The sequence below is a fragment of the Erinaceus europaeus genome, chromosome 19 (assembly GCF_950295315.1).
Source record: "Erinaceus europaeus chromosome 19, mEriEur2.1, whole genome shotgun sequence".
In the NCBI taxonomy this organism is placed as follows: domain Eukaryota; kingdom Metazoa; phylum Chordata; class Mammalia; order Eulipotyphla; family Erinaceidae; genus Erinaceus; species Erinaceus europaeus.
Genome location: NC_080180.1, coordinates 21,280,933 through 21,424,795, shown reverse-complemented (window position 1 = coordinate 21,424,795; position 143,863 = coordinate 21,280,933). Strand labels below are relative to the sequence as shown.

General features: G+C 43.3%; 2 protein-coding genes and 1 pseudogene across 5 annotated transcripts; 1 reads left to right on the top strand and 2 right to left on the bottom strand.

Annotated features, from left to right (window-relative positions):
• Positions 1–25,558: 25,558 nt before the first annotated feature.
• LOC103112634 (GEL complex subunit OPTI-like) lies at positions 25,559–26,141 on the bottom strand (annotated as a pseudogene).
• Positions 26,142–42,722: 16,581 nt separating this feature from the next.
• LOC103112665 (alpha-1,3-mannosyl-glycoprotein 4-beta-N-acetylglucosaminyltransferase-like protein MGAT4E) lies at positions 42,723–53,376 on the bottom strand. 2 transcript variants are annotated; one of them, XM_060179179.1, is made up of 4 exons: positions 53,268–53,376; positions 46,581–46,738; positions 45,755–45,857; positions 42,723–43,912 (listed from the first exon to the last, which is right to left on the bottom strand). In XM_060179179.1, exons 2-4 carry the CDS (start codon positions 46,713–46,715, stop codon positions 42,771–42,773), a joined length of 1,380 nt encoding a protein of 459 aa, XP_060035162.1. In that variant the 5' UTR covers positions 46,716–46,738; positions 53,268–53,376; the 3' UTR covers positions 42,723–42,770. The 2 variants fall into 2 exon arrangements, with proteins under 2 accessions (XP_060035162.1, XP_060035163.1); XM_060179180.1 differs by having other exon boundaries at positions 46,602–46,738.
• A 15,360-nt stretch (positions 53,377–68,736) lies between these two features.
• Positions 68,737–142,049, top strand: KDM5B (lysine demethylase 5B). 3 transcript variants are annotated; one of them, XM_060178565.1, is made up of 27 exons: positions 68,737–68,940; positions 88,522–88,599; positions 90,021–90,143; positions 97,048–97,218; positions 98,836–98,970; positions 100,061–100,157; positions 102,124–102,233; positions 102,757–102,915; positions 104,378–104,497; positions 106,997–107,155; positions 108,188–108,369; positions 111,201–111,363; positions 112,598–112,717; positions 113,900–114,094; positions 117,245–117,426; positions 117,582–117,706; positions 118,760–118,910; positions 119,070–119,184; positions 120,700–121,055; positions 121,915–122,053; positions 125,756–125,935; positions 126,959–127,117; positions 129,525–130,010; positions 132,690–132,801; positions 134,873–135,027; positions 137,210–137,530; positions 139,724–142,049. In XM_060178565.1, the coding sequence occupies exons 1-27, from the start codon at positions 68,737–68,739 to the stop codon at positions 139,727–139,729; spliced, it is 4,503 nt and encodes a 1,500-aa protein (XP_060034548.1). In that variant the 3' UTR covers positions 139,730–142,049. The 3 variants fall into 3 exon arrangements, with proteins under 3 accessions (XP_060034548.1, XP_060034545.1, XP_060034546.1); XM_060178562.1 differs by having other exon boundaries at positions 138,065–142,049; XM_060178563.1 differs by lacking the exon at positions 139,724–142,049 and adding an exon at positions 137,877–138,041 and having other exon boundaries at positions 137,210–137,557.
• Positions 142,050–143,863: the final 1,814 nt, after the last annotated feature.

Genomic DNA, 143,863 nt, shown 5'->3' with positions numbered 1-143,863 from the left:
ACACTGTAATGTGTATATTTAACCAGGTGTGCTAAGACCTGGCCCTGGTGTCTATCTTTCTCCCTCTTTATCATGCACACAGGGTTCCTGCTGGACAGGGAGGCCATCAGTGGCCTCTGCCACTACACCCTAGGTGTGGAGTACCCCAGCCTCAAGCCATGAATATAGTGTCTTCCACCACTGCCTCCCTGTTTTGATGTACCCAGTGGAGTCCCTGGACAGCCTAATGCCCTCCCCACATGTCCATTATCCTTGGTGGTGTCTTGAACACTGTCTCAGCTGGGAAGACTGACCTGGAGCTCTTCTCAGTGACAGAACTCGGCAGCACCTGCTTTGAATCCTGCAATCAGATAATCCAATGTGACACTTGCCGTGGCAAATGCCAGGCCTGCTGGTCTCTCTGTGGAGACGTGATAACCAGTGAAGTAAATGCCACCAGTGCTAGCCTCACAGCCAGGTGCAACATTTACCCAGTAGGTGAGAGCCCATGGGCTTAAGGCAAGTTGGAGACCTGTATACCCAGCGGGGGGGGGGGGGGGGCGGGCAGTAGAGCATCAGATATGTGGAGTCTGGAGAGCCTGGTGGGTAGAACTGAGTAAATAACAGGTCTCATACCAGTTCCAGCCCAGAGTTTGGCCTGTCAGCCAGGGCTGGTTCTCTATGAAAGCCTGTCTCACTGAAGGAAGAGAGTGTGCACTTATAAGTCAGCATTCCCTGGACTTGCCCTCCTCACCCCATGTGCAGGGTCAGAGCATCTCAGTGTGCTCCTGCTCTCAAGGAAGTGCTTTTGGAGGTGGCAGAAGGCTTCCTGTTCAGACAGTGGGCAAACTAGCATCAGAAGGAATTTGAATACAGTCTTTTGCTATTGATGTGAAGAGGGAGAGTTGGTTTCTGTCCCATCCTTTTATCAGTCCACATTCCCAGAGGGCACTGGGCTTGTGACCTAGTTGAAGTTTTATGGGTTTTGTTGCAGGCTAAGACTAGATTGATTAAAGGTGGCAGCTATGGCATTTAGAAGACACACACAGCTTCCCTGCCCTCTTAACACTACTGTGCACTTAACCGCAAAGGTTAATAATATGCAGGTGGATCCGAGTTATTGTGTGGGGAGATGGTGTCATAGTTGAAAAAGGACTGGAAAGCTGGATCAGAGGAGAGAGTAGCTCCCAAATATAGGAAAAGTATATAAATATTGTTAACTGTAAACCCCACCGGTTTGATCTGGGGCCCATAGTCAGCATAAGAGCCTTTGTAACCTCTGCATCCCTGTAGGTCTGAGCTCACATTCTGTGATCATGAGTAGGAATGTTCCAAGCTGCCCCAATTTCAGAACCCATCTTCTTCATGTGGAAGATAGAGTATGTTGTCCAGCCTTCCTTCAGAGGCTGGAACATTCTCTACTGTATTTATCCACATTGAGGGCAAGGTCCTATGGGTGCCCACAAAGGGATCTATTGTGTTGTTCCTGATAGAGATGACCACTTACAATGGAGAGAGGGATTTATTTGAGATCTAGGCCCATCATGTCTGTTTGGGAATCTGAGGACTCCCCAACTAGGGTCCCAGCTGATGGGGTGGACTCGATAGTGACTAAAGAGTCATCATTAATTAAAAACAGCAAAAAAAAAAAAAAAGTCATCATTAAAGTATGCCAGTCTCTTCCTCTTATTCAGTTTTTGCAGTCCTTACTTTGATAAGGTTAGCTTTGAAGTGACTGAGAAAAGTGTAATAGGAAGTAGATGAGGAGGGTATCTAAGTGTAATTCTTATTCTCGCACTCATTAAACAAATACACATTTTTAAAAATGATAATGGTCAATAAGACCCATGTACTTACTACCTAGATTCAAAATAACATTCTCTTGCCCTCATTCAGCTTTTGCAGTCCTTACTTTGTCTGACATGGTTAGCTTTGGAGTGACTGGGGGGTGTGTATTAGGAGACAGGTGAGGTCTAAGTAGAAACCAGGTCTTTTTAGTTTTTTATACTTTCTTGCTTCATTTATTGACTCACTACAAATCATTAATGATGATTCTTTAGTCAGTATCAGACCCCCCATCACTAGGGGCCCTAGTCAGGGAGCCCTGGGATTCCCACACAGACACCATGGGCCTAGACCTTTAACAGACTCCTCTCTCCATTGCCTGCCACTGGTCATCTCCATCAGGAACAACACAATGGACCCCTTTGTGGGGCCCTATAGGACCTTGTTCTCAATGTGGATCAATAATGGTAGGGACTGTTCCATTATCTAAAGGAAGGTTGGACAATATATTCTACTTACTACCTGAGGAAGATGGGTCCTGAGATTAGTGCAGCCTGGAATGTTCCTGACCACAGAATGTGAGCTCAGACCTACAGGGATGCAGAGGTTACAAAGGCTCTTGTGCTGACTATGGGCCCCAGATCAAACCGGTGGGGTTTACAGTTAACAATATTTATATACTTTCCCCATATTTGGGAGCTACTCTCTCCCCTGATCCAGCTTTCTAATCCTTTTTCCAACTATGACACCATCTCCCCACACAATATACTGGGTCCACCTGCATATTAGATGTCAGGCTCAGGCAAAAACTGGTAAAATCATGGGACCTCTGGAATATACCTAAAACATACCTACTAGCTTTTTCCAAAATGGAGACCCCAAATCTTCATCTGCAATATTCTTGCCTTAAGATTCATGATTAGTCAGCAATTTGTTCTGCATTATATCTTTTTTTTTTTTTTGAATGCATTCTGGTAGATGTCTTTTTTTTTTTTTTTCTTCTCCCAATCCACCCACCCACCCCAGAGTCTTTTACTTTGGTATAATACTCCAATTCCATTTCAGGTTCAACTTGTGTTTTCTTTTCTAATCTTGTTTTTCAACTTTCTGCATTATATCTTAACTCTATTTTAGCCACCAGGTTCCAAACGATACCATGATGCCAACCAACCTCCTTGGACAGAGGACCCACCATGTGTCTTAGAGCCCCGCCTCCCTATATCCCTACCCCACTAGGGAAAGAGAGAGACAGGCTGGGAATATGGATAGACCTTTCAATACCCATGTTTAGCAGGGAAGCAATTACAGAAGCCAGACCTTCCATTTTCTATACCTCATAATGATCCTGGGTCCATGTTCACAGAGGGATAAAGAATAGGGAAGCTATCAAAAGTGGGGATTGAATATGGAGCTCTGTGTGTGGGCATTGTGTGGAAATGTACCCCTATTACCCTGTAGTCATGTTACTATTTCCATTTTATAAATAAAAAATAAATAATTTTTAAAAATTAAAAAAATAACAGTCTGGAGTCAGATGGTAGTGCAGTGGGTTAAGCGCATGTGGCACAAAACACAAGGACTGGCAAATGGATCCCGGTTCGAGCCCCGGGCTCCCCACCTGCAGGGGAGTCACTTCACAGGCAGTGAAGCAGGTCTGCAGGTATCTATCTTTCTCTCTGTCTTCCCCTCCTCTCTCCAATTTTCTCTGTCAAATCTACCAACATCAGTAACAACAACAATAATAACTACTACAACAATAAAAAAAGAACAAAGGAAACAAAAGGGAAAATAAATAAATAAGTATAAAATTAAAAAATAACATTCTGTGGTCCAGGAGGTGTGCAGTGGGTAAAGCAGCGGACTCTCAAGCATGAGGTCCTGAGTTCAATCCCCAGCAGCACATGTACCAGAGGGATGTCTGGCTCTTTCTCTCTCCTCCTATGTTTCTCATTAAAAAATAAATAAAACCTTTTAAAAAAATAACATTCTGGGGAGTCAGGCTGTAGCGCAGCGGGTTAAGCGCAGGTGGCGCAAAGCACAAGGACCGGCATAAGGATCCCGGTTCGAACCCCGGCTCCCCACCTGCAGGGGAGTCGCTTCACAGGCGGTGAAGCAGGTCTGCAGGTGTCTATCCTTCTTTCCTCCTCTCTGTCTTCCCCTCCTCTCTCCATTTCTCTCTGTCCTATCCGACAACGACAACAACAATAATAACTACAACAATAAAACAACAAGGGCAACAAAAGGGAATAAATAAATAAAATAAATATTTAAAAAATAATAACATTCTGTTCCATATATATCTATTAAGTTTTACTTTTAAAAAGTTTTAATTCCATTGCATTTTTTAAATTTATTGGGGGAATTAATGTTTTACAGTCAACAGTAAATACAATATTTTTTACATGCATAACATTTCTCATATTTCCACACAACAATAGAACCCCTGCTAGGTCCTCTGCCATCCTGTTTTAGGACCTGAACTCTTTCCCCCACCCGCCACCCACCGCAGTGTCTTTTACTTTGGTGCAATACACCAACTCCAGTCGAAGTTCTGCTTAGTGTTTTCTCTTCTGATCTTGTTTCTCAACTTCTGTGTGTGAGTGAGATCATCCCATATTCATCCTTCTGTTTCTGACTTATTTCACTTAACGTGATTTCTTTTTTATTTTATTTCACTTTATTTTAATATTTGGGTGCATATGTTGTAACTTTAACTTAAAAGGGGCTTACAGCTGAGGTGTGTAAAAGGATTCACAGCAGGGAGCTGAGGATAGGTTTAAACAATAGAGGTTTTATTTGGGCTGATATCTAGGTGCTGCAAAATAAGCAATTATCATCAGGGGTTAAGAATACACAAGGTCCACAAAGTCCATGAATAGTTATCAAAAGTTCAGTCCCATGAGATAAACAATTACCAGTCAAGGTATAGGTTGCTCATTGCTGTAGGGCAGTCTTAGAGTTTACCCGCCAGCTGAGTCACATGGGTTCAGTTGCCAGGAGAAGTAGCCATGGCAGACACCTGGAACAATCTCTGCTGAGATGCCTCTGACCAGGAGAAGCCAAGGAGACTGAACTTCCGGCTGGCTGTACTTCTAAGTCTATTCAGTCCACTCACAATGCTTTGTACACCAGCACAGACTGGACCACCCTACAATCCACCAAGAGCCTGCACAGATCACTGCATGCTCTGTGGCCAAGACTGACATCAGCACTGTGCAAGGACTTCCATGGTCACCAGTATACTGCAGCACCACATGCATAGATGTTGATAATCATTAAGTCCTCTTGATTGATTGATCCATCCCTATATTTTTAAATTTTATTTATTTTAAGGTCTATCATGGAACATATTAGCATAGCTGTTCCTGCCCCTTTTTTGTGGTCCATTGGCTTGTATGGTAGTTTTCCATCCTTTTACTTTGTCTGTGTTTGTCTTGTTAAGTGGGATTCCTGCAGACAGCATATGGTTGGTTTGTGTTTTCTGATCCATTTTCCCACTCTGTGCCTTTTAATAGGTGAATTCAGGCCATTGACATTTATTGATGTTATAGATTGAAATAAATTTTAATGCCACTATTGTAGATTTTTAGAGTATTCTGATATATGGCATGTTTATGGTGATATGATAGGAGACCTTTCAGAACTTCTTTCAGGGCAGGCTTGGTGATAGTTGATTCCCTCAACTGTTGCTTGTCTGAGGAGGTTTTTATGCCTCCATCTAGTCTGAATGATAGTCTAGCAGGATACAAAAGTCTTGGTTGAAGGCCTTTCTCATTGAACACGCGACAGGTATCTTGCTATTCTCTTCTGGCCTGTAGTGTTTGTGTGGAGAAATCTGCTGCTAATCTTATAGGTGTTCTTCTGTAGTTGACTTTGTTTTTCTCTTGAAGCTTTCAGGATCTTTTTATCCTTATTCCTTTTCATTCTAAATATGATGTGTCTTTAAGTCTGGGTAAATTCTGTTTGGGACCCTCTGGGCTTTGTGAACTTTTATGTCTTTTTTTTTTTTTTTAAATTTTTTTTATATTTATTTTATTTATCTTTTCCCTTTTGTTGCCCTTGTTGTTTTATTGTTGTAGTTATTATTGTTATTGTTGTTGTTGGATAGGACAGAGAGAAATGGAGAGAGGGAGGGGAAGACAGAGAGGAGGAGAGAAAGATAGACACCTGCAGACCTGCTTCACCGCCTGTGAAGCGACTCCCCTGCAGGTGGGGAGCCGGGGTTCGAACCAGGATCCTTATGCCGGTCTTTGTGCTTTGCGCCACCTGCGCTTAGCCCGCTGTACTACAGCCCGACTCCCGAACTTTTATGTCTTTTATGTTGTCTAGACTAGGGAAGTTCTCATCAATTGTGTCCTGTAGAATGCTTTCTTCCCCTCCCTCTCTTTCTTCCTCTTGTAGGCCTATAATGCGTATATTATTTCTTTTGAAGTCATCCCATATGTCTCTGTTGTTGTTTTAAGTATCTTTTAATATCTTTTTTGATATCTCTTACTTCTTTCTTAGTTTTCTCTAATTCATCCTCAATCTTAGTAATTCTTTATTTTTTAAAAGATTTTTATTTATTTATTTTTTTCAAGTTAATGGAAACAAGTCTTTATTAAGTAACTTTAATATCAGAAAAATAAAACTCTTCTTTTTTAAAAATTCATTTCTTTATTGAGGAATTAATGTTTTACATTCAACAGTAAATACAGTAGTTTGTACATGCATAACATTCCCCAGTTTTCCATTTAACAATACAACCCCCACTATGTCATTTATCATCCTTCATGGACCTGTATTCTCCCCACCCACCCACCCACCCACCCCAGAGTCTTTTACCTGGGTGCAATATGCCAATTCCATTTCAGGTTCTGCTTGTGTTTTCTTTTCTGATCTTGTTTTTCAACTTCTGCCTGAGAGTGAGATCATCCCATATTCATCCTTCTGTTTCTGACTTATTTCACTCAACATGATTTTTTCAAGGTCCATCCAAGATCGGCTGAAAATGGTGAAGTCACCACTTTTTACAGCTGAGTAGTATTTCGTTGTGTATATATACCACAACTTGCTCAGCCACTCATCTGTTGTTGGACACCTGGGTTGCTTCCAGGTTTTGGCTATTACAAATTGTGCTGCCAAGAACATATGTGTACACAGATCTTTTTGGATGGGTGTGATGGGTTCCTTAGGATATATCCCCAGGAGAGGAATTGCAGGGTCACAGGGTAGATCCATTTCTAGCCTTCTGAGAGTTCTCCATACTGTTCTCCACAGAGGTTGGACCAATTGACATTCCCACCAGCAGTGCAGGAGGATTCCTTTGACCCCACACCCTCTCCAGCATTTGCTGCTGTTACCTTTTCTGATGTATGACATTCTCACAGGAGTGAAGTGATATCTCATTGTTGTCTTTATTTGCATTTCTCTGACAATCAGAGACCTGGAGCATTTTTTCATGTGTTTCTCAGCCTTTTGGATCTCTTCTGTGGTGAATATTCTGTCCAAGTCCTCCCCCCACTTTTGGATGGGGTTATTTGTTGTCTTGTTGTTGAGTCTGGCAGGCTCTTTATATATGTTGGTTATTAAACTCTTATCTGATGTATGGCATGTAAAGATCTTCTCCCATTCTGTGAGGGGTCTCTTGGTTTGGGTAGTGGTTTCTTTTGCTGTGAAGAAGCTTTTTAATTTTTTTTTTTTATTTAAGAAAGGATTAATTAACAAAACCATAGGGTAGGAGGGGTAGAACTCCACACAATTCCCACCACCCAATCTCCATATCCCACCCCCTCCCCTGATAGCTTTCCCATTCTCCATCCCTCTGGGAGCATGGACCCAGGGTCATTGTGGGTTGCAGAAGGTAGAAGGTCTGGCTTCTGTAATTGCTTCCCAGCTGAACATGGGCGTTGACTGGTCGGTCCATACTCCCAGTCTGCCTCTCTCTTTCCCTAGTAGGGTGTGTCTCTAGGGAAGCTGAGCTCCAGGACACATTGGTGGGGTCTTCAATCCAGGGAAGCCTGGCCAGCATCCTGATGGCATCTGGAACCCGGTGACTGAAAAGAGAGTTAACATACGAAGCCAAACAAATTGTTGAGTAATCATCGACCCAAAGGTTGGAATAGTGGAGAGGAAGTGTTAGGGGGTTACTCACTGCAAACTCTATTGTACTTCTGCTTTCAGGTATATATTTTGCAGTAATTTATAGATACGTGTGAAGATATGCTCTCTCTCACAGAAACTGGTGTATATCTAGGTTTTGGGACCTTGTTAGAAAGTGAACCACCTGAGATGAAATTAGAGTATACTATGAAAGGAAATGTCTCACCCCAAGTAATGAAGCTGAAGGGTTGTCATTCCACATGTGAAGTCTCTGGACACAGTCTGAAGTGAAGCATGTTGAGGTGGCAATCGTTGCGTTGGTTAGGTTGTGATCGGCGGATGCAATATTATTTGATATGTATTGGGAGAGGCATATGGGAAAATGGGCCCTATCCAAGGGTTCCAGGACTGGGGGAAGTAGGGGCTCTATAGTGGAGATGTGAGGTTCCTGCTGTCTTATGGTTCAAAAAGACAATCGATAGTTAATGTTATCATCACATTATTTGGTAATTGGGTTAACTTTGAAAAGTCCTTTTGTTAGGGTTTGCTGTACAGTACCCAGTATCTTGTATATAGCTGTGCTATTGGATGCTTCTGATCTACTTGGTCTAGGCTTTTGAGAGAGTCCGTATATCAAATACACAGCCTATATATTGAAAAGATTCAGTTTGTGTTTTGAAAAACTTTGAGACATACAATTGATTTTCCCCCTCTCAAATTGATTAACTAGTGATTTATATGTCTACATTTTGCTAGGAGTGTACATAAACACCATTCCCACCACCAAAAGACTGTGACCCATCCCTTCCACCCACTTCTACCCCCCACTGGCCCAGGAAGCTACATGTCTACCCCTCACCACAGGGTTTTTACTTTGGTGCCCTACTCACAATTTGGTCAGGTCCTGCTTTTAGTTTCCCTTTCAGATCTTCTTAGTCAACTTCTGTTGATGAGTGGGATCATCCCATACTCATCTTTATCTTTCTGACTTAGCTCACTTAACATAATTCCTTCTAGCTCTGTCCAAGATGGGTCAGAGAAGGTGGGTTCATGTTCTTGATAGCTGCATAGTATTCCATTGTGTATATATACCACAGCTTTCTCAGCCACTCATCTGTTGTTGGGCACCTGGGTTGCTTCCAGGTTTTTGCTATTATGAATTGTGCTGCTATGAACATAGGAGTACACACCTCTTTTTGGTAGGGTTTTATGGAGTCCTTGGGGTATAACCCCAGGAGATGAATTACTGGATCATATGGAAGGTCCATGTGTAGCCTTCTGAGAGTTTTCCAGACTGCTCTCCACAGAGGCTGTACCAATTTACATTCCCACCAGCATTGTAAAAGGGTTCTTCTGTCTCCACAACCTCTCCAGCATTTGTTGCTACTGGAAGCTTTTTAATTTGATGTAGTCCCATAGGTTTATACTTGCCTTAGTCTTCTTTGTAATTGGATTTGTTTCATTGAAAATGTCTTTAAAATTTATGTGGAAAAGAGTTCTGCCAATATTTTCCTCTAAGTATTTGATAGTATGTGGTCTAACATCCAAGTCCTTGATCCACTTGGAATTTACTTTTGTATTTGGTGAAATACAGTGATTCAGTTTCATTCTTCTACATGTTTCAACCCATTGTTTCCAACACCATTTGAGGAAAATAAAACTCTTCTAATTCTCTTTACAGCGAATATATAATATCAGTGCTTTGGCCATCTTAAGTTAAAGGCCCTTTATCATAAAATATATGGTTTTAAACTTTACTCAAATTGAATTTATAATCCCTATGACTTCCCTACATATACATAACAAAAGAGTGTAAAATTAGCAAATACTAAACTATATTGATAATTTATCATTCTTTGTGGTTTTTAGAAACAGTACACACACCTAATATACGTCGATTCCTTGGCTTATTAGTTGCAGTGTACAATGCAACAAAATACAAAATACATGCTTGGTGAACATTCATTCATATCTACAAGACGGCAGCTAAAGATTAGGTTTCAATACTGACATTTAACTATCCTACAAGCAATTAGCATTACATCATAATATGCCACCAAGGCAACTTTTTTATACTGAAAAAAATCAAAATAAAAACCATTATTTGTAAACTTTTATACAAAATGTAACTCTTCAAGTGGAAATAAAAAATAAAATTTGTCTATTTACTATTCAATACACATAGGATTTCAATTTTTGTTATACTGAGAAAAAAAGCTCTTTTGTGTTGGGGATTTTTGTTTATTTATTAATGAGAAAGATAGGAGGAGAAAGAGACAGACATCACTCTTGTACATGTGCTACCAGAGATTGAACTCAGGACCTCATGCTTGAGAGTCTAGTTCCATAGCCACTATACCACCTCCTGGACCACCAATCATGCTAATTCTGCTTTCTGCCTCATTTATTCTATTCTGTCTCTCCTCTGTTGTTTTCTGTAGCTCAGCTATTTTGTTACCCTGTTCTGATACTGCATTATCTTGTTCAGCTAGTTGTGCTCTTAGCCCAGCTATTTCAGCTCTCCAATTACCTTGAGATAGTTAGTGCTTTCTTTCAGAGTCTCATTTGTTGCTTCTGCCTTTCTGATGACAATTCTTTCAAACTCTTTCCTCACTCCTATGACTAATTCCTTAGCTAGCATTTGGATGTTGATCTCATTCTTCTGTGTTTCTACCTTTGGGGGATTTTTAAAAAATTGTTGTTGTAGTTATTATTGATGTTGTTGTTCTTGTATAGGACAGAGAGAAATGGAGAAAGGAAGGAAGACAGAGAGGGGGAGAGAAAGACAGACACCTGCAGACCTGCTTCACTGCCTGTGAAGCAACTCCCCTGCAGGTGAGGAGCTGGGGCTCGAACCAGGATCCTTACACCGGTCCTTATTCTTCGTGCCCTGTGCACTTAACCTGCTGCACTACCACCTGAACCCCCCTTTGGGGGGCTTTTAGCTGGACTTTTGTTCTGGTTTATTTCTCCAATGTTTCTCCTTGGTTCAACTATTACTATAGTGTGTTATGAGATCCTTCTGCCAGTACTTTTCAGTCCACTGCTCACTCTTGCCTGGATTGACTTGTGTCTAAGTAAGGTACTTAAAGAGTTCACAGTTGTGGAAATTAACAGTTGTTTCTATGTTATCTTAATCCCTGAGTTGGAGCACAGTGGCTGTTAAAGCCTGTTTTGTTCTTTTCTTCCTTGTAGGCTATGGTAGCCTGAGAGCTTTTAAACTATAAGTAGGTTTTTTAGCTCAATCACTCACTCCTGACCAAGAGATACAACCGAGAGCTAGCACAATGGTTATGCAGAGACTCCCACACCCCAAGGATCCAAATCTCTGGGCTCAGTTCAGCTTCTCTGCCAAGCAGGGTAGCACTGCTGGGCCCTGTGAGTTTCTAAACAAGTCCTGTTTATAGTCTGTAGGTTCTGAGACAATTATTCACCATGTTTTCATCAGGAGAACAATGTGGAAAGGCTCCCACTATAGAGCCCACTGCTAGACCACCAGGGAGTAGATCTCCTGAGTTTCCTGGTCAGTTCTCTGTCCCCCCCCCCCCAGTGTCAGCACAGGGCCTCCCCCTGCTGCTCCAGCCTCTGAGGGCAGTAGCAACTGGAGACCCACAGTTGCATTTAGTGAGTCTTAGGGCAGTACTCTCCTCCCTTCAGCAGTCTTTTGTTGATAAAAATAGATTGGAGGTGGCTCCTCAACTGTCAAACTACAAGACTGTTAACAGCTGCTTGGGAGTAGATATGGGCTTTAGCCCCAGGAATCTCTCCTTAGGCTCCTCTCTGTTCATGAACCACACCTATTTTCACTCACCAGTGACTTGCTGGGACCCCAAATTAGTCCCACTCTCATCTTGTTGCAGTCTCAGGTGACCTTTGCTATTCCTTGCACTTTAGAGGAGTTTCTCAACTAGGTAGTGCTGGAGGTCTGGGTAGAGTTGTGGTCTCTGGAAGCTCTGGTGATTTGGTCACTTTTTCATTTAGGTGGGGGTAGATAGCATAATGGTTATGCAAAGAGACTCTCATGCCTTAGGCTTACAAAGTCCAAGGTTTAATCCCCCTGTACTATCATAAGCCAGAACTGAACAGTGCTCTGGCTAAAATAAATAGATAAATAAATATTTAAAGAGAGAAGGAGAGATATTACATCACTGGATTTCTCTCTTTAAAAGAGAGGAAGAGGGGACCAGGCAGTGGCACACCTGGTTGAGAGCACGTGTTGCAAAGCACAAAGACCTGGTTCGAGCCCCCGGGCCCCATCTGCATGGGGAAAGTTTTGCAAGTGGTGAAGCAGGGCTGCAGGTGTCTCTCTGTTTCTAGCCTTCTCTTTCGCCCCCTTCCCTCTTGATTTCTGTCTGTCTCTATCCAATAAATAAATAAAGATTTTTTAAAAATTAAAAAAAAAGAGAGAGAAAGAGAGGGAGTCGGGCAGTTAAGAGGGAGCGCAGCGGGCTAAGCATATGTGATGCAAAGCGCAAGGACCAGCATAAGGATCCCGGTTTGAACCCCCGGCTCCCCACTTACAGGGGAGTTGCTTGACAGGCAGTGAAGCAGGTCTGCAGGTGTCTATCTTTCTCTCCCCCTCTGTCTTTCCCTCCTCTCTCCATTTCTGTCTATCCTATCCAATAATGATGATAGCAATAACAATAATAACTACAACAATAAAACAACAAGGGCAACAAAAGGGAATAAATAAATAAATATAACAAAAAAAGACAGAGAGCACAAGAGAGAGCAGAACACCTCTCAGCTTCAGTAAATGGGGAGTTAGTGATTCACCCTAGGGTCTCACCGATACTAATCATGTACTCTACTTTTGAGCTGCTTCCTCAGTCTTCCTTTAACTCTTTTAATGTAAAAATAGTTCTTCTTGGGAGTGGGGCGGTAGCACAGTGGGTTAAGCGCACATGGCACAAAGTGCAAGGACCAGCAATAATAACAATATTAACTACAGCAATAAAAAAACAAGGGCAACAAAAAGGGGAATAAATAAACATTAAAAAATTAAGGGCAGGGGAGACAGCATAAAGGTTATGCAAACAGATTGTCATGCCTGAGGCTCCTAAATCCCAGGTTCAATCCCCCACACCACCATAAGCCAGAGCTGAGCAGTGCTCTGGTGTTTCTCTCTGTCTCTCTCCCTCTGTTTCACTCTCTCTGCATTTCTCTCAAAAATAAAATAAATAAAATATTTAAAAAATTAAAAATAGTTCTTCTCCCCCCTTTTTCTTTAAAGATCTGTGTATTTATGAGAGAGGGAAGGTGAGAGAATCAGAGCACCACTCGGGTACATGTGATGGTGGTTATCAAACTGGGGACCTCATGCCTGAGAGCCTAATATTTCATCCACTGAGTGACCTCCCTGGTCAAAGTCCTCTCCTTTTCTTTCCTTTCACTTTCTTTTTTTTTTTTTTTTTAAAGATTTTATTTATTTAATAATGAGAAAAAATAGAAGAGAGAGAAAGAACCAGCCGTCACTCTGGTACGTGTGCTGCCGGGGATTGAACTCAGGACCTCACGCTTGAGAGTCTAGTGCCTTAGCCACTACGCCACCTCCCGGGCCACTCTTTTCACTTTCATAGTTTCATTACTCCCTGTGAACTTATTTTCTTTTTCCTTTTAATCTGAAGCAGAATGGGAGGAGAGACATTCCAGCACCCCCTTCACCATGCGTGAAGCTTCCCCAAGATGATCATGTGTGCACAGGATAAAGTGTGCACTTCCCCAGCTGAGCTATCTCCCTGCCCCATCCTTTCTTTTTTTAGTTTTTAAAATTATCTTTAAAAATTTTTTAATGTATTTATTTATTGGATAGAGACAGCCAGAAATCAAGAGGGTGATAGAGAGGAAGAGGGACACAGAGACACCTGCAGCTCTACTTCACCACTAGCAAAGCTTTCCTCCTACAGGTGGGGACCAGGGGCTTGAACCTGGGTCCTTGCGCAATGTAATATGTGTGCTCAACCAGGTGCACCACCCCCGGCCCCTAAAATTATCTTTGTTTATTTATTGAATAGAGACAGCCACAAATCAAGAGGGAAGGGAATGAGAGAGAAAGACCTGCAATGCTGCTTCACCACTCTCAAAGCTTTCCCCCTGTTGTTGGGGACTGGGGGCTCAAACCCATGTTTTTATACATTGTATGTAACATATGCACCCAACTGGGGCCGGGGGTGGTGCACCTGCCTCACCCATCCTTTTTCTTGAATATGTCTTTCTTTTTCCCCTTTGTTGCCCTTGTTGTTTATATTGTTGTTGTAGATATTATTGTTGTTGTTCTTGATGTCGTCGTTGTTGGATAGGACAGAGAGAAATGGAGAGAGGAGGGGAAAGACAGAGAGGGGGAGAGAAAAATAGACACCTGCAGACCTGCTTCACTGCCTGTGGAGCGACCTCCCTGCAGGTGGGGAGCCAGGGGCTCGAACCAGGATCCTTCACTGGTGCTTGCAGTGGTGTCAAGGGAGATCTGGCCAAAGAGCAGCTTGGGGGGGGGGGTGTCTATATGCTGGGCAGTACACAGCCATCACAGGGGCCTGAGACCATCCCAGTTACGAATGTAACCTGATGTTTGTCAAGTGGGCATTTGTGCACCGGTATATGGGCAAGGAGGACCTGAGCTGGGGGGATTCTCCAAGGCCTGAGAAGGAAGACCTGGCTGCCCTAGAGAAGGGCTGTGAGGAAACAGGCGAAGATACTAAAATGGCACGGATGAATAGGAGTTCTAGGGGGCCTCAGCCTTGCTACACCCTGTCTCTCCAGTTTTATATGCCTTATTTCACTGTACCTGTAACCTACCCCCCGACCCCGATCCTGCCAATACAATTCATGCGGCAAGTGATGTGAGACTGTGTGCTTTGGACTCCCATGAAGCAGAGGCCACTCTTCAGCTTTCCAACTTCCTTGTTGTCCTGCATGAAACGGCAGGCTAGCTTCTGCCTATAGCAATTCTGGTCCTGAGGCAGAAAACCAACACACACGGCTGTTTTGTGTGAACCCTGACCTGGGATGTGATGACTTTGACTTGACCTGGTCCCCTGTGCCACAAGGAAAGATGGAGCTTTTGATGGAATATGCTGGAAGTTCACCTGCCTCAGGGGTAGAGCATTTCTCAGTTCCAGTATCAGGAAGGAATCCAAACCTTTTTACTTACCCTCCCCACTCATAGTCAATAGGACCACAGTGGTTGAAGTCACAGACCAGCCTGACTCAACTCTTTTTTAAAATTTAGGACGCAACCCTGATGACTTCTATCATCACAGGGTTCAACAAAGCTCCTGTGAGTCGTTTAGGCAGGTGGATCTGTATCCTTTATTTTCAAGAGGATCTGTAAGGAGGAGCCCAGGTGGTGGTGTACCTGGTTAAATGCACATAGCACAAAGCACAAGGACCAGAGCAAGGATCCTGGTTCGAGTCCCTGCTCCCCACCTCCAGGGGAATCGCTTCACAAGCGGTGAAGTAGGTCTACAGGTGTCTATCTTTCTCTCTCCCTTTCTGTCTCCCTCTCCTCTCTCAATTTCTTTCTGTCCTAGTCAATAAAATAGAAAAAAAAAAAAATGGCCTCCAGGAGCAGTGGATTCGTAATGCCAGCACGGAACCCCAGAGATAACCCTGGAGGGAGAAAAAAAAAAAAAAAAATATATATATATGGGAGTCCAGCGGTAGCACAGCGGGATAAGTGCACGTGGCACAAAGCGCATGGATCCTAAGAATCCCGGTTCGAGACCCCGGCTCCCCACCTGCAGGGGAGTCTCTTCACAAGCGGTGAAGCAGGTCTGCAGGTGTCTATCTTTCTCTCCCCCTCTCTGTCTTCCTCTCCTCTCTCCATTTCTCTCTGTCCTATCTAACAACAACATCAACAACAATAATAACTACGACAACAATAAAAACAACAAGGGCAAAAAGGAAATAAATATTATATATATATATATATATACATGGAGAAAAGAAACCCTAGTTGGGGATCCAGACATACCTGGCCATATATGGCCACAAAATCTAGAGTCTTTGCGACTGCCAGGCCCTTTTACTAAGGGCAAAACTGGATGATTACATATAACAGCCCAAATTCAGCAAGACTTCTCTTTAATACACTTTAAAAATCCTCTCTGTCAGGGTGGGGGATAGATATCATAATGGTTATGCAAAGAGACTCTCATGCCCGAGGCTCCAAAGTCCCAGGTTCAGTCCCCCTGCACCACAATAAGCCAGAGCTGAGCAGTGCTCTGTTCTTTCTCTGCATCTCTCTCAAAAATAAAATAAATAAAATATTTTAAAAATTCTGTCAGACAGGAATTGATGGTCTAGTGCTCTCCAGGAGGTGGTTTATGTCCATGGGTAGCTCTGCCCCTAACAAGGCTTTTTGCAGAGTCCAGCCTAGTCCCCCCAGAAAGAAGGGCCAGCTCGATATTCTTGGTCTTGATCTACATGCTTTGATTTTTCAGTCACATCTAGACCTACGGTGTTTTTGATTGTTTTTTTTTTTTCACCAAGGAGCCATGCGGCTCCCTAGAAATGTTATAAATGGCCTTGCTTTGAGTTCTGGGCCTAGTTATTACCATCACTGAGGGACTGATACCCAGTTCCAGAAGAGGGGCCAGTAGTCACAGGAGACGAGGGTGTGCAGGGTGTTTTTAACAGTGACATTGCTAACTGGTATTTGTAGCTACAGTTGGAATTCAGAAAGGGAATATGACACTCTTGTTCATCTTCATATCTTAGGAATCTGAAGCAGCATTCAAAAAGAGTGAAATCCCTTGAGGATTTCTGAGCATCCTTAAGGACCCCTTGAGTCTAAGAATGGTCAGTTCTGTGAAACAGCACACATTGCCCTATGTCCTCTGAGCCCTAGGGGTTCTAGAATCCTCAACCTCTCCACCATGGGCTCCCGGTACATAGGGCATGAGGCCTACTTGTCATCCAAGTCTAAACTTAGAAGAAATCATAGTCACAGGAAGAAGATACATAAACAGCACCGTCTGAAATAGGGGGATAAACAGGAGGATGAAGTCCAGAACTTGGTGAGTTTTGTTAGTGGAGCTGATGACTGACTGAATTTTCCTCTCAATGAGATGACCAGGGAGGGGATTTGCAGCCAGCTTCTCAGTGCTGGGGATTAAGGTGAAAATTATGGGGACATGGGGCTGGGGAGACAGCATCATGGTTTTGCAAAAAGATGTTCATGCATGAGTCTCTAAAGTCCCAGATTCAATCCCCATTACCACTGCTCAGGCAAAGCTGAGCAGTGCTCTGATTTACAAAATAGAGAATTGCTGAGCAATATCAATTGGTATAAACTGAGAGAAGCATGCAGGAAAGTGAGGCCCACCCAGTCAGGGGAGACAGCATAATGGTTCTTCAAAAGACTTTCATGCCTCAGGCTCTGAGGTCCCAGGTTCAATCCCCAGCACCACCATAAACCAGAGCTGAGCAGTGCTCTGTTCTTTCTCTTTGAGTGTCTCTATTCTCTCTCATTAAAGTAAAATAAATAAAATATTAAAAAAGAAAAAGAAAGTGTGGTCCAGGAGGTGGCACAGTGAATAAGACATTGGTTTCTCAGGCATGGGGTTCTAAGTTCAATCCCCGGCAGCACATGTACCAGGGTGATGTCTGGTTCTTTCTCTCCTATCATTTCTCATGAATCAATAAATAAAATTGTAAAAAAATGAAAAAGTGAGCCCTACCCCAGAGGTTCCAGGACTGGGAGAAATATAGGTTTTGTAGAGAATGGGGAAGGTTCCTGCTATCTTAGGGTTTAAGAAGGCAATAAATAGTTATTGCTATAACCAAATTATTTGGCAACTGGGTTAACTATGAAAATCGCATTGTTAGGATTTTCTGTATCAGACAAGACCTCACTGTAATTTATGTCCTTTAATGTTATTTACATAGAGCTGCATCTGATAAAGTGATACCACCAGTTATTTCAGTTCTCCCTGGTCTAAGCTCTTAGGAGATTTCATACTTCAAAGAACAAGTCACTAGAGATATACTAGCAATTTGAGCCCACTGTTAAAATTCAAGCTGATTACCAATTTGAAGTCTTTTTTTTTAAAAAAAAAATTATTTATTTATTCCCTTTTGTTGCCCTTGTTGTTTTATTGTTATTGTTATTGATGTTGTTGTTGCTGGATAGGACAGAGAGAAATGGAGAGAGAAGAGGAAGACAGAGAGGGGGAGAGAAAGACACCTGCAGACCTGCTTCACCACCTGTGAAGTGACTTCCCTGCAGGTGGGGAGCCGGGGGCTCGAACCAGGATCCTTATGCTGGTCCTTGCGCTTTGCGCCACCTGTGCTTAACCTGCTGCGCTACCACCTGACTACCGAATTTGAAGTCTTAAGTGTTTAGAATGAGGGAACATATACTCAGAGGTATGGCCTATGCATCAAAAAGTTTGATCCCTAATAAAGAAATAAATTAAAAAATAATAAAAATTTTTTTTTAAAGTTTGAGGCATTCAATCCATTTCCCCCCTCATATTAATTAAATAGTGATTTGTGAGACTATAAGTTAATAGGAATGTATATTAACACCATTCCCACCACCAAATGTCTATGTACCTCCTCCCACCCCCAGTGAAGTTGAACATCCACCCTCAGCCTCCACCCAGAGATTTTAACTTTGGTGCCCTACTCCAAACTCAGTCAGATTCTGCTTTTTGAATTTCCCTTTCTGTTCTTCTTTCTCAACTTCTGTTTATGAGTGGGATCATCCCATATTCATCTTTGTCTTTCTGACTTAGATCATTTAACATAATTCCTTCTAGCTCCATCCAACATAGGTCAGAGAAAGTGAATTCATTATTCTTAGTAGCTGCAAACGCTAGAAGAAGAAGAAGAAGAAGAAGAAGAAGAAGAAGAAGAAGAAGAAGAAGAAGAAGAAGAAGAAGAAGAAGAAGAAGGAGCTGCATAGTATTCCATTGTGTATATATATACCACAGCTTTCTCAGCCATTTATCTGTCTGGGCACCTGGTTTGCTTCCACGTTTTAGCTACTACAAATTGTGCTGCTACGAACATAGGTGTACACGTATCTTTTTGGTTAGGTGTTATGGAGTCCTTAGGGTATATCCCTAGGAGAGGAATTACTGGGTCATATGGAAGGTCCATGCCTAGCCTTGTGAGAGTTCTCCAGACTGCTCTCCACAGAGGTTGGACCACTTTACATTCCCACCAGCAATGCAGAAGGGTTCCTCTGTCCCCACAGCCTCTCCAGCATTTGTTGTTGCTGTCGTTTTTGATGTATGCCATTCTCACAGGGGTGAGGTGGTATCTCAATGTTGTCTTTATTTGCCTTTCTCTGACAATCAGTGACCTAGAGCAATTTTTCATATGTTTGTTGGTCTTTTGGATCTCTTCCATAGTAAATATTCTGTTTATATCCTCTGCTCATTTTTGAATGGGCTCATTTGCTTTTTTGTGGTTAAGTTTGGTGAGCTCTTTATATATTTTGGATATTAGACTTTTGTCTAATGTATGGCATGTGAAGATCTTCTCCCATTCTGTGAGGGGTTTCTTTGTTTGTGTGATGGTTTCTTTTTTTTTTTTTTTTTTTGCCTCCAGGGTTATTGCTGGGGTTTGGTGCCTGCACTACAAATCCACTGCTCCTGGAGGCTATTTTTCCCATTTTGTTGCCCTTGTTGTTGTGCTTGTTATAGTTGTTATTGTGGTCATAGCTGTTGTTGGTAGTGGATAGGACAGAGAGAAATGGAGAGAGGAGGGGAAGACAGAGAAGAGGAGAGAAAGATAGACACCAGCAGACCTGCTTCACCACTTGTGAAGCGACCTTCTATGGTGGGGGCTCGAACTGGGATCCTTACACTGACCCTTGTGCTTTGTGCCATGTGCGCCATGTGCGCTTAACCCATTAACTGCCCAACTCCCTGTGTGATGGTTTCTTTTACTGTGCAGAAAAGCTTTTCAATTTTACTGTGCAGAAAAGCTTTTCAATTTAATGTAGTCTCATTGATTTGTTTTTGTTTCAGTCTTCCTTGCAATTGAGTTTGTATCATCAAAGATGCCCTTGAGGTTTAGGTGGGAAAGTGTTCTACCAATACTTTCCTCTAAGTATTTGAGTATTTAAGTATTTTTTAAAACCAGAGCACTGTTCAGCTCTGGCTTATAGTGGTGTGGGGGATTGAACCTGGGACTTTGGAGCCTCAGGCATGAGAGTTTCTTTGCATAACCGTTATGCTATCTACCCCCACCCATATCTTTCTGTAAATTAAAAATAAATAAATAAATAAATAAATAAATAAAATCAAGGCTTCAGAGGCAGCATGATGGGTAGGTAAAGTGTTGGACTCTTAAGCATGGGATCCTGAGTTCAACCTCCAGAATCACATGTACCATAGTGACGCTCTGGCTCTCCTCCTCTTTTGAATTTTTTAAAAAATCATTTCAAGAGGGGCCGGGTGGTGGCGCACCTGGATGTGTGCACATATTACTATGCACAAGGTTCGAGCCCCCAGTCCCCACCTGCAGGGGAAAAGCTTTACAAGAGGTGGAGCAGGTTTGCAGGTGTCTTCTCTGTCTCTTTCCTCTCTATCTCCCCTCCTCCTCTCAATTTCTGGCTGTCTCTATCCAATAAATAAATAAAGATAATAAAAAAAAAGTTTAATCATTTCAAGGAGGAGACTACTTATTAGTAGTATTGTGTATGCATGAGGCCCTAGGTTCATTTCTAGAGGATGGACAGACACACACACACACACACACACACACACACACACACGACAGAACAGTGGGCTGGAGGTGGATAAAGCCCTGGACTCTTTAAGCATGGTGTTCCAAGTTTGATACAGAGTAATGCTCTGGATCTCTCTCTCATTGATGAATTTTAAAAAAATGGGGGGAGAGCAAAGGGAACACAGCATAATGGTTATGCAAAGAGACTCTCATGCCTGAGGCTCCAAAGTCCCAGGTTCCATTCCCCCAGCTACCATAAGCCAGAGCTGAACAGTGCTCTGGTTAAAAAGAAAAAATGAAATAAAAAAAGTAAAATGACTGAGCAGTTTATCTCATCAAGAGCACAGATTTTGAACCAGAATTCCTAGATTTAAACCTCAGTTTTGCTACTTAGTGTGTGCCCCTGGGTGTGTCACTGGGCCTCAGTTTCCTCCTCTATAAAATGACTCTAAAAACAGTAACACCTACCTCCAGAGGGTTAAGAGTATAAAACACACAGTGCATAGGACAGCATGCGGCATTCTGTGCGTTATCACTAGTTGTCATAAGTGTGGTTGTTAAGGACCAGGGGCTGGCTTCCCTGATAGAACACACATGCTACCATATTCAAGGACCTGAGTTCTAGCGCCCATTCCCACCTGCAAGGGGGAAACCTCACAAGTTAGTGTTTTTCTGTCTTTCACCCTCTATTAAAAAGGGGGAAAAAATGGAGGGAGGGGATGGCCACCAGGAGCAGTAGAGGAGTTGTGCAGACAGGGATCCCAAACAGTAAGCCTGGCGGCAAAAAGAAATACATATGGTTGTTAGCAGGAGCCACCGTGGTGGGAGGAAGAGGGCTTGTCTCCCAGCCCTGTTGTGCATACGCATGAGCTTCCTGTTTCTGATCCAAGTAACAGCTCCTTTGTGCATTCCTGCAGCTCTCCCTTTCCCCCAATTTAAACTCTTTTTGAACACACTTGTTCTCAATGGCTAATTATTCCAATTTCCCCTTCAGCCAAGGCCTCTCACAACTTACATTCTTCCTCGGCCCCAGAGTTTCAGTGTTCTGGAGCCCACACAGTTGGCTCCGTGCGGCCAAGCTCTGGCAGCAGGCCCACCCACACAAAGCACCTCTAAGTACCTCTCTGCGCTCTCCCCTGCCTGGGCCTGCTCACAGTGCTCAGCATCTCACCCGCACTCGCAGAAGCTTTTAGGTAGGTCAGAGGGTGCCATTCACTATGGACAAGTAGAACTTTGTCCTAATTTCCAGCCACTCAATGCGCAGTGAGGCCCACATGCTTTATGTGAACGATGGGCAGGCGTTGGAGTCTGACAGAAGGGCTTCCGGTAGAATAAACTGAGCACTATGGTGGCCCTGTGTGGTGTGAGACTTGCTGCACTTTCTCCTGTTGTATAAAACAAACCTTAAAGGGCAGGGGTTGATAGCATCATGGTTATGCAAAGACTCTCATGCCTGAGGCTCTGAAGTCCTAGGTTCAATCTCCCGGACCACCGTAAACCTAAAGAGTTACTCAGTGCTCTGGTAAAACAAAGCAAACAAACAAACAAGCAAGCAAACAAAACCTAGGATCTAGACCACCATTTTTTCTCCTACCACCAGGACTTCACCACTCCCGGTGAACTTTTCAGAGAGAAAAGAAACACTCCAGCCCCATGCTTCTTTCAGTACCTTGTGTGCCCATGTACTGTGCCAGGTAGAAACTGGGTCACATGTATGGCAAAGCAAACACCCTCCCAGGTGAGCTGTCTCGCTGGCCCCAAAAGACCAACAGTTCGATATAACTTGGGCACAGCCTGGTGCTCGCTCAGCCTTGTTCTGTGAAATTGTCTGTAGCAATTCAGGAACCCCACACAGAGGGTTACACAGCTGCCAACTCCCGTGAGAGGAACCTTAATTTTATTTATTTATTATGCCCTTTTTTGTATATTGGTAGGGTTTTTGTTTGTTTTTATTTGTTTTCTCCAGACCACTGCTCAGCTTTGGCTTATGGTGACATTATAGATTGAACCTGGGAGCTCAGAGCCTCAGGCATAGAAATCATTTTGCAGGGAGTCAGGCAGTAGCGCAGCGGGTTAAGCTCACGTGGTACAAAGCCCAAGGACGGCGTAAGGATCCTGGTTCAAGCCCCCAGCTCCCCACTGCAGGGGAGTCACTTCACAAGTGATGAAGCAGGTCTGCAGGTGTCTATCTTTCTCTCCCCCTCTCTGTCTTCCCCTCCTCTCTCCATCTCTCTCTGTCCTATCCAATATCGACGACAGCAATAATAACTACAACAATAAACAAAAGGGCAGCGAAAGGGATAAATAAAAATAAAAAAGAAAAGAAAAAAATAATTTTGCATAACTATTCTGTTGTCTCCCCAACCCTGTAAAACCAATCTTAAATTATGAGGACTCTTGGGACCAGGAGATAACTCAATAGGTTGAACATACATCTTACCCTGTGTGAAGACTTGGGTTCAAGCCTTAGCATCTCTCTTTTTATTTATTAGAGAGAGAGAAATCAAGAAGGAAAACAGAGAGAGAGAGATAACGAGAGAGAGAGAGAAACCTGCAGCACTGCTTCACAGCTTGTGAAGCTCTCTCCCAAAGGTGAGCATTAGGGACTTGAACCCAGGTCCTCGCATATGGTAACATGGCCCTTAATCAGGTGTGCCAACACCCAGTTCCCCTAGCAGTTTCTCAAAACGTGATCCTGACAGGAAATAGAATCACTGCAGATGTAACTAGTTAAGATGAAGCCACAAAGGAATAGGAAAGGGTGGACCCCCTAGTCCAACATAATGAGAACTCCTGCAAAAGGGAGGGATTTGAACACACACACAAGGGAGAAGCAGGGTGAAAATTGGGGTTTCAATGCCAGGTGCCAGGAAAGAGGCCGAAGTTAATTCTCCCTCATGCCTTCTGAGGAAGTATATCCCTGCCAACACTATGATCTGGGTGTTTGTTTGTTTGTTTTATTGCCACAGGGTTATTGCTGAGCCTAGGTGCCAGCACTAAGAATCCCCCACTCCCAGCAGCCCTTTTTCCTTTTCTTTCTTTTTCTTTTTTTCTTTCCATTTTATTAGATAGGACAGAGAGAAATTGAGGGCGGGGGAGATAGAGATCAAGGGAAAGAGAAACACCTACAGAACTGCTTTTTTGTTGTTGTTTGTTTGTTATTGGATAGAGACAGAGAGAAATTGAGAGAGAAGGGGGAGATAGAGAGGAAGAGAGACAGAGGGACACCTGCAGACCTGCTTCACCGCCTGTGAAGCGACTCCCCTGCAGGTGGGGAGCCGGGAGCTCGAACCAGGATCCTAACCAGTCCTTGCACTTTGCGCCATGTGCACTTAACCCGCTGCGCTACCGCCCAACTCCCCAGAACTACTTTACCTCTGATAAAACGTCCCTCTTACAGGTGGAGAATGGGGGCTTGAACCCAGGTCTTTGGGCATAGAAACGTGTGCTCTACTGCCCAGCCCTCCCAACATTTTGATCTTGGACTGCCCAATCCCTAGAACTATGAGATGAGGAACTTTTGCTGCTTTTTGTTTTTAAGATTTTATTTATTAATGAGAAACATAGGAGGAGAGAGAAAGAACCAGGCATCACCCTGGTACATGTGCTGCTGGGGACTGAACTCAGGACCTCATGCTGGAGAGAGTCCAGTGCTTTATCCACTGTGCCACCTCATGGAACTCTTGCTTTTTTTTTTTTTTTTTTTTGCCTCCAGGGTTATTGCTGGAACTCAGTACCTGCACCATGAATCCACTGCTCCTGGAGGCCACTTTTTTGATGTTGTTTATTGTTGGATAGGACAGAGAGAAATGGAGAGAGGAGGGGAAGACAGAGAGGGGGAGAGAAAGATACACATCTGCAGACCTGCATCACTGCCTGTGAAGCAACTCCCAAGCCAGGGGTTCGAACTGGGATCCTTACGCTAGTCCTTGGGCTTTGTGCCACGTCCGCTTAACCCACTGCGCTACCTCCTGACCCCTGGAACTCTTGCTGTTTTAAGCCACCATTTATCATGCTCACTTACAACAGGTCCAGTCGGCTCATGTGGAAAGAAATCAAGTCCTCCTCTCTTGGTGGGAAGGATGGCATAAGGGGTGGGAGAGACTGTGGGCCTATATTTGGAACCCTGCGCAAGGCAGCTGGTGAGTGTCAGACTCGGACAATGGGGAGGATAGCCTAGAAATGAGAAAGCAAAATTCAGATTCTGGACCTGACTGCCAAGACCTTGATGGGTGTCATCAGGGAAACTATTTAATTCTCTTTCCCTTTCCTGGAACATTAAGGGACAGGCATAGGTAGGTTTTTAACTTTAAAATTGTGTGCAGCTCTAAGAGCTTTTTTGTTTTAGCCCAAATCAAGATCCCCTGGAGTCTTGACAACACAGGTGGCTGGTCCAACCTCTGTCACCTTGCTTTCCGGGTTTTTGTTGTTTGTTAAGTGAAACCAGGGTAAATCTGATGTTGACCCTGGGCCACTTTCTCATTCCCTTTTTGCCACAGTACAGTAGGTGTCCTACCCAGGGAGCCCCACAGTTTTTTAAGCTATAGGTCTTGGTTTGGGAAGGATAGAAAAATCTGCATGAAAAAATATTACTTTTTAAAGATTTAGGTTAGTGTATTCTTTAAAAAATGTTATTATCTATTTATTTTGAATAGAGGCAGAAATTGAAAGGAAAGGGTGAGAGAGAGAGACAGACAGACAGACAGACAGACAGATAAACACCCATAGCAGTTTCACCATGTGTGAAGCTTCTTTCCTCCTGCAGGTGCGGACCAGGGCTTGAATCTAGTTCCTTGCACATTATAACATATGTGCTTTATCAGGTATCCCACAGCCTAGCTCCAATTATTTTATTTTATTTTTTAAATTTATTTATTGAGAATGAGGAAGACAATTTAATGTTTCATCCGGATCCAGAGGTGCATCAAATTAAATAACAGCTCCAATAAGTAAACAGGTGTTTCATGACAGTATCCAAGAAGAAATGGTTGGTGATGGACAATTCAGAAATGCTTCCTCAAAAGGTAGATGATTCTTTTAAAAAGTTTCAGGTCACAAACCTTGCAGAAAACACTGGTGCCCAACACACTGATTCTTGGTCCAGAGAACATGGGTGCTGCAGGCGCCCTTTGGCTTGGATGCCCTCCCTCTACAATCATGTTTCTGAGCTGTAACTAAGAGAGTCCTTTGGACTGGACAGGTAGCAGGTGGGGGCTGTACAACATCAGTCATAGTGGATGACAGTGTAAAAGACGATCCAAATGACTGTGAACAAGGCAAAAGATGTCATAAGCCCTTCTTTCGTGAGCTCCCACGTGCCACCATATTATTCCTCATCTATCTGTAGGTAGTTGCTGAAGTAGAGGTACAAGACTCCTGCATTGATCAGGCAGAAACCCGCTTTTCCCAGGAAGCCTCGCAATGGCAATACTCCCCAAATAACACCTAGAACCACAGCAGTGATCTGTCAGAAACAGTAGATCACATCTAAAAACTCATCCTTGTCCACCCAGGCCGCATCGCTCCGCAGCACTTTGCTCCAGACAGAGACTTTGAGGGCCTTTGTGGGCCAGCTGCAACTGAGGCAGCTCCTCCTTCCGCCGCCCGCCGCTCATCCTCCCGTCGTGCCGCCTGGGCCGGGCCACAGAACCGAAGGTCTGAGCTCGGGGATCAGGCGGCGCGAGGCGGAAGCGGCAGCAAGCTCAGCGCTCCGACCCCACGGGGCGCCGCGACCACCAAGCCGCCTGGCTCTGCCCCAATTATTTTATTTTATTTTTTGGACAGGATGGGGGGGGATAGAGAAGGAGAGAGAAAGAGAGAGACCTGCAGATCTGCTTCACTACTCAGGAAGCTTCCCCTTCTGCAGGTGGGGACCAGGGGCTTGAACCAGAGTCTTGTGCACTGCAATGTGTATGCTCTACTGGGTAAACCACAGCCTGGCCCCAGAATCTGTACTTTTAACCAGTTCCCAGGTGCTGCTGGCTCAAGATTACACTGTAAGAATCACCATGGCCATGGCTTGCAGCCCTGTCTACACGTTAGAACCATCTGGAAAGCTTTCACAGACAGTTGTTGCCTGTGCAGTAGTTTGCTTTCATATCACTGGCCTAGTGGAGGCTTTTTCCCTTCTTTTTTCTTTCTTTTTTTCCAGTTTCCTAGGTGAAGCAAATGGGCAGCCAGAGTGGGGAGCCCAGTGTTTAATGGTCTCCAGACTTTGGAGGAAACAAAGAATACAGTCAGAATGACCCTGGGTCCATGCTCCCAGAGGGATGGAGAATGGGAAAGCTATCAGGGGAGGGGGTGGGATATGGAGATTGGGCGGTGGGAATTGTGTGGAGTTGTACCCCTCCTACCCTATGGTTTTGTTAATTTATCCTTTCTTAAATAAAAAAAAAAGAAATTAAAAAAAAGAATACAGTCAGTTACACTTGTGAAGAGTCCCATATTTGTAGGGGAAAAAGCTGTTAATGAATACTTTATGGAGAAAATTGTTCCTCAATCCAACAAGCATGGTCCAAAAAATATATGCAGCTTCTTCTTTTTTAAAAAAAAATATGTACTTATTCCCATTTTTATTTTTATTTTTTTATTTCTTTATTGGGGATTAATGTTTTTATTTTATTTTATTTTCCCTTTTGTTGCTCTTGGTTTTTTAAAAATTTATTTCTTTATTGGGGAATTAATGTTTTACATTCAACAGTAAATACAGTAGTTTGTACATGCATACATTCCCCAGTTTCCCATATAACAATACAATCCCCACTAGGTCCTCTGTCATCCTTCTTGGATCTGTATTCTCCTCACCCACCCACCCCCACCCCAGAGTCTTTTACTTTGGTGCAATACGCCAATTCCAGTTCAGGTTCTACTTGTGTTTTCTTTTCTGATCTTGTTTTTCAACTTCTGCCTGAGAGTGAGATCATCCCATATTCATCCTTCTGTTTCTGACTTCTTTCACTTAACATGAATTTTTTCAAGGTCCATCCAAGATCGGCTGAAAACGGTGAAGTCACCATTTTTTATAGCTGAGTAGTATTCCATTGTGTATATATACCACAACTTGCTCAGCCACTCGTCTGTTGTTGGACACCTGGGTTGCTTCCAGGTTTTGGCTATTACAAATTGTGTTGCAAGAACTTATTCCCTTTTTGTTGCCCATCTTGTTTTATTGTTGTAGTTATTGTTGTCGTTGTTGTTGGATAGGACAGACAGTAACTACAACAACAATAAAAAACAAACAAGGGCAACAAAAAGGAAAATAAATAAATATTAAAAAATATCTAAGAAAGAAAAAAAATTATTAACATGGGAAAAGGAGATTAAAACATCTGATTAGAACATCTCTCTGGTATATGCAGTGCAGGGGATTGAACTCAGGATTCCATGCCTTTAAATTCATGTGACCACTCCCACTGTGCCCACTGTGTTTCTTGACTTGTTGAGATTTAGGGATTTGACTGACAATATATTTTCTGTTACTGGGCAGTGGTAGATAGCATAATGGTTATGCAAAGAGACTCCAAAGCCAAGGTTCAATCCGTCACACCACCATGAACCAGAGCTGAGCAGTGCTCTAGTTTAAAAAAAAAAAAGGAGGGGGGAGGGTAGACAGCATAATGGTTATGCAAACAGATGCTCATGCCTGAGGCTCCAACATCCCAGGTTCGGTTTACCACACCACCATAAACCAGAACTGAACAGTGTTCTGGTAAAAACAAAACAAAAACCAAACAAACAAAAAAAAGATTTATTTAATTAGAGATAGGAAGAGAAAAGCCGCCAGGGATCTTTCTCAGGACCTTGTGCTTCAGAGTCCACTATGCTACCTCCAAGATCATACTTTTCTGTCAGTTTTAAGCCATTTGTAGTTGCCTCATCCCACCACTCCATCCTTACCAACATAGTGATACTGGCCAAGAAAGAGGTGGGAGCTCATTCCTCAGAGGAAGGGAGAGGAATCTCTTGCAATTTTTGTGTCTCAGCTTGGAGAATCACTAAGCTTTGGAGGCAAAACTCCCAGTTGCTAATGTATTACACTTCGCTCTCCCTGTAAATCTTAGTAGTTGAGTGTGTAGGCAGGGAAGAGCTGAGGTGCTGAGGAAAAATCACTGGAGATGGAAGTCGTGCGGTGACGCAGTGAGTTAAGTGAGTTAACTTTGCATGTTGCAAAGTGCAAGGATCCCAGTTCAAGTCCCAGGCTCCCCACCTGCAGGGGAGTCGCTTCACAGGTAGTGAAGCAGGTCTGCAGGTGTCTGTCTTTCTCTCCCCCTCTCTGTCTTCCCCTCCTCTCTCCATTTCTCTCTGTCCTATCCAACAACGACAACGACAACGTTAATAACAACAATAATAATAACTACAACAATGTTAAACAACAAGGGCAACAAAAGGGAAAATAAATATTTAAAAAAAATTTTTTTAAATCACTGGAGCTGAGACAACAATGGTCTGAGCAGTCCTGTATGCAGACCCTCTGTACTTCAGTAACTTTTAGTGTATTGATAAAATAAGATCACACAGGGAGTCGGTTGGTAGCACAGTGGGTTAAGCACAGGTGGCGCAAAGCGCAAGGACTGACGTAAGGATCCTGGTTTGAGCCTCCGGCTCCCCACTGCAGCGGGGGTCGCTTCACAGGCGGTTGAAGCAGGTCTGCAGGTGTCTGTCTTTCTCTCCCCCTCTCTGTCTTCCCCTCCTCTCTTCATTTCTCTCTGTCCTATCCAACAATGACGACATCAATAACAACAACAATTTAAAAAAACAAAAGCAACAAAATGGAAAAAAATAAATATAAAAATAAAAATAACAATAATAAGATCACACTGAGCTATGGCATCAAAGCCTGAGGAGGGCCTAGAGCAGTGCCTGACAAGATTGTCATTTGTGTACCTTGGCTTTTGGCAATTTTGTGAAGAATTCTCCCCATTTTGCAGATGAGGAACCTGCTGTGGGACTGGTCTGTCTGAGGTGGTCTCACAACCAGACAGGGCACAGCAGGACTTGGCCTTCATTGATGTGACAGGCCCTGCTCCTGAGTTGACATGGGAGCCCTTCTCTGGAAGTTTGTTGACTGGTGAATCCACAAGCAGTCCCCAGCCTAAAGCCAAGGCAACTGAACCAGCATGCCTGGTCCTTCTGGGGTCATGAGAGGCTTCAAAGAGGGAAATGCAAGTGGCCAGAACTTCAAGTTTTGACAGAGTGGAGCAAGGAGAAAAAATTAAAATGGCACTCCTGCACCTTCTGATATACAAATGAGACACGGGGTGCAGTGGGAGGGGTGCAGACTAAAGGATAGTTGAGGAGACTAGAGTGGAACATTCTTGGGATTCTAACTACCCGCCCCAAACAATAAAATGCTTATTTGTGTGCTGACACCTAGGGGCGGGGGTAGGAGAGGAGGTTATGAAACAGTATCCCAGTGGGGAACAGTACCAGAAATCAACACTTTCCTGATAAAGTGATAGCAATAGGGACCCAGAACAAGAGCACTGGACTCTTAATCATGAGATCCCAAGTTTGATCCCAGGTAGAAAGTGCCAGAGTGATGCTCTGGGTCTCAAAGAAAGTGGTGGCGCACCTGGTTAAGTGAGCACATTATAGTGCACAGGGACCAGACTTGAAGCCCCCGTCCTCACCTATGGGGAAAAGCACTTCATGAGGTGAAGCAGGGCTGCAGGTGTCTCTCTGCCTCTTTCAATTTTTTTTTAAAGATTTTATTTATTTATTAATGAAAAAGATAGGAGAGAGAGAAAGAACCAGACATCACTCTGGTACATATGCTACTGAGGAATGAACTCGGGACCTCATGAGAGTCCAGTACTTATCCATTGTGCCATCTCTGGGACCACTGTTTCTTTCTTTCTTTCTTTCTTTCTTTCTTTCTTTCTTTCTTTCTCTCTCTCTCTCTCTCTCCCTTTCTTTCCTTCTCTCTCTTTCTTTTTAAATTATCTTTATTTATTTCTTGGATAGAGACTATCAAAAATTCAGGGGGGGGGGGAGATAGAGAAACAAGAGACACCTGCAGCCCTGCTTCACCACTCGCAAACCTTTCCCCCTGCAGGTGGGGACGGGGGTTTAAACCTGGTTCCTTGCATTGCAACATGTCACTCAACCAGGTGCACCACCACCCAGTCCCTTATAAAAGGTGTTTTGTTTTGTGGTCCGGGAGGCAGCACAGTGGATAAAGCATTGGACTCTCAAGCATGAAGTCTTGAGTTCAATCCCCGGCAGCACAAGTACCAGAGTGATGTCTGATTCTTTCTCTCTCTCTCTCTTATCTTTCTCATCAGTCAATAAATAAAATCTTTAAAAAAAAAAAAAAAGGTGTTTTGTTTTGTTTGCTTCCAAGGTTGTCTCTGGGGCTTGATGCCTGCAATATGAATCCACTGTTCCTGAGGCCATTTTTTCCCATTTTGTTGTTGTTGTTGTTGTTGCCCTTGTTGTTTTTATTGTTATTGTTGTTACTGCTGTTGGATAGGACAGAGAGAAATGGAGAGAGGAGGGGAACACAGAGAGGGGGAGAGAAGGATAAGATACCTGCAGACCTGCTTTACTGTTTGTGAAGCTACCTTCCCTACAGGAAGGGAGCCAGGGACTCAAACTGGGATCCTTATGCCAGTCTTTGAACTTTGAGCCATGTGCACTTAACCTACTGTGCTACTTACTGCCTGGCCCCCATAAAAGCATCTTAATTAATTAATTAATTTTAATGAAAGAGATATACACAAAAAAACACAAGGACCAGAGAACGATCTCGGTTGGAGCCCCCGCCAGCTCCCCACCTGCAGGGGGGTCGATTCACAAGTGGTGAAGCAGGTCTGCAGGTGTCTGTCTTTCCCCTTCTCTGTCTTCCCCATCTCCCGTGATTTCTCTCTGTCCTATCCAACAACAACGAATGCAATAATAATGACCATAACGATAAAAAATTTTAAAGAATGTTATATTTTCCAAAAAAAAGGAAGGAAGAGAGAAAGAGGGAAGAAGGATTTTAAAAATAAAATAAAAGATGGGGAGTTGGGCGGTAGCGCAGTGGGTTAAGCACACGTAGCGCAAAGCGCAAGGACTGGCGTACGGATCCCAGTTCAAGGAACTGGTTCCCCACCTGCAGGGGAGTCGCTTCACAGGAGGTGAAGCAGGTCTGCAGGTGTCTGTCTTTCTCTCCCCCTGTGTCTTCCCCTCCTCTCTCCATTTCTGTCTGCCCTATCCAACAATGACGACATCAATAACAACAAAACAAAACAAAACAAAAAAGAAAACCAAGGGCAACAAAAAGGAAAATAAATAAATATTTAAAAATTAAAAATAAAAGATGGATTGGGGAGACAGTATAATGGTTATATGCCTGAGGCTTAGAGGTTGCAGGTTCAATTCCCAGCACCACCACAACTCAGCACTGAACAGGGTTTTCTTTTTTTTTTTTTTGAACAGGGTTTTCTGTCCTTTCTGTATCTCTCTCATTAAAATAAACATGTTTTAATATTATGTATCTTTAAAAATTAATTAAATAAAATAATAGAGTGGGCCCCATAGCCTGGCCCACAGGGAGGTATTTCTTGCTTTTCTCCACACCACAGGGCCAGGTACAGAGATGTCATCTAACTCCACCTGACTGGTGTTCACATTCTCCAGTTCTCTCCCAGAGGTCAAGTATCTGACCACACCCCAGCCCCACCTGCTGCTCTTTCCCCAAGGATGCAGATTCTATTCCTGCCCTGGAGGTGAGGTGGGGGCAGTGCCTGTGGGAGGGGGGCCAGGAGATGGGCTTGTCTCTGGAGAGGGTCAGACTCCTAAAGTAGCCCAACTTGAAAGAGGAGGCTCTTGCCTGAGGCCTTTGGGTGAGACCTGCCCTTCCCTACTTGCCTTGGGCAGGTCTGGCTCTAGGTGGAAACCTCTACCTGTCCCGGCCTGTCTGAGGCTCCCTGGGAAAGAAGGAAGAAGCCCAGACTCTATGGTCAGGTTCTTGAGCAGCTCAGACCCACGGCCCAAGGCTGGTTGCGTCACCATCCTGGAACCCTGGGGACGCGTCAGCTGGGAGCGATATCCCAGACACAGCTTCAAAGGAACAAGCCCCCAGAAGCCAGAGGGCAGAGAGCTCAGGAGCTCTGCTGTGTGGATGGGGTGGGGGGACAGGCCCATGCCAGACCAAACCTGAGAGTTTGGGGTCTCCTGGAGTGAAGGAAGAAGCCAGTTGGTACACCCCCATCTTCTGTGCTCCATTTCCTTGTATCTTCATGCCAACCCCATGTGAGAGAGGGAGCCCTGCTCATGGTGGGGAGACTGGCTCAGAGAGGTGGTTAACAATCATTCTCAGCCAGTGTAGAGCTGGGGCTAAAAGCCAAGTTTGGGTCACACCAAAGCTAATTCACTTCCTGTTGAGCCTCAGTAATCTGGAAACAAGTCACTCATTCCTGAGAAGAAAGGTTTGAGAGTGAGGGATTGGATTGGGGAACAGGGAGATAGCACAGTGGTAGTGCATCAGACCTGCATGCCTGAGCAGTGCGTGTGGCAATAAGTATACTTTTAATAAACAAACAAACCAGGGAGATGTTGAGTTCAGACTTTACAGTGCACAAGGACCCAGGCTCAAGCCCCTGACCCCTACTTGAAGAGAGGAACCTTCATGAGTTCACACGGGACTGCAGATGTCTCTGGGTCTCCCTGTCTATCTCCCCTTTTCCTCTAGATGTCTTTATCCAATTTAAAAAAAAGTGAGGTCCAGAGTTCAATCCCTAACATTGCATATACCAGAAAGATGATTTAGTTCTGTCTCTTTTGCCCATAAATAAATGTCTTTTACATATACCACAGAAGTAAAAAGAAAGGATGAAGGAAATAAGAGAGGGAGGGAGAGAGAGGTAAGACTTGTACTGGGACCATCATTTCAGTACTTAGTAGGATCTCAATAAAGGTTTGGATGAACAAAAACCCTGGAAGGATTGTTGCTGGGTTCTGGATCAGAGAATATGAGGAGGGATGCAGGGCCAGGTGGTCATGAATTCTTGGGTGGGCAGACTTCTCCCCAGCTACCTGGAAGAGATGATTGTCTAGGTCTCCAAGTCTTGCCTGGGTAGCCAGATTATGTCTGGCCTGGCCAGTACTTGGTAGTAAGAACCCTTCTGCCAAGAAGCCGGAAATGACCTTCTGAGAGACCAGCAGTGAGCATGCCTTCACGCACAATCAGGGCCCTGCAGGACCAGACAAGTCTGGCTTCTCCACCTTCAGGGAACTGGGCTTCTCAACTCCAGGATGAGAAAGGTGCTTCTAGCCAGAGCCCCACCCAAGAGAGATAAGATAGAAGAGTGAGTGTCAGCTCTGGGTACTGGGCGGTGCATGCCTATCTTTCCCGGAGACTATAATTTTTACTCTTGTTTCTAAGTAAACAAACCCACTTTGTCAGTCAAATAACTTGATTGTTTTGTTTTCTTTTTTTAGGCAGAGAGAGTGAAAGAGACCACAGCATAGAAGCTTCATTCAGTGCAGGGGGAACCTGGCTTGAATCTAAGCCATATGCATGGCAAAGTGATGCACTATCCCAGAGAACGGTTTTGCTCACCCTGCTTTGTTCTTTTTTAATACCCTACCTAGGACCAAACCAAGGGCCTTTTGATGGTTTCACTCATGAAGGGAATCTAGAGATGTGATATACATGAGCTTGGAAAAACAACAGTAAAATAAAAGCGAGCAAATTGTTTCTAAGATTTGTGAGAACTCCGGTGCTTATCTTTGGGAGGTGGGAGGACGGGGGATAGAGAATTTTGTTGGTGGGTGTGGTGTGGATCTATACACTGTAATCTTTAAAAAAAAATTTTTTTTTATTATCTTTACTTTGTTTGATAGAAACAGTCAGAAACCAAGAGAAAATGGGGTGAAGAGAAGGAGAGAGGCAGAGACACCAGCAACACTTATTTCACCACTTGCAAAGCTTTCCCCCTGCAGGTGGGGATCAGGGGCTTGAATCAAGGTCCTTGCATACTGAAAATGTGTGTGCTCAACCAGGTGCGCTACCACCTGGCTCTATATATTGCAATTTTATAATCTTGTAACCTAATATTAAAGATTTTTAAATGGGGAGAAATGGTTTTTGGCATGTGTTCTACCTGATGAGACATTCCTCTGCTCTGTTCATTCTTATTTTACATATATATATCTGAGGAGACAGCATAATGATTGTGTAAAAAGACTTCCATGCCTGAGGTTCCAGTATCCCAGGTTCAATCCCCAGAACCAGCAAAGCCAGAGCTGAGAAGTATTCTGCTCTTTCTCTATGTGTCATCCTCTCTGTATCTCTTTCTCATTGAAATAAGATAAATAAAATATCAAAAAATAGTTTTAGAGTGGTCTGGGAGGTGGCACAGTGATAAGGCTTTGGACTCTCAAGCATGAGGTCCTGAGTTCAGTTCCCGGCAGCACATGTGCCAGAGTGATGTCTGGTTCTTTCTCTCTCCTCCTATCTTTCTCATAAATAAAATAAAAATCTTTAAATATATATATAGTGTTAGAGCATCCCAAAGACACATGAGATACCGGAGTTTGAACTTAGGACCTTGTGCTTGAGAGCCCACTGTTTTATCCACTGCACCTCCTCCTACATTTTTATTTTACTTTAAAAAAAATTGTACTATCTATTTATTGATAGAGACAGGCAGAAATCAAGAGGGAAGGGGGTGATAGGGAGAGAGACACCTGCAACACTGCTTCACCACTCACAAAACTTTCCCCCTGCAGGTGGGGGTTGGGAGACTCGAACCCAGGTCCTTGAACGTTGTAACATGTGGCTCAACCAGGTGCACCATCACCCGCCCTTTATCTTTCTTTCTTTCCTTATTTTATTACCAGAGCACTGCTCAACTCTGGCTTACAGTGGTGCTGGGGACTATACCTGGGACTTTGGAGCCTCAGGCATGAGAGTCTGTTTGCATAACCATTTTGTTATCTACCCCTGCCCTTATTTTACTTTTTTTTTTATTCCCTTTTTGTTGCCCTTGTTTTATTGTCGTTGCTATTGATGGCATCATTATTGGACAGAGAGAAATGGAGAGAGGAGGGGAAAACAGAGAGGGGAGAGAAAGATAGACACCTGCAGACCTGCTTTACCACCTGTGAAGCGACTCCCCTGCAGGTGGGAAGCCGGGTCTCAAACAGGGATCCTTATGCCGGTCCTTGTGCTTAACCTGCCACATGTGCTTAACCCGCTGAACTACTGCCCGGATATCCACCTTACTTTACTTTTTATGAGAGAAAGAGTGAATCAGAGTTCAGAGCACTGTTCCACCGCCCACGGAGTCCCACTTTTGTCTTTGATACTCTCTTGTAGTGCCTATTTCCTCCTTCTGCATTTTTAGAACATTTGCATTAACTAGAGAGAGAATGAAGCATCAATCTGACACATGAAAACTGGGGTTCAAACTCAGGACCTCATGCTCAAATCTGTAACTACTGCTCCTTCTCCTGGACCACACCATCATTTCTTTTTTGTTTTTAATTTAATTTATTTATTCCATTTTATTGCCCTTGTTGTTTTATTGTTATAGTTATTATTGTAGTTATTGTTGTAGTTGTTGTTGGATAGGACAGAGAAAATGGAGAGAGATGGGGAAGACAGAGAGAAAGACACCTGCAGACATGCTTCACCGCTTGTGAAGCGACTCCCCTGCAGATGAGGAGCCGGGGGCTCGAATGGGGATCCTTATGTAGGTCCTTGCACTTTGCGTCATATCATGTGTGCTAAACCCGCTGCGCTACCGCCGACTCCCCACAACCATCATTTCACCCTTCCCTCCTTCTTTACTTTTTTTTTTCTTTTTCATTTAGAGACAGAGAAACAGAGTACAACACCAAAGCTTCCTTCAGTGTGGTAAGGGCCACGCTTGAACCTTGGTCACACACATGGAAAAGCAGCACACAGAGTGAGCTCTTTCAGTTTACCCCTTGCACTCCTGCTGAACTAGAAAGAGTTCCATTGAACTCCTTTTGGTCCTTCTCTTCTCAGTTCATTAGGCCCTGCCCACCCTTTTATTTTACTACTTTGTTTTTCAAAATATGTATTTACCTGTTGGATAAAGACAGAGAGAAGCTGAAAGGGAAAGGGAGAAAGAAAGACACCTGCAGCACTGTTTTACCACTCAAGAAGCTTCTCTCCTTCAGGTGGAGAAGGAGGCTTGATCACATGTCCTTGCGCATTGTAACATACACACTCTACTCGGTGCACCACTGCCTGGCCCCCAACTACTTGTTTTTAAATAATTTATTTATTGTATCTTGAAGAGAGAGAGATAAAGCAAGAGAGAGAGAGTTATCGACAGAAACACCAGAGCATTGCTCAGCTCTGGTGGGGCTGGGCATTGAGACTGGGGCTTGGAAACTCAGACATGAAAGTCTTTTACCTAACCATTATGCTTCTCCCCAGTTCTCAACTATTTTATATTATTATTACTGTTGTTGTTGTTATTATTTTGCCTCCAAGGTTATCACCGGGGCTCAGTGCCTACACTATGAATCCACTGCTCCTGGAGGCCAAATTTCCCCCCACTTTTGTTGCTTTTGTTGTTATTGTTATTGCTGTTGGATAGGACAGAGAGAAATCTAAAGAGGGGAAGACAGATGGGAAGAGAAAGACACCTGCAGACCTGCTTCACCACCGTAAAGCAACTCCCCTGTTAGTGGGGAGTGGGGGCTGGAACCCAGATCCTTGTGCTGGTCCTTGCACTTTGAGCCATGTGTTCTTTTTTAAAAAAACTTTTTAAAAATATTTTTTATTTATTTCCTTTTGTTGCTCTTGTTTTATTGTTGTAGTTATTGATGTTGTTGTTGGATAGGATAGGACAGAGAGATATGGAGAGAAGAGGGGAAGACAGAGAGGGGGAGAGAAAGATAGACACCTGCAGACCTGCTTCACTACTTGCAAAGTGAACCCCTGCAGGTGGGGAGCTGGGGGCTCGAACTGGTTCCTTACGCCAGCCCTTGTGCTTTGCACCATGTGTGTTTAACCCGCTGCGCTACTGCCCAGTGGAACTATTTTGTTTTTTAAATTTCTTTGGCAACTTAAATTTTGAAAAGATTTATTTAGAGCCCGCAAAATAGCTCATTTGGATGGTGTGTTGCTTTGCTGAGCCCTGCCTCCACTGCATTGAAAGAAGCTTTGGTGCTGTGCTGTCTCTCTCCCTCTCTCTGTCCCTCCCTCCCTCTGCCTCTGTTAATATCTTGGGGAAAAAAAGATTTATTTATTGGGTGTCAGGTGGTTGCAGCAGGTTAAGCGCAGGTGGTGCAAAAGCTCAAGGACCTTCGTAATGATCCCGGTTCGAGCCCCTGGATCCCCACCTGCAGGAGAGTCGCTTCACAAGCAGTGAAGCAGGTCTGCAGGTGTCTATCTTTCTCTCCCCCTCTCTGTCTTCCCCTCCTCTCTCCATTTCTCTCTGTTCTATCCAACAACAACAACAACATTAATAGCAACAACAATAACTACAACAATAAAAAAAAAGGGGGCAACAAAAGGGAATAAATAACATAAGAGAAAAAGAAAGAAAATTAAAAGATTTATTTATTAACAGGAGAGAGGGAGAATCAGAGGATCACTCTGGCACATGAAATGCTGGAGATGGACCTCTTGCTTTTAGGTCTAATGCTTTTGCCACACAGCCCTCCCCACCCCCCAGTTGCCAGGCCTACCATTTGATGCTAGACTGTCCCTGGAGTAGCCTTCTGTTGTCTCTGTGCCTGTGCTTATGTGTGAGACACCAGATCATTGATCCATTGTTTATGGTGGTCTGTCTCTTTGTATTTCTCTCTTTTTTAAATTTTTTCTTCCAGGGTTTTGTTGGGGCTTATGTTTGCATAATTCCACAATTCCCAGGAGACTTCCCCTCACCCCTAGCTAGAAAGTGAGAGAGATGGGGCTGGGGGGTGGAAGACCTGGTTGAGAACACATGTTAAAATGCACAAGAATCCAGGTTTGAGCCCCCGATCCCTACCTGCAGGAGGAAAGCTTTGCAAGTGGTGAAGCAGTGCTGCAGGTATCTCTCTGTCTTTTTCCCTCTCTATTGCCCCGTTCCTTCTCAATTTATGATTGTCTCTATTCAATAAATAAATAAATAAAATGAAAAAATATATAAAAAGTTTCCCCTTCACACTGCGCTTCCCTGTGCTGGCGGGAGTTTAAACCCAAGGCCTCACACATGATAAAGGGTGCACCCTGCCAGGTAAGCCATCTCTTAGCCCCTCAACTCTGGTAATGGGCTATGCTAGACCTTTTTTTTTCCTTGGTGAAGAGGAATAGAGCAACATGAGAAACTAGATCCAGGGCCACGCAGTGGCGCATCTGGTTGAGTGCTCACATGATAGTGCACAAAGACCCAGGTTCAAGTCCCTGGTCCCTATTTGCAGGGGGAAAGCTTCAGGAGTAGTGGAGCAAGGTTGCAGGTTGGTCCCTCTCTCTCTCTCTCTCTCTCTCTCTCTCTCCCCCTTTCTCTATATTCCCCTCCCCTCTCAATTTCTGTCTGCCTCTACCCAGTAATCAATAAATTAATAACTAATAAAAAGAAACTAGACCCACCTCAGACCTATTTATTTGGCCAGTCAGCTTATTCATGCCTCGGATGAGTTCCATCAAAGACTGCAAAGATCCTTAAAAGATCTTCAGTCTCTCAAATGAAATGGTTTCAGTACAGAACCAAAACTTGTTTTGTTACCTCTGGAAAAGAGCAGGACACTGGGAAGGCATATTTCACATGCTCACAGCCCCTGATTCCCAGTGACGGAGCCTCCAGGAACAACAAGGAGTGTTCCCAGTCTTTTCTCTTAAATCCAAAGAATTGACTGCAGGGTGGGAAGGAGTCTCTAAGTCCTTACTGACACCAGAGCTGTGCATGCTTTCAATTCTTAACCCTGTAGCCAGAAAGCAACCTCTCTCACACTGCACTGCATTATGGCAGTTCAAACAGTGGGGACTTTTTTACTTACAATATTTATTATTATTATTATATTACCTCCAGGGTTATTGCTGGGGCTTGGTGCCTGTACTACAAATCCACTTCTCCTGGAGGCTATTCTTTCCCCTTTTGTTGCCTTATTGTTTATCATTGTTGTTGTTATTATTGTTGTTGTTGTTGGATAGGACAGAGAGAAATGGAGAGAGGAAGGGAAGACAGAGAGGGGGAAAGATAGACACCTGCAGACCTGCTTCACCACTTGTAAAGCAACCCCCATGAAGGTGGGAAGCCAAAGGCTTGAACAGGGATCCTTATGCCGGTCCTTATGCTTTGCACCAAGTGCTCTTCACCCACTGCCCTACGATGCAGCCCCCCCATATTTATTATTTTTTTAAATTTGACTTTTTTTTTTTTTTACTAGAGCACTGCTCAGCTCTGAGCTACGGTGATGCAGGGGATAGAACCTGGGGCTTTGGAGCCTCTGGCATGATAGTCTCTTTGCATAACCATTATGCTTTCTACCCCATCCTTGGTTTTTAATTTGATCAGGCATACAGAAATTAAGAGGAAAGGGAGGGAGAGCACTGCTTCACTCTACAGGTGAAGCTACCTACCTTCCTGTAGGTGGAGACTCAGGGCTTGGTGCATGCTAATGTGTGCCACCACCACCCTGTCTCAACAGTGGAAATTTCTTTCTTATTTATTTATTTATTATTTTCTCTTTTGTTGCCCTAGCTTTTTATTATTGTAGTTATTATTGTTGTTGTTCTTGAGGCCGTCGTTGTTAGATAGGACAGAGAGAAACAGAGAGAAATGGAGAGAGGATGGGAAGACACAGGGGGAGAGAAAGATAGACACCTGTAGACCTGTTTCACTGCTTGTGAAGTGATTCCCCTGCAGGTGGGGAGCCAGGGGCTCGAACTGGGACCCTTAATGCCAGTCCTTGCGCTTTGCACCACGTGCGCTTAACCCGCTGCACTACCGCCCGATTCCCAACAGTGGGGATTTCTTACACTCCTCAAAGGCTGCCATATCTGGACCCAATGTCTTTTGTTTAGACTTATTCATTTCTCTCTAGTGCTTCTACCCATGCTCATTTATTAGGTCCAGACTTCATTGTGACAAGGAACCACTTTCACTGGTCATGTATTGATTGATTGATTGATTGATTGACTGATTGAATGTCACCAAGGCTATTGCTGAGGTTCAGTGCCACCACTACAAATTCACATCTCCCAGAAGGCACTTCCTCTACCCACCTCCCCCTTTTTTTTCTTTCTATTTTGATAGGACTGAGAGAAATTGAGAGGGGAGAAGGAAAGATAGCAGACCTGCTTCACTTGCAAAGCTTCTCCCCTGCAAGTCGAGAGTGGGATGCTTGAACCTGGGTCTTTGCACTTGGTAACTAACCTGTGCACTCAGTTGGGTGCACTACCATTCAGCCCTCAGCATTTTACTTCATATATTTAATTAAGTCCTTTCTTACTTTCTTCCTTTTTTCTTTCTTTTTCTTTTCTTTTTTTTTTTTTTTTACCAGAGCACTGTTAAATTTTGGTTTAGGATGGTGCTGGGATTGAACCTGACTTCTGTTGCCTCAGGCATCAAAGTCTTTTTGTATAACCACGATGCTCTCTCCATCTCTGGTCAAGTATTACAAATTTGCACTACTGGGCTACTTTGTGTTCGTTTTGAGCACCACCACCACCCAGCCACATCTTCTGGATATTTAAATAACCCAACTGTACTATTAACATCAACTGACCTGGTTGAGGGCACATGTTCCAATGTGTAAGGACTTGAGTTCAAGTCCTCACTCTCCATGGCAAGGGGGTTGGTGTGTGAAGCAGTGCTGCAAGTGTTTCTCTTTTCTTTCTCCCTTTCTATCTTCCCCTTTACCTCTCAATTTTTCTTTTTCTATCTTTTAACATTTTATTTATTTATCTAGTTAGTTAGTTAGTTAGTTATGAGAGGGATAGGAGGGAAGAACCAGACATTACTCTGGCATATGTGCTGCTGGGGGATTGAACTTGGGACCTCATGCTTGAGTGTCCAACACTTTATCCACTGTGCCACACACCCCTGACAACCCTCTTTTTTTCTATCTATATCCAATAAATAAATATATTTTTTATTTCTTTTTATTCATTTATTTATTGGATAGAGACAGCCATAAATTGAGAGGGAAGAGGAAGAGAGAGACACCTGCAGCTCTGCTTCACCACTTGTAAAGCTTTCCCCCTGCAGGTGGGGACTGGGGGTTTGAACTTGGGTCCTTGAGCACTGTAATATACACACTCAACCAGGTATGACACCACCCAGCCTCATTTTTTTTTTAATCTTAAAAGAAAAGAAAAAAAATTTGACTGACCCAAGAGGTATGGGTTACCCAAGAAATGGCATAGTGAATAAATTACTGGACTCTGAAATATCAGGTCCAGAGTTTAATTCCTGGCATTGTATGTGTCAGGGTGATTCTCTGGTTTGTGTACTCTCATTAATACAAATTTTGTTAAAAAAAAAAAAAAAGACTAACCATATTTATAGTGACTGTCCAAAAACCAAAAGTAATTCCATTAGTCCTCTTAAATCTCAGCTCTAGGGGCCAGGTGGTAGTGCACCTGGTTGAGTACACATATTACAATACACAAGGACCCAGGTTTGAGCCCCCAGTCCCCACTTGCAGGGGAAAAGCTTCACAAGTAGTAAAGCAGTGCTGAAGGTGTCTTTCTGTCTTTCTTCCTATCACCCCTTTTCCTTCTTGATTTCTGGCTGTCTCTATCCAATAAATAAAGATAAATAAATCTCACGAAGCTGGTTGGTGATACACCTGGTTGAGTGCACATGTCACAATGCACAAAGACCCGGGTTCAAGCCCTCATCCCCACCTGCAGGGGAAAAGCTTCACAAGTGGTGAAGCAGTGCTACAGGTGTCTCTCTGTCTCTCTTCCTCTCTATCTCCCCTTTCCCTCTTAATTTCTGTCTCTATCAAATAAATAAAGATAATTTGTGGACCAGGAGTTGGCACAGTAGAGAAAGCACTGGACTCTCAAGCAAGAGGTCCCGAGTTCAACCCCTGACAGCTTTCTCTCTCTCCTCCTATCTTCCTCATGAATAAATAAATTCTTTTGGAAAAAAAAGATAATTAAGTAAATCTCAGACCTACTCTTTTTGGAACTCATAAACTCTCATCCCTGGATAGAGTCACAGGCTGCCCAGTGCACTCTGCTCCTGCTTCTTTATGATCCCCGGCTGGTCTCTCTCATATAGGCACGGACAACATGGCTTCAAGCTTTTAATCATCCACACTCTTATGGATTTACCTTCCCCTCAGATCTGCCTGGTCTCTCCCCCGGTATCCTCCCAGAGGTAAACATGCCGAACCATGAGCCCACTGGCCTGACTGGCTTTCACCACCAACCTCACACAGCTCACGTTGTAGGCTGAATCTTTCTGAATTACCTCCTGGTCCAGCTGCCCTTCCATGAGCTGGCCCAACAGGATGAATCGGGTGCAGAACTGGGGCATCCCTTCGGGGTCAAAGCCCAGCTCCACCTGTCCCTTCTTCAGGGTGTACCTTCCATCCACGATGGTGCCAGTCAACACCTGCACCCGTCTCAAGGTCACCGGCCTGTTCAAAAGGACTGTGAGGTGGTTCCCTGTGCTGATGTTGTAGGTCCAGAAGAAAGACTCGTCCAGAGTGTAGGCCTCCCAGGGGAAGTGAACGTCAAAGACCTTCATGTCAGTGAACACGGCTGCAGGTGGGTTGTCAGGCCCGGAAGGGCTCCTTTTAAAGTCAAATGCGGTGTCACTGGGGCTGTGGCTGGCAGTGGAGGAGGTGTTCCTGGGGAAGAAGCGGAAGGGCCTGCAGACCTGCGACTCCTTCTGGTCCAGGAGGGCTCGGAAGCGAGGGAGCAGCTGGGGAAGGGGCTTCTCCTTGTGGAAGAGGAGGAGGAAGTGGGCCAAGCGGGGGAGGTCCTCGCTGTGGAAGAGTTTGCCAAGGAAGCCCATGTTAGAGAACTCCAGCAGCACCCAGGTGCTGGGCTTGATAGCGTTCACCTTGGCACTAATGTGGGAGACGAAGTGGTGGGCGCAGAGGACATTGTCATCCAGCAGCAGGAAGTAATCGGAGAGCTTCGAGGCGAAGCTCAGGAGGAAGGCATGATCCACGTTCTGCCTGGAATAGTGTTCCTTGGGGGAAGGCTGCTCAGGGGTGCCATCCGTGGCGGGGTACACCTCAGGGGGAGCATGGATCAGCAGCAGCCGCCCTGCCAGGATCTGTGAGCTGAAGAGCTTTGAGATTTGGGCAACAGTTTCTCCAAGCCAGGTGCGGTCGGAGCCCACCAGGTGGACCACTACAGTGAGATGTTTTTGCTCTTTCTTTGAGGAGGCGTGGAAGAGGGAGAGCAGCGTGGGCAGGAGCCTGCTTCTATGGGGCCCTGGCGCTGAGCAGATGCCCACCGTCAGCCACGCTGGCGAAATAAGATAGAGACAGTATCTGGGGTGGACTGGCAAAATAGCTCACTTGGATTGTGTGCTGCCTTGCCATGTGCATGACCCAGCTTCAAGCCCAGTCCCAGCTGCATTGAAGGAAGCTTTGGTGTTATGGTCTTTTCTATTCTCTCTGCCTCTCTACCTCTGTCTCTATCTAAAATAAATGAAGAGATAAATAAATGCATAGTGAATAAGGTTAGGGGTTAGGTTGCAATTTGGGACCTCTGTCTTTACTTGCTCTCCTACTTCCCAGCTACCCTCTCTTTTGGCAGAGGTAATGCTGAGATCCTGGTTACTCCAAATGTGGTCCCTTAGTTGAGCAAATTAGTCTCATTCTTGAACTTATAAGAAATGTAGCATTTGGAACTGGGCATGGGCTCACCTGGTTGAGTGTACATGTTACCATGCACAAAGACCCAGGTTCAAGCCCTTGGTCCCCACCTGCAGGGGAGAAGTTTCAAGGGTGAATCAGTGCTGCAACAGGTCTCTCTCCCTCCCTCCTTATCCCCTTCAGTTTCTCTCAATCTCTATCTTTTAATCCTTTATTTATTATTGAATAGAGACAGAGAGAAACTGAGAGGGAAGGGGGAGATAGGGAGGGGAGAGATACCTGCAGTCTGCCTTTCCCCTTCAGTTTATCTCAATCTCTATTAAAAAAAAATTTTTTTTTAATTTGTACATCAACACTATTCCCACCACCAAAGGACTGTGTCCTGATCAATTTCTATATTTTTTAAAATCCTTTATTTATTATTGGGTAGAGACAGAGACGTTGAGAGGGAAGGAGGAAATAGAGAGGGATATATGATATATATATCACTGCTTCACCACTTGTGAAGCTTTCCCCCTGCATGTAAGGACTGGGGGCTTGAACCTGGGTCCTTGTGCACTGTAACATGTGCACTCAACCAGGTGTGACACTACCTGGTCCTTGTCTCTCTCTCTCTCTCTTTTTAAACCAGAGCAATGCTCAACTCTGGTTTATGGTGGTGTGTGGGATTGAACCTGGGACTTAGGAGCCTCGAGCACGAGAGTCTTTGTGGATAACCATTATACTATCTATCCTTGCCCACCCCTCTCAGTTTCTATCCAAGTAACTAATTAATTTATTAAAAATAGTTATAAATATTCATCAAAATAAAGAGGGGATGGATGGTGAAGTCCCTGCAGATGGGGCCTGAGGTCTTGAACCTATGTTCTCAAACATGGTAATGGGTCAGCTCAACTGATGTGCCACCACCTGGACCCTAAACTGAATTTATTTCTCTCTCTCTCTCTCTCTCTCTTTATTTTTTTAAATTTTATTTATTTATTAATGAGAAAAGTTAGGAGAGAGAAAGAACCAGACATCACTTTGGCACATGTGTTGCCAGAGATTGAACTCAGGACCTTATGCTTGAGAGTCTTCATCCACTGCACCACCTCTCAGACCACTCTTTCTTTCTTTTAAAATATTTTGTTTATTTACTTAATTGGTAGAGACAGAGAAAGTGACAGAGGAGTGGGGCAATAGAGACAGAAAGACACCTGCAGCACTGCTTCACTACTTGCAAAGGTTTTTTCCTGCAGATGGGTACTGGGGGCTTGAACCCTGGTCACTGCATATTGTTGCATGTGCACTCAACTGGGTGTACCACCACCTGGCTCCTTTACCCTCTTTCTTTCTCACTCCTGATGAGTGAATGCCTTGGCAGGGAGAGAACTGCCTGCCTGTTTTAAACATCTGAGGCCTAATTCTGCCTTTTCCCGTCCCCCTTCTTCTTTCCTATCTAGATCCCTCACTTTTCCTGCTATTTCCCATGAACCCCCTTGAGACTCACTCTTTCTCCTCTGCTGGCTCTTCTGCATGCATCTGAAGGTGATATTATTCCAGGCTTCTAGCTGCTTCAGGGCCCTCCTTGTGCTGTAAATGTCCTCCTGGGGCTTTGACAAAGGTGAAGAAGCATGCATGTGCTGTCACTGAGTGAACAGAGCTTACTCCCTAGGGCTTCTCTATCAGCTGTTACTGAAAGAGGAGAAGACCACCCTCCCTGACTGACCACAGCACAGTCTCAGGGTGTCTGACCACTGACCAAAGCATTAGGCAGTACCTTATCTCTTCACAATCCTAATATGGGGGAATGGCCCAGGAAGTGGCATAGTGGTTAAAGCACTGAACTGTCAAACATGACATCCTGAGTTTGATTCCTGCATCACATGTGCTAGAATAAGCCTCCCCCCACCCCATCTATTTGCATATATATATATATATATATATATATATATATATATATATATACCATTATATATGTTATCATCTGGCCCATATGTACACATAATGGTCCAGATGGTGGTGCACCTGGTTGAGCATATATGTTATCATGCTCAAGGACTCAGGTTCAAGCCCTCAGTCCCCACTTATGGGAAGAAGTTTCATGAGCAGTGAAGCAGTGCTTCAGGTATCTCTGTGTCTCTCTCCTTCTCTACCTTCCCCTCCCCTCTCTGTCTCTATCCTAAATAAACTATATATGGGATAGAGCTCTTTTTCCCTACACCCATGGGTCTAGATCCTTTTCCCAAGTGCCCTAAGAGAGTTTCCAGCATTCAGGTGCATTTGAGACTCTGCCCCCCCCCCACCATTTCCAACCCATAGCCCCCAATCCCCACACTGAGAGGAAGGCCTTGCACAGTCATCTTGTTCTGGTTGTCTTCGATGTCCTTGCAGACTTTCACGGAGAGCAGCAGCCACAGGAGTCCGAGGCCTACTGAGCACAGGCAGCAGCACCTGAGGGAGCACCGCATGGCCACTGGTTCCCACACAGGTCCTGTGTGTAACAGAAAGGCACATGAGGCTACTCCTAGAATGTCTTCTCTCTCCCTCTCCCTCTCTCTTTCTCTCTCTGTCTTTCTTTCTGGAATCCTTCTTCCCAAATCCCACCATTACCTAGCTTTCCTGCTCTTCACTGTTAACTCACTCCCAGCCTGCCTTTCTCTCAGGGCTGGGAACCTGACTCTCTGCTTCCAGAAGGAAGGCCACCTATGCAGTGACTGCCTTTATTAGTGTATTTGGAAACTCAACCTTCCCAAAGCTGTTCCTTCTCAAAATCATGGTAAGGTTCATTTGTCTGAGAAAAATATATGGTCTGACTTATGTATTTATTTTTTATTTCTTGCCACCAAAGTTATTGCTGGGGCTTAATGCCTACAGGATCCCACCATTGCTGGCTGCCATTTATTATTATGATGATGATGATGGTTACTATTATTAGTTTTTGTTAGAGGGTGAGAGACAAAGACAGAGAGAGAAAGAGAGACATACCTGTAGCACTGCTTCATCTTGAAGGTTATGACTGGGACCTTAAACCCAGGTCTTTAAACATAGTAACATGCTCAGTGCACTCTACTAAGGTAAGCTACCATCCATCCCCTTGATGTATTTGTGTGTGTGGGTGGGGGGTTGTTGAGGAGGCATCATATGCTTATTAAATAGATTTCATGCCTGAAGCTCTAAGCTCTGTGGTTTAATTCCCATAAGCCAGAGCAGTGCTCTGTTAAGAAGATACACACATTGCGGTCCGGGAGGTGGCACAGTGGATAAGGGTTTGGACTCTAAAGGATGAGGTCCTGAGTTAAATTCCCAGTAGCACATGTACCAGAATGATGTCTTGTTCTTTCTCTCTCTCTCTCCTATCATTTCTCATGAATAAATAAACTCTTTAAAAAAAGAATAACAAGAAGAAGATACACACACACACACACACACCTTGAGAGAGGGAGAACCAGAACATTACTCTGGCACATTCGATGCTGGTGATCAAACTTGTGACCTTATGCTTAAGAGCTCAACACTTTAGCCATCCACACTGAACCACCACCCAGGCCAAATCTTTTATTTTATTTTATTTATTATTGGATAAAGAGAGAGAGATTGAAAGGGGAGGGGGACAGAGACAGACAGACACACACACAGAGAAAGACACCTGCAGCCCTGCTTCACCACTCGTGAAACTTTCCCCCTGCAGGGGCGGATCAGGGGCTTGAACCTGGATCCTTTGCACTATAATGTGTGCACTTAACCAGGTGTACCACTGCCTGGCCCCATCTTTTTTTTTTTTTAAGTAATTATTCTCATCTTTAATATTGTTCAAAAACCTTGTCTAAAGCAATATTCTGTTAACTTACAGTAAAAAAATACACAAGGAGGGCAGGGGTAGATACCATAATGGTTATGCAAACAGACTCTCATGCCTGAGGCTCCAAAGTCCCAGGTTCAACCCCCTGCACCACCGTAAACCAGAGCTGAGCAATGCTCTGGTGGTAATAATAATAATAATAATAATAATAATAATACACAAGGACAGAAAGGGAAAAAAATGCAACTTGGACTGGGAGTGGAATGTTGCACCAAAGCAAAGAACTCTGGGAAGGAGGGGAAAGAGGGGAAAGGAGGAGACTGGTTGGGGGGGATGGGCATTGAGGTTCTGGTGCATGATGGAGGGAAAGGACCTAAGTTGGGGGTGACAGTGTTTTGCAAACACCTGTCCTAGGAAGATGAGGAATTGTACCCACGTGTCAACAGTCAACAAGTCCCCCCCCACATAAAATTAAAACATATATAATTTAATGAATGTTTTAGGGTTATTGGAATTCAGGCTAAATCAGCCACAAACGCTCGAGGATAGTGACTGTCCCCAATTACTTGCTCAGCATCTCTATTATTCTCGGTCCTACAGTAGGATTTATAGATACGGACGGGGATGTACAAAACATGGATGCCATGTCCAGGAGACTCAGCACTGGCCATTTTTTCCTTCCTATTTTATTTGACAGGACAGCGAGAAATTGAAAGACAAGGGACATAAAGAGGGAGAAAAAAAAGAGAGACACGGTGTGGGGGCAGTAACACAGTGGGTTAAGCGCACATGGCACAAAGTGCTAGGACCTGTGTAAGGATCTGGGTTCAAGCCCCGGCTCCTGACCTGCAGGGGGAGGTCTCTTCACAAGCGGTGAAACAGGTCTGCAGGTGTCTTTCTCTCCCCCCTCTGTCTTTCCTTTCTCTCTCTATTTCTCTCTGTCCCATCCAACAACAATGACATTAATAACTGATAATAACCACAACAACAATAAATAACAAGGGCAACAAAAGGGAATAAATATTTTTAAAAAAATTTAAACAACTAAAAAAAAAAAGGTGGGGGCAAATAACATAATGGTTATGCAAAGAGACTCTCATGCTCGAGGCTCCAAAGTAACAGGTTCAATCCCCCACACCACCATAAGCAGGAGCTAAGCAGTGCTCTGGTAAAATAAATAAATAAATAAATAAATAAATATGCAAGCACTAAGCTAGAAGAAATTGAAATGCAGAAATCAATTCCTTTTACTATAGCAACAAAAACAATAAAAATAAAATACCTAGGAGTAAGCCTAACCAAAGAAGTGAAAGACTTGTATACTGAAAATTATGAGTCACTACTCAAGGAAATTGAAAAAGACACAAAGAAGTGGAAAGATATTCCATGTTCATGGGTTGGAAGAATTAACACCATCAAAATGAATATACTGCCCAGAGCCATCTACAAATTTAATGCTATCCCCGTCAAGATCCCAACCACATTTTTTAGGAGAATAGAACAAATGCTACAAATGTTTATCTGGAACCAGAAAAGACCTAGAATTGCCAAAACAATCTTGAGAAGAAAGGACAGTGTTGGTATGCTTCGAAAAACCCCTTCTGTTTCATTAGTTTAATCCCCCCTGCTTAACACTATTCTATTTACATAACCACTTCATTCTATTTACATAACCACTGTTAACAAGCACCACCCTCCCTCCAGGGCATTGGTGGTTCAGTGGTAGAATTCTTGCCTGCTACGCCCCCCTCTCCTTGTCACACCCTGATTTTCGCCAGTCTCTTTTCTCTCCACCCTCTCTATGTCACATCCTGTTCACACCCTACTTGGGAAGTATATATAAGACAACATTGTTCGTTTTAGTTTAGCTTAGCTTGGTATAGATTACGCTGCATCCTGCATGAATAAAGAGATACTGCGTACAACCCAGCCATGAGTCCCGGGTCATCTGTTACCCGCCCATGAAGCCAGCCCAGCGAAAACAACAGGACAGAACTGGAGGCATTATACTCCCAGATCTCAAATTGTATTATAGGGCCACTGTCATCAAAACTGCCTGGTACTGGAACATGAATAGACACACTGACCAGTGGAATAGAACTGAGAGCCCAGAAGTAAGCCCCCACACCTATGGACATCTAATCTTTGACAAAGGTACCCAGGCTATTAAATAGGGAAAGATAAGTCTCTTCAACAAATGGTATTAGAAAAAAATGGGTGGAAACTGAATCACTGTATTTCACCAAACACAAAAGTAAATTCCAAGTGGATCAAGGACCTGGATGTTAGACCAGAAACTATCAGATACTTAGAGGAAAGTATTGGCGAACTCTTTTTCCACATAATTTTTAAAAAAATATTTATTTATTCCCTTTTGTTGCCCTTGTTTTATTGTTGTAGTTTTTTTTTAATGTTTTAAATTTCTTTATTTATTGAATAGAGACAGTCAGAAATCAAGAGGGAGGGGTGATAGCAAGGGAGAGAGACAGAGAGACTATTGTTGTAGTTATTATTGTCGCTGTTCTGCATAAATTTTTAAAAAATCTTCAATGAAACGAATCCAGTTACAAATATTTAATTACAAATTTAATTACATCAAATTAAAAAGCTTCTGTAGCCAAAGAAACCAATACCCAAACCAAGAGACCCCCCTCACAGAATGGGAGAAGATCTTTTCATGCCATACATCAGACAGAGGTTAATAACCAAAATACATAAAGAGCTTGCCAAACACAACAACAAGAAAACAAATGACCCCATCCAAAAATGGGGAGAGGACATGGACTGAACTGAATATTCACCACAGAAGAGATCCAAAAGGCTGAGAAACACATGAAAAAATGCTCCAAGTCTTTGATTGTCAGAGAAATGCAAATAAAGATAACAATGAGATACCACTTCACTCCTGTGAGAATATCATACATCAGAAAAGGTAACAGCAGCAAATGCTGGAGAGGTCGTGGGGTCAAAGGAACCTTCCTGCCCTGCTGGTGGGAATGTAAATTGGTCCAACCTCTGTGGAGAGCAGTCTGGAGAACTCTCAGAAGGCTAGAAATGGACCTACCCTATGATCCTGTAATTTCTCTCCTGGGGATATATCCTAAGGAACCCAACACACCCATCCAAAAAGATTTGTGTACATATATGTTCTTAGCAGCACAATTTGTAATAGCCAAATCCTGGAAGCAACCCAGGTGTCCAACAACAGATGAGTGGCTGAGCAAGTTGTGGTATATATACACAACGGAATACTACTCAGCTATTAAAAATAGTGATCTCAAAAAAAAAAAAATAGTGATCTCTAGGGAGTCAGGAGGTAGCACAGCAGGTTAAGCATACTTGGCGCAAAGTGCAAAGACCAGGGTGAGTATCCCGGTTCGAGCCCCCCTACTCCCCACCTGCAGGGAGTTGCTTCACAAGTGGTGAATCAGGTCTGCAGGTGTCTATCTTTCTCTCCCCATCTTTGTCTTCCCCTACTCTTTCCATTTCTCTCTGTCCTGTCCAACAATGACGACATCAATAATAACAACAATAACTACAACAATAAAACAAGGGCAACAAAAGGGAATAAATAAATAAATATATATATTTTAAATAATTTATTTCTTTATTGGGGAATTAATGTTTTACATTCAACAGTAAACACAATAGTTTGTACATGCATAACATTCCCCAGTTTCCCATTTAACAATACAACCCCCACTATGTCATTCATCATCTTTCATGGACCTGTATTCTCCCTAAATATTTAAAAATAGTGATTTCACCATTTTCAGCCCATCTTGGATGGAGCTTGAAGAAATCATGTTAAGTGAAATAAGTCAGAAACAGAAGGATGAATTTGGGATGATCTCACTCTTAGGCAGAAGTTGAAAAACAAGATCAGCGGAGAAAACACAAGTAGAACCTGAACTGGAGTTGGTGTATTACACCAAAGTAAGACTCTGGGGTGGGGTGGGGGGAGAGTACAGGTCCAAAAAGGATGACAGAGTATCTAGTGGGGGTCGTATTGTTATGTGGAAAACTGAGAAATGTTATTCATGTACAAACTATTGTATTTACTGTCGAATGTAAAACATTAATCCCCCAATAAAGGATTTTTTAAAAAATGCATATGGCAAAGCTCTAGCCACTCCAAGGAACTGTATTAGAGCTGGGTTTATTAAGAAGGTGAATAAAGGGAGTCGGACGGTGGCGCAGTGAGTTAAGCTCACGTGGCACAAAGCACAAGGACCAGCATAAGGATCCCGGTTTGAGCACTGGGCTCCCCACCTGCAGGGGAGTCGCTTCACGAGTAGTGAAGCAGGTCTGCAGGTGTCTATCTTTCTCTCCCCCTCTCTGTCTTCCCCTCCTCTCTCCATTTCTCTCTGTCTTATCTAACAACAACGACGTCAATAACAACAATAACTACAACAACAATAAAAAACAAGGGCAACAAAAGGGAAAATAAATATATTAGTATAAAAAAAAATTTTTAAAGCCTCCAGGAGTAGCATATTTGTAGTGTAGGCACCGAGCTCCAGCAATAACCTTGGAGGAAAAAAAATTTAAAAAGAAGGTGAATAAAGTTAAAAGAGGTAAAAATAAATAAATAAATAAATAAAGTGTTATGAAGACTATAACACAGATAGCTTTAGTAAGACTTCACAGATCAAACTTTTCTTTTTTTAAATTTTTTTATATTTATTTTCCCTTTCGTTGCCCTTGTTGTTTTTTATTGTTGTAGTTATTATTATTGTTATTGTTAGGACAGAGAGAAATGGAGAGAGGAGGGGAAAACAGAGAGGGGGAGAGAAAGATAAACACCTGCAGACCTGCTTCACTCCCCTGCAGGTGAGAAGCCGGGGGCTTGAACTGGGATTCTTTTTTTTTTTTTTTTAAGAGTTTTTTTTTTTTTATTAAAGAAAGGATTAATTAACAATTAATTAGGAGGGGGTGGGATATGGAGATTGGGCGGTGGGAATTGTGTGGAGTTGTACCCCTCCTACCCTATGGTTTTGTTAATTAATCCTTTCTGAACTGGGATTCTTATGCCGTCCTTGCGCTTTGCACCACCTGCACGTGCATTCACCCGCTGTGCTATCGCCAGGCTCCCAGATCAAACTTTTCTTACCCAATTTCCATAAACCAAGTCTCTCTTCAGTTAAGTGATTCAGACACAAAGTACTTTCTGTAAAAGCTTTTTTTCCCCTCTGTACTTCCTGTGTCATGAGATAGTTACCAGAGCAAAGCCCCCCTCACCCAGTCCCTTGGGTTCCACAGGCTTCTGGAAGACAGGAGACACAGAAAGAGTCAGAGGAGCTGGGTGTGGAGGCCCCCTCCTTCCAGAAAGCTTAGGGCAGCAGGAGAGCAGGCAGACCTGCCCACCCACCACCTGAGCTGAGCCCCCTCTGTGATGTGACCCTGTGTCCTCCCCAACCATCATCAGAGCTGCCTCCTAGCAGCCCTGTGTGTGAGAAGTGCATGCCTAATAATAGGGAGCTATTAATTAGCCTGTGTCCCAAGGACCAGCACCAGAATTGTCTCACAGAGAAAGAGAGGGGTTAGGCAGTGGTGCATATGGTAAAGCACACATATTACAGTGCACAAGGACCCAGGTTCAAGCCCCTGATCCCCACCTGCAGGGGTGAAAGCTTCATGAATGGTGAAGCAGGGCTCTGTCTCTGTCTCTGTCTCCCTCTCTATCTTCCCCCACTCTTCTCAATTTCTCTCTGTCCTTATCCAATAATAAATGAAAATATTTTTTAATTATAGAGATAATAGTTGAGAATTGCTGGGGCGGGGGGGATGTTATAAACTCATCTGGTAGAATGCCTGACCCAGGTTTGATCTCAGTACCACGTTGGAGCTCAACAGACTTGCACCAAGCTGGGGATTGAACCTGAGCGCTCAGAGCCTCAGGCATGACAGTCTACTGCTTCACCATTATGTATCTCCCCAGCCCCTCTCCTCCCCTTTCATCCTGCAAAAGGAATAAAAACTAGCCTGGCCTGGGCCCAGGTGGTGGCACGGTGGATAAAGTGTTAGACTCACACACATGACGTCCCAAGTTCTATCCCCAGCATTGCTTATGCTATAGTGATGGTCTGGTTCTTTCTCCTTATTTCATTAATAACTAGCTAAATAAATAGGTAAATCATTTTACAGAAAAAACAAAACTGGTCTGGGGGCCAGTGGAATACTTCATTTGGATAGTGTGTTACTTTGCCATGTGTGCACCCCAGGTTCAAGTCTGGCCCCCACTGTATTGAAGGATGTTTCTTTCAGCAGTGTGGTTTCTCTCCTTCCTTCCATCCCTTCTTCATTTCCCTCCCATCCTTCCTCCCTCCCTCTGTCACTACCTAAAAAACAAACAAACAAAACCAAAACTGAACTGGGAGCAGTGCAGTTGTATATGTGCACTGGTGCAGATAAATAAAGCAAGCTATTTAGAACTTTCCACCCCACCTGCACCTCAGCCCTATGCCCTTCTTCCTAACGTCTCTGCCCTGTTCATTCCACCCTCCCAGAGCCTGCGATCTATATACCTCCCTCTCCTTTCCACCTCCCCAGCCTGGTCACCACTCAGCTGCCTTCTATTCTGCACAACTTCTCTCTCTCTTTCTCTTCCTCTCTCCCTCTCTGCCCCCCCCTCTCCCCCTCCCTTTTTCTCTCCCTCTCTCTCTCTTTCAGGCCATTCCAACCATAGTGAAAGTTCAGCTGTTTCCCAAGGGGAAAGAAGCCAAGAGCAAAATTTCACGCTATGCTCACGCTGTGTCCTGGCTCTGCGTTACTCCTGTGCCTCTGCAGGGCACAGCTCCTTGAGAAGCCCTCATTTTTCACTTCTCCACTTCCCTCCTCTTTGAAAGGCTTTCTTCCTTGGACTCACTCTTACCACTGACCATGCCTTTTCTCCACTCTCCTGACTCATGCTCTTCCCGGTCTCACAACCCTTGCCCTGGAACCTAGTCTGTGCTCTGTCCCTGCCTGTCTTTGCTTTCCACACACTGCTTTGTGCAATCTTCTCCTGCCCTTTAAATAATAATTACAATAAATATAATAAAATAATAATAATTATGATTAGCTGGGGAGGCAGCATAATGGTGACTCAAAACTTTCATGACAGTCTTTTGATCACCATTATGTATCTCCCCAGTCCTTCTCCTCCTCTTGCCCAGGTTCAATCCCTAGAAACAATACAAGCCAGAGCTGGGTAGTGTTCTGGTAAAAATTAAGAAATGAGTAACTCTTAAAATAATAATAATAATAATAAATCCTGAGATCCCCAGCATTGCATATGCTCAGGTTCTCTCTCATGTTAATAAATAATAATACACTGTTAATAAATAATAGTATATATACAAACATGTATATATACTCATACACATAGCATGTATACAATTTTTTTTTTTTTTGTAACCAGAGCTCTGCTCAGCTCTGGGTTATGGTGGTGAGGGGGATTGAACCTGGGACTTCGGAGCCTCAGGCATGAGAATCTCTATGTAGAACTATTATGCTATCTACCCCTCCGCCTACATGTATACAATTTTTTAAAAACTTTTTAAAAAAATATTTACTTTATTTATTAATGAGAAAGATAGGAGAAGAAAGAGAAAGAACCAGATTTCACTCTGGTACATGTACTGCTGGGGACTGAACTCAGGACCTCATGATTGAGAGTCTAGTGCCTTAGCCACTGCGCCACCTCCTAGACCACCGTGAATACAATTTTTAAAAATATTTTATTTATGGGAGTTGGGCAGTAGCACAGCGGGTTAAAAGTGTAAGGACAGGCATAAGGATCCGGGTTCCAGCCCCCAGCTCCATACCTACAGTGGGGGGTGGGGTCTCTTCACAAGTGGTGAAGCAAGTCTGCAGGTGTCTTTCTCTCCCCCTCCTCCCTCAGTTTCTTTCTGTCCTATCCAACAACAACATCAGTGGCAACAATAACAATAATAACAACAATGATAAACAACCAGGGCAACAAAAAGGGAAAAAATAGCCTCCATGAGCACGGAATTCAGAACCCCAGAGATAACCCTGGAGGCAAAAAAAAAAAAAAAAAGAGAGAGAGAGACTGGCAGAACTGCCTCACTGCTCATGAAGCATCCCTTCTGCAGGTGGGGACCAGGGGCTTGAACCTTGCACGTGTTAACGTAGGTGCTCAACTTGGTGTGCCACCACCCAGACCTCCACCTTGTCCTGTCCTTAGTCTTACCCTCTCTCTTAAGCTCCAGATTACTCAAGGATTCCACATCTCCCCAAAGATGACTGTGAGGAATCTCAACTTCATTTTAAATACATTTTAATTAATTACTTTTTTTTTTCAGACCACTGCTCAACTCTGCCTTATGATGGTGCTAGGGACAGAACCTGAGACCCCAGAGCCTCAGGCATGAAAGACCACCACTGTGCCCTATCCCCATCCCTCAACTGTAACACAGACTAGGACAGTACATTTCTTACCTCCCAGCAACTTTCCCCCATCTCGGTACATAACAGCACCCCAACTTGCCCTGGTGTAATCTCAGATTCCTCTCTTTTGAAGTGTTAAAATATTTTGCATTTTAAAGCTAATTTATGACTAAGAGAGAAGCAGAGCACCACCGTGGCACATGTGAAGGTGGGGATGGAGCTTGGGACCCCATGCTTGTAGGTCAGGCGCGCTATCCACTATGCCCTCCCACCTCCCACCATGATACATCTCTTTAAAAAAATTTTTTATTTTATTATCTTTATTTATTGGGTAGAGGCCCCCAGAAATTGAGAGGATGGGGTAGATAGAGAGGGAGAGAGACACCTGTGACACTGGTTCACCACTCACAAAGCTTTCCCCCTGCAAGTGGGGACAGGAGCTTGAACCCCGGTAATGGGGTATAACATGTACACTCAGCCAGGTGCACCACCATCAGGCCCCTCATGATGCCTCTCTTAACTGCACATTACACTCATTTAGTTTTGTTACCTTTCCTCCCAAATGTATCCAGAATGTGACTTTTACCAAGTCTTCTGTGACACCAGTCCCTTGCCACTAACATCTCCTGCCTGGACTTCTGAAGCCTCCTTCTATTGGTCTCCCCTCTCCTCTCCCCCCTCCCTGGTTCACCTGCAAGCTATTCTCCACAGGGCAGTCAGAGAGACCTCTTAAAATGGTAAATCCCAGGATATATATGCCAGAGTGATACTCTGGTTCTCTTTCTCTCATTTACGTAATTAATGAATCTTTTTGAAAATTATAGGGTGGGGGAGCTAGCATAATGGTGATGCAAAAGTCTTTCATGACTGAGACCCAGGCTCAGTCCCCTACACCACTGTCAAACAGAGCTGAGCAATGCTCTGCTAAAATAAATAAATAAAAATAAAAATACTGCCCCCACACCTATGGACATCTAATCTTTGACAAAGGGGCCCAGACTATTAAATGGGGAAAGCAGAGTCTCTTCAACAAATGGTGTTGGAAACAATGGGTTGAAACATGCAGAAGAATGAAACTGAATCACTGTATTTCACCAAATACAAAAGTAAATTCCAAGTGGATCAAGGACTTGGATGTTAGACCAGAAACTATCAGATACTTAGAGGAAAATATTGGCAGAACTCTTTTCTGCATACATTTTAAAGACATCTTCAATGAAACGAATCCAATTACAAAGAAGACTAAGGCAAGTATAAACCTATGGGACTACATCAAATTAAAAAGCTTCTTCACAGCAAAAGAAACCACTACCCAAACCAAGAGACCCCTCACAGAACGGGAGAAGATCTTTACATGCCATACATCAAGACAAGAGCTTAATAGCCAACATATATAAAGAGCTTGCCAGACTCAACAACAAGACAACAAATAACCCCATCCAAAAATGAGGGGGGGGAGGACATGGACAGAATATTCACCACAGAAGAGATCCAAAAGGCCGAGAAACACATGAAAAAATGCTCTAAGTCTCTGATTGTCAGAGAAATGCAAATAAAGACAACTATGAGATACCACTTCACTCCTGTGAGAATATCATACATCAGAAAAGGTAACAGCAACCAATGCTGAAGAGGTTGTGGGGTCAAAAGAACCCTCCTGCACTGCTGGTGGCAATGTCAATTGGTCCAGCCTCTGTGGAGAACAGTCTGAAGAACTCTCAGAAGGCTAGAAATGGACCTACCCTATGATCCTGCAACTCCTCTCCTGGGGATATGTCCTAAGGAACCCAACACATCCATCGAAAAAGATCTGTATACACATATGCTCTTAGCAGCACAATTTGTAATAGCCAAATCCTGGAAGCCACCCAGGTGTCCAACAACAGATGAGTGGCTGAGCAAGTTGTGGTATATATACACAATGGAATACTACTCAGCTGTAAAAAAATGGTGACTTCACCATTTTCAGCCGATCTTGGATGGACCTTGAAAAATTCATGTTAAGTGAAAGAAGTCAGAAACAGAAGGATGAATATGGGATCATCTCACTCTCAGGCAGAAGTTGAAAAACAAGATCACACACACACACACAAAAAAAAACACAGGTAGAACCTGAAATGGAATTGGAGTATTGCACCAAAGTAAAAGACTCTGGGGTGGGGGTGGGTGGGTGGGGAGAATACAGGTCCAAGAAGGATGACAGAGGACCTAGTGGGGGTTGTACTGTTATATGGGAAACTGGGGGAAACTACTGTATTTACTGTTGAATGTAAAACATTAATTTCCCAATAAAGAAATAAAAAAATAAAAAATAAAAATACTAAATTAAGGACCAGACAGCGGCACACCTAGTTAAGCGCACACATTACAATACACAAGAATGCAGGTTCAAGCCCCTGGTCTCCACCTGTAGGGGGAAAGCTTCACAAGTGGTGAGACAGGGCTGCAGGTGTCTCTGTGTGTCTCTCCCTACCACCCCCTCCCCTCTCAATTTATCTTTATCCAATAATAAACAAATTCAAATATTTAAAATAAATAAATGAAATGAAAAAAAATCTAAATTAAACAAATTGTGAACCAGAGTAGGCAGAAAGGGGCTGGGGAGCCCAGAGATGGGAGGATGGCAATTTGGTGGTGAGGGAGGGAGGTGTCAACCTCAATGTTGTGGGGAGGGGAGGTGTGAGACTTCTCCCCATGACTACAATCTTGTAAAACAACATTTCCTGGGCGGGGGTAGAAAGCATAACAACTCTTCAGCTTCATCATTTGGGTGAGACCTTTCCTTTCATAGTATTCTCTAATTCCATTCCAAGTGGTCAGTCCACTCCCCAATAAAGTCCCCAAACCTAGATATAGATCAGGTTCCCTGAGATAGAGCATATGTTCACACGTGTCCATAAACCAGGGGAAAAACATATACCTGAAAGCAGAAGTACACAAGAGTCTGCAGTGAGTACCCCCCCCCCCAACACTTTATCTGCACTATTCCAGCCTTCAGGTCCATGATTGTTCAACAATTTGTTTGGCTTTGTGTGTTAACTCTCTTTTTAGCCACCAGGTTCTGGATGCCAGCATGATGCCAACCAGACTTCCCTGGACTGACGACCCCACCAGTGTGTCCTGGAGCTCTGCTTCCCCAGAGACCCACCCTACTAGGGAAAGAGAGAGGCAGACTGGGAGTATGGATCAACCAGTCAATGCCCATGTTCAGCGTGGAAGCAATTACAGAAGCCAGACCTTCCACCTTCTGCATCCCACAGTAACCTTGGGTCCATACTCCCAGAAGGATAGAGAGTGGGAAAGCTATCAGGGGAAGGGATGGGATATGGAGATTGGGTGGTGGGAATTGTGCAGAGTTGTACCCCTCCTATCCTATGGTTTTGTTAATGTCTCCTTTCTTAAATAATAATTTAAAAAAAACCACAATAAAATAAAACTGTAAATCAAATTATATACCTCCTCTGCTACAGTTCTTCAATGGTGTCCCATGAAAGATTTTAAAAAATATTTTATTTTTGCTCAACAATTTGTTTGGCTTTGTATGTTAACTCTCTTTTCAATCACCAGGTTCCAGATGCCATCAAGATGCTAGCCAGGCTTCCCTGGATTGAAGACCCCACCAATGTGTCCTGGAGCTCAGCTTCCCTAGAGACACACCCTACTAGGGAAAGAGAGAGGCAGACTGGGGGTATGGACCGACCAGTCAACGCCCATGTTCAGCTGGGAAGCAATTACAGAAGCCAGACCTTCTACCTTCTGCAACCCACAATGACCCTGGGTCCATGTTCCCAGAGGGATAGAGAATGGGAAAGCTATCAGGGGAGGGGGTGGGATATGGAGATTGGGTGGTGGGAATTGTGTGGAGTTCTACCCCTCCTACCCTATGGTTTTGTTAATTAATCCTTTCTTAAATTAAAAAAAAATTTTATTTATGGGCAGGGGTAGATAGCATAATGGTGATGCAAAAGTCTTTCATGCCTGAGGGTTTCATGCCTGACCCAGGCTCAGTCCCCTACACCACTGTCAACCAGAGCTGAGCAATGCTCTGGTAAAAAGTGGCAGCAGTCAAACTTGGGGCCTCACACTTGAGAGTCCAACATGCGGATTTTCTTTTATTCAGTGCTCTTATCTCTAAAACTCTGCAAAGTCCTGGTCCAGAAAATATGTCCAAGTTATTTGTTAACTAATTACCATGGTCTATGTGACAATGGGTAGTGGTCATCTATTTTTTCCACTAACACTATGCAAGGTGCTGAGAACAGGAAAGCCAGAAGGACTGGGCAGTGTACCATACTGGTGATGGATAAAAGCTTGTATATGGGGCCAGGGTCAGTTCCGTATCCTTGGCCAAATGATTCAGCCTCTCTGAACCCCAGATTCTCATTTAGAAAATGAAGGTAATGAGCTGGGGAAACAGCTGCTTATGCAAAAGACTTTTGGGGCTGGGATAGCTAGCATAACGGTCACACAAAGAGGCTCCAAAGTCTCAGGTTCAATCCCTCATACCACCATGAACCAGAGGTGAGCAGTGCTCAGTATCCTTCTCATAAATACAGTAAATATCAGGGGAAAAAGTAAGAATGGGGGAGATAACATAGTGATTATGCAAACAGACTCTCATGCCTGAGGCTCTATGGCCCCAGTTCAATCCCCCACACCACCATAAGCCAGAGCTGAGCAGTGCTCTGGTAAAAAAAAAAAAAAAAAAGGAAAGAGAGAGAGGAAGAAAGAAAGAAAAGGAAGATGATAGCAACCATCAGCCATCCTCAAAGGTCAGCACGACGAGTAAAGGTCACACAAAATGCCTTGCGTATAATAAGCACTTAATACATAGTACCTGTTATTATTATTATTAATGTTACTTCTTTATTTAGTCAGCCTAAATGTTCATTTCCATTATTTCCATTGTTGGCTATTGTGGACAGTGTTACTATGAACATATAGTTGCAAATTTGATTTATTTTATAGAATATTTATTATTCCCTTTTGTTTCCCTTGTTGTAGTTATTATTGTTGTCGTCATTGATATTGTCGTTGTTGGATAGGACAGAGAGAACTGGAGAGAGGAGGGGAAGACAGAGAGGGGGAGAGAAAGACAGACACCTGCAGACCTGCTTCACCACCTGTGAAGCGACTCCCCTGCAGGTGGGGAGCCGGGGACTCGAACCTGGATCCTTTATCCGGCCCTTGCACTTCACACCACCTGCACTTAACCCACTGTGCTACCGCCCGACTCCCTCAAATATTATTTTTTTTTTCCCCTCCTTTTTTACTAGAGTGCTGCTCAGATCTGGTTTAAGGTGGTGCTGGAGATTGAACCTGGGACCTCAGAGTCTCAGGCAAGAAATTCATTTGCATAATCTATGCTGGTTCCCTAGCCTCTGATATCTTTATTTTATTGTTATTTATTTTTCTTTTTAGATAGAGGGGTGGAGAGAGAGAGAGAGAGAGAGAGAGGTGAAGGAACACTAAAGATTCCTCCAGCGTGGTGGGGATTGGGCCTGAACCAGGGTCACTCATGTGGCAAAGCAACATACTATCCAAGTGAGCTATTTGCTGCCCTATATTGTCTCTTTATTAAAGGAACAGGTACTGTTTCCAACCATGAAGACCAGTCTGAGGATCTGGGGATACAAGTTAGTGGTTAAGAATATGCTTTGCATGTATGAGGGCCTGGATTCAATCTCTCTTTACTACCTTCAAGATTTTTGTTAACAAGTACTTTTTTTTTTTTTTTTTTTTCCTCCACAGGGTTATCGCTGGGGCTTGGTGCCTGCACTATGAATCCATTACCCCTGGAGGGCATTTTTCCCATTATGTTGCCCTTGTTGTTGTTGTTACTGTTATTGCTATTGTTGTTGGATAGAACAGAGAAATTGAGAATGGAGGGGAAGACAGAGAGGGGGAGAGAAAGACAGACACCAGCAGTCCTGCTTCACCGTTTGTGGTGACCTCCCCCCCAGGCAGGGGGCCAGGGACTCGAACCAGGATCCCTATGCCGGTCCCAGGTCCCAATTTTTTTTTCTCTTCTTTTAAACCAGAGTACTGCTTATCTCTGGTTTATGATGCTGCAGGGAATTGAACCTGAGATCTCAGAGACTCAGACATGAAACCTCAGTTATAACCATTATGCTGTCTCCCCTGCCCAAGTACTGCTGCACTTCTTCTCATACTGCTATCTCACCTCCTTCCATTCCTGAAGTTCCACGCTGGCCTTTACTTTTAAACCTTTACACAGGCATGCAGCATTTTGAGAACTGTTCTGAATCTTCTCTGAGGGCTTCAGATGAAAAACGGAAGGAGGGGCATGAACAACCCTGGTCACTTGTGGGCCTCTCCTCAGCACTGCAGCTAGAACAGGCCACCTCAGACACTGTCATAGCCTGACTTGACAGGGGTGGGGTGGGGTGGGGGGGGTGGTTTTGCTGAAGCTTCAATTCTGCCTTCAGGAGAGGAGCTACAGCCAAGTGTGACAAGAGCAGTAGCTCCCCTCCCTCCCTGCAAGCCTGAGCCTGTGCTTTCTTGTCAGCCCTTGCTTTCTCTTAAAGTGACAAGCGAAAGGGAGTCCATGCAGAATACTCTCTGACCCCAGCACAGCTGGCTGGTCACCAGAAAGCTTTAGCACAGGGCATCTTGTGTTTCCTTTCTCAGCCTTAGGGTCTGGGAGGAGAGTACAGGCTTTGGTGTCACCATTTCAGGGTCATGCTCTGTTCTTATTCGTGTGTCTTTGACTAAGACCTTCCTGAGTCTCCATTTCTCATTCTGGGAGGGGAAAAAAAAAAAAAAAACAGACAGTGGGGCCCGTGGAATAGCAATAGCTTACTTGGGTAGCGCACTGCTTTGTTGTGCACACGATCCGACCCAGGTTCAAGCTTGGCTCCCACCTCACTGAAGGAAGCTTTGGTGGTTTCTTTCACTCTTTCTCTGCCTCTCTACCTTTCTCTCTCTATAAAAGGAAGGTAGGTAAGGAGAAGGAAAGAAAGGAAGAGATTGGGGACCGGTTGGTGGAGCACCTCATTGAGCACACATGTTATAATGCACAGGGTCCTAGCTTTGAGCCCCTGGTCCCCACGTGCAGAGGAAAAGCTTGACAAGTGGTGAAGCATTGCTGCAGGTCTCTCTCCCTCTATATCACCCACCCACCCCTTCAATTTATGACGGTTTCTATCCAATAAATAAATGAAGATAATAGAAAAAAATAAAAATGAACTAATTAAAAAAAAAAAAAGGTTGAAGGGAAGAAAGGAAAAGAGTGACAGTGTGGCCTGATGGCTTCCCAGGGCTGGTGTACCCAGTAGACTGACCTCATCTGCTCCTGCCACCAGCCTGGCCCTATTCATGTTGCTCATGTCACCTTTGCTGCCAAAAGACAGGAGACAGAGAAGTCACACCCTGTGCTAGACATGATCTGGATGGATATACTTTATTTTTAAAAAACATTTATTTCCTTTTGTTGCCCTTGTTTTATTGTCGTTGTTGTTAGATAGGATAGAGAGATATGGAGAGAGGAGGGGAAGATAGAGAGGGGGAGAGAAAGACAGACACCTGCAGACCTGCTTCACTGCGTGTGAAACGACTCCCCTGCGGGTGGGGAGTCAGGGGCTCGAACCGGGGTCCTTACGCTGGTCCTTGTGCTTTGTGCCACATGCACTTAACCCGCTGCGCTACCGCTGGACTCCCTGGATATACTATATTTTTTAACTGGAGCACCGTTGGTCTCAGTTTATGGTGGTACACGGGACTGAACCTGGAACTTTGGAGCCTCTGGCATGAAAGTCTTTTTGCATAACTATTATGTTGTGCCCCTCCCCCTCATTTGTATGTGACGTTTCTAATGGTGGGGGGACCGGACAACTCTGAGTTTCTGATAGAGTTGGGGTAGCAGCCCTTTCTTCCTGTTGACTTTCGCCCTCTGTCGTCCCCCCTTCACACAGAAGATTCCAAGCATACCAACACTGTTGGGCCTTAGGATATGCAGAGCGGCACCCCCCGCCCCCATGCCAAGCCTCAAGCTCAGTTGGGGGTGGCGCGGCTGCGGGATGAGCGGGGCACACGAGCGCCCCTTGTGGTCCCTTCTCTCCACAGCACAGGCTGCTGCTCAGAAGTGGCCCAACAGGAAAGGGAGCAAACGCAGCCCGGAGCGCTGGCGTGGTTCTCTCACCCCACCTCCGTGGGCAGGGCTGGCACCGTGGGAACCCAGCACTTGCCAGCGAGCCCTTTGCCACCTCCCGCCACCCTGCCCCCCCCCCCCCGCCAGGTTTACTCAACCTTGAACACTGGATGCCCCGGGCAGAGGCAGTAGGAAAGGGACTAGGGGTCTCACTGGGATGAGACTGAACTCCGAGGGACAGCGGCCCGGCTGGGGGCGGGGCCGAGCGCACAGAACCCGCATCCTGAGACCTCAGCCCCCCAGAGGAGATGGGGCTGCCGCTTCTCTCCAGCTGGGCCGCCCGACTCTTCTCTTGTCCAGTAGAGAGCTCCATACTCCGAATGCCCCCTTCCTTTCCATTCGTGCAGATTCTGCCAGTGCCTGGTGCCGGGGCTGGTCTTCATCCCTCCTTCCCTCAAGGGGCTTACAGGCGGGGAAGGCGGGCAGGTGGTGGTGCACTCGGTAGAATACACAACGTGACCAGAGGCTTACAGTCAGGTGGAAAGGCATGTGACAGGGACAACAGTAGAAAAAGACTAATACAGTGGCCTCGGAGGTAGAGCAGTGGATAAAATGTTGGACTCTCAAGTATGAGATCCAATTCTATCCCTGGCATCACATGTGCCAGACTGATTCTCTGGGTTTCGCTGTCTCTCCCCACCTTATATAAACAACTAAAAAATAAACAGGTTTACATGCAGTAAGAGTAACTGGGGAAATAGTCAAACTGGCGGAGTACTGAACTTGCAAGCCTTGAAGCTCACCGTTTGATCTGCCAGGTTGTCTTTCTTTGTAAAATTTTATTATCTTTATTTCTTGGATAGAGACAGCCAGAAATTGAGAGGGAAGGGGGGTGACAGAGAGGGAGAGAGACACACCTGCAGCCTATTTCACCATTCGCAAAGCTTTCCCCCTGTAGGCGGGGACTGGGGGCTTGAACCTGGGTCCTTGTGCATTGCAACATGTTTGCTTAACCAGGTGTGCTACTGCCCAGCCCTAGGCTCTTTTTCTATCTCAGATCAAATTAAGAAAAAATACATCTTGCGGTACAGTGGTACACATTAGAGCCCTCAAGCATGGCATGGTCCCGAGTTCGATGCCTGGCATGACATATGCCAAAGTGAGGCTCTCGTTCTCTCCCTTAAATAAGTCTTTAAAGAATAAAAATACATCTAAAAAATGCGATAATAGCGAAAAGTAACAACACGTTGTGAGATTAGATTGAGCTCCATGAAACGGGAAGGCCAAGGAGACCGCAGCTCTTCGTGCGATCCCGGCGGTTGCGGGTTTCCACGGGGGACATCTGGCATCCAAACATTGGGGGGAGCCGCAGGGGTTGGCGGAGGCCGTGGGGGAGGGGGAGCTGCGCCTGGCCGGGCGGTGGGGGGGCGGGGGGCGCGGCCCAGTGGAGGTCAAGGCGGAAGCGGCGCCCCGCCCACACGCGGCGCCTCCCAGGGAGCAGACGGCTGGGGGGGGGGTGCGGCCCTTCACGTGCGCTACGTGCCGCGGGCCGCGCCCCCTCCCGGGACCCCTCCTGACTCCCTCAGCGGGCTGGTGTGTGTGTGGGGGGTGATCTGGGGAGAGAGTCCACGGAGGAGTAAGTCACAGCTCCAGGGTGGAACCCGGAACCCCGTTTTTCCCACTGCGGCCATGGAAGGAATAAGGGGCGCTTGGGACCTAGGGGTGCAGGCCGCAGATCTGGGGGTGCAACTGGGCAGGTGGCGAGGCTGAAGCCTGGGGACCGCGTGGGCCGGGGAGCTCTAGGAACCGTTGCAGGGAACTTGACTGAGGCTGCACGATCCGGGGTGGCTGGGAGGTGTGGAGGCCGTGGGGGGGCGGAGTGTCGTCCATGAGTAAGGAGGGGGTTCTTGGAGACGTGGCACTCGGATCCGGGCTTGCTTCCCCTCAGGCCGCCGGAGCTCCAACCCCGCTGTACTCCAGGCACTGGAGGCGGATGCCCCCGGCCGGGCCCGCTCCCAGCTGCCCGGGGGTCCCCGCCGCGGTACCTCCAGGCCCCGGTGACCCCGCTCCGCCGCCGGGGAGTCCGGCTGGCCCGGACCAGACAATGCGGCCTAGGGCCCGCCCCCGGGGGGGGCTTACGCGTCTCGGTCGCAGCCAATCAGCGCGCGTATCCAGGCTCTTTAAAAAAAGTAGAGCCGGCCGCGGTGTGGCTGTCAGCTGGCGAGGGATCCCTCCGCCCATGTAAACACACATCATAAAGGGCTAGGGAAGCGTCCCCGGCGGGGCGGAGGAGCTGTCGCCTTCCCGGCCTCCTGGCGCCCGGGCAACCGCCCCTCCCTCCCCATCACGCCGGGCCCACGGGGACCCGAGTAGCTGCGGGCGGGTCGGGAGCCACCGTGTCTCCTCGTTGAAGGCCACTACCGGAAATGAGGCAGAGAGAGCGAGGGGAGAGCTGAGAACCGGGAGGGGTGTGCGGAGCCTCCTTCCTGTGAGCTTCAGGAGTGATGGTCCTTGGCTCTCCAGTCGACAGTTTGGCTTTAGTTACACCTACCTGGCCGAGGGATCCAGTGGTCAGCGTGGAGGCAGAGCTTCCACGAGGGGACACTGGACATCAGCGCCCAAGAAGATTTTTCTTTCCAGTTTTATTGTGGAAAATCTCAAAGATAACGTTGTGGCAAATGCCTTATATTCACTTTCTAAATCCTGTCATATTACTGTGACTTGTTTTATTTCATTTCTAAGATTAAGTTTCTAAACAGGAGCAGAAACAAACAAACGACAAAAAATCAGTCCCCAAACCCTAGAGAACTAGGCCCTAGGCAAGACTGCCTTCTCCCAGGACCGGACCGAAGGCGTTGGTGGGCCATGCTCTTTGAGGGTGAGCTTGAATTCTCAAAGGCCTCTTTCCAACCGTCGGCCCTTCTCCCTTTTTGTGAGGCAGGACATAAAGTACCCCCTCATCCAAACGAATAATTAATACAAAGTGCTGACATGTAACAGGTATCAATCTCTCTTTGCCGTCATACGCTGCGAAACGGGATAACAGGATGGTTGTGATGATACAATGAGCTAACTTATTTCAAAGCAGCAAGAGAGATAGATACACAGTAAACATTAGACAAGTAATAGCTGCCAATAGGCCAATGGCACCCAGACTCACATCTCCACTTCTGATCTCTTCAGGTTTATACTCTGCGATTGAGAGTCCTGTACCAAAGATCCTTGAACTCAACTCCCGTAGAAAGGAACAACGCCTCACCTCCCAGGCTGTCTTTTTGTCCATCTGTCCTGGTGACTGGCTGTCCAGTAACTCAGGAGAGCCAGCATCCTCTCATCCATCGTCTCTCCCCAGCTCATCACTTTGTCCTGGTTTCTCCTTTGCATGGCCCCCTGCTCATCAGCCTGCTCTGTCTTCCTTAGGTCCCACCCTGTCTACCTGGGTGGTTTCACTTCTCACTCGGCTGTCACATCGCTGGGGTAGCACTCATTTCACAGCAACACCCCCAACCTTCCAACCAAGCCCCCCTCACTTAGTAGTTGTGTGAACTTGCGCATCTCAAATGACCAGCCTGTCTTTTCTTGCCAAATAGAAATAAGATTATCTCCTCGGATCGATTAAGCAGAATATTTGGTTCTGCACCTCGGATTTGCAAATCCGATTGTCGCCAAAACTGCCGTTTTCCTTAATCCTTGCTGTTCTTACCTCTGGGCTGTTCTGCTTACCCAGAAAATGCGTCCCACCCAGTACTTTCGGCCCCTCCCCTGGTTTTTCTACCTGTGTACTGGCACTACAGAGATGTTCTAGTCCCCGCTCTAATCCCCTATTAACTTCTTAAGGGGAGGGACTGTGGCTCTAAGTAAATGATCAATAAACACCGGCTCGACTAGACCCCAGGCTCAATCCCCCCGCGGGCTGGAGGCCGAGCCCCGCCCGGTAGGGGGCGGAGCAGGGGGTGGGCGCGGGGGGCGGCAGGGTGGGGGCGACCGCGGGACTCTTTTTCCTCGCCGTGGCGGCGGAGGCGCACAGCGTGGGTGACGCCGAGACGTCGGCGGTGCGAGGCCGAGGAGCCCAGGTGCCGCCGTCGCGCGTCCCAGCGCCACTCGCTGTCGCCGCAGCCGCGCCGCACGGGTTCGGGTCCGCGTCCGGGAGCGAGCGGGTCCCGCAGCGCCGTCCGAGCCGCCCGCGATGGAGCCGGCCGCCGCGCCGCCCCCGGGCCCGCGCCCGGCGCTGCCCCTCGGGGGTCCCGGCCCGCTGGGCGAGTTCTTGCCGCCCCCCGAGTGCCCGGTGTTCGAGCCCAGCTGGGAGGAGTTCGCCGACCCCTTCGCCTTCATCCACAAGATCCGCCCCATCGCCGAGCAGACGGGCATCTGCAAGGTGCGGCCGCCGCCGGTGAGTGTCGGGCTGCGGCCGGCGCGGGGCGGCGGGGGCGGGGCGGGGGAGTGCGGGCCGGGGTTCGGGTTCGGCCGGGGGCGGGCCGGGGGCGGGCGGGGCGCGGGCTGCGGGGCGCCGGGGCCGGGCGGCGCGGGCGGGCGCGGTGGGGGTGGGGACTCGGAGTTGTGGGCGACGAGCAAAGTTTCAATATGGCGGCGCAGCCCCGGGTCCTTTGTGTGGCGGCGGCGGCCCGGGGCGGCCTCACCTGGGCGCCTCGGCCGGGACCAGCGCCCCCCGCGACCCCGGGGAGCCGGCGGCCGGGCCGCAGGAGGGGGCGGCGGCGGCGGCGGGGGGCGGGGAGGCGCCGCCTCAGCCCGCGGCCGCGGGGGCGTGAGTGCGGGGGCACTTGGGGGCGCCGGGGGAGGCCGGGGCGCCCCCTGTCTGCTCGCGGGGGGCTGACAGCCGCCGGCTCCGGGGGGTCGGCGGGGCGATCGGCCGCGGCGGGGGTCCCGGGACCCGCTGGAGCGCCCGCCCCCCGGCTGAGCGCCTCGGGCCGCGGTGAGCCCCGGCCTCCGACCCCCCAACGGCCGTAACGCTCGCGCCCCCCGGGCCCCCGGTCGGCCGCGTCCCGGCGAGTCGCGCCCGTGACGGTTGGCCGCCGCCGGGACGGTTGGGCCGGAGGTTTAACGGCCCCTCCTCCGTTCTGAGGGGCCTCGTGCTGACTGTTTCTGGAGTTGCCGGGATTCCGTTTCCGAAAAGCTGCTCGGAGGGCGGGCTCCCCGCGGGGCCGCTGTCACCGTGTGTGACTTTCCTTTCGGACACGCGCGCGCGCGCAGCCCCGCGCGTCGCCCAGGTGTCGCGGCCCCCGACCCGACTGTTACTAGGACCATTACTGTTACTTTTTAGATTTTTTCCCGAAGAGCAGCCGGGGCTGTCGCTGGCGTTGACTGTGTAGCGTCGGTGGCAGAGTGCTGCGCAGGTTGGAGGCGAGTGTTGCCATTTGCGAGAATGCGGCCCGGCAAGCGGAGGAGCGGAGCAAGTTGCCGGCCGCCGAATGTGTGGAGTCGGGCCCCTGGGAGAGGGTGGTCCTCCATGTTGGCATTGTGTCTTGCTCAAGTTGTGCCTTGTGGGGGTGGCTCTGCCCTCCAGATAAGCTGCCCTGGGAGGCTGGCCGCCCATCGCCTGGCTCTGCCACCCGACTAACGGCCCGTGTGTCATCTGGATCGTCTCCCGCCCGTGTCAGGCGGACGTGTGGCCACCATTTTGTACTGACAGGAGCGCACACCTCGGCCCGGCAGGCTGGAGGCGCCCGGACCCACAGACACCACAGCGCCTTTGTGCGGAGGGGGCCGGCGCGCTCTCCCCTTTGTCTGACAAAGTCTTTGCCAAGTGGAAAGAGTTGGAGGGGATTCCTTGTTGATAAACGACAAGATGGAAAATCTCCCCAGAAGTTGTAACTCTTGAAGCGCCCAGTTGGAACAAAGGCTGGTCTACACGGTCTTTGTTTTAAGAAGCTGTGAACAAGTGGTTTCATAGAGTTGAAACCAAGCAACAAGATGTTGGTGCGAAATGATTTCCGAGGTGTAGTAGCTACCTGATGCCGGCATTTGAAAAGACTTTCTCTTCTCTAGGAATCTGGAGTAGTAGTGGCTATTAAAATGGGGCTTGGACTGTTGAGGTTCCTTGTTTGGGAGTGAGAATGCTAAAGCATTTTTCACTTCCTTTTGTTTTTACCTTTGCATCTTTAGTGGTAGGTACTTCATAGTTTCTGTTTATAGCTACTTTTTCAGCGGGGGTCCTAAACTGCTTGGCTTCTGAAAACTTGGGATACCCAGGATTTTGAAGAGAAATGTGAGGGAAGGTGACAAATCTAGACGGGTCACACACATCCTAGTTTAAAGAATGGAACAAACCTTTGCTTCAAACTCCACTAAGTGTATAGGATAACCAAGCCTTTAAAAAATAATCTCACTTATGATTTTGTTACCTCTAAAGTGCAAGTTTAAATGTTCTCCTTGACATAACTAAAAGTCTCTAAAAGTATTAATCGTATTTTCCATATTGATTTGGGTGTTTGAAGATGATTGATATACAGGGCATAACTATTAGGTTGCTCGGTTTATGTTCAGCCTTCCAAGTTTAGAATTTATGAGTCAAATACACTTTTTTATTTCCCTCAGATACTAACACTGGGCTACAGATCAGGCAAGAGTTCACAGAGTCCTCCTTTGACAGTGTCTGAAAGTCAGACCCCAGATGGCACAGACAGTGGTCCTTTTTTCAGCTTTCAAATTTTCGGGTCCCTAGTTTGATTCCTTCATCTTTATAGCTCAAGTGTAAAACCTTTTAAGTGTTTTTATACCATCAACATCTTTGAGTGATCCTCTTGGAAACTGGGAGGAATTTAAATGCAGGTTTTTTGTTTTTAAAGATTTTATTAATGAAAAAGATGGAAGGAGAGAAGGAACCAGACATCACTCTGGTACATGTGCTGCCAGGGACTGAACTCAGGACCTCACGCTTGATAGGATGCCCTATCCACTGCACCACCTCCCAGACCACTTAAATACACACTTTTGTGTATGATAGAAGTGTTAATGATGGAGCTCATTTCAAACCTAAAATTAAGAGAACATGATAGGTTGGAATGAAAATGAGCTCCATCATTAACATGTTCTCTTATCATGCAAAACAACAACAACAACAACAAAAACCCTATCATGCTCTTTCTAATTCTGGGTCTGATTGCCTTTGGCCTAATCCTGTTTTCACAGTTTTCTTTGGTTTTATGATGTGCTTGTCTAGTTAGGATTCTGTGGACACCTTACCATTTGGAAAAAAAGACTTCTCAGTAGAAATCATTCTTGAGAGAGGATAAAGAAGTTATAAGACCTACTTGATGTAATTCATACACAGTACAAGCTCACCAATTTAAAGTGTTTATTTCAGTATTTAAAGAATTTTATTTATTTTATTTTTGAGAGAGATGCAGAGAGAGAAAGACACAGAAACACCGGAACACCAGAGCACTGCTCAGCTCTGGCTTATGGTGGGGCGGAGGATTGAATCTGGGACTTTGGAGCCTCAGGCATGAGAGTCTCTTTGCATAACCATTATGCTGTCTACACCCCCCCCCCCCCCCAGTATTTTCATCTAGTTGTACTACCGTCATCCCAGTTAGTGTTAGAACTTTTCATCATACCCCCAAGTTTCCCTTACCCACTTGTAACTACTTTTTAGGACAAATTTAAGACTGCTGCCCCAAACAAAAACAGCTTTACCCCCCTCATTTGATAGGAGACTGACTTAAGTCCTTTTGTTCTCCTTGGAGAGTGTCTGCCTTAAACAAAGCACAAACAAACTTTATTTGTTGTCTCTGATTGAGTGCTAAATTTGACATTGTCAGTGGCAAATTGATCACCTTAGGACACATCTAGTTGTAACTGTTAGTGAGCTAATCAACAAAAATGACCTGGAGGTTAGAATGAAATGTGAATACTACAAATATAAGCAGCAGCCCCATACCTACTAGAACAATTTTCATTACTATGATTATAGGGAGTGACAAAAAGAAAAAATTATTGATAGGGCTTTGGGGGAGAACTAGAGCCTTTCTCTACCAAGAGCCATTTGGCGATGCATGACATCCATCACAGGCCATACACAATTATCAGCTTAAAAAATAGTCACTCACACATGGCACAAAGCGCAAGGACCAGTGTAAGGATCCTGGTTCGAGCCCCCAGCCCCCCACCTGCAGGGGAGTTGCTTCACAGGGGAAGAATCTGGTCTGCAGGTATCTATCTTTCTCTCCCCATCTCCTCCCTTATAAATAAAAAGACTTTTTTTTTTTTTGCCTCCAGGGTTATTGCTGGGGCTCAGTGCCTGCATCACAAATCCACTGCTCCTGGAGGCCATTTCCCCCATTTTTGTTGCCTTTGTTATTAGTAGTTGTGTTGTTGAATAGGACAGAGAGAAATCGAAAGAGGAGGGGCAACGGTGAGAAGACCAGCTTCACAGCTTGTGAGGCGACAGCCTTGCAGGTGGGGAGCCAGAGGTTCGAACCAGGATCCTTACGCTGGCCCTTGCGCTGTGCACCATGTGCACTTAACCCTCTGCACTATGGTCCATAAAAAGACTTAAGAGTTTATTAACTACTCTGAACTAACAGAATTGAAATGAAAGTTAATTATTTTAGTAACATCTTCCAAATGTTCATCTTTTTTGGGTCCTATCAGATTAGTTCTTTAGTGAGTCTGCTTATTACATCTTGAAGTCATGAACTAGAGCAATAGAGGAAAAACTGTAGGCAATGACACATTTAAGGAATTTCTGCTTCTTAGTTGTAATAAGTTTGTGGCAGAGCTGGAGAGACAGCAGTAACAAAAGCCATTTGTGCCAGAGGCTCTGAGGTCCCAGGTTCATCACCAGAGCCGGAGCTGAGTAGTGCTGTGGCCTCTGTCTCATTAAAATTAAGGTTAAAAAAAAAAACGCATTTGTAACAACAAATGAAATTTGTGAGTGAAATTTGTCTCAAATTTTGTCAGAGAGAGGGACTGAGAGTACAATACTGGAGCTTTCTTTTAGTTAATTAAAAGGATTTTATTTTGCCTCCAGGGTTATCACTGGGACTTGGTGTCTGCACTATGAATCCACTGCTCGTGGAGGCTATTTTTTCCCTTTTGTTGTTCTTGTTGTTTACGTTGTTGCTGTTATTATTATTGTTGTTATTGCTGTCATTGTTGTTGGATAGGACAGAGAGAAATGGAGAGAAGAGGGGAAGACAGGGGGAGAAAAGCCGTGAAAGCAACCCCCTGCAGGTAGGGAGCCAGGGGCTCGAACCAGGATCCTTACACAAGTCCTTGAGCTTCATGCCACATGCGCTTAACCCACTGTGCTACCACCTGGCCCTCCTTAAAAGAGTTAATGAGAGAAGATACAGGAGATGAACAAAGTGGGGCATTACTCTGGGACATGTATTGCTGGCAATTAAACTCCAGAGCTTGAGAGATCACCCCTTAAATCAGTTGCTCTCTACTTCCAGCCTATAGGACTGCATTTCTCTTTTTTCCTTCCTGAAATACACCCCCCCCTCCCATTTGCTAGGACAGAGAGGGGAAGGGGAGAGGTAGAGAAAAGATACTTGCGTACCTCACTTGTGAAGCTTCGCCCTGAAGGTGGGGATGGGGGGCTTGAACGGTAACGAGCACCGAGCACTCAACCAAGTGCACCGTCAATCCCCAGGATTGCTTTCTCTGGCTTATGCTGGTGTGGGGGATTGAACCTGGGGCTTTGGAGCCTAAGGCATGAGAGTCTCTTTGCATAACCATTATGCTATCGACCCTTTGCCTCAGGATTGCTTTTTTTTTTTTTTTTAAGACTTATTAATGAGAAAGATAGGAGGAGAGAGAGAAAGAACCAGACATTACTCTGGTACATGCTGCCAGGAATTGATTTGGGACCGCATGCCTGAGAGTCCAATCCACTGCACTGCCTCCTGGACCAGCAGGATTGCATTTCTTAATTTCAATTTTCGTTTGTTGCTCTGTTGCTGCACATTTGTGGGACCTGTGCAGAAAACTTAGCCAACATGAGGCTTACCTTGGCATATGGATGTTTGGTAGTGGGAGTCTGGAGGATAGAAGGGATTCTTAACAAGTATTCCTTTTTAAAAAAAGATTTAATTGCCTTTATTTACTGGCTGGAGACATCTGCAAAGCTTTCCCCCCATAGGTGAGGACCAGGGGCTCAAACCCATGCCCTTCCTTGCACATTGTAACATGTACCCCAACCAGTGGAGAGGAGTTTTCGATCCATCTCTGGCATCACATGTGCTGGAGTGATGGTCCAGTTTTCTTTTTACTAATGAATGAATGGGTCTCTCAGAAAGGAATCAAACTTCTACCGAGTTGGTGGCGGTTTGTGAGGTTCACTTTTCTATCAAGAATGATAGTTTAGGGGAGTCGGGTGGTAGCGCAGTGGGTTAAGCACACGTGGCACAAAGCACAAGGACCAGGCATAAGGATCCTGGATCGAGTCCCTGGCTCCCCACCTGCAGGAGAGTTGCTTCACAGGCGACTGTCTTATCGTCTGCCCCCCCCTCTCTCCATTTATCTCTGTCTTACCTAACTACGACATCAATTTAACAATAGAGGTCTGGGAGGTGGCACAGTGGCTAAGGCACTGGACTTTCAAGCATGAGGCCCCAAGTTTGATCCCCGGCAGCACATGTACCAGAGTGATGGCTGGTTATTTCTCTCCTATCTTTCTCAAAAATAAATAATTAAAAAAATAATAATGGGGTGGGGGAGACAGCATAATGGTTATGCAAACAGACTCATGCCTGAGGCTCCTAAGACCCAGGTTCTATCCCCCACACCACCATAAACCAGAGCTGAGCAGTGCTCTGGTGTTTGTCTATCTGTTTGTCTCTCTCTCAAAAATAAAATTAATAAAAAATATTAAAAGATAACTACAACAACAAGGGCAATGAAAGGGAAAATAAATAAATATAAAAATATAATTTTTTTTAAAAAAAAGAATGATAGTTTGGGGGCCAGGCAGTGGTGCACCTGGTTGAGCACACATGTTACAATGTGCAAGGACCCAGGTTGGAGGCCCTGGTCCCCACAGGGGGAAGGCTTTGCAAGCCATGAAGCAGTGAGGGAGAGTCTTTCTCTCTCCCTCTCTGTCTCCCCTTTCCTTCTTGCTTTCTGGCTGTCTCTATCCAATAAATAAGGATAATAAAATTTTTTTCTTAAAGAATGATAGTTGGACTTTAAGCCTTGCTGTTGCATTTTCTCTTTCAATGGTACTGCACTTTATATTTATGTGCTATCAAATGTTCAAAATTGGCATATTAGAGAAAATGGCTTTGGGAAGTATTTTCCCTCATTGACTCCTTGAGTTATTTTCCATTCTGTAATGACTTTGTATTCAGATAGAGTAATTATTGATAGAATATAGTTGACAGCTTTTAGGAATTTGTTGATTCCATGTCACACAGTAGTATGTTGCATTGAAGATTAAATTTTAAAGAATATTTTTCAGGGATAAAAGTATTAGTTGGGGAAATAGTTCAGTGTGTTAGAATATAGTAGTGTGCTTGAAGACCAGAAGTGTCTTATTCAATGCGAGTCATCACCTTAAGACAGAGTTGAGCAATGCTCTAGTGTCACCCTTTTTTTTTTTTTTTTTAATAAGTATTTAAAAATATACCTTAGCAAGAGAAGAGTTGGGGGGAGGCTGGCTGCAGCTCATCAGATTAAATGCTCATGGCATGAAGCATAAGGACCAGTGTAAGGATACTGGTTTGAGCCCCTGGCTCCCCACCTTCAGGGGGTCACGACTTGTGAAGTGACTGCAGCTGTCTTTCCCCTTCTCTGTCTTCCCCTCTCTTGATTTCTCTCTGTCCCATCCAATAACAATAATACAGTAACAGTAACAACAACAAGGGCAACAAAAATGGAAAAACTGGCCTCCAGGAGCAGTGTATTTGTAGTGTAGGCACTGAGCCCCAGTGATAACCTTGGAGGCAAACAAAAGAGAGTTGTGTTCTTACTATTTTTAAATATTATGTAAAAAGAGTCTGTATTTAGTTTTTAAAAAAAATGTAAGTAGAGGGTAGGAGAGACAGTGGTTGTGCAGAAATACTCACAAGCCTGAGACTCTCAGGTCCCAGGTTCAATCCCCAGTACCACTGTTAGCCAGCGCTGAGCAGTGTTGATAAAAATAAACAGATGAGTAAAAGTTAAAATGTAAGTTGGTAGAGTCTGAATAATTTTACCATGACCTTGGTCAAAGTCATATTCAGCACTTGCCTTACCTACTACTATAAGAGGATCTGACTCTGACCTAGGATCATTATCCAGATTAATTAATTAATGGTTTGCAGGGAGTTTAAACCCCAGAGCTTTGTTTGTTTACTGCTAAGAAGAGTCTGGGGACAGATTTAGTGAGACAAGGGTTAGTGCTAAATACACATCCCTTTTCACTTGCACTGAAAAGGGTTTTTTAAAATGAAATATGAAAAGTCAAAACATAAAACCGAGCATTAATTCTGGGTATATACAGAGTGAGATTGTTCTGTTGGCTTAGGTGAAGCTTTTCTGACCTGACCTTTTTTATTTTTTAATTCAGAATCTGGCTGTTGTGCACAAGCAAGTTTACCACAAGTTGCTTGATTTTTTTTTTTTTTTTTTCCCATTCAGATAAAGAGAGGGAAAGACACCTACTGGATCAACCACCCCTGCAATGACACCTCCCATGTGTCATTGAGATTTGAACTTGGGCTGCTCCCATAGCAAGGCATTGGCTGTGTACCTGATTTGATTAATTAATTTATATTATGTATTTATTTTACCAGAGCAGTACTCAGCTCTGGTTTATGGTGGTTGGAGGGATTGAATTTAGGATTTGGAGCCTCAGGCATGAAAGTCTCTTTGCATAACTATATGCTATCTTTTCCCCACCCTCCTTGGACATTTTCTTTAATTTTTTTTTAATATTTATTTTCCCTTTTGTTGCCCTTTTTTCATTGTTGTAGTTATTGTTATTGATGTCATCACTGTTGGATAGGACAGAGAGAAATGGAGAGAGGAGGGGAAGACAGAGGGGGAGAGAAAGATAGACACCTGCAGACCTGCTTCACCTGCAGGTGGGGTGCCAGAGGCTCAAATTGGGAGTCTTAAGCTGGTCCTTGCGCCTTGCACCACGTGGGTTTAACCCGCTGTGCTACTGCCCGACTCCCCCTCCTTGGACAATTTAAACAATTGGGATTAGGGGCTTGCCTAGTTGAACACACACACTATAGTGCACAAGGACCTGGGTTCAAGCCAAGCCCCTCTATCCCTACCTACAGGGGGAAGCTTCACCAAATGGTGAAATACTGTGGCAGATGTCTCTGATATTCTCTGTTCCCCCTTCTCAAATTCTTTCTCTACTAGATTAAATAAAAATAATTAGAAAAATAAAGCTTTAAAATTTTGTTTATAATTGTATTACTTTATCTATTTTAAAAAGGAGACATTAACAAAACCATAGGAAAGGAGGGGTACAACTCCACACAATTCCCACCACCAGAGCTCTGTATCCCATCCCCTCCCCTGACAGCTTTCCCATTCTCTATCCCTCTGGGACCCAGGGTCATTGTGGGTTGCAGAAGGTGGAAGGTCTGGCTTCTGTAAAAATTGTATTACATTTTTTAGGTTGATTCTATTTTAGAAAATCTGGATGCATTATTCATCTTGGTGTAGTGTAGGAGTCTGCATTTGTTGAGCTTTGTGTTACGTATTACACTTATGCTAATCTCTGCTAGTAATGGTGACTGATGTGGAAGCCCTGCAAAAGGAAAGGGACTCATATCTTACCTCACATTAAATAATGTCAATTCTTGCTTGACGGCAAGAGGGAGGGATCAGTATCTTGAGTCTTTAATGTTATTGCTGTAATTGCAAAATAGGGAGAATGGTAGAAGAAATAGCAGGAAACTTCTACTCTGATGTCCAGGAGAGAGCCTGACTACATTTTACTCTTTAGCTGTAAGGGAAACTTTTTTAAAGTAATGCTAATTAGGATTTATTTATTTATTTATTAAATATTTTATTCACTTATTAATGAGAAAGATAGGAGGAGGCAGAGAAATAACCAGACATTACTCTGGTACATGTGCTGCCAGGGATCGAACTCAGAACCTCACACTTGCTTTATCCACTGCACCACCTCTTGGACCACTGCTAATTAGGATTTATAATCTCTCAAACCTGAATATTCCCTAAGTTCTTGTGGGCCTCAGTATTAGCTCTTAGTTGGACCCACCTATGCTATATTTATGCTAGTGTGACATTTTTCTTTTGTTCTGCATCAAGTGACTTATTCATAATACATCTTTGTACATTCTGAAAGCTTTTTTAAAATTTGTTATTTTTAATATTTTATTTATTAATGAGAGGGATAGGAGGAGAGAGAGAAAGAACATCACTCTGGTACATGTGCTGCTGGGGGATCAAACTCAGGACCTCATGCTTGAGGGCCCAGCGCTTTTATCCACTGTGCCACTTCCTTCACCACTTACTTTTTTTTTTTTTTTTTTTTTTATCAGAGCACTACTCAGCTCTGGCTTGCAGTGGTACAGGGAATTGAACCTTGGTTTTGGAGCCTCAGGCATGAGAGTCTCTTTGCATAACCATTACGCTATCTACCCAGCTGTTTTTTAGTGAGTGAGAGATAGAGACCAGAACACTTCTCAGCTCTGGCTAATGGTGCTGGAGAACCTGGGATCTCAAGAGCCTTAGGCATGAAAGTCTTATGCATAACCATTATGCTGTTTCCCCAGCCCAATATTTTGCAAATTTTAAACCATAAAATGTTGAGTATTTTAGCTGCAAGCATACAGGTAGGCAGATTTCTCATACCTGTTAGTGTTTCATGTATACCCAAGACAGGTTAATTAGACCATCTCAAACGGCCAAACTGGTGTTCAGGAAAGTAAAGTCTAGAACAAGTGTGTTGGGTGGGAGAGATAGCATAATGGTTATGTAAACAGACTCTCGTGCCTGAGACTCTATTAAGTCCCAGGTTCAATCCCCTGAACCACCAGAAGCCAGAGCTGAGTGAGCAGTGCTCTGGTTAAAAAAAAAAGGGGGGGGGCTTGTAATAAAAAAACAAATCTCTACCAAAAACACATAACTACCAGGTCTTAAAAGGCAGGGTCCTGGGAGTCAGGCAGTAGCACGGTGGGTTAAGTGCACGCGGTGCGAAGCGCAAGTACCGGCATAAGGATCCCGGTTCTGAGCCCCTGGCTCCCCTCCTGCAGGGGAGTCGCTTCACAGGCAGTGAAGCAGGTCTGCAGGTGTCTGTCTTTCTCTCCCTGTCTTCCTCTCCTCTCTCCATTTCTCTCTGTCCTATCCAACAATGACATTAACAAATAATAACTACAGGGCAGGGGTATGCATAATGGTTATGCAAAGAGACTCTCATGCCTGAGGCTTTAAAGTCCCAGGTTCAATCCCCTGCACTACCATAAGCCAGAGCTGAGCAGTGCTCTGGTTAAAAAAAGAAAGAAACAATAAAGACAAAATCTTAAAAAAAAAAAAAAACTATAACAACAATAAAAACAAGGACAACAAAAAGGAAATAAATATTTTAAAAAAGGGCAGGATCCTCTATTTTATGTAGTTGTACCAGCTCATACTTTGGTGATGTTTTAAACCAGACAGTAATATCTCATCCTTGCCAGGCTTTAACATGATGGGAATGAGATAGGAAGACAAGACTGTGTATTTACTGACCAATAAGGAGAAGAACCAGGATTTGAACCCAGGCATAATAGATTCTGAGTATTCCTAGCCATTATTCATGTTGCCCTTTATATATCCATAGTAATGTTGCAGTTGTGATTGGTGGGAAATTTATGAATCTTACCATCTTTTGAGCTTGTATACTTTGTATTCTGGTAGGCTATCTTTTGTTACTCCTGTTACCACAAAAATTGTTACATCCTTTTTGGCTACTAAGTTAGGGTGATTTTAGAAGAGAATTGTGCTGAGAGGATTGCTTTTTCTTTTCTTGATAAAAATTTTTAAAAAATCATCTTTATTGGATAGAGACAGTCAGAAATCAAGAGGGTAACAGGAGATTGAGGAGGGAGAGGAGGGAGAGAGGTAGAGAGACCCCTGCAGTCCTACTTCACCATCTGCAAGGCTTTCCTCCTGCAGGTAGGGACTGGGGGCTTGAACCTGGATCCTTATGCACGGTAACATGTGTGCTCAACCAGGTGCACCACCACCCAGCCCTGGAGGGATTGCTTTTTTGAAGTGAATTTTTAATTTATGAGAGAAAGAACCAGAGAGAGCATCACTAGGGTCAAACTTTAAGCTGAAGGCAGATAAGCATGGTTCAAATTAGATCTTGTTGGCACTTTTACTTATTTTTTTTATAAAAAATTTAAAACTTTATTGTCTTTATTATTATTTTATTTAAGTTAAATTCATCGATTGATTGACTTTAATATTTATTTTCCCTTTTGTTGCCCTTATTGTTTTTCATTGTTGTTATTATTGATGTCATTGTTAGATAGGACAGAAAGATGGAGAGAGATGGGGAAGACACAGAGGGGGAGAGAAAGATAGATACCTGTAGACCTGCTTCACCGCCTGTGAAGCGACTCCCCTGCAGGTGGGGACCTGGGCACTTGAACTGGAATCCTTATGCCAGTCCTCGAGTTTCACACCATGTGCACTTAACCCACTGCACTACAGCCAGACCACCCTAAACTTTATTATTAAATATGATAGGACAGAGAGAAACTGAGAGGGAGGGAGAGACACCTGCAGACCTGCTTCAAGATTTAGGAAGCTTTCTCCCTACAGGTGGGAACTGGGAGCTTAAACCAAAGTCCTTGCATACGGTAACATGACTTAACCATCTGTGCCACTGCCTGGCTCCTATTATTATTTTTATATTTTATTTATGTATTGTCCAGAGACATAAATCTAAAGGAAAAAAGGGAGAGGGGAGAGAGGAGGAGAGACACCAGCGAAGCAGCTCATGAAGCTCCCCACCACCACCACCCACAGCTGGTGGGCCAGGGGCTTGAACCTGGTTCCTTGTGCATTGCAACATGTACCACCACCTGCCCCCCCAGGTGGCAGTTTTTAAGGAACAGATGGGGGGGGGGGTTCCAGACTGACATTTTCTTCCAAATTCACTTTTTCCTACTCATACACTGTGAGTGGGGTTCCATCATAGATCCCCACTTCCCCAAAGTCAGCCTCTTCTCTTGCTTGATAAAGGTGTTTAGTGAATGACAGTGTGATTTTCCTAGCTTCCTTTGGTTACCTAAAGACCCAAGTGAGTGAATTTTAAGAAGCTCCTTTGGTCTATCTAAAAGCTCAGCTAAATGTGAAAATTACTGGTCAAGTTAGTTCCCTGATCAAGTTCAGGCAACTGTAAATATAAAGAACTCTCTTACCTGTTGTTTGCTATAGTCATTTCTATGACTAGACAGACATTCTCCATTCCACTACAACTTTAGTTAGCTTTGGTGAGTAAAGAAATTGGGTTCTTAGGGTTGGTTAGTAGTTTAATTCAGTATATATATTGTTAATAATTGCCAGGCATTCTGTTATGGTTTGGTGGTTTTTAAAAATGAATTGCAGCAAGGGGGCCAGGAGGTAGCGCAGCAGGTTAAGTGCACATGGTGCAAAGCGCACAGATCATGTAAGAATCTCAGTTCGAGCCCCTGGCTCCCCACCTGCAGAGGGGTTGCTTCACAAGCGGTGAAGCAGGTCTGCAGGTGTCTGTCTTTTTCTCTCCCTCTCTGTCTTCCCTTCCTCTCTCTATTTCTCTGTTCTAATCCAACAACAACCGCAATGACAATAACAATGAGTACAACAACAAGGACAACAAAAATGAAAAAAAAAAAAAAAAGCCTTCAGGAGCAGTGGATTTGCAGTGCAGGCACCGAGCCCCAGTGATAACCCTGGAGGCAAATACATAAAAAAAAAAAAAATTGCAGCTGGGGAAATAACTAACCTGGTAGACCTTAGGAGTCTCTATTTCCAAGGTTCTTGGTTCAGTCCTTGCCACTGTGTATACTCTAGCTTCTCTTGTTCTCTTCCTCTCTGCATCATGTTAAATTCTCTCATGTGTAATAAATAAAATAAATATTTAAAAATGGGTTAAAGCAGTTTTTTGGTGTGTGTGTGTGTGTGTGTGTGTGTGTGTGTGTGTGTGTGTGTGTAGACTAATGGATCCCTGGGCCCTATAAATGCAGAGCATGTGCTCTACCTCTGAACTATTGATACTCCACTTCCCTCCCTGTCTAAACACTTTTCACTTAGAATGCATAGTCTACTACTGAGAAAAGTAGTATGACGTGTGCCAGTAATAAAAGTTGTATACTGATGTTTGAAGATGTTAGGGGTAGATGTGATTTGCCCATGATCTCTGGGAAGACTTTGTGAGCTATGAGAATTTTGAAAATGAGCACAAAAGTTATGAGAGAGCTCCAGGAATACAAGTATATGTTGCTGGAGGCAGCAGAAAATGTGTTGGGAATCTGAGGAACAAAAGGTTAGTTGAGTTTTTCGGATTAAAAAAAAAAATTTCCCCCTACAAGAGCATTGCTAAGCTCTAATATGTGGAGGTACCTAGGATTGAACCTGGGCCTTAGCATAAACATTCCATTATCTTCCAGGGCAGATGGTACTCAGGGATATATATGGATGGTAGAACAGTGCCATAGTATCTTTTTCTGATTTTCCTCTCAAGAAAGAAAGGAAGGAAGTAAAAACATTGCCTTGGTTCACTCACTCAGTAGTGGTGTCACACATATGTGAAGCCCTGATCTCATTCCCTAGTATCACGTAAAAAAAAAAAAAGAGCAAACAAAAAAACCATATTTGTTGTGGCAGTACACCTTGAGAATAATGTTGAGGGTGCTAACTCTACAACTTTAACACAGAGTTAGATCTAACCTATATCATAGGATGTTTATTTTAAGGTCTTTGTAGATAAGACCTATTTACCGAACATCCTAAATTGAGTGTGCTTGTACGTATTTTCTCCTTTGAAATAAGAGATCTAGCCTTGAAGCATAGTTACTATTATATTACATTGAATAGACCGCAGGTTGCCGTTGTGTAAATATTAACCAACCTGACACTGGGATAAGCAGCTTTCTAGCAATTTCATTTCAGTTTTTCTGTTTGACTTTTTTGAGAGAGAGAGAGAGAGAGAGAGAGAGAGATCACAGCACCAAAGCTTCCTCTAGAGCAGTAGGGGTTGATCTTGAACCTGGGTTGTGCACATGGTAAAGCAGCACATTATCCAAGTGAGTTATTTGCCCAGCTTTTGTTTCTTCCCTGACACCCCCCACCCCCACACCTTCTTTCCCATCTAGCGAATAGCTTCTGAAGACCTAAAGGTAGCAGTGTATTTGCAGATGTAATGAGACCTTAAAGTTAGGGTATGGGATGTTTAACTTCCCTGCCCTTGGTGCCCAGGTAGATTTTCTGAGGGAAGGTTGAAGGAACAGAGCCCACTTTTCTTACCTCTGCTACTTTCCTCTCAATTCTATCTCTGTAGATGAATCAGTTTGTAATCTTTCCTTCATCTCCTCAGTTTTCCCATAACTTTTAAAAATTGTATTTATATTTACTTATTTATTGATTGATTTATTGGATAGAGACAGCCAGAAATCAAGATGCAGACACACACACACACACACACACACACACACACACACACACACACACACCTGCAACACTGCTTCACCACTCACAAAGCTTTTCCCCTGCAGGTAGGGACAGGGATTCAAAACTGGGTCCTTATACATTGTAACATAAGTGCTCAACCAGTTACACCACCACTCAGCCCCTGACTTTATCAGTCTTCTGCTAGAGATTGTCTTCTCACTGGGGTCCTAGATATGAAAGTAATCTAATTAATAAAACTAAACAAAACTTTTCCTTGGAGAAAAGTTGGCTTTACAAGTTACTTATCCAGCTATCTGAATGGATGTAGGGGAATTGAAGTAATATTTGTGCCAACTGTAACTGCTGTAGGAGGGAAGGACCTGAAATTTCTTCTGCTCCCATTCAGTGACTTCTTTACCTCATATCCAAGGGGAGTTAATACCAGTGACTTCCCCAGCCCCAAAATTAACATTTCATGATTGACCCATCTTGCTGCCCATCTGAATGGAGATGATTTGTTCCAGCAGTTTGACTTTCTGGAATCCTTCTTTGTGCACTTTAAAGGATAATTCCAGATATAGACCTGATAAGACTTTGATAATATGCTAAAAATCTGTATAAAAATCACACTGGTACACAGCACTAGCAGACATTTAATAGGGACACATTTGAGGAGTATCAAGGTCTCCATATGACTTAACTTATTCTACATGCCATTAAGAAAACAGTACTTACTTTGGTTCTCTAGTATGACCTGAAGGAAAATCTTTTTTTGAAGTTTGGGAGGCAGTATCAATTGTGTGATCTTTTATGATATTTATTTATTGCCACCAGGGTTATCTCTGGGGCTTGGTGCTGGCTCTACAAATCCTCAGCTCCTGGCAGCCTCCCCTACCCCACACACACACTTCATTTTTTATTCGACAGGACAGAGAAAAATTGAGAGGGAAGGGGAGATAGGGAGAGAGACGCCTGCAGATCTGCTTCACTGCTCACGAAGCATCCCCGCTGCAGGTGGGGATCAGGGTTTCAAACCAAGTGTGCCACCACTGACCCCATAAGTATTTTAGCTATATATTCTTAATTTTTCTAAAGCACTGCTCAGCTCTGGCCTGTGGTGGTATTGGGATTGAACCTGAGATATATATATATAGATAGGACACCAGAGCATCACTCTTGCACATGGGAGATGCCAGGGAGATGCCTAAGAGCCCAGCACTTTGTCTACTGTAACACCTCTCAGGCCTTAGATTATTGCCAGTTTTTATATGAAGGAGAAATTTACTTTAAAAAAAAAATGCCTTGATTTTATCCCTCTCTCTTTTTTTAAGTTGTACTGTTTTGTTTATTGTCATGACTGTGTAGCTGGGAATACACATGCAGAGTGTAAGGAATCAGCCAGTTCCCTCAGATACAGTTTACACTCTTTATTAATTCATACAAATATTTTTAAATTACTAGAAACTTGAAAAACTCAAGATGAAATTTTTCCAAATTTGACAAGATACCAAGAGACAGTTTCAAAAGGTACAATGAACCCCCAGGAGGTAGTGCAGTGGGTTAAGCGTACATGGCACAAAGCGCAAGGACCAGTGTAAGGATCCCGGTTCGGAGCCCCCAGTCCCCACCTGCAGGGGAGTCCCTTCACAAGTGGTGAAGCAGGTCTGCAGGTGTCTTGTCTTTCGCTCCTCCTCTCTGTCTTCCTCTCCTCTCTCTCTATTTCTCTCTGTTCTAACAACAACAACATCAATAACAACAACAATAAGAACGACAACAACAATAAAAAGACAAGGGCAACAAAAGGGAAAATAAATAATTGAAATAAAAAAAAAAGAAAACCATATGTTTTACACAAGATAACAAAAGCCAAGCAGCAAAAGCAAAAATCATCAATGGGACTACATCAAACTCAAATGCTTCTGCATAGTAAAAGGAACAATTAATACAAATGAAACGTAAGATTTGCGGAGTGGGAGAAAAATGTGAGCTGCACATCAGACAAAGAGCTAATAGTCAAAATAAGTACAGAACTCACATGACTCAAGTTCTTCAAATCTGATTTTTTTAAAAAAATTTTTATTTATAAAAAGGAAATATTGACTAAACCATAAGATAAGTGATTTACAACTCCACACAATTTCCACCACCAGAACTCCACATCTCATCCCCTACCCTGATAGCTTTCTTATTCTTTATCCCTCTGGGAGTATGGACCCAAGGTCATTGTGAGATGCAGAAGGTGGAAGGTCTGACTTCTGTAGTTGCTTCCCCGCTGAACATGTGTGTTGACAGGTCGATCCATATTCCCAGCCTGTCTCTCTCTTCCCCTAGTGGGGAAGGGCTCTGGGGAAGCAGAGCTCCAGAACACATTGGTAGGCTTGTCTGTCCAGGGAAGTCTGGTTGGCATCATGCTAACATCTGGAACCTGGTGGTTGACAAGAGAGTTAACATACAAAGCCAAACAAGTTGTTGACCAATTTATCCCTCTTTTATCACTACAGAGTCAACCTTTAAACAACAATGGGTTTTAGCTTTGTGGGAAGATTTCCCCCTCTATTTGTGGATATCACCATGCTTGCAAACAGGGCAATCACCTGGTGCTGCACCACCTACCAGTCTAGTCTGCCTTTTTGCCTCCCTTTCTTTTCTTTTTAAACTAGAGCTTTATGGATGACAGGATATGCTTTTAAAATTATTACTACAGTTATTTATTTGAGAGGGAACAAAGAGCATCACTGTGGCATATGGTATGTCTAGGGATCAAACTCACGATTTCTTGCTTGAGAGTATAGAATGGAAGATCTTTTAAAAATAAATATTTATTTTCCTTTTTTGTTGCCCTTGTTTTTATCATTGTTATGGTTATTGTTATTGATGTTGTTGTTGCCAGATAGGACAGAGAGAAATAGAGAAAGGAGGGGAAGACAAGAGATGGGGAAAGAAAGATAGACACCGGCAGACCTGCTTCACCACTTGTGAAGTGACCTCCCCCGCCCTTGCATGTGGGGAGTTGGGCACTCAAACCAGGATCCTTAAGCTGGTCCTCGAGTTTCATGCCGTGTGCACTTAACCCAATGTGCTACTGCGATACAACCCGACCCCTAGAATGGGAGATCTTTTTTTAAAATTTATTTTTATTTTTAAATTTTTTTAAAAGGTTTTTTTTTAATTTTAAGATTTTTATTTATTTATGAGAAAGATAGGAGGAGAGAGAAAGAACCAGACATCACTCTAGCACATGTGCTGCTGGGGATCGAACTCAGGAACTCATGCTTGAGAGTCCAAAGCTTTATCACTGCGCCATCTCCTGGACCACTAGAATGGGAGATAAGCAGACTTTGAACTAATGGGTGGCTAATTAACATTGCTCAGTGCCAGGCCTACTCAAGGGAAGACATTGAATGCAGTCCTTTGTATGATAGTTTTACACACACACACACACACACACACCAGTGAAAGGAAGTTGTATCCCATGGCCCTAGGTAGATAGCATAATGGTTATGCAAAAAAAAAAAAATTCATTCTTGAGGCTCCAGAGGTTTCAGGTTCAATCCCCAGCACCCATAAGTCAGAGCTGAGAATTGCTCTGGAGGTGGGGGAGGGGTGGATTCCATGTAAGGACTCATAAAAAGTAACTGCTTAAAAATTTGGATTCTCTGACATGTTCACTTCCTCTGCTGACTTTAAAAAAAATTTTTTTTTTAATTTATTCCCTTTTGTTGCCCTTGTTGTTTTATTGTTGTAGTTATTATTGTTGTTGTCGTTGTTGGATAGGACAGAGAGAAATGGAGAGAGGAGGGGAAGACAGAGAGGAGGAGAGAAAGATAGACACCTGCAGACCTGCTTTACCACCTGTGTAGCGACTCCCCTGCAGGTGGGGAGCCGGGGTTCGAACCGGGATCCTTATGCCGGTCCTTGTGCTTTGCGCCACCTGCGCTTAACCCGCTGCGCTACAGCCCGACTCCCTAGGCTTTTTTATAAAGTGAAGCAGTCTGTCTCTTTCACTTATTCAGTAGTTGTTTTTTCTTTTTAATTATCTTTATTTATTAGGTAGAGAAAGCCAGAAGTCGAGAGATAAGAGGGTGGTATAGAGGGAGAGAGACAGAGAGACCCCTCCAGGTGGGGAACTAGGGGCTCAAACCTGGGTCCTTGCACATTGTAACATGTGCACTCAACCAGGTTCACTACCACCTGGCTCCATGGTTTTTTTGTTTTTTTCTCCTTTTTCTCAATTATAAGGATATGGGGTAGGTTTTATCATCTATTCATGCATAGTTTTCTGCTACCTGGGTTCTATTTTGTTTGATAATGTTCTTTATTTAACTTTGGCTTTAATTTTGAAATGCTTTTTAACTCTCAGAAGCATAAATTCTTCTAATTAAGCGCCTTTGTTCTTTCCTAGGATTGGCAGCCACCATTTGCATGTGATGTTGATAAACTTCATTTTACCCCACGCATCCAGAGGCTGAATGAATTGGAGGTAATGTCCGAACTACTTGCTCTGGTTTTACCTGTATTCCAGAAGATTTGTTTTAAACTCTTACTGTAAGTCTAGTGGTTTTGTGAAGCAAAAATATGGCAGTAGTTGATTATCATTGTAACACTAATGAAAATCAGGCCTGTGCAACAAACCAAATCTTATTTAAAACACTGAATTTATTACTCACTGGTGAACTTTAATTTATGTAGCTCCTTCTAAAATTTAGGTGACAAACTGCTAGAGTTTAGATGTCAGAGATGGTTTCGAAATGAATAGTGCTTATATATTGTCTTTTGAATTGTAAGATGTGCTTTTTAAAAAGATAACCACAAAAAAGATTTTTCCATATGTCCTTGCACAGGGGCTACTCAGATTTTTTTAAAATTTTTATTTATAAAAAGGAAACATTGACAAAACCATAGGATAAGAGGGGTACAGCTTCACACAATTTCCACCACCAGACCTCCGTATACCATCCCCTCCACTGATAGCTTTCTTATTCTTTTTGTTTTTGTTTTTTATTTTTCCCCTTTTTTGTCTTTCTTTTTTTTTTTCATTTCTTTATTGGGGAATTAATGTTTTACATTCAACAGTAAATACAATAGTTTGTACATGCATAACATTCCCCAGTTTCCCATATAACAATACAACCCCCACTAGGTCCTCTGTCTTCCTTCATGGACCTGTACTCTCCCCACCCACCCACCCCAGAGTCTTTTACTTTGTTGTGATACGCCAATTCCATTTCAGGTTCTACTTGTGTTTTCTTTTCTGATTTTGTTTTTCAACTTCTGCCTGAGAGTGAGATCATCCCATATTCATCCTTCTGTTTCTGACTTCTTTCACTTAGCATGAATTTTTCAAGGTCCATCCAAGATTGGCTGAAAATGGTGAAGTCACCATTTTTTACAGCTGCTACTCAGATTTTTTATGTATTGGGAGTCGGGCAGTAGCGTAGTGGGTTAAACACCACAAGTGCAAGGACCGGTGTAAGGATCCTGGTTCCAGCCCCAGGCTCCCCACCTGCAGGGGAGTCACTTCACAGGCGGTGAAGCAGGTCTGCAGGTGTCTTATCTGTCTCTCCCCCTCTCTGTCTTCCCCTCCTCTCTCCATTTTTCTCTGTTCTATTCAACAACAATGACATCGATAACAATAATAACTACAGCAATAAAACAAGGGCCAACAAAAGGGAATAAATAAATATTTTTAAAAAATTTAAAAAAGAAAGGTCTAAAAATTTTGATGTATTAACTGTAAGAATATAACTTGCTTTATTTTGTATTTGAATAGTGGCAGTTTCTAAAATTAATACAGATGTGATATTATGTTTAAACATTCTTAGAAAGAAAACATCAAATATACAACTAAAGTCTAGAGCTTTAAAACAATCTAGCTGATGTAAAAAATTTTGTGTCATTTAGGCTCAAACTCGTGTAAAATTGAATTTCTTGGACCAGATTGCAAAGTATTGGGAGTTACAGGGAAGTACTCTGAAAATTCCACATGTGGAGAGGAAGATTTTGGACTTGTTTCAGCTTAATAAGGTAAAGGGTTAATGATTAATCATTTTTCATTAATAATCTGACAGTGAAGGATTGATCTTTCTCACACAGTGAAACTTACTGTTCAAAATATGTAAAAAGAGTTGCCCAATTCATTGTCAGGTTAGAAAGTCTAAAACATTTTTTCTGCCTTTTGTTTGTCATTTTAAATTTCACAGTTGGGCCCAGGATGTGCACAGTAGACGAAACACTGGGCACTCAGTCAGGAGGCTTACTCCTTGCAGTTCATGTTCTAGAGGGATGTTCTGGCTCTCTCTCTCCTTAATATAAACGAATCTTTAAAACAAAAAACAAACAAACAAAAAATACTAGTCATGAGAAAACTGGAACCTGGAGAAAATTGATCAAGCCTAAAAGGGCATGTCATAATTTAATACCCTAGCTTAAATTTTACTTAAATTAAAAAAAAATGTTCTTTCCACCAAACATGCTGTTATCTTGTCTATATTTAGTGCTTCTGGAGATTTACGAAGTGTCACTGAATAGCACTTTCTTGGAGTTTAAGTATTTATGAATGGGGAGGAAGGAGAGAGAGAGCTCGCGTAAAAAAAAGACACAGACAAGAACACTAACCAGAGCACACTCTGGCATATGTGATGCTGGGAATTGAATTCAGGGCTCCAAGCTTAAGAATCCAACACTTCATTGACTGTGCCATTGACTGTGCCACCCTCTAGGTAGCATACAGTTTTATTATTAAAAAAATTTTTTTTAATTTATTTATTGGGGAATTAATGTTTTACATTCAACAGTAAATACAATAGTTTGTACATGCATAACATTCCCCAGTTTCCCATTTAACAATACAACCCCCACTATGTCATTCATCATCCTTCATGGACCTGTATTCTCCCCACCCACCCACCCACCCACCCCAGAGTCTTTTACTTGGGTGCAATATGCCAATTCCATTTCACGTTCTGCTTGTGTTTTCTTTTCTAATCTTCTTTTTCAACTTCTGCCTGAGAGTGTGATCATCCCATATTCATCCTTCTGTTTCTGACTTATTTCACTCAACATGATTTTTTCAAGGTCCACCCAAGATCGGCTGAAAACGGAGAAGTCACCATTTTTTACAGCTGAGTAGTATTCCATTGTGTATGTAGACCACAACTTGCTCAGCCACTCATCTGTTGTTGGACACCTGGATTGCTTCCAGGATTTGGCTATTACAAATTATGCTGCCAAGAACATATGTGTACACAGATCTTTTTGGATGGATGTGTTGAGTTCCTTAGGATATATCCCCAAGAGAGGAATTGCAGGGTCATAGGGTAGGTCCATTTCTAGCCTTCTGAGAGTTCTCCAGACTGTTCTCCACAGAGGTTGGACCAATTGACATTCCCACCAGCAGTGCAGGAGGGTTCCTTTGACCCCACACCCTCTCCAGCATTTGCTGCTGTTACCTTTTCTGATGTATGACATTCTCACAGGAGTGAAGTGATATCTCATTGTTGTCTTGATTTGCATTTCTCTGACAGAGACTTGGAGCATTTTTTCATATGTTTCTCGGCCTTTTGGATCTCTTCTGTGGTGAATATTCTGTCCAAGTCCTACCCCCATTTTTGGATGGGGTTATTTGTTGTCTTGTTGAGTCTGGCAAGCTCTTTATATATGTTGGTTATTAAAATCTTATCTGATGTATGACATGTAAAGATCTTCTCCCATTCTGTGAGGGGTCTCTTGGTTTGGGTAGTGGTTTCTTTTGCTGTGAAGAAGCTTTTTAATTTGATGTAGTCCCATAGGTTTATACTTGCCTTAGTCTTCTTTGTAATTGGATTCGTTTCATTGAAAATGTCTTTAAAATTTATGCAGAAAAGAGTTCTGCCAATATTTTCCTCTAAGTATTAGTTAGTTTGTGGTCTAACATCTAAGTCCTTGATCCACTTGGAATTTACTTTTGTATTTGGTGAAATAACAGTGATTCAGTTTCATTCTTCTGCATGTTTCAGTTCAACCCATTGTTTCCAACACCACTTGTTGAAGAGACTCTGCTTTCCCCATGTAATAGTCTGGGCACCTTTGGCAAAGATTAGACGTCCATAGGTGTGGGGCCTCATTTCTGGGCTCTCAATTCTATTCCACTGGTCAATGTGTCTATTCATGTTCCAGTACCAAGCAGTTTTGATGACAATGGCCCTATAATACAGTTTGAGATTTGGCAGTGTGATGCCTCCGGTTCTGTTCTTTTTTCTCAAGATTGTTTTGGCAATTCTAGGTCTTTTCTGGTTCCAGATAAACATTTGTAGCATTTGTTCTATTCTCCTAAAAACTGTGCTTGGGATCTTGATGGGGATAGCATTAAATTTGTAGATGGCTCTGGGTAATATATTCATTTTGATGATGTTAATTCTTCCAACCCATGAACATGGAATATCTTTCCACTTCTTTGTGTCTTTTTCAATTTCCTTGAGTAGTGACTCATAATTTTCAGTATACAAGTCTTTCACTTCTTTGGTTAGGTTTATTCCTAGATATTTTATTGTTTTTGTTGCTATAGAAAAAGGAATTGATTTCTGGATTTCAATTTCTTCTAACTTAGTGTTTGCATAGAGGAGTGCCACTGACTTTTGAATGTTAATTTTGTAGCCTGACGCCTTACTGTATTGCCTGATGATTTCCAAAAGCTTCTTGCTGGATTCTTTGGGTTTTTTTTTTAAATGTATACTATCATGTCATCTGCAAATAAGGACAATTTGACTTCTTCTCTTCCAATCTGTATGCCTTTAATTCCTTGCTCCTGCCTGATTGCTGTGGCAAGAACTTCCAACACTATGTTGAATAGTAATGGTGATAGTGGGCAGCCCTGTCTAGTACCTGATCTGAGTGGAAATGCTTCCAGTTTTTCACCATTGAGTATGATATTGGCTATAGGTTTGCTATATATAGACTCCACTATCTTGAGGAATTTTCCATCTATTCCCATTTTTTGTAGTGTTTTGATCATAAAGGGATGTTGTATTTTGTCAAAGGCTTTCTCTGCATCTATTGATATGACCATGTGGTTTTTGGTCTTGCTTTTGTTGATGTGGTGGATCACATTGATTGATTTACATATATTAAACCAAACTTGCATGCCTGGGATAAACCCCACTTGGTCATGATGAACAATCTTTTTGATATACTGCTGTATCCGGTAGGCTAGAATTTTGTTCAATATTTTCGCATCTATGTTCATTAGAGATATTGGTCTGTAGTTTTCTTTTTTGGTTGTGTCCCTGTCTGCTTTTGGTATCAGGGTGATGTTGGCTTCATAGAAGCTGGCAGGGAGTATTCCAATGTCTTCAGTCTTCTGGAAGACTTTTAAAAGTAGAGGTATTAGTTCTTCTTTGAAGGTTTTGTAGAATTCATTTGTAAAACCATCTGGGCCAGGACTTTTATTTTTGGGAAGATTTTATTAACTGTTTCAATTCATTAGCTGTGATGGGCCTGTTCATGTTATCCACTTCCTCTTTACTTAGTTTTGGAAGTTGGTAGGTATCTAGGAAATTGTCCATTTCTTCCAGGTTCTCTAGCTTGGTGGCATATAGTTGTTCATAGAAGCCTCGCATGATATGTTGAATTTCTGCGATGTCTGTTGTAATATCTTCTCTTTCATTTACTATCCGATTTATTTGGGTCTTCTCCCTTTTTTTTTTTTTGAGTCTGGCTAAAGGTTTGTTGATTTTGTTTACTCTTTCAAAGAACCAACATTTACTTTCATTGATCTTTTGTATGGTTTTCCTATTCTCAATGTTATTTATTTCTGCCCTAACTTTAGTGATTTCTGTCCTTCTGGTTGCTTTAGGGTTCCTTTGTTGTTGTTCTTCTAGGTCTTTAAGATGTGCAGTCAGGCTGTTTATTTGTGCTTTTTCTTGTTTCCTAATGTGTGCTTGTATAGCTATGAACTTCCCTCTTAGGACTGCTTTAGCTGTGTCCCAAATATTTTGATAGCTTGTATCTTCATTTTCATTGAACTCTCGAAACATTTTGATTTCTTCCTTGATTTCTTCTTTGACCCAGAAGTTGTTAAGAAGTGTACTGTTGAGCTTCCACATTTTGGCACTGTTACTAATCTTTTGTTGATTGTTAAGTGTTAGTTTAATTCTACTGTGGTCTGAGAAGATGCTTGGGATGATTTCAATGCTCTTGAATTGGCTGATGCTGTCTTTGTGGCCTAATATATGGTCTGTCCTTGAGAATGACCCATGTGGATTTGAGTAAAATGTGTATTCCAGTTTCTTGTGATGAATGACTCTGAAAATGTCCAATAGTTCTAGTTTATCTATCTCTTCATTTAGCTCCCTTATGTCTTTATTGATTTTCTGCCTGGATGATCTGTCAAGTTGAGAGAGTGGGGTGTTGAACTCCCGTACTATGATTGTGTTACTGTTAATATATTGTTGTAGCTCTTTCAGTAGAAGTTTGATGTATTTAGATGGCTTCTCATTGGGTGCATAGATGTTAATAATTGTTAAGTCCTCTTGATTGATCCTCTGAGCATAAGTGTCCATTCCTATCTTTTTTAATCTTATCTATTTTAAAGTCTATCATGTCAGATATGAGAATAGCTGCTCCTGCCCTTTTTTGTGGGCCATTGGCTTGTATGATAGTTTTCCATCCTTTCACTTTAAGTCTGTGTCTTGTTGAGTCAGGTGGGTTTCCTGTAGACAGCATATTGTTGGGTTGTGTTTTCTGATCCATCTTCCTACTCTGTGTCTTTTAATAGGTGAATTCAGGCCATTGACATTTATTGATATCAAAGATTGAAGATATTTTAATGCTATTCTTGTAGAGTTTTAGAGTGTTTTGATATATGTCCTATTTGTGGTGGTCTGGTTGTTTATAGGAGACCTTTCAGAAGTTCTTTCAGGGCAGGCTTGGTGATGGTTGATTCCTTCAACTGTTGCTTGTCTGAGAAGGTTTTGATGCCTCCATCTAGTCTGAATGACAGTCTAGCAGGATATAGTATTCTTGGCTGAAAGCCTTTCTCATTGAGCACTCGATAGATATCTTGCCATTCTCTTCTGGCCCGTAGTGTTTGTATGGAGAAGTCTGCTGCTAATCTTATGGGTTTTCCTTTGTAGGTGACTCTTTGTTTTTCTCTTGCAGCCTTCAGGATCCTCTCTTTATCCTTATTCCTTTCCATTCTAAGTATGACATGTCTTGGTGTCTTTAGGTCTGGGTTAATTCTGTTTGGGACCCTCTGGGCTTCTTGAATTTTTATGTCTTTGATGTTATCTAGACTAGAGAAGTTTTCAGCTACTATGGCCTGGAGAATGCTTTCTTCCTCTCCTTCTCTTTCTTCCTCTGGTATGCCATTAATGCGTATATTTTTTCTTTTGAAGTCATCCCATAGGACTCTGTTGTTGTTTTCAGCATCTCTTAATCTCTTTTTGAGATCTCTTACTTCTTTTTTAGTTGTCTCTAATTCATCCTCAATCTTGCTAATTCTGTCTTCAGCCTCATTGATTCTATTCTCTCTGCCCTCTACTGCTTTCTGGAGTTCATCTATTTTGTTGCCCTGCTCTGATACTGTTTTAGCTTGATCCGCTAGTTGCATTCTTAGCTCAGTGATTTCAGCTTTCAGCTCTCTAATAACCATGAGATTATTAGAATTTTCTTCCATATTCTCATTTGTTGTTCCTGCATTTCTGATTACAATATTTTCAAATTCTTTACTCACTCCTGTTATTATTTCCTTAGCTAATGTTTGGATGTTGAACTCGTTATTTTGTGCTTCACCCTCCAGAGGACTTTTAGCTGGACTCTTGTCCTGGTTCGAGTCTCCAATATTTTTTCTTGTTGTTTTAACCATTTTATATATTAGGTTATGAGTTCCCTTTATCAGTACTTTTCAAATTATTGAGCACTATTGCCTGGATTGACTTGTGTCTAAGTAAGTTAATTAAAGGGTTCACAGTGGTGGAAGTTAGCAGTTATTTCAATCCCTGAGTTGGAGCTCAGTGGTTTAAAAGCCTCTTTTTTTTTTTTTCCTTTCCTGTAGGCTATGGGAGCCTGAGGGTTTTTAAACTATCAATAGGCTTCTTAGCTTAATCACTGACTCCTGACCAAGAGATAAAGCAGGGTGTGGCAGAGATAATCCAGTGGTTATGCAAAGAGACTTTCACAGCCCCTCAGCTATGCCACCAAAGTATATAGGTCTTCTGAGTTTCCTGGTTAGATGTCTGTCCCCTGGTGTCCCTTCCTGTCGCTTCTCCAGATTCTGAGGGTAGTATCAATGGGGACTCAAGAGTTGCACTTGGTGAGTCTCTGGGGAGTCCTCTCCTCCCTTCAGCTGTTCCCTTGTTGGTGGAGCAGACTGGAGGTGGTGTCTCAACTGATAAACTGCTGGACTGTTAGCAGTCACTTAATCTCTCCTTAGGCCCCTCTCTCCTCTCTGTCACCAGCCACATGTGTTTGTACTCACGGGTGATTTAGTGGGTTCCTGTAGTCATCCTAGTCCTGTCTTGTTTTGGTCCCAGGTGGTCTCCTTTGGTATTCCTAGTTGATCCAGGAGAGGAGAGGTGAGGAGAGGAGAGAAAGAGGAGCGGAGAGGAGAGAAAACGATCTGCTGCTCGCAGCTCTGCCTCTGGAAGTCGAATCCCCAGCATACAGTTTTTATTGCTAACTGAATTATTTATCCCAGGAAAATCCTGACTGCCTTTGGGAATCGAGAAGTAGCTTGTGTCAACTGCAAAATGTTTGTGCACTTTGTTGTTCAAAGCAGCACTTTAATTTTCAAGCTTAAAATGAATAGTGCTTATATATTGTCTTTTGAATTGTGAGATGTGCTTTTTAAAAAGATAACCACAAAGAACATTTTGTTCATTTATTTGTAGCTTAGCATTAGGGAATCAAGTGATTTTTCAAATAAGTGTTTATAATTTGTTTTGCTGTATTTTAGTTAGTTGCAGAAGAAGGTGGATTTGCAGTTGTTTGCAAGGACAGAAAATGGACCAAAATTGCTACCAAGATGGGGTTTGCTCCGGGCAAAGCTGTTGGCTCACATATCAGAGGGCATTATGAGCGAATCCTTAATCCATACAATTTATTCCTGTCTGGAGACAGCTTAAGGGTGAGTAATGGAGCAAGCCTTATCCTTTTTTATTTCACTATAAATATTTCTTATTTAATATGTTAAATTCACATTTATTATATTTTATACTATAGATTTCACATTTTATTGGTGCATTGTTTTTTGTGAGGAAATGAAAATACTATGGTGATGCATGGATAACATTGTGCAGAAGATCTTGTTCTGAGTTTAAAGCAATCATAAACATTTACTCTGGAATTATAAAGAAATGTATCTGTTGTCAAAAACTGAAAGCTAGGGGGCTGGGTGGTGACACACATTTGGTTGAGTGCATACACTATTAAGGACCCAAGCTCAAATCCTTGGTCCTCAGCTGCCTGAGGGAAGCTTCACAAGGAATGAAGCAAGACTTTAGGTATCTCTCTCTTTTTGTTTCCTTTTCCTTTTCCTTTCCTCTCCTGAGCACTGTTCAGCTCTGGCTTATGGTGGTGTGGGGGATTGAACCCGGGGCTTTGGAGCCTAAGGCATGAGAGTCTGTTTTCATAACCATTATGCTATCTACCCTCCACCCGGTATTTCAATTTTTAACTCCCCTTTCTTTCTAAACCTCTCTCTGCCTTCTAAAACACAAAACAATAATAAAATAAAGAAGAAAAACAGCCTCTGGGAATGGTGGATTTGTCATGTTGGCACGGGGCCCCAGAAATATCCCTGATGGCAAAACAAAAAACAAATAGCAACAAGTATATCTGAAATGTATATTAGTTTCACTGTAGTTGTTTCTTCTATATAGTTTAAGACTTATTTGCTCATAAGATTTATGTGTTCATTTGTTTAATACGAATTTCTGCTTGTTATACAAAGGCACAAATTGAAAAATATTCACCTAGTTGAGCTTTCCAATGATTCTGCAAATAAAATGTTGATAATGGTAAGGGATACAGGCCATAATAATGCTGTGGTGGTGGCAGGAAGATAAGCAGTAAGGAGGCTTAGAGGCCCCAATTAGGAAAAAAAAATGCTGGATATCTAATGACTTCTTCTTTTTTTTAGTGATTTTTTAAAATGATTGACAAGGTTTTATATTTTGGAAGTTGATAAATAGGCCTTTCTAATAATCTGAAACTTTAATAGACATTTGTAAAGGATAATTGCACTTGTCATATAGAACATTTCTTGAGTCTACCTGGTGTCTTTCATAATCTGAGGATCTTAACAGTAAATGAATCAGACAGTTTGTATCTGCTGAGCAGTTTACCACCAATGTTATGTCTATATGTTTGAATGTATTGATACCTTGTTAATTCTGTAATTCTTACATTTGTTTAGATTTCGAAAAATTCAGACCTGGGAGCCCGGTGGTAGCGCACCTGGTTGAGCACATGTATTACAGTGTGTAAAGACCAGGGCTCAAGCCCCTGGTCCCCACCTGCAAGGGGAAAGCTTCATGTGAAACAGTGCTGCAGGTGTCTCTCTGTCTCTCTCTCTCTTTATCTCCCTCTCAATTTCTGTCTCTATCCAATAAATAAATAAAGATAATTTAAAAAATTAAACAATTCAGACCTGCTAGGTATCTACATAAACTGTTGGAAAAATTCAGTTTATCTACAGGTAAAAAAGGGAGAGATTCATCAGTATGAATATGTTTATTTCCAGTGTCTGCAGAAGCCAAAGCTGACAACAGACACAAAGGACAAGGAGTACAAACCCCATGATATTCCTCAGAGGCAGTCAGTACAGCCTGTGGAAACGTGTCCCCCAGCTCGCCGAGCAAAACGCATGAGAGCGGAGGTGAGAGGCTCATGAAGTTGAAGAGACAGTATTGTTGAGTCTTGTTACTGGTCTTTGCCAGTTGATTTGTTATGCTTTTCATAGCTTTGAACCTTGTTTACCTCACAAGGGATTGCTCTGTGTATTACAGCTTTTACACTTTGGCAAATTGTACTGGGAGAGGGTTAAGAAATCTGACACCTCAGTTAGGTGGGGAGTTGAAGGCTCAAATCTGGATCCTTGTGCAGGTTCTTGCACTTAAAGAAGTACACCACCACCCATCCCCAACATATTTGTTTTATAGAGAAATTAGAAGAAAGTTTGGTTGGGCGGTAGCACAGCAGGTAAAGCACACATGGTGCGAAGCGCAATGTCTTGACGTAAGGACCCAGGTTCGAGCCTGTGGCTCCTCACCTGCAGGAGGATTGCCTCACAAGCGGTGAAGCAGATATGCAGGTTTCTATCTTTCTCTCTCCCTCTGTCTTCCCCTCCTCTCTTGATTTCTCTTTGTCCTATCCAGCAACGACGACAGCAATAACAATAATGATAAACAACAAGGACAGCAAAAGAGAAAAATAGCCGCAGGAGCAGTGGAGTTGTAGTGCAGGCACCGAGCCCCAGCAATAACCTTGGAGACAAAAAAAAAAAGGAAAAGAGAAAAGAAAATTTGGGAAGTTCTTGGAAAAAAGTGTAGAATCAGTGGCATGAATTTATTCTAAGACAATATTTGGAAAGTTAGGTTGCCATCAAATATACAAGATGGAATAAAAATGAAGGTTGAGGGAGGCTCAGGAGGAGTGAAATACATGATTCAGTGGAATAGGGACAGTTTAGAACTGGGAAGCCTGATTGTGTTACTTTCCAAATCGAATAATTATTGGTGGGAAAAAAATCAGTTGTTTTGTTTTCTAAGGGAGTGAATTAGTAAGAGTTCACACAGCAGTGCACTGACCAGCTTTTATGGTGGTGTTAGGGAATTGAACCTGGGATTTGGAAGCCTTGGGCATGAGAGATGTTTTAAATGACTGATTATTAAAAATAGTTTGTAAGGTTGTAGTTACTTTGAAATTTTTTAAAGGAAATAATCATGCATGAAAAATATTTTTTAAAGGCCATGAATGTTAAAATAGAGCCAGAAGAGACAACAGAAGCCAGAACTCACAACCTGAGACGTCGAATGGGCTGTCCAACTCCAAAATGTGAAAATGGTGAGTTTATCTATGAATAGGGGAGTACTGAAAACTAAATAAAGGTAGTGTACCTGGTTACGTGCATGTATTACCATGCACAAGGATCTGGGTTCAAGCCCCAGCTCCTCATCTGTAGGAGGAAAGCTTCACCAGCAGTGCTGCAGGTCCCTTCTGCTCCCGCTCTGTGCTCTCTGCTTCTCCCTCAATTTCTCCCTGTTCTATCAAATGGAATAAAGTTCTTAAAATTTCAAAATGAGGGTCTAGGTGGTGGCACACTCAGTTAAGCACACAAAGTATTAAGCACAAGGACTCAGATTTCTACTTTCCATGTGCGGGGGGGGAGGCTTCACAAGTGGTGAAGCAGTGCTGCAGGTGTCTGTCTTTCTCTTCCCCTCTCAGTTTTTCTCTGTCCTATACAATAAAGGTAAATAAATAAAAATGAAAAGTAACTGAGAACAATTCTTTAACTTGATTTTTTTTTTTTTTTGCCTCCCTCTGGGGCTCGGTGCCTACACTACACAGCCACTCTTCCTGAAGGCCATTTTTTCCCCTTTTGTTGCCCTTGTTGTTTGTTGTTGTTGTTGTTGTTGTTATTGCTGTCATTGTTGCTGGATAGGGCAGAGAGAAATAGAGGAGGGGAAGACATAGAAGGGGAGAGAAAGACACCTGCAGACTTGCTTCACAACTTATGAAGCAACCCCCCTGCAGGTGGGTAACTGGGGGCTCGAACCAGGATCCTCATGCCAGTCCTTGCACTTTGCACCGTGTTCCCTTAACCCAAAGTGCTACTGCTCAGCCCCTTAACTTGATTTTTAAAGAAGCATCAGAGTGTGGGCTGGGTGGTAGTGCAGCAGCTTTAAGCACAGATGATGCAAAGTGCAAGGACTAGCACAAGGTTCCTGGTTTGAGACCCCAGGTCCCCACTTGCAGGAGGATCACTTCTCCAGCGGTGAAGCAGTTCTGCAGGTGTCTTTCTCTCCCCTCTCTGTCTTCCCCATCTCTCTTGAATTCTCTCTATCCTATCCAAAAACAGCAGCAACAACAACAGCAATAAGAACAGTAATGGAAAAGACATGTTTTTGAACCTGAATTTTAATTAACAAGATAGCTCACCTGTCATGTCCATTACCCAGGTTTCAGCCTATCCCCCACCACAATGGGGGTGGGGGGGGGGAGCTTTGGCTTTGCAGTATCTTTCCTGCTCTTTATGGAAAGGTCATCCTGGAGCAGTGAAGCACCAGCAAGAACAAAATTGTTCATTTTTCTTTTTTCTTTTCTCCCCACCACGGTTGTCTCAGGATCCATGTCTGCACCACTAGTCACAGCCCTTGATGACCTTCTGCACCCCCCTTTTTATTTGATAGAATAGGGAGAATAGAAAGGAAGGGGGGAGAGCAAAAGGAGAGAGACAGACTGATTGACTGTTGCAACTTTGCTCCATTGCTCATGATGCTTCCTCCCTGCTGGTGCAGACCTAGGAATGAATCTGCACAGTTTTTTTTTTTTTTTTTTAAAGGCTGGCAAGGGAACATGCCTGCTTTGCTGTGGCACATCTCGGGTTCCAGCCCATCCTTCATAGAACTGGGAGAAGCTTCCATGTTATGGAGTCTCTTCTCTTACTATCTCTTGTTTTAATATGAAAAATGTTGGTCCAGAGTGGTGAATCCTCATGACCCCAACCCATGCCCACTCTTCACTGCCCCCGACAAAACAAAACCCACAACATCTCTAAATGTTCCCCACCTGTACCTTGGGATTTAAGTACTGTATAAGCAGTGCAGAAGATGGTACATGACCTCATAGTCTTGACTTTGATCCTTGGTTCTTTCTCTCTCATTAAGTAAATTAAAAAGTAAATAAATAAATTAGTCTTGTCGAGCTGGAAATACACGTGAACTTGTGTTAGTGTCTAGGGTTTGCCTTGTAGAGAGGAAGCTGAGAAAAGCACAGTGCAGAGAAAGCTAACTTGGATTACCTCTTACAGAGAAAGAAATGAAGACCAGCCTCAAGCAAGAACCCACTGAGAAGAAAGAGTTTATTTCTGAAAGTGAGAAAGAGAAACCCAAGAGTCGATCTAAGAAAACCACCAATGCTGTGAGTTGACATTTTAAAATATCCCACATTGATATTTGAGTGCCTTACTTAGGACTGCTAAATAAGAGCCTGAGAATGAGAAGACCTTTTCTTTTTTTCTTTTCTTTTCTTTTTTTTTTTTTTTAATTTCTTTATTGGGGAATTAATGTTTTACATTCAACAGTAAATACAATAGTTTGTACATGCATAACATTTCCCAGTTTCCCATATAACAATACAACCCCCACTAGGTCCTTTGTCATCCTTAGATCTGTATTCTACCCACCCACCCCTAGAAGACCTTTTCAAGATCGTTCATACTGTCAGTCTGTATGTTTGAAAGGCCATGAATGTACTGTGAAGATAGCAGTAATCTGTGGGGCATGGATGAAACATTGTGAGTCTCTTACAAAATATGAAATGGTCTCATTCAAAGTTGCTTGGAGAGACTTGGATTCTTTCTCAAGTCCTTTGCATCCCTAGACTTTCACAGATCTGAATAGCAGTTAATGTCTCCTTTCTGTGTCCATCTTCATTACTCCAGGTGGACCTGTATGTGTGCCTCTTGTGCGGCAGTGGGAATGATGAGGACCGGCTTCTCCTGTGTGATGGCTGTGACGACAGTTATCATACTTTTTGCTTGATTCCACCACTCCATGATGTTCCCAAAGGAGATTGGAGGTGTCCTAAGTGTTTGGCTCAGGTAAGAATCTGTCCCATTGGAAAAATTTTGTCAGGGTGTTTTTTTCTTTGCTGTTAATAAGATTCTTGAAAAAAGAGCTGGCCTTGAATAGGAAGAAGGTTATGGAATGCAGTTCTGTGACTAGTGAAGGCAGCTAAGAGGCATAAAACAAAAAGTTCACTAATGTAGTACTTTTTCTTGGGGTGGGAGGGATCAAATAAGTGGCTTAGTGCTAGAGAAACGTTCTTGGGTGCTTGAGGTCCTAGCTCAAACTAGCACTGCATCAGAACTCTATGGATGATAGAATTGTTCTGTCACAAGCCCTGGCATCATCCTTTCTCAATGAGTGTCGATATACATTCTTTAAAAGAACATTTTTATGAATGTGTGTGATTTTGCTATAATTCTTAAACTCTAAGAAGTTAGAATTTCACTATTCCCCACCCCCCTTTTTTGCCTCCACGGTTATTGCTGGGGCTGGGTGCCTGCACTGCGAAACCACTGTTCCTGGAGGCCATTTCCCCCATTCTGTTGCCCTTGTCATCATTATTGTTATCATTGCTGCTGCTGTTGTTGGATAGGACAGAGAGAAATCGAGAGAGAGGAGACTGAGAGGGGGGAGAGAAAGATAGATACCTGCAGACCTGCTTCACCGCCTGTGAAGCGACCCTCCTGCAGGTGGGGAGCCGGGGGCTTGAATCGGGATCCCCCTGCCAGTCTTTGCGCTTTGCGCCATGTGCGCTTAACCCACTGCACTACCGCCTGACCCCCCCTTTTTTTTTTTTTTTTAACCAGAGCACTACTCAGCTCTGGCTTATCGGATTGAACCTGGGACTTTGGAGACTCAAGCATGAAAGTATCTTTGCATGACCATTATGCTATCTACCACTGCCTTTTCCCCTCCTTCCTTCCTTCCTTCCTTCCTTCCTTCCTTCCTTCCTTCCTTCCTTCCTTCCTTCCTCTCTCCCTCCATCCCTCCCTCTCTTTCTTTCTTTCTTTCTTTTTTTTTGCCTCCAGGGTTATCACTAGGGCTCCGTGCTTGGAGTATGAATCCACTGCTCCTGGAGGCCATTTTTCCCACTTTGTTGCCCCTGCTGTTGCCTTTGTTGTTGTTGTTGTTATTGCTGCTGTTGTTGTTGGATAAGAGAGAGAAATCGAGAGAGGAGGGGGAGAGAAAGATGGACACCTGCAGATCTGCTTCACTGCTTGTGAAGCGACCCACCTGAGGTTTACAGCTGGGGGCCCGAGCTGGGATCTTTGTGCTGGTCCTGTGCTTCGCATCATGTGCGCTTAGCCTGCTGCACTACCGCCCCCCCCCCCCAGATAACTACTATTTAATGCTGTGTATTCATACTGTGCAGTGTGTATTCAGACTTTTTAACAAGCAATATATAGGTGATTTTAATAATCTATACTTCAAGTTACATTTGACATAAATGAATAAGGCCTTTTCTTTTTAATCACTGTTTTGCTTCTTTTTCAGGAATGTAGTAAGCCACAAGAAGCGTTTGGCTTTGAGCAAGCAGCCAGGGACTACAGCCTTCGTACTTTTGGGGAAATGGCTGACGCGTTTAAATCTGACTACTTCAACATGCCGGTTCACGTATGTGCGCGCGCAGACGGCTTTGATTCCGAATTTAGCAGACTTTTCGGAGAGCAGTGTTTTTGAAGACTTCTTGGGAATTGTTACCTATCCCTAATTGGCAAACCTTTTATTTGTCTAACAACATTTAAATTCCACAATAATTCAAAATTATTGAATTATATTTTAAATTTTCATATTGTTTCATATTATAGGAACAGAGGCAAAATTATAATAAGGAAAATTGATATAAATATGATTAATGAAAAATCATGAGAATTATTGAGAGACTTCTATATACTGGGCAGGGGTGGATAGCATAATGATTATGCAAAGAGACTCATGCCTGAGGCTCCAAAGCCCCAGGTTCAACCTCCTGTACCACCACCAGCCAGAGCCGAGCAGTGCTCTGGTTTAAAAAAAATCATTAAAAAAAAAAAAGACAATTTTTTTTAATTTATAATTTTTTTAAATTATCTTTATTTATTGGATAGAGACAGCCAGAGGTCAAGAGGAAGGGGGAGGCAGAGAGAGAAAGAGACAGACACTTGCAGCCCTGCCTCACCACTTGTAAAGCTTTCCCCCTGCAGGTGGGGACCGGGGGCTCGAACCTGTGTCCTTGAGCACTGTAACATGTGCACTCAATCACGTGCGCCACCACCCAGCCCCCCAAAAGACTTCTGTATGCCAAGTAGCAAGCTATACTTTGGGAATACATAGTTTTTTGTTTTTAGGAGTTAGCATTGTCAATACCAGAATGAGTACATTATTTCTCATTTAATATACAAAATGAGTACATCAAAATGAGTACACCAGGCAGGGGCTTGAACCTGGGTCCTTGAACACTGTAATGTGTGAGCTTAACCAGGTGAGCCACCACTTGGCCCCAAATTTAAACTTTTGGAGCCTCAGACATAAAAGTCTTTTTGCATAACTATTATGCTGTCTCCCTTTTCATTATTCAGAGGATTAATGGTTTACAGCCAACAATAAAATGCAGTAACAAAAATAAAATACGGTAATTTTGTATATATATAACATTTCTGTTTCTCTCTGTCTCTATCCAGTAATAATAAATGGGAGGCAGTGGTGCACCTGGTTAAGCACACACACTAAAGTGTTCAAGGATCCAGGTTCAAGCCCCAGTCCCCACCTGCAGGGGGAAACGCTTTGCCAATGGTGAAGCAGAGCTGCATGTGTCTCTCTGTATCTCTCCTCCTCTATCTTCCCCTCTCTTCCCACTCTTTCTCCCTCCCTCCCTCCCTCTACCCAATAATAAATAAATAAAATTTAAACATAACAGTAAAGAAAAAGTAAGTTAAAAAAGAAAACCAATAGGGCGGAGGGTAGATAGCATAATGGTTATGCAAACAGACTCTCATGCCTGAGGCTCCAGAGTCCCAGGTTCAATCCCTGCACCACCATAAGCCAGAGCTGAACTGTGCTCTGGTTTAAAAAAAAAAAAAAGTAAATCAATAAATGGAGCAGTGGTAGATAGCATAATGGCTATGTAAAGAGATTCCCATACCCGAGGCTCTAAAGTGTCCAGTTCAATCAATCCCTGACACCACTACAAGCCAAAATTGATCAATCCACTGGTAAAATAAATAAATATACCCTCCCCCCAAAAAAAAAACCATGGGTGGAGTAGATAGCATAATTGTTATGCAAAGAGACTCTCATGCCTGAGGCTTAAATCCCAGGTTCAGTCCCCTGCACCAGCATAAGCTAGTGCTGAGCAGTGCTCTGGTAAAACAAATATTTTTAAAAATTTCATGTTCTGCCTTACTGAATGTTTGTTTCTTTTGACTCATCATGCAGTTTGCTAAACCATTTCTGATGACTTTCATATGACCTTTTATTTGTGACTGCGTTTATTTTTCTTAAAAATTGAAGACAATTGAGGCATAGGTATTTAAGGTATCTTCCTGTGAGTTTTTACCAGATTAACAACAGATCCTAGACACGATTAGTATTTTACACACACACACACACACACACACACACACACACACACACACACACACTGTACGTTGCTGCAATGATTGATAGTCATATATATATTTTTCATTATGGTTGCCTATTTTATGGTCAGCAAGGTTAAGTGAAGAAAAGCAAGAATGGACTCCAATAACATGTTAAAACATATCTCAAAGGAGCAAGCACTACTTAGATACAGTATTAGTACTCCACAATAGTTAGCTGTATTTTCTGAAATAAAAAATATCTCCACTTCCTGAATGTTGGCATTTGCTTTCACTGACTGTCTTTTATAGTAGTGGCCAGAGTGGTGCTAGAGGAACACAAATTCTTAATTCTTACTCATCTAGTTATAAAATTTCTTTCAGAAAACATTATTAGTATCACCTGGGATCAATTTCGGAGGCTTGATGAGTACAGTTGCTCCTTACAGTGCTATCCTGCATTTCCTGTCACTTAACTCTCCTGATTGTATTGGTCAGAGGCAGTTTGAGAATCTGAAGGAAAAAAAGCTTTCTTTTTTGCTCTCATTATTTCCAGATGGTCCCCACTGAACTGGTTGAGAAAGAATTTTGGCGATTGGTAAGCACTATTGAAGAGGATGTCACAGTGGAATACGGTGCTGATATTGCCTCAAAGGAATTTGGCAGTGGCTTCCCTGTTCGAGATGGGAAAATCAAACTCTCACCGGAGGAAGAGGTAAAATCTAACTGAGGTTAATTCCATTTCGAGGAGGAGGCCTGCATTTAAAGTTCAGGACAAGGGGGGTAGGGCAGTAGCACAGCCGGTTAAGCACGTGGTGCAGAAGCACAAAGACTTGGTGTTAAAGAACCCGGTTCGAGCCCCCAGCTCCCCACCTGCAAGGGTTTGCTTCACTAGTGGTAAAGCAGGTCTACAGGTGTCTCTCTTTCTCTCCTCTCTCGATTTCTCTCTGTCCTATACAACAACAACAATGATAAACAACAAGGACAACAAAAGGGGAAAAAAATAAAGTTTAGCACATCCTTGCTCTGAAAGTTATAGTGCTGAATTGACAGTAGCTATGTTACTAAAATAATAATGATAATTAATATATTTGCTGTTAATTGAAATCCTACTTTATTATCTTGGAATAATTTTATTTTGAAATTTTCAACTGAAATTTCTGGTCATATGTGCACTCAAACCAGGTGTGCCTGTACCTGGCCCCTTTAATTAAAAGTTCTTAGTGGGAAAAAAGGTTATTAATGGTAATTTTAAGAAAAGTATGACTGTCAAGACTGTGCCTACTTTGTTATGCACACAACTCAGTCCTGAGCTCAAGGCCTACCATACTGGAGCTGTGGTATTTCTCCCTCTCTTAATCTCTCTGTCACTCTCTCCTTTCTTAAAAAGTCAAAAGTGATAAAGCTTGGTGATGATGACAAGAGCAAAACAATTCTGTTATGAGAACTTCATGCCTGCAGGTCCTATACTGAGTCAAATTTGTCCCCTTAACACTGAACTTGTTGCATAGAAATGGGGACTTGTGTGTATATAATCCTTTGCCTCTCTCCGCCTCCCCCCAATGGAGGGGGGTAACAGGAAGGTAAGCCTTGAATCCACTATGCGTCAAGCTCAATGCTATGAAAACTAATGGGCCTCCCAGAAAATTAATATAGTGGCCTCTCTTCCTCAGCTGCTTTAAATTGGAGATTATTGTCAGCATGGGGCAGCTCAGCCTTTATACTTTTCTTGTCTTCCTGTTTTTAGGAATATCTTGATAGTGGCTGGAATTTGAACAATATGCCAGTGATGGAACAGTCTGTCCTTGCCCACATTACTGCAGATATATGTGGCATGAAGCTTCCTTGGTTGTATGTTGGAATGTGCTTTTCTTCATTCTGTTGGCATATTGAAGACCACTGGAGCTATTCTATTAATTACCTGCACTGGTAAGAAGTTACATATAACTGGTATCATTTGTAAGCTGGTGTTGAGTAAAGCTCTCTTTTTCATTTCAAATATAAATATCTGAAGAGTAATGAACTAGTTTTTTTCTTCTTCTTCAGATTTCTTGATATTGTTGCAACAAATATCCTAACAAGTTAAATAGTGATTCATAAAGTTTTTGTTTGTTGGGCAGTGGGGAGATAATGGTTATGCAAAAAGACCCTCATATCTGAGACTCTGAAATTCCGGGTTCAATCCCCCCACACCACCATAATCGATAGCTGAGCAGTGCTCTGGTTAAAAAAAAAAAGGCTTTTTTATAGGGGGTTGGGGGCACCTGGTTGAGCGCACATGTTACAGAGCACAAGGACTGAGGTTTGAGTCCCCAGTCCCCGCCTGCACAGGGAAAGTTTTGCGAGTGGTGAAGCAGTGCTGCAGGCGTACCTCTGACTTTCTTTCTCTCTATCTCCTCCTTCCTTCTTGATTTCTTTTTTTTAAATTTCTTTATTGGGGAATTAATGTTTTATATTCAACAGTAAATACAGTAGTTTGTACATACATAACATTTCCCAGTTTTCCATATAACAATACAACCCCCACTAGGTCCTCTGTCATCCTTCTTGGACCTGTATTCTCCCCACCCACCCACCCCAGAGTCTTTTACTTTGGTGTAATATGCCTAATTCCAGTTCAGGTTCTACTTGTGTTTTCTCTTCTGATCTTGTTTTTCAACTTGCGCCTGAGAGTGAGATCATCCTTTACTCATCCTTCTGTTTCTGACTGATTTCACTTAACATGAATTTTTCAAGGTCCATCCAAGATTGGCTGAAAATGGTGAAGTCACCATTTTTTATAGCTGAGTAGTATTCCAGTGTGTGTGTGTGTGTGTGTGTGTGTGTGTGTGTGTGTGTGTGTGTGTGTGTGTGTGTGTGTGGAGGGTAGATAGTATAATGGTCATGCAAACAGATTCTCTTTCCTGAGGCTTCAAGGTCCCAGTACAATCCCCCATACCATCATAAGCCAGAGCTGAGCAGTGCTCTGGCAAAACAAACAAACCCTCACCACCACCACAAAACACTTGTTATATTCCTTTCACCACCTCCTGGGTCTAATTATTAGAATTAAAAAAAATTATTTATAAAAAGGAAACAAAACCATAGGACAGAGGGGTAAAATTCTACACAATTCCCACCACCAGAACTCTGTATCCCCTTCCCTCCCCGATAGCTTTCCTATTCTTTAATAAAAAAGATATTTTATTTTATTTTATTCATATCTGTTCTTTTCCCTATCCCCCCCTTTTTAAAAAAGAAGGAGTTGGGTGGTAGCACAGCAGGTTAAGCACAGGTGGCACAAAGCGCAAGGACAGGCATGATGATCCTGGTTCAGTAAAACAAGGGCAACAGAAGGGAAAATAAATATATTTTAAAAATTTTAAAAATGCTTTGGTATACTGTAGACTCACTTAAATCTCCCCTCAGAAATTGAAGATGTCCCACAAGAGGAGGGAAGGTGGTAATGTAATGTGAGCATTCAACCAGGAAGTGCTTCTATATATATCACCACTTGTCCTTCCCTAGGAAATTGTTCCCAACTGAAAAATGAAGATCATATGGTACCTCATAGGGATGTTATAGATTAATCGCCAGTTTAAAGTCTTTTGGAGAATAAGTGCTCTCGGGTGCCAGGCGGTGGCACAGCGGGTTGCGCACATGGCGTGAAGCGCAAGGACCGCCGTAAGGATCCGAGTTCGAGCCCCCTGGCTCCCCACCTACAGTGGGGTCACTTCACAGGCAGTGAAGCAGGTCTGCAGGTGTCTGTCTTTCTCTTCCCCTCTCTGCCTTCCCCTCCTTTCTTCCTTTTCTCCCTGTCCTAACAGTAACAATACTAACAATAATAATAACAGCAATGATAAACAAGGGCAATAAAAGGGGAAAAAATAGCCTCCAGGAGCAGTGGATTCCAGTCCAGTGATAACCCTGGAGGAAAAAAAAAGAATGAGGGTTCTTTAGAAATGCTAATTAGGGGGTCGGGCGGTGGCGCAGTGGGTTAAGCGCACGTGGCGCAAAGCGCAGGGACCGGCGTAAGGATCCCGGTTCGAGCCCCGGCTCCCCACCTGCAGAGGAGTCGCTTCACGGGCGGTGAAGCAGGTCTGCAGGTGTCTATCTTTCTCTTCCCCTCTCTGTCTTCCCCTCCTCTCTCCATTTCTCTCTGTCCTGTCCAACAACAAAACAACGTCAACAATGGCAATAATAACCACAACGAGGCTGCAACAACTAGGGCAACAAAAAGGGGGAAAAATGGCCTCCAGGAGCGGTGGATTCATGGTGCAGGCACCGAGCCCAGCAATAACCCTGGAGGAAAAAAAAAAAAGAAATGCTAATTACCTTATCAGTGTGTAAATCATCCTGAGAAAAGGCACATAGTTGCATTACTTGTCAATTGTTATGGCAAACTGTAGTAAGCACATACTACGATATAGTTAATAACATATACCTTGTAGTCTAAAAATTATATATTTCTTAATGAGACCAGAACATCATCCTGCCATATGTAATGCTGGGAGTCAGACATGAACTCTAGATAGCCGCATTTACTGATGGGGCAGAAGAGGGAGGAGGAAGAGGACCCTGAAATGGAAAGTTTCATGTTTAAACTCTTTTCTTAAAGAAGGAAAACTTATCACATATGGTCAGATCACAGTTCCAGTCTTTCTTCAGCTTGAACATGCCTTTGTAGTATAGCCTTAGAAGGAGAATCTAAAAATATGAACTGGTTAACCCCCCCTTTTTGTATTTGTATTGCATACTTATTTCTGTAATCATATTTCTAGGGGTGAGCCAAAAACCTGGTATGGAGTTCCAGGGTATGCTGCTGAGCAACTTGAAAATGTGATGAAGAAGCTGGCTCCAGAGCTCTTTGTGTCCCAGCCAGACCTCCTCCACCAACTTGTGACTATCATGAACCCCAATACCCTGATGACTCACGAAGTGCCTGTATGTTCTCCTGTTACTCAGGATTAATCCACCCCTTTACATTTTCCCCCTCCTCAGAGTACAACATGATAGTAGGAAACAGCTGTTCAGTGTTCCTGGCTAGCCAGTGGGACTGTATTCTCAGACACTGAAAACTAAAGTTTGATAAGCAGTCTTATTGTGTGAAAAATAAATGCAGTTCTACCTCCCTTTCTTTTAGCCCCTAGTGTCCAATTAAGTTGTTTTTAGTATTCGGGTCTGACAACCATTACCAGTATTACTTTTCAGACTATCATTTTTGTTTCTATCTTCACTCAAGTATTTAAAGATAAACCTGTTATTTGTCAGTGTAAATTAAATTACCATGAAAATGGCTAGTTTCTGCTGCTTTTAGCCCTAAACACTGCTGTGAGTATTGTTCATGCTCTGTCCTGACCCTGCTGTATAGAGTAGGCACTGGAGCAGCCAAATGGCTCATTTGCAAAGTGTGCCTGCTGCTCTAGTGTGTGTTCTATCATGCCTCACTGGAAGAGGCTTAGGTGGTATGCTTGTGTAATACCTACCTTTCTTTCTCTCCTCCCCTCTTTCTCTCATTATTTTTAATTTTATATTTTTATTTCTGATTTAATAGTGATTTACATGATTACAAGATAATGGAAGTATAATTACACACCACTCCCAACACCGAAGTCTCTGTCTCTCTGAGCATGTCGGCCTGTGGTGGTGAAGCCCCAACAGTGACAAAAAGAATCACATATTGACTCCATTTGATCTTAATTTTAAATGATGAATTGAAATGGTATACTTAGTAGATCCTAGTTACATTTACTTAAGAGACATTTCAAGTTTTTGAGCTTGGAATGTAGTATTTCCACTCCAAACCAGCATTGATTGTGGTATTTCCTCTGAAATTGATATATCTGTATATCTATTACTACATCCTTATGCCCCAGATTAGGAAATTATAAAGAGTTGTCCTGACACTGTATAGACATGTTTTCTTGGCGATATACTTACTAATCAACCCTGGTGATGTGGGGAACTACCCCATCTTGTGGCAGAAGTGAGTAGGTACTAGTCTACCATGTGTCCAGGTCCCTTTTTCTTCCCACCTTGCTCTCTCCCATTAATTGATAGAACCATCTTTTTGGGACTCTACATCTACATTATCCTCTTTTTTTTTTTTTTAATGTCTATATTATCTTTACTGTGAATGTCACTAAGAGAGAATAATCTCCTGTTCCTGTTTCTCTAGGTTTACCGAACAAATCAGTGTGCCGGGGAGTTTGTGATCACATTTCCAAGAGCTTACCATAGTGGTTTTAACCAAGGTTTTAATTTTGCTGAGGCTGTGAACTTCTGTACTGTTGACTGGGTATGTAATTAACACTCAGTATAGCCTTTTCCAATCTGTTGTTTTCCTGCAGATGCTTTAAAAACTGACTGCTGTATAGTTGCTAATTCAGATTGCTGCTCAAATGACTGGTCTGTAAATTGCCCTTGACAGTGTGATATAAAGTACTTCCATAAAATTGTAAATCAGACTTAGACTAATCACTCAATGTGAGTTCAACTGATAGAATTTCATTTTGTAGCAATTTTGATAGTTAAAAAAAAAAAAAAGCCTTTTGATTTACCTTTTGGCTGAAATTTAGTATCTTTTTACACACTGGCAACAAATTGTTCTGGTCCTGATTCACTCTAAAGCACTAGCTTAAATTATACAACACAGCAGCATGTATTTATTTCTCTTCCATATAAAGAGCACTGGTCAGCTGTGGCTTATGGTGGTGCTGGGGATTGAACCAGAAATCCAGAAGCCTCAGACATGGAAGTGTTTTGCTTAACCATTATTGTCATATTTTGCTTTATTTTTTAAGATTTTTTTTTTCTTATATTTAATAGGATGGAGAGAAATTGAGAGAGGAGAGGTAGACAGGGACAGAGAAAAAGAGACACCTGCAGAACTGCTTCACCACTTGTAAAGCAGCCCTCTGTGGGTGGGGGCCCAAGAGCTTGAACCCAGGTCCTTGCACATAGTAAGTAAAATGTGCTCTCAACCAAATGAGCCACTGCCTAGTCCCTATAAACATTATTACCTCCCCTGTCCAACACAGCAATTTTAAATTTGGCTTTAGTTGTAATGTTGAAATATTATAGTGTCGGTGCAACTTAAAAAAAATAAAATTATTAGTTTACTCAGTTCTTTTCTGAATAATGGGTCTATACAGGTCATAATTATTTTCTCTTATGTTGTTTTGGGAGCATAGTTAATTGCTTGTAGTAGGGATAGCCACATCAGTTCAAATTATATTTGAAATTGGATTATATACTGTTGTGAACATGCATATATTGTTGATCCATTGTGTTTTTTAAACCTTTTTTAAACTGAATTACCTAACATGCCAGATACTTGATGTGCAGTCACTAGAGACCTAGCATAATAACCTTAGAGCCTGGCTTTAGAGTTTATGTAAGTGCTATGACCTAGATTTGGAAATATGACAACCAGATAGGGAGGAGAAAGGCAAATATCATGTATTTCTCTCTTATACAGCTTCCATTAGGCCGACAGTGTGTGGAGCATTACCGTCTGCTTCACCGCTATTGTGTTTTTTCCCATGATGAGATGATTTGCAAGATGGCTTCCAAGGCTGATGTACTAGATGTCGTAGTGGCTTCAACTGTACAGAAAGACATGGCCATTATGATTGAGGATGAGAAGGCTTTAAGAGAAACTGTTCGTAAATTGGTAAGGTTCTTGAAATCCCAGTTGCATGTCATTGAATATTACTTCGTAAAGTAATTCTTCACTGTTTATAACAGATGAATAATATTATCTTGTGGTTTTTAATTTTTGTTTGTCTACAGTGGCTAATGATATCTTGTAGTCATTTGCTATTGAGAAAATGGTTTCAGGCTACCTCTTTTGTTGAATTGTTCCTAAGAATCCTGTTTATTATAGATACCAGACCTTTATTTGGTTCATGTGTAACATTTCTCAGTTTTCCACATAAAACTCTTAGCCCACCACTTAGGTCCTCCTTCACCATCTTGTTCCAGGAGTTGAGCACTCCCCCCATCCCCAGAGTCCTTTAATTTGGTGCAGTACACCATATTCAGTCTAAGTTCTGCTTATTTATGTATTTTTATTGCCACCAGAGTTAACTGCTATGGCTCAAGTGCCTTCACAGTGAGTCCACGCTTTGATGACCATTTTTTCCCTTTTCCCCTTTCCTCTTTCCCTTCTCTTCTCCCTTTCCCCCACCATCCTGCGCCCTCCCCCTGCCCAAGTTCTCCCCTCCTCCTCCTCACTGTTTTCCCCTCCCCTTATCCCTCCCTGTCTCCCTTCTCCCATCCCTCCTTCCTGTTTGTTTTGATAGGACAGAAATTGAGAAGGTGCACATTGTAAGATGTGCGCTCAACCAGGTGTGCAACCACCTGGTCCCTTTGGTGGTATTATTATTAATTATTTATTTAATTTATTTTTCTTTAAAGGTCAGGGAGATTATACTTCACAGTGGCAACTCAGATCTTGCATGTCCAAATTTGAACTCTGGTCCCAGTAGCCACAATTCAACAGTCCTCTGGTTAAAATAAGTCAGTAGAACAAATAGAAACTTTGTTTTGTTTTAGCACACCTTGGCTTCTCCTTAAAGAAACAACTTACTGATTTTTCTGCCCAAAGCCTTTTGGATATATGTACATATACCAGAGCACTGCTCAGTTCTGGCTTATGGAAGTGCAGGGAGGACTGAACCTGGGACCAGGGAGTCTCAGGCATGAGAGCCTATTTGTAAAACCATTATGCTACCTTGAGTAGGCACAGTCTGTCCCCTTACTTATTAAAATTATATTGAGCCCCTTCATTATTTTGCAAGTGGCACCAGTTTATCATTTTTGTATTTCATGTTTTAGGCTCTGTTCTTTCAATTTTCAATCCTAATTGACCTATATCCTGTAACCTGACTATACCGAGTAGTATTACTAGCCTATAAATTATTTTTTGACAGTCATATCTGCAAATAATTGTTATTATATATCCAAAGATAGAGAACCATAGATGGGCCTTTGTAACAGGGTTCTTTTCTTCCTTTTTTTTTTTTTTTTAATGTGCCTCTTTTATATAGATGCCTAAAAGTCCCCTAGAGCCTATTATGTATCAGGAATAGTTTATTCCTGACTTTCTTCCCCCCACCCCAGATATTTACCATTAGGGGAAATAGCACCCAAAGGCATAAGTACCACATGAAAGTTTTAGCTCATTTTTGGGGGGATTTTGAGAACTTAGTTTTTATCCAAATACGTAGATTTACATACAAATTAAAATTAAGTGACCTTTCATTTTCATTATCAACTAAAATTCATAAAGATTTAGAATTAACTGATTTGCTCTTTTTATTTTTTTAAAATATATTTTTAATCTTTATTACTGGATAGAGACAGCCAGAAATCTAAAGGGAAAGGAGAGATAGAGAGGAAGAGATACAGAGAGACACGTTTGTTTTACCACTCTTAAAGCTTTCCCTGTGTATGTGGGGACCAGGGTGCTTGGACCTGAGTCCTTTTGCACTGTATTGTGTACACTCAACCAGGCATGCCAGCACCCAGCCCCTGATTTGGTCTTAATTTTAAACTTAGAATTCTACCATCTCCATTGCAAAATTCTTTTGAAATGTCAGGAAATCCCATATTAAACCCAAAATTTGGGGGTCGGGCTGTAGCACAGCAGGTTAAGCACACGTGGCACAAAGCGCAAGGACCCACTAAGGATCCTGGTTCAAGCCCCCAGCTCCCCACCTGCAGCAGGGGAGTTGCTTCTCAAGTGGTGAAGCAGGTCTGCAGGTGTCTTTCTCTCCCCCTCTCTGTCTTCCCCTCCTCTCTCCATTTCTCTCTGTTCTATCCAACTACAATGAAATCAATACCAACAATAATAACTACAACCATAAAACAAGGGCAACAAAAGGGAAAATAAATAAATATTAAAAAAAAAAACACCAAAATTCATCCATACCATTTTTCTTACATTCTATAATCTTTGATGGTTCTTGTAACTGGCCAGAGGTAATGTGGTCAAAATACTAAAATGAAAGATAAGAATAAAACAAACATGCTTGATGGCTCATAAACCTACTTCATCAGACTCTTGTATTGTCAAAATTAGATGCTTCACTCCAGTCCCTGGGATTGAACCCATGGCCACATACATGTTACATCCCTGGCCCTGAAGGCTGAATTTTAATCCAGTTCCAGATGAGAATAGATGGTAGAAGATATACTCTGGAAAAGCTCTCGCTAGATGTTGGACGTCAAGCTATATTTCTAATTTGATTCAAGACTTCTTTTTTTCTTGATACTCTTTTGGCTAGGGAATTGACACATATTGCCTGTCCTTTTCAAAATGAGATCCCCTCAGATAACTTTTTATATAAGTACTAATAGGCTATTCAACATCTTCCTATATCATTTGCAAATCCTGCTGGTTAGTCTTTCCCACTTGCTTCATTTCCTAACTTTTGTGTTACTTTTATGGGTTCTTCTGAAGCCCTACACAGTATTTCCTTTGAAGTAGAAGACATACACATTTAATTTGCTTTGTATCCATAATGACAGTTTTGAGTAGGCTACATACCTAGTCACAGTAGTTTCATATTTCTGTTAGTATCTGTTTTCATATTCAGTTCAATGGCCAACACAATACATACCTTGTCCAAAACTCTGTTCTCTCTACACAAAGTAGATCAACTTGCGCATACTTGCTAGGTCACTCTTTGGTATGTCTTTACATGCATTTTAGCCATGTACCCTATATTTTGATAAGGCTCTTTTTAACTTTTCATTTTAAACACAACTTTTGCATGCTTGTCTTAGGAGACGAGTCTCTAAATATACTTTATTCTAGGGAGTAATCGATTCAGAAAGGATGGATTTTGAGCTCTTGCCAGATGATGAGCGTCAGTGTATAAAGTGCAAAACCACATGTTTCATGTCTGCCATCTCCTGTTCTTGTAAACCTGGCCTGCTTGTCTGCCTCCATCATGTTAAGGAACTTTGTTCCTGCCCTCCTTATAAATATAAACTGCGGTGAGTATGACTAATGATTTCCCCCCCTTCGTTGGAAAGCACTAAATTCCTAATAAAATTTCATGACATCTCTATTCCAGGGCTGAAATGTTAAGTGTAAAATGTCTAATTTTCTCTGGAACTATTCATATCCAAGTCTACTCTTCTGTTTGCAGGTATAGATACACTCTGGATGATCTCTACCCCATGATGAATGCGCTTAAGCTTAGAGCAGAATCTTACAATGAATGGGCCTTGAATGTGAATGAAGCTCTGGAGGCGAAAATTAATAAGAAGAAAAGTATGTGGTATAGAAAGTGTGACTTGGGGAGTTGGGCGGTAGCGCAGCGGGTTAATTTTAGGTGTGGTGCAAAGTACAGAGATTGGCACCTGCAGGGGAGTCGCTTCACAGGAGGTGAAGCAGGTCTGCGGGTGCCTCTCTTTCTCTCCCGCTCTCTGTCTTCCCCTCCTATCTCCATTTCTCTCTGTCCTTTCCAACAACAACGATAGCAATAATAACTACAACAATAAAACAACAAGGGCAACAAAAGGGAATAAATGTTTTTAAAAAGTGTGATTTGACGATTTGGCAAATTGGGACTGATTTTCATGTAACTAATTTAAAGTTATCAGCAAAAGGATGAGTGGAAGCTACCCAGCTTTGTCCTGGTTAGTGCCCCTGACCAGCCAGGTTGACAGCATTCTAGCAGAGAAGGTTTTCAAGCCAGGAGTGGATGAGGCAGATGTTCTACCAAAGTGAACTATTGATCTGCGTGTAAGAAACAACCTAGAACAAACTGCTTAGATCTTATGACAGAGGTAGCATGTCATCAGTCTCTGAAATGCTGGTTTAATCACATTAATTACAGTTCTAATCAAAACCAAAAGCCCTCTTTCTCTTTACTATTACTTTGAAAGTCACAGCTTCTTTTCCCATCTCCTTCAAAGTGTTTTCATTTGCTTCCCTTGCTTCAGTTCCTTGGGTGGCTCTGCCCCCTCCCGCACACCAGTTACCCGGCCTCTGTCCATTCAGTGCCAAAGGAAGAAGTGGCTCAAGCCACAGTAAAATCTGTGTTTGCTTTCTTTCAACAGAAGTTATTGTTCCTTTTTGTGTATCTTAAACATTTCAAGTCTAAATGTGTCTACAGACCAATTCCAGACAGTTGTGAAACATTCCACTTTAGTCAGAAAAATACAAAAAGATACATTGATCACATTTCCCAGTCAGTGAAGACATTTGCAGACTATTTTAAAATTATAGAGAACTCACAAAAGCAAGCTCATTCTATTTAGTTCATATCAATAGCAGTATATGTAGTGGATATAAAATAAGACAACCTTTCTTCATTTCTAGGCCTTGTCAGTTTTAAGGCTTTAATTGAAGAGTCTGAAATGAAGAAATTCCCAGACAATGATCTTTTGCGTCACCTTCGTTTAGTCACACAAGATGCAGAGAAGTGTGCCTCTGTTGCACAGCAGTTGCTTAATGGCAAAAGGCAAACTAGGTATGTACTTCTGAATACTCGGTTGTAGACTCTAGTGGTTAGGCCTAGAAACCTGTTTATTGTTGATCCCTTTATCTTGCATTCCTGTGCTAGTAGAGCCCGAGAGTGGCGAGTATACATATATTCTCATGTGGATTCCTCCAAACTTCATCTTTATAGGTATCGATCTGGCGGAGGGAAGTCCCAGAATCAGTTGACAGTCAATGAACTTCGGCAGTTTGTGACTCAGCTCTACGCTCTTCCATGTGTCCTTAGTCAGACACCATTGCTAAAGGTAACTCTAGAGGGGCACGAGGGAGAGTGCTCCAGTAATGCCGTACTTGATTAGTCAACGTCATCAAGTCATTTTGGAACTTAATTATGATGGTATAGCTTTGCCACTTGTGAAGCACCCACCCTACCTGGGAGGACTGGGGGTTTCAGCCCAAATCCTCACACATGCTGACTACCTGGTCCTACAAGTCATTTTCTTGAGTGATGTATTTGCACATGTTTTTCATTTTTTCTTACACCAGAGCATCACTCAGCGCTCTGCATGTGTGGTGTGAGGGATCAAACATGGAACTTTCTTTAGTCATTTATTTTTCTAGAGTACTGCTCAGCTTTGGCTTATAGTGGTACAAGGGATTAAACCTGGGACTTCAGAGCCTCAGGCATGAGAGTCTCTTTGCATAACCAACATGAGACTTTATATTCATGTGCTTTCATTTCTTTTTTTCTTTTTAAACACTGGACTTTATTCATAGATTCTCTTTAAGATTGCCTGCACTACAAATTCATTGCTCCTGTGGAGGCCATTTTCCCCACCTTGTTGCCCTTGTTATTGCCCTTGTTGCCATTGCTGTTGTTGGGTACGACAGAGAGAAATCAAGAGAGAAGGGTAAGACAGGAGGAGAGAAAGACGGACACCTGCAGACCTGCTTCACTGCTTGTGAAGCAACCCCCCTGTAAGTGGGTAGTTCCGTGGTCGAACTGGGAACCTTATACCGGTCCTTGCATTTCACGCTATGTGCAATTAACCACTGTGCTAACGCCCAGCCCCCCTTTTATTTATTTATTTTTCAAAGATGTATTTACTTATAAGAGGGTATAACAAACAAGAGCATCAGTCTCTGGCACATGTGGATACCAGGAACTGAACTTGGAACTCCATGCTCAAGATTCCAATACCTTATTCACTGTGCCACCTCTCAGGCCGCCTACATGTTTTTAATAGAACACTGAGTGATTGGTGTGTAAACAGATAATAAAGCAGCCTTGCAAAGGTGATTTCCTTAAGAGATCATTTTATTTCATGAGATAGATAGGTATGGGCAGGGGCATAGGTACTGCCAGGGATCAGACTTGCAAGTCCAAATTCAACCACTGAAGCTGCAGAAATTTGTTATTTATTTATTTATTTATTTATTTTGAGAGAGAGAGAGAGAGAGAGACAGACACCAGAGCATTGTGCAGCTTTGACTTATGGTGGTGCCAGGAAATTAACCTAGGACCACCAAGCCTAATGACTGAACACCTGGTATTCTGTGGGTACATTATCTCCTGGGCCCTGAGAACTTTCACCTTGAAGATTAACAACCATGTTACTCCTTGTAATTGATATGAACTCTTTGTCATAGTCACTTGTTTTAGCTGTCAGCTGATTTAGGTACTATCTTATTTACCATGGTATTAAAATCAAGTGAAGGAGAGTCACAGGGAATGTTTATAAGTATCAGATATTCTAAGTGTAAAAAAGTCATTTACTGAACCTGCTGTTTTGATTGGGGGAAAAACTATTGCTTTTTAGGATCTCTTGAATCGAGTGGAAGATTTCCAACAACACAGCCAAAAATTGCTCTCTGAAGAGACGCCCAGTGCTGCTGAGCTACAGGACTTGCTAGACATCAGCTTGGAGTTTGACGTTGAGCTTCCACAGCTTGCGGAGATGCGTACCCGCCTGGAACAGGCTCGCTGGCTCGAAGAGGTGCAACAAGCTTGCCTTGACCCCAGCTCCCTTACTTTAGATGATATGAGACGCCTCATAGATCTGGGAGTGGGCTTGGCCCCTTATGCAGCAGTTGAGAAAGCTATGGCCCGGCTTCAGGAACTGCTTACGGTATCAGAGCATTGGGATGACAAAGCCAAGAGTCTTCTCAAGGCCAGGTAAAAGAAGCAAACACTCGCATCTCTCCCTTGGGGAGGGCTGGGTAGTATATTTAACTTGGAGCATATGGTGAGTGCAGAGTAGTAGCCATGGGAGTACATGAGAGAGATAGCTAGGATATTTGGGGTTACTTTACAACTTAATACTTTTTCTTATTTTACTGGTTATGAAACGAATGATTCAAATGGACTTTTAGTCCATTTAAAGAAATTGCCCTGGATCTAATAGCATCTTTGAGAGAAGAAAATAGCTTAAAATAAGTTGAACGGATTAAGCCCACGGCCGTTCGGGTTAAAGAGAATATGCAGAGTTGTGAAAATGAAGGTTGTGCCCGTGCCCCGCAGAGGAGAGGACTATAGATGTGCAGTAGCGCGTGCCACTCCAGGTGACGGGATGAATTCAGCTGATCTCCTCAGGGGGGAGAAGACTAGCTTCTCTCTGCTTTCCAATTGACATCTTAAACTATAACAATTGGCTGGATTCTAGACTGTTACAATTCTAAAATGACGATGATTGAGCAGAGTTCAGTAGTTTTTGGCCTTATGCTTTTGAGTATGTAGGTATTCTTGAGAATTTTAATTTTCTTAGTGAAATTGTATCTCAGTGGTATATGTAGTTCAACATAGAATTATGGAAATTTATCATTGCACTACCATAAGTTCATGAATAAGTAGAACTTAAAACTATTTTAGGTGTTCCTAAATCTTGACTTGGAACTAGTTAGTTTGATCTCCCAATTGAGAAAAATGTATTTGCTATACTGAGCTCAAATGGTTTTTCTAGTTTAGCCAACAAGCCTTAAGAAAACTGAACTCCCACATGGAATACTAAGTGGTTTTTATGCTTCATTTTCTATAGACCTCGACATTCCCTGAATAGTCTTGCTACGGCAGTAAAGGAGATTGAGGAGATCCCCGCATATCTGCCCAGTGGTGTGGCTCTGAAAGACTCTGTGCAAAGAGCCAGAGACTGGCTTCAGGATATAGAAGCCCTGCAGGTTGGTTAAAGAAAAATTCACGACCGCGTAAATCCATCTCTAAAGAGCAATCATTGAAAACCTGTGAAGGTGGGGCTAGAGGAATAGCTTACCAGGGAGGGAGGGTCTCACTTGCCATGCCCAAGAAGCATGTGGGGCATCTCTGGCACATCTCTCCCTGTCTGTCTCTCTCTTCATCTCTGTCTTTAGGGGAAAAGTTGTGAAGTATAATATATGGACTTCCTACACAGATGCGTATTTGGAATTGGTTGAATGACCAGTTCCACTCATTAGACTTTACTTACCCATTGACTGCCTTGGCCAGATGGTATTTCTTTCCATGTCCTAGAAGAGATGCTGGGTGGTGGTGGTAAATGGTAAAGTGACTTCACTTGTATGTTTTTAAGGACTCTCAAACTCTCAATACCAGAGAAGTTTTCCCTCTAGCTCTTCACAGTCCTCAGCAGTGTACTAGAGTTCCTTTTCCTCCATGTCCTTGCCAACACTGGTTCTGTGATATAGGTCACTCTCAACACTGTGAGGTGGTCTCTCATTGTGGCTTTAATTTGAACTTTTATAATAATAATAATAGAAGTGATGTTGAGCAATTGTCATGTATTTGTAAGCCATCTGTATGCTCACTTGAGTGTATTCAGAGCTTTGGCCAACTTTATTGGATTACTCTTAAAAAATTTTTTTTTTTAAAGATGGAAACCTATGTATTTAATTGCTACCAGGATTATTGCTGGGGCTTGGTGCCTGTGTGCAAAAAAGGGAGAGAAAGGCTCCCGGCTGCTTTTCTCTCCCCCCCTTTCTATTTTATTGGATAGGATGGAGAGAGAATTCAGAGAGGAGTGGGAAATATAGAGAGGGAGAGAGAAAAATAGACACATAGGCCTGCTTCACTGTTCCTGCAGGTAGGGAACAGGGGTTGAACCTAAGTCCTCGTGTATGGTAATGTATGCACCCCTATGTGCTATGTGCCAAAGACACACACACACACACACACACACACACACACACACACACACACACACACACACACACACACTTTAAAATAGATTTTATCTGTTCTTTTTAAATTTATTTATAAAAAGGAAGCATTGACAAAACCATAGGATAAGAGGGTTACAGCTTCGCACAATTCCCACCACCAGACCTCAGTATACCAACCCCTCCCCTGACAGCTTTCCTACTCTTTTTTTTTTTTAAATATTTATTTATTCCCTTTTGTTTCCCTTGTTGTTTTATTGTTGTAGTTATTATTGATGTCATTGTTATTGGATAGGACAGAGAGAAATGGAGAGATGAGGGGAAGACAAAGAGCGGGAGAGAAAGACACCTGCAGATCTGCTTCACCACCTGTGAAGACTCCCCTGCAGGTGGGGATCTGGGGGCCCAAACCGGGATCCTTGTGCCGATCCTTGGGCTTTGCACCACTTGCGCTTAACCTGCTGCGCTACCTCCTGACTCCCTCCTAGTTGGTTTTTATGGGAGTCTGACTCAGCTATTTTCTTTTCTTTTCCTCTCCTCTCCTCTCCTCTCCTCTCCTCTCCTCTCCTCTCCTCTCCTCTCCTCTCCTCTCCTCTCTTCTCCTCTCCTTTTCTTTTCCCTCCTCTCCTCTCCTCTCCTTTTCTTTTCCCTCCTCTCCTCTCCTCTCCTCTTCTTTTCTTTTCCCTCCCCTCCCCTCCCCTCCCCTCCCCTCCCCTCCCCTCCCCTCCCCTCCCCTCCCCTCCCCTCCTCTCCTCCTTGCCAGAGCATGACTCAGCTTGGGCTTGTGGTTGTCAGCTGACAAAATAGCCCACTTGGATAGCATTCTGCTTTACCACATGTGTGGTTTTAGCCAGTTCTTCACAGCATTGAAGGGAGCTTCAGTGCTCTGCTTTGTTTCTCTGTCTCTGCCATCTGGTTATCTGGCCATCTGAAAAAGTCATTGAAGAGTAGTGAAGCCCCAGGGATGAATAGAAATATCATCCCGTGGTAGTGCAGTGGGTTAAGTGCATGTGGCGCAAAGCACAAGGACCAGCATGAGGATCCTGGTTCGAGCCCCAGCCCCCCACCTGCAAGGGAGTAGCTTCACTGGCAGTGAAGCAGGTCTGTCTCTCCCCCTCTCTGTCTTCCCCTCCTCTCTCCATTTTCTATCCAACAATGACTCCAACAATAAAACAACAAGGGCAACAAAAGGAAATAAATAAATAAATAAATAAATAAATAAATAGAAAGAAATGTCATCCCCACCCCCCAAAAAACAAAAGTATCTTTTTCTCATGATTGGTAGCAACCAAAAAGATGAGGTCCTTGCAATAAGGAAGAGCAAGCATACAAAACCAGAAAGGGCATGTTTTTTTGATATATATGCTTCCTTTGTATATATTTTTTAAAGATTTTATTTATGAGATAGGAGGAGAGAAAAAGAACCAGACATCACTCTGGCACATGTGCTGCCCGGGATCAAACTCAGGACCTCATGCTTGAGAGTCCAAAGCTTTACCACTGCGCCACCTCCCGGACTACCCTTTGTATATTTTTTAAAAGATATTGATTGGATAGGGACAGAGAGAAATCAAGAGGTAATGGGGAAATAAAGAGGCGCCTTCTTTCATATTTGTATAATGTATGTACTACTTAATACTATGCTTGCAACAGTGCTCATGAGGGTAAGAGATAAATTTGTTCCATTCTGGAAATAATAGTGCATTCTTTATTTGACTCATAACAAGGGGCTGCTTCTCACTTACTAGATTACTTAAAAGTGTTATTCAGTATTCTCTTATAAATATAGGAAGTACTTCTTGTGTTTCTAAATTGAATATCATAGGAATATTGTATAATTTGTGGTTCATCTTTTAAATGTCTAGCCGAACACTTAATGATCTTGTAGTGTGTCCTTTAAATTACAGATTCTATTCAAAGCCTTGATGGATCGAAGTCAAATACTTTTTATTCAGACTACATTACAGTGATCTGGTGACATTATGTGTCACATTTCATCTAGATGTGGCTCATTCAGTAAGATTTATATTGTTTGAGGACAATGTCTGTGCTACCAATATTCCCCCACAAGGTCTCCCTAGTGTTTTTAGTTTTACTTATTTGGGGGTCTTATTCTCAGAAATAGGGTCCTGAGTCCTAGCAGCATCATATCACCAGGCAGTTTGTTAGAAATGCACGTCATGAACTTTTCCCTGGTGACCTGAGTCAGATTATCTGGGGTTGGACCTCAGGAAACTGCTCAGATGGGATTTTCAATTTCCATGAATATGAAAGTTTTATGAACTGATGTGCTTTCCCCACTCAATTTAGTTTACTAAGTAACTTACACTGTAATGTATACACTCTTATCAGGTGCACCACTGCTGGCCCCAAAACTTTATTTTATTTATTTATTGGATAGAGACTGCCAGAAATTGAGAGGGAATGGGAAGAGAGAGACACTTGCAACACTGCTTCCCCACTCGCAGAGCTTTTCCTCGCAGGTGGGAACCAGGGACTCAAACCCAAGCCCTTGGGCACTGTAATGTAACTTATACTGAGCGAGTTAAAATGTGACATTTTCACTGGGTGAAGGGATACATATTATGTGCACTATCACCACTCTGGTGTCAGCTGTCAGGTTTTGTTGAAATTTGGTGGTGAATTTAACATGTAGAGATCACTGAGCAAGCCACTTTACATAAGAGTATTTAATTTTCTATGTTTCCTTAATTTTTCTTGATTTATCAGGTTGGAGGACGTGTGCCAGTGTTAGACACACTAATAGAACTTGTTGCGCGAGGCCGATCTATCCCAGTGCATCTTAATTCTTTACCAAGACTGGAATTGCTTGTAGCTGAGGTTCAGTCTTGGAAAGAATGTGCTGCAAATACATTCTTGACTGAGAACTCTCCATATTCTCTCCTAGAGGTAAGTTAACAACCAGACCGTCTGCAACACCTTATTCTTCTCATTACAACTTTTTTTGTGTGTGTGATGCAGGGGATTGAACCTGGGACTTTGGAGCCTCAGGGTTGAGAGTCTCTTTGTATGACCATTATGCTATCTACCCCCACCCCTTATTGCAATTTCTCAATCTGTGTTGCAGTTGGTCTTTTAACTGTGGCCATACTTTGCCTGTTGTATTTCACAGTGTCTATGTCTATCTGTGTCTGATGAAGTGGTGTCACTGTGCTTTTAATGGTTTTGCTTGTTGGGCTTTGCTCTGAGATGATGCCGGCTATGTGCTATGCATAGGACTGGTGCGCATCTCATTTTCTACCCCCCCCCACCCCCAGCTCTGGTTTATGGTGGTGTGGGGGACTGAACCTGGGACCTTGTAGCCTCAGGCATGAGTCTTGTTTGTATAACATGTTATATACCCTACCATCTCTCTCTTTTATTTTTTGTTTTTTTAATTTTTTGCCTCCAGGGTTGTTGCTGGGGCTTGGCGTCTGCACTATGAATCCACTGCTCCCGTAGGCCGTTTCCCCCCCCCCCCCCATTTTTGTTGCCCTTTTTGTTATCGTTGTTGTTGTTGGATAGGACAGAGAGAAACTGAGAGAAGAGGGGAAGACCAGGAGAAAGATAGGCACCTACAGACCTGCTTCACCATTTGTGAAGTGACCCCCCCCCCCCCCCCCGTAGGTGGGGAGCCAGGGGCTCAAACTGGGATCTTTGCGCCATGTGCACTTTACCCACTGTGCTACCGCCTAGCCTCACCCCGCCCTCATTTTTTTTTTTTTTTTTTACTGTTTAAGTACGTCTGAAATCCAAGTAAATATGTTGCTAGTCCTTTCCCTCTTCTGTAGAGGGATTTTCTGGTTTCATGCCTGTGTAGTCCAAGGAAAATGTAAGATGATAAGAAATTTACATCCTCCCCACTGCTTTTACTTTGGACCTTTTAATGCTTTACCTGAGATTTTTACAAATGACTGTACTTGTCCTACATAGGTGCTGTGTCCTCGATGTGATGTTGGCCTTTTGGGACTGAAGAAGAAGCAGAGAAAGTTAAAGGAATCCTTGCTAAGTGGAAAGAAGAAAAGCACCAAATTAGAGAGCCTGAGTGACCTGGAGAGAGCTTTAACTGAGAGCAAAGAGACCGCGTCAGCTGTACGTTAATGGAATTTCCCCTTATTTTCTCTGCTGGTGGGAAGGATAATTTCTAACCATTTGTTTACAGAGATACTGGGAAGGAAAAAGTAGAAGGATAGCTTCTTTTTAAATCATTATTATTTATTTATCTATTTAATGGATAGAGACAGCCAGAAATTGAGAGGGAGAGGGAGGTGAAGCCGTGCTTCACCACTTACGAAGCTTCCCCCCTGCAAGTGGGGGCTGGGGGCTTGAACCCCGGGTCCCTGTGCATGTATGCCCAACCAGGTGTACCACCACCCAGGCCTGAAGAATAACTTCTGGAGGTATACACCTTTACCAAAAAACCTTTAAATGTCACTTACTGTAAGTTTTAAACAGAAGATGTATAGAGGTGCAGAAGGTTCAGGAAAGCCTTTCCATCTGTTTTTTTCATGTTCAGAGATAATCTCCTTAGTGCCTTTGGGGTGATCCAGTAATGCTAACTAAGTGTATACAAAGTTAGCCAATAATGAGAGACTACAACACAACTTGGGCTATATAGAAAGAAAATGTAGAAAGTAAACTATTGGAGTTGTCAGGAAAGTCATGATGTGTTTTTTTTGTTTGTTTGTTTTATAACTATGTTTTTTTTATTGTAGTTATTGTCGTTGTTGGATAGGGCAGAGAGAAATGGAGAGAGGGGGAGAGAAAGACACCTGTAGACCTGCTTCACCGCCTGTGAAGCAACTCCCCTGCAGGTGGGGAGCTGGGGGCTCAAATCAGGGTCCTTGTGTTGGTCCTTGCACTTTGGGCCACATGCACTTAACCCGATGTGCTACCGTCTGACTCCCATGATGTATTTTTCTATGTAAAAAATGTGTCATGGCTTTTCTGACAACCCAATAGATCCACTTGTTTAAAAGCTCTTGGTTCAGAGATGATAGCATCAATAAGGTGAGTAATATCTAGCCTAGTATCTAGTGATCATAGTGTTGGCATAGGAGATGGTGGCTGTAATTTGGATATTTAAAAAATCCTTTTTAGGACCTGCGTGATAGCACAGAAACTTGGGTGAGTTAAGTCAGATTTATTTCTTAGCACCATCAATAGATGAATTGAGCTACTATAATCAGCACAACATGATTTTGTGTAATCTCCAAATGGTTACCAAGTAAGTAGAGGTAGCATGCATCACGTCAGACATTTGTTTGTTTTCTCCCCCAGTTCTGGAGCCCCACACCTGTGCAGTTTCACAGCACCCAGACCTACTTATTTTCAGAAAGAGAAAGGAGGCAGGAGATGGAGAGACTGCATCACCAGAATCTCCTTCCCTGTCCACCCCTTGGATCATTACCACCCATGTGACTCCAGTCTTGGCTGTATGCATGTGCCATGCTAGGTTTTTTTCTACACTCATTAAAAAAAAAAAAGTGCAATTAAGTTCAGTGTTGCTGCTTTTTCATTAGAAAGTTGACTCTGATGTGTGCTTTCAAATCATTCAGATAGGTTCATTGAACTCAGCACTTTCTTTGATCATGACTCTCTTTAAGAAAGGGAGGCCATGTGTTTTCATTTTATAAATAAGTAAATTAAATTTAAAAAAAGAAAAGGAGGCCTTAGTGGTGGGAGATAGCTTATTTGGTAGAGTTAACACCTTACCATGTGTGAGAACCCAGGCTTGAGCCTCAAGAGTCATGTTATTGGGGAGACCCATGGATGATGGAGTACTGCAGTAGTGTCTCTCCCTCCCTCTCTCATCAAATGGAGTTTAAAATTACTAGGGAACCTCAGAAATTAATGTATGTTGGGAGTCGGGTGGTAGTGCAGCGGGTTAAGCACACGTGGACCAAAGCGCAAGGACTGTCGTCAGGATCCTGGTTTGAGCCCCTAACTCCCCACCTGCAAGGGAGTTGCTTCATAGGTGGTGAAGCAGGTCTGCAGGTGTCTATGCTTCTCTTCCCGTCTGTCTTCCTCTCCTCTCTCCATTTCTCTCTGTCCTATCGAACAACGATGACATCAGTAACAATGATAACTACAACAATAAAACAAGGGCAACAAAAGGGAATAAATAAATATTTTTAAAAAGAAACTATTAAAAAAGAAATTAATATATGTTGATTGTGCAAAACCATTATCAAAATAAGTAAATTTTCTAGGAGATGTGGGAAGGAATTGGACTTTGGGGCTGGGGGTGGGGGTGTATGTTACTGCTTCCGTTGAGTTTACTGTCTGCACAGGGTGTTCTTCACACAGCTCATATAATCGGCACCACAGCCCTATTTTAGACATGTGAAAAACACAGTGGAATGTGTTGCCCCAGGCAATTCACGCAGCTAAATAAAGCAAAGTAAAAAGGAACCTGTGTTCTTAGCCACCAGGACTCGAGACAGAGAAGACCGGCTTCTCTGTCTTTGACTGGCCTTGACTGTTAATTCCTTTCTAGATGGCAACACTTGGGGAAGCTCGGCTAAGAGAAATGGAGGCGTTGCAGTCTCTCAGGCTTGCCAATGAAGAGAAATTGCTGTGTCCTGTCCAAGATGTGGAAATGAAAGTCTGTCTGTGTCAGAAGGGTCCGGCTGCCCCTATGATCCAGTGTGAACTCTGCAGGGATGCTTTCCACACTAGCTGTGTGGCAGTACCCAGCACTTCGCAAGACCTCCAGATTTGGCTTTGCCCTCACTGTCGGAGGTCAGAGAAACCCCCGCTGGAGAAAATCCTGCCCCTTCTGGCCTCCCTGCAGCGCATCCGAGTTCGCCTTCCTGAAGGTGACGCTCTGCGCTACATGATTGAGAGAACCGTGAACTGGCAACACCGAGCCCAGCAGCTACTCTCGTCGGGGAATCTCAAAATTATACAGGATCGAGGGGGCTCAGGACTTTTACCCAGCAGATGGCAAACCTCAGTGGGACAGACAACAGAGACAAACAAGGTGAGTGTCAGCTGTTCTTTCCCGGTTGTTGGAGTCTGAATAACTCCACCATGTTCTACAATCGGCAGCCCTACTCTTGGTGTTCACTTAGTAGTTACGAATCACCTTTCCTGTAGCTTCTCATCCTCCTATGTTGTAGTTGTTCTGTTCATCTCCAGCACTTTGTTTCTATAGAAAGGTTCCACTTTTTCATATGTATGTATCATCTTTCCCCTGTAGTGCATGAACTCACCAATACATACTTGATGAACAGGTGTCTTTTTTTAAAATTTTTTTTTTAAATTTTATTTATTTATTTATTCCTTTTGTTGCCCTTGTTGTTTTGTTGTTGTAGTTATTATTGATGTCATTGTTGTTGGATAGGACAGAGAGAAATGGAGAGAGGAGGGGAAGACAGAGCGGGGGGAGAGAAAGACAGACACCTGCAGACCTGCTTCACCACCTGTGAAGTGACTCCCCTTGCAGGTGGGGAGTCGGGGGCTGATGAACAGGTGTCTTAAATCCATTGGGTATGGGGAAGATAGCATAATGAACTAAATTTTTTCCATGTGTACTCAGAATGATATAAGTAGAAGGGAGAAGTGTCCTTTGAGGAAGGGTCTGAGTACTTCAAAGAAAAAAGCAGTGGTTTTCATAGCACCTGCAGCCTTTCTTTCACAAGCAGAGTCTCAGCCTCAGTTTTCTCACTTTATCTGTAGAAGAGGGTTGTAAGAACAGATCATAGAAAGGTGTGATCAAGAAGGTTGAAGGCAAAGTATTCAGTCTCCCATGAGAGCCGACACCATTATTTTCAGGGCTAGATTGCTCTCGCAGAGAGCTTAGCTCTCTTGTGCTGTCCCAGCATGGGCACATGGGTTATGCAGCTACCTAGCAGATGAGGAGAGAGGACAGGGAGTTGTTCTCTGTTGTATTTGCTACTTTACTTTTCATTTTCAGACTTTAGGAAGCTGACTGACACTTAGCAAATGATGAATTAAACTTTTGTTGCCTAGGTGAATTATAGCTTCAGGGCACTCTGCAGTGGAGAAGAGATGGGAATTTATCTTTGTTAATAAAAAAAGAAAGAACAGGGAGTCAGGTAGTAGCGCAGTGGGTTAAATGCACGTGGTGCAAAGCACAAGGACCATCGTGAGGATGCCGGTTCGAGCCCCCGGCTCCCCACCTACAGGGAAGTCACTTCACAGGCAGTCTGCAGGTGTCTATCTTTCTCTCCCCCTCTCTGTCTTCTCCTCCTCTCTCCTTTCTCTCTGTCCTATCTAACAACGACATCAATAACAACAATAACTACAATAACAATGAAAAACAACAAGAGCAACAAAAGGAAAAATAAATATAAAAAGGAAGAACAGGATGTTTTATTTTTAATTTATTATCTTTATTTATTGGATAGAGGCAGCCAGAAATTGAAAAGAAGGGAGAGAGAGAGAGAGAGAGACAGACAGACAGACAGGCACCTGCAGCACTGCTTTACCACTTGTGAAGCTTTCCCTCTGCAGGTGAAGACCCGGGGCTTTTGAGCCCTGGTCCTTGTGCATTGTGACATGTGCCCTCAACCAGGTGCGCCACCACCCAGCCCCAGAACATGATGTTTTAAAAACAAGTTTTTGGAGAGCTTAGTGTAGGTAGCATAGTAGTAGTTATGCAGAAAGACTTTTCATGTCATGAAACACCAAAATTCCCAGGCTCAATTCCAAGTACTATAATAAACCAGAGGTGAGCAGTGCTCTGATAAAAAACTAATTTGGGAGTCCAGCTGTAGTGCAGCGGGTTAAGCACAGGTGGTGCAAAGCGCAAGGACCAGCATAAGGATCCTGGTTCGAGCCCCCAGCTTCCCACCTTCAGGGGAGTCGCTTCACAAACGGTGAAGCAGGTCTGCAGGTGTCTTTCTCTCCCCCTCTCTGTCTTCCCTTCCTCTCTCCATTTCTCTCTGTCCTGTCTAACAATATCGACGTTAGTAACAACAACAATAATAACTACAACAACAAGGGCAACAAAAAGGAATGAATAGAAAAAAAAAAAAAACAGTTTGTGGCCAAAGGAATATTGTTTTTAGCTTTTAAAATAAGCACTGAAGAAGATAAAAGGGAAGTAAGTGTGAATAAAAGTTGTCAAAAAAAAAAGTTGTCAGTTCTTCAGTTGGTTTACACAAAGGAGTGTATACACTGTTTGTTCATTGTTATAATCTTCATAAGGAGAATTACATAGGAATTAAAAGGTCATAGATTTTTTTTTCTTTTTGAAATAAATAGCTTATTTCTGAATGCTCTGTGATACCAAGAAACCATCTTCTTCTACCCCCTTTTAATTTGTGATGGGTAGTGGTTTACAGAAACGTACAATTACAGATTATAGCTCCACACCATTCCCACCACCAGAGTTCTGTGCCCCACCTTCCCAACGATAACCACCAAAGTACTCAAAAGTTTTAGAGACAGCTGTTCTTCCCCACCAGGAGTTCGTGTGTTTCACCTCTCTAGATTCTGTCAGTACATCTGAGTGAAACCATCATCTCTTCTTTTCACTAATCATAATCAGCCTTCAAGGGAACTTATTCCAATGTGGGCAAATCAAGTCTTTTCTCTGTTGTATCTGCCCCATAACCCAGACTGATTTCATTGGACCGGAGGGTATATTTTTAATCCTGAAAAGTCTTATTATGAAATATTTTCCTTCCTCTAGGTGTCTCAGCTTTCTGGCACAGCACCCTTTTCTTCACCTGATGATAGGGACCGCAGACTCTCACATTTACAGTCATCTTTGGCTACTGGATGGAGTTGTGTCCCCCTTCTTGGTATGTGTTTGTGTGTGTTTTAAAGAACTACATAGTTATTTTAGTGTAGTTTTTGTTATAGTTGATTAGTATAAAAAAGCATTTCACCCTCAGATGTAATATAAATCACTATAGAAGGGTCATTCATATAGTTTAGAAATACAAAAGAAATAGAGGAAAGTTTTATGTTCATTATTTTCACGAATGAATGTTAGTCCCATCCCATCTGTTTGTTTGTTTAAAGAATTTGTTTATTCATGAGAAAGATAGGAGAAGAAAAAGAACCAGACATCACTCTGGTACATGTTCTGCCGGGGATCGAACTCAAGACCTCATGGTTGAAAATCCAACGCTTTATCCACTGTGCCACCTCCCGGACCCCACTCCATCTGTTTATTAAATACCAGATTTTTTCATCAAATTCTAACAAGTCGTGGGTTCTCTTGTTACGTCATTACTGATGAAGCTTGTGGAGGATCCTAGAGACAGCACAGTGACCCGTATCCCCTCTTCCTACACTTTGCTATAAGTGGTTGCCCCCTGAGTTCTGCTGGAGTCTTTATGTGCAGTACCAACCTACTGTGCATCAACAGTGTGGTCAGAGCTGCTTGAGCCCCTCAGACCATCCATGCCCGGAGCTGCACTTTGTTTCTTTTTTTCTTTTTTATGGAAGAAAGGATTAATTAACAAAACCATAGGGCAGGAGGGGCACAGCTCCTCACAGTTCCCACCGCCCAGTCTCCATATCCCACCCCTCCCCCGATAGCTTTCCCATTCTCCATCCCTCTGGGAGCATGGACCCAGGGTCATTGTGGGGTGCAGAAGGTGGAAGGTCTGGCTTCTGTAATTGCTTCCCCGCTGAACATGGGCGTTGACTGGTCGGTCCATACTCCCAGTCTGCCTCTCTCTTTCCCTAGTAGGGTGTGTCTCTGGGGAAGCAGAGCTCCAGGACACATTGGTGGGGTCTTCAGTCCAGGGAAGCCTGGCCAGCATCCTGGTGGCATCTGGAACCTGGTGGCTGAAAAGAGAGTTAACATACGAAGCCAAACAAATTGTTGAGCAATCATGGGCCCAAAGTTTGGAATAGTGGAGAGGAAGTGTTAGGGGGGTACTCACTGCAAACTCTAGTGGACTTCTGCTTTCAGGCATATATTTTGCAGTAGTTTATGGATAAGTGTGCACATATACTCTCACAGAACCTGATGTATATCTAAGTTATGGGACTTTGTTAGAAAGTGAACCACCTGGGATGGAATCAGAGAATACTATGAAAGGAAAGGTCTCACCCGAGTAATGAAGCTGAAGGGTTGTCATTCCACACGTGACGTCTCTGGACACAGTCTGAGCTGAACTGCATTTTGTTTCTATTAAAAACGGTCAAGACAGAGTCGTTTCTTTTTTTTTTTAATTATTTATTTAAATATTTGTTTATTCCCTTTTGTTGCCTTTGTTTTTTATTGTTATAGTTATTGTTGTTGTCATCGTTGTTGGATAGGACAGAGAGAAATGGAGAGAGGAGGGGAAGACAGAGAGGGGAGAGAAAGACAGACACCTGCAGACCTGCTCCACTCCCTGTGAAGTGTCTCTATTGCAGGTGGGGAGCTGGCAGCTCGAACTGGGATCCCTACGCCGGTCCTTGTGCTTTGTGCAATGTGTGCTTACCCTGCTGCGCTACCGCCCAACTCCCTTAATTTTTATTTATTAATGAGAGGGCTAGGAGGGGAGAGAGAGAGAGACAGAGAGCCAGACATCACTCTGGTACATGTGTTTCTGGGGATTGAACTCAGGACCTCATGCTTGAGAGTCCAACACTGAATCCACTGTGCCACCTCCTGGACCACAGGACAGATTCTTAATTAGCAATAAATATGAGGAAGGGGGCTTAGTATGAAATTCATGTAGCAAATCTAGTTTGAACTGAAGCATTGTAGCTTCAGGCATATTAAGTGAACCTGGCTTCAGCTGAATATAACTCATAAAGGAGAGGTTCGTGGTAATGGTATGAGGACTAATCCTTGTGCTTATCTCACAGGCCTAAAAGTTAACATGAAACATGCTTTGTCATGTTTGTGATTTGCTCTGGCCTTAACAGGTATTAGTCCTGAAGTGAATGAATTGCTGATGGAAGCCCAGTTGCTCCAGGTATCCCTTCCTGAAATTCAGGAACTTTACCAGACTTTACTTGCGAAGCCAAGCCCAGCTCAGCAAAGCGACCGAAGCTCACCAGTTAGGACCAGCAGTGGGAAGGTGAGTGTCTCCTGGGGAAGGCCAGCAGGAGGCGGTGTTCCCTCTCGACAGTTTCCATGAGTGAGATGCTCGCTTGGAGATAGAAAATGAGGCAAACCATCACTCCTTACTCAGTTAAGTGAGCATGTTGGTGATGGACTTCAGGTTGGGTCTGCTAGACAGTCAGAAAAGTCATGATGTATTTTTTTTATTTTATTTTATTTATTTATTCTCTTTTGTTGCCCTTGTTGTTTTATTGTTGTAGTTATTATTATTGTTGTCGTCGTCGTTGTTGGATAGGACAGAGAGAAACGGAGAGAGGAGGGGAAGACAGAGAGGGGGAGAGAAAGATAGACACCTGCAGACCTGCTTCACCGCCTGTGAAGCGACTCCCCTGCAGGTGGGGAGCCGGGGTTCGAACCGGGATCCTTATGCCAGTCCTTGTGCTTTGTGCCACCTGCGCTTAACCCGCTGCGCTACAGCCCGACTCCCATGATGCATTTTTTAAAAAATATTTATTCCCTTTTTGTTGCTCTTGTCTTTTATTGTTATAGTTCTTGTTATTGATGTTGTTGTTGTTGAATAAGACAGAAATCGAGAGGGGGGAAGACAGAGAGGTGGAGAGAAAGATAGACACCTGCAGACCTGCTTCACTGCTTGTGAAGTGACTCCCCTGCAGGTGGGGAGCCGGGGGCTCGAACCGGGATCCTTACTCTTTGCGCCACGTGCACTTAACCCGCTGCACTACCACTGGACTCCCCTCATGATGCATTTTTGCATAGGAAAACAGCCCAATAGATTTTTCCATTTTAATCACTATGAATTTTTAATTACTGTTTAGCATATTACATCTCACTCTATTTGATAATATGTTGAAGCGGTGATTACATCTGTAAGAGATATTGTAGGGATGGAATTATAATTGCAGCTGGCAAGACTTTGAAAATCAAATGTATTCTTGTAGAAAGCATTTAACAGTGCTTTCATTGCTCTCAACCTAGTAAGACAGCTGGTGTGAGGACTAAGGATGCCCACTATGAATGATGACTATGTAGTATTTTGTTTCTTGGCATAAAGATACTGCTGTTTCTTTCTGTTATTAAATTAACTGACCTGTAACTCTCAAAAACTTATATATTGGGGTGAGGTGAGGGACAGCATCACTGTGGCGTATGTGATGCCAGTGATCAAACTCAGGTCCTCATACTTGCAAGTTCAACACTCTAGCCACCATGCCACCGACCACACTGCTTGATCTGTAACTTTGAAGACTCCTGAGAACAGTTAGGGCGAGTCTCACCAAACATCTCTGGCAGGCAGAGTCTGACTTTGTCACTGTGATGGAGTGCATGATGTTACTGATTCTGTATACTCTCTACCTGCCTCCTGTAAGAGGAGAGAGTGGATATCCCGAAAGAAGGAAGGGGGATTAAGCATTGTCCCTTGGGAGTCTGAGCCAGAAGATACACACAAGCACAGAGTGACTGTACAGCTGTTAATCACACATAGACTTGTCCAAAATAAAAATAAGCATCCTCCTGTCTCCTAATACTGACTAGCTAATTTGAAAGTATGTATATGTGTATGTATTCATCTGATGGAGCTGAGATGTCATGCACTGCAATTTTATTGCTCCAGGGCTGACTTTTTCTTTCTTTCTTTCTTTTTTTTTAAAAAAAAGCTTTTGTATTTCTTTTTTTTTTTTTACATTTATTTATTTATTTTCCCTGTTGTTGCCCTTGTTTTTTCTTGTTGTAGTTATTATTGCTGTTGTTGTTGTCATCGTTGTTGGATAGGACAGAGAGAAATGAAGAGGAGAGGGGGAGAGAAAGATAGACACCTGCAGACCTGCTATGGGCTGATTTTTTTTTCATCGAGAGAGGGAAGACACCACAGCGCCAGAGCTTCCCCTGCTTTCTTGGCACTCCTTTGTGGCACTGGGGCTCTGGGCTGTGAGCACGGCAAGGCTAGTGCCATCTTTCCAGCCTCTGACACCAAATCATTTGCTGAGCACTAACAGTGAGGGCAAAGGATGTTAATTGAACTCAAAACAGGTTGTGCAGTAAGTAGGTGGTGGTTGTGGTTAGGGTGCAGTTACTTTTTTCGGTGGGGGGAGTATCTGCTTTCTCATACAGCTTAGCTTCACGAGCTTTATAATGGGCAAACTATAGACTAAAGTTAAGTCTGTCCATCTTCCACCCAGAGTGACTACTGCCGTGGGAAGCGAGACGGAATCCACAGTCTTGAAAGGAAAATGAAGCGACGCCTGGAAAGAGAAGGCCCATCCAATAACCGGTGGGACCGAGTTAAAAAAATTCGGACCCCCCAGAAGAAGAAAATCAAACTGAGTCACCCTAAGGACATGAACAGTCTCAAGTTAGAGAGGGACCGTAGCTATGAATTAGTTCGTTCTGCCGAAACCCATTCCTTGCCCTCAGACACATCCTATTCTGAACAAGAGGATTCTGAGGATGAAGATGCCATCTGCCCAGCTGTTAGCTGCCTGCAGCCAGAAGGAGATGAGGTCAGTGAGGTTTGGGCCATAGAGGACGTGCTTTCCCTTAACTCAGACACCCTGTAAGCTAGACCTCAGCTCACCGGGTCTTTCTCTTGTGCTTATCTGCTTTGAGCTGATCTGAATGGATTGCTCAGCCCTCCCCACTGATATCTGTGCTCTTACCATCGTTCCTGGGTCTTCTCCCTTTTCTTGAAGAAACTCTTAAAATTCTTCCCTTTTTCCTCTTCCTGCTTCTTCAGCTTTCACCTTCCTGGCACTAAGAAGGTGGGGGGGATGCTGATGTAATGCCCTTTTGCTCACTTGTCACAGGGCGGCGCTGTCTTAACCCCAAAGCTGTCACACCCCAAAGCAGTCACGACTTGAAGAATGGCTTTGACTTGGTTGCTTTGGCTCTTTTGGCTTAGCTGTTGTGCCAGAGGCCCCAGTGGTGGGACAGTGGCCGTTAGTGGCCAACGGCCTGAATATCTTGAGGCTGGCCTGCCCAATTTTGAATCACATTTTTTCCTCTGAAAACCCCATCTCCCTGCTCTTTGTAACCAGGTGGACTGGGTCCAGTGTGATGGCAGCTGCAATCAGTGGTTTCATCAGGTCTGTGTTGGTGTTTCTCCAGAGATGGCAGAGAAGGAAGACTACATCTGTGTGCGCTGTACTGTGAAGGACGCACCAAGCCGGAAATAAAAACACAAAAACAAACACATTTACCCACACCCCACACCCTACTTAACGTAATTCAGGACTCCAACCAAGAAGATTTCTTCAATTTCTCAGCAAAGCTACAGGGCTGGTGTTCAAACCAGCCTGTAAAAGGTGCTATTTCTACTCCTTATGGGATCATTTTTCCAGAACTCTTTGAAAAAAAGAAAAAACTAAAAAAAATTTTTTGACACTTTTTGTATTTTTTTTCCTTAAGAGCTGTTTGTGGTCATTGAGGTTTGAAATGCTGACTGTTCTCTGCAGGGGTTTCCACCAAATTGGAAGGCGTTGGAGCTCGCACCTTTTCATGTACAGCATTAAAATCTTACTCTGGGATTTACCGGCTTAAGAGTTCAACTCAGTTTCAGTGCTTGGAAAGGCACCAGAAATTCCAGTAAATCCTCATTAGAGGAACTTCTCTCTTGTTTACTCTGTTACCATATTGGGGACTTAAGTTTTTCGCTTTTGGGGTTCTGTTCGTTTATCTCCTTTTCTTTTTCCCCAGTAGACTAGGTTTATTTATCTAAGCAATAACTTCTCTGTTGGTTTCAGTGGCTGGAATTAAAACAAACAACAAAACAAACTTCCAAGCAGTGTGTTGGTGCTTTAGCATTTGGTTGATGTGCAGAATGCAAATGTCTGGCTTCTAGTGTCACTGATGAACTGGTGATGTAGAAAGAGACTGCTCTGTGAGTAACCGCCACAGCTGTAGTTTGGCTTTCTCCCTCCCCCACTAGTTTTGCTCCCCCCCTTAGTAGCTTGTATCAGATGTTGCAGTTGTTGCAGTTTATATTGTGGAATAAAACCTTGGTCCTCATAGAACACTAAATGCTGCTTATTTAGAGCCACCAGACAGACCACTGCTTCTTCTGTCCCTCTTCCTTCCTCATGGGCTTGGGAGAACCAGAGGGGTTGCTTACTTTTGCCTCTGCCCACCCAGGCTGCGGTAGCAGTAAATGATCACTTGCAGACAACTAGATTTTTTTTTTTTTAATCTTGCTCTGTTTGAGGGCCCATATTTCCCCAGTTCTTACAAGCAACTTCCTTGCCTGCTCCTCTTTACACCCACGCACACACGCACTCATGCAGTTCTGTGTCCAGAGGATAGAAACCTTCTCTAAAGCCATGCCTTTTGGTATTGTTTTGTTAATCTTTCTCAAACGTTTACAAATAACTCCAAACCTCAAATCACCCCTTTGTAAAGTTTTTATATCTTGTTTAGGGGTATTAAAGGTAATCTGGAAGAACCTCTCCAGAAAGGATCCAGAAAGGATGGTTTGAGAGAAAACCTGTTCTCTTGGCTAGGCCTGAGAACAGCCTCTTCCTCCCTGGTGTCCTCCTGTCTCGTTCTGACTCTCCAGTTGTTATTGCTGGTTGTGGGTAGCTTATAGTTTCTTCCCTTTCTTTTAAAGAAGTCTGTTTTGTGGTGGAGAAGACATTCTGGTGAGCAGAATAGATTCTTGTTTATCAACTCTTGATTATCCTTGTTTTCCCCACATCCCATAGCCATAAACCTGAAGATGGGGAGAACTCGTGGGGCCTCCTATAAAGCAAAACAACAAAAACAGCAGTTTGCGACGTAGCAGACTGAAATGCACCATCCCCTTTTATGCAGTTCAATGAATTAAATACCTGTAAGAATGATTCCTAATTGTCTGCAGCCTTCCCACAATTGTGACATTTCTCCTTGTCTGAGGGGGTTCTGGAGCCAACAGAGAATAATAATTTCCAGAGTACAACCTGGAATAATAATGGATCAACTTTTTTTTTTTTAAAGTATCCAAATTCTTAGAACATACTCTTGTCATTGGGGCAAGATGTCAGTTGTCCCAGCGCAGTTTAGAAAACTGGAAGGGGAAGAGAGCCTTCACTTCATCTCCCACCAGCCCTCACTAGCTTTTCTCCACCTGGAAGTTTTATGTAGCCTCTGACAATGTTCTTGGTGAGATGGTCTCTGCATCTCTCAGGAGGGCATGCATGTCCCTGTATGAGCACCACTGACCTTTCCACATTGTGACTCTGAAGTTAGCGGCAGTTGCCAGGACAGTGCTGAGCACTGCTAGTTGTCTTCCAGCTCCTTTCCAGTTCCTCCTACCCGCTAAACTAACAGACTGCAAATGAACACATTGACCTTTCAACTGATGCCTTCTGTTTTGTGCCCAAAATGACGAAAGTGATGTTACCTAATACTTTTGTTTCATTGTGTCTTAGCTGTGACACCATCCTGTATCTTAGAGAAACATCTGAACTTGGGGGGGGAAGAAGAGAAAACACATAGAAACCGACACTTTGCTGTCTGAATATTTATATAGTTAGATGAGTTGGGAGAAAGGACGATGTGCAATTGGTTAAAAAAAAATCTGAGCCCAGCACCAAAGAGGGTATGAGCTTGCCCCCCCCCCCCGTCGTTGTTTGTTTATTTCTCCTTTCAAACCAGATTCTGCAGAATTTCTTATATAAAGGACTTGCTTATATGTGACCTCTAGACTGAAGAATGTTTATTTAATTTGGACTAGCTGTAAAGGAATTGGACTTTGTTTACGTCTTCATTCTAGCATCCTGGGAGAACTATGTCTAGGTTAAACTAAATGGCCAGAGATGCTACCTCTAGTAGAACTTGACAAAACCTGAATCTCTGTTTCATTCGCCATGGATAACTTGTAAAAACAGAAGTGAAGTATCTGAGATGCACCTAGTTTGCCATTACACCTCCCATCAAAAGTCAGACTGCCCTCTGAGTATTCATTCATACAGCTTGAACCTGAGAAGAATGGGTGCTTGGTCGGAAGGGGGAAACTCAGCTTCTTTTTCTGCTTGTTGCAATCTGAAGGCCCTTTTCAAATGGAGTTCTGTCTCTTGATGTCTTTTCCCCCACCCCACCCCCACTTACAATCTTTTTCTCCCACTTACTGGCTTATAATGTTTGGCCTTCCACTAAGGCTTGCACTGGAGTAGAAACAGGCATTGGATGGTATTTAGTGTCACAAGGTACTTTTCTGAGTTCCACCATGTCTAGGATTCCTGCCGTGTAACACAAATAGATTATGGATGCCATATATCCACAACAGGAGATGGAACTGGACAACAGATAATAAACCTGTTTCTACTCCTTGGCCACAGTGATGCAGAAATCACAGTCCCCTTCCAGTGAAACATTGCCTGTTGGGAAGAAAGCGGAGAAAAGCAGTGTTGGTCCCAGTGCCTTTAACCCACATGAGTGTCGGAGTCTTATCTCAGCTCCGAGTTAAGTGCCAGAGTGATGGCTTCACAGTTTCTGCCCCTCTTACTAGGCCCTTGCATGTGGCTTTGCTAGGCCTCTCATTTTTTTCAAGGAGTTCCATGTGTATCTTGTAATAAAAATGTTAAATTGAAAAGCTGCCTAAACAAAGCATTGTGTAAAGCAGGAACTTGTATAAAGTAATATTGTTTGTAAATTCATTTTTAAAGCATAAAGAATTTGTAAAATGTATATTTCACTTATTCTACATTTGTGTAAACAGATTTTCATGTTTCAAGATGATACAGATAGGAACACATCTCTACATTTCTATCAAAAAATGTGGACAAAAAAATCTGTTGCCAGCCAGCAACAGAACATAAGCTAGCTCCCTGTTTTGGTTCTGGGTTTATTGTACAAGGATGGAGGGCTGGGGTTTGGTGAGTGTAGATATGTTCTTTATTTTGTTTCCAGCAAAACCTGCTGCATTGCAGGATTGGAATGGAATTGTGGGGTCATTGACCTGTTTCAGGTGAGTGGAGGACTATGGACTGTGCATCCTGCTTCCCTTTGGAGAGGGAATAGAGGAATTAAAAAGTTGTATTTCTGAAGAAACCAGTTATCTGCTCTTATGTCCAGGTATCTCAGCACACTTGCATAAAACCCAGGTTTACATGCAACTCTCCCCCCACACACACAACTTAAAAAATTTTCAAGACAACAAATAGAATGATATGAAGGGGCAGGAGTTCTCTGCCACACAGACACACAATTGTATTAAAAGATACCCTCTCAACTCAAGAAACTCTAGCTTCTAACAAATTGACCTAACTAGAAATTGGCAAGGAGTGCAGTTTTTGAGTACAAACTCCTGTCTGTCCATATCTATATGTTTTTGAAATGTGCCTTTTATCCAGAGCACTGCTTAGCCCTGGCTTATGGTGATAGGGATTGAACCTTAGGTGTGGAAGCCTGAATAACCATTATGCTGTCTCTCTGGCCCACTAAAATATCTTAGGAAATAAGCACCAGGACCTTACCTACTACGAGTTGCCATCTTTTCCACCATAAGACATTGAACCCCCAGCTCCCTTTCATACCAATGCTTTGTTGACCACAATTCTAATAGAATTATATGGAAAGGAAGACTTTTCTACATGTTTGGGACAGTTTGACTTTTCAAAAGTCTGTTAAAGAATGAAATATTGCTTCACAGCTTGTGAAGCATCCCCTCCACCAGTAAGGAATGGGGGCTTGAGCTGTAACTGCTTACCAGGTACACTCCATCCCCACCCCACCCTGAATAGGTTTTTTTTTTTTTTTTTTTTTTTTTTTTTTAACTGTTCAGCTCTGGCTTATGTTAGTGTGGGGGACTGAACCTGGGACTTTGGAGCCTCAGGCATAAGAGTCTTTGCACAATTATTGTGCAATCTGATAGCTTTTTCTTTTGTCACTAAAAAATTCTATATGCTTGAGTTGGGGGGAGAAAACTAAAGCACTGTTGAACCGACTGTGGAGTTCCCATTGGTGTTGGGGGCTGGACCCTGGGCCTCCTGCTTCCTAGTTGTGTGGTACTAGAGCTGCATTTTATTTTCTGGAGATGTCTTCCTCTAGAAGTTTTGCTTAGCCTTGAAATTACCACTACCACCACCCCCTCAAAAGGCAAAATACCCCGGTTTCCTTTTTTTTTTTTTTTTTTTTGCCTCCAAGATTATTGCTGGGGCTCAGTCGCGAATCCACTGCTTCTGGAGGCCATTTTTTCCCATTTGGTTGCCCTTGTTATTGTTGCTATTGCTGCTGCTGTTGGAAAGGACAAAGAAATGGAGAGAGGAGAGGGAGAGAAAGATACCAGCACACCTGCTTCTCTGTCTCTAAAGTGACCCTCTGCAGGTGAGGAGCCAGGGACTCAAAACCAGGATCCTTGCGCTTTGCTACATGTGCGCTTGACCTGCTGTGCTACCTCCCCCCTCTCCCCCGTTTCCTTTTTCTTGGCGCCAGTAGCACGTGGTCAGTGATGTATGTTCTGTAATGGTACTGACACCTATATGCTGAATTTGGCATTTGCACAAGAGGAGCCAGATTTTGAGATACCAGTCCCTCAGCCTGGTCGTATCTTAGAACAATTATCCAGCAGTGATGCTGGGCCTGAGTGCTCAAACTGTCTCAATGTCTCTGTTTTTACCCCACACCACAACTCCCTCCACCTTGATTCAAAGAAACTTCAAGGAGTAAGAGCAAACAACTTGGCTGAGTTGAAACAAGTTGGCTGAGTTAAAAGTTAAGAGGGGCGGGGTAGATAGCATAATGGTTATGTAAATAGACTGATACTTGAGACCCTGAAGTCCTAGGTTCTGTCCCCTGTACCACCATAAAACAGAGCTGAGCAGTGCTCTGGTTTAAAAAAAAAGTGGGGGTCGGGTGGTAGTGCA

Excerpts from the sequence above, each read along its gene's own strand:
- LOC103112665 (XM_060179179.1), bottom strand. The coding sequence starts at position 46,715 with ATGCGGTGCTCCCTCAGGTGCTGCTGCCTGTGCTCAGTAGGCCTCGGA. Across the intron at positions 45,858-46,580 it reads TGCAAGGCCTTCCTCTCAGT|CCCCAGGAGGACATTTACAG; the intron begins GTGGGGATTGGG and ends CCTTTGTCAAAG. Across the intron at positions 43,913-45,754 it reads GAGCCAGCAGAGGAGAAAGA|CGTGGCTGACGGTGGGCATC; the intron begins GTGAGTCTCAAG and ends TTATTTCGCCAG.
- KDM5B (XM_060178562.1), top strand. The coding sequence starts at position 68,737 with ATGGAGCCGGCCGCCGCGCCGCCCCCGGGCCCGCGCCCGGCGCTGCCC. Across the intron at positions 102,234-102,756 it reads CTAAGAAAACCACCAATGCT|GTGGACCTGTATGTGTGCCT; the intron begins GTGAGTTGACAT and ends TCATTACTCCAG. Across the intron at positions 118,911-119,069 it reads AATGGCAAAAGGCAAACTAG|GTATCGATCTGGCGGAGGGA; the intron begins GTATGTACTTCT and ends TCATCTTTATAG.